This window comes from Nelumbo lutea, chromosome 1 (genome assembly GCF_056320005.1).
Source record: "Nelumbo lutea isolate HS-2025 chromosome 1, American lotus-T2T, whole genome shotgun sequence".
In the NCBI taxonomy this organism is placed as follows: Eukaryota; Viridiplantae; Streptophyta; class Magnoliopsida; order Proteales; family Nelumbonaceae; genus Nelumbo; species Nelumbo lutea.
Genome location: NC_142684.1, coordinates 103,379,803 through 103,501,698, shown reverse-complemented (window position 1 = coordinate 103,501,698; position 121,896 = coordinate 103,379,803). Strand labels below are relative to the sequence as shown.

Genomic DNA, 121,896 nt, shown 5'->3' with positions numbered 1-121,896 from the left:
CCCAAGAAAGAAAAGGGCACAAACCCAGATCTCAAGATACCTAAAATGACACGTGATGACACTATACTTGTGACCCCTTTATCTCAGATTTACATGTAATTAGAAAGTCTCCTTTCTAATTATATGTTTTCCTATTTTGTTGGGAAGTTTTCCTCTATATTATAATTTATAGGGTCAAAGCTCTCCACAGGTGTTCAATATGACCCTTGTGCGTAAGCTGCGCTGAACTATACCCTAAATCCTCTTTCAGCCTATATTAAAGCTTCCTGCAACCCCTTCCCTTCTTCTTCCTCTCAGGCCATCTACCGTCTTTCAGGTAAACCTACAATGTTGTCTTACCTCCCACTCACATAAGGAAAAACACATTCAAAAAGGTCTCTCAAAAGCACTTGAACTGAAAACATATTCAAAAAGCCCCCCCAGTGCCTAACCAAGATCCCCTTCCTTGAACAATGACGGCTAATGTTATATTGCCACGTGTTGGGAGCCATGAGCTGAAATTTGCCAATAGAGAAAGCACTTTCAACCCTTAATCTAGCAAATTCAAATCCGACCCTTTCTTTCATACCGTCCAATCCATATTGTTTTTCTAGCGTGTACATTGTTCTGACAATGTACCTTACATCTTGGGAGGCTGCAGTTTAGAAAACTGCATCTATATAAACCTTGATTTAGGAAAGCGAAGAAAATACGAGGCAGGCTTTTACATATTCCCAGGACATCAATGATTCGTAAGTCTTAAATGATGCCTGTGTAAAACAGACTTCTTTCTGCTGCTCGTGCAGAATATTTCATAGCGTAAGACATGGATTTTCTGCAATTCAATCATATAAAATCATAATTTGATTGGAGTTCTGAGATTGCTTCAATCTTTTTAAGTGCCCTAACCACCAGTAAGATATACTAAATAAAGTGCGAGTCTCATTTAAACAATTTCCCAAGAATGATATATAATTGGTACCACTGTCTAAGCCGGTGATTTGAGTACTTCTGAATTATTCTCATCTGCAGCTTCACTAGAAAGATCGGGTCCGGAAGGGATCTTTCCTGGATAATTTGTAGTTGGGGAATCTGATCCTATCATACTACAAATTGGAGAAAAGTTAGTACATTGAACCAGAAATCAATGCACAGGAATAACTCTTACAATATGCTCACCTTTTGTCAACAATCACCATTGAACGGAGTTCACAATTGGCAAAGCTGCAAGAGCAAAGGTTATTGATCATTTAATAATAACAAAATACAAAGCAAGCAGGCACATAATTTTGTGTACATCAATGTCAGTAAAGATAGTGCTAATTGCTTTGGTACATAGGTAAAATCTTGGGCTGACAAGCATGAGAACATGGGTTCAAGTCTGAGAACCGCCACTTCGTATAAGAGAGGAAAGAGAGACAAAGATTAGGTCCATATCTGGTTTACCCCAGAAAACCAGGATCATTAATGGTCATAGGCTCATAGCACCTTTAATGTGTCAATTATCATTCCAGTCCCATATTAGTTAAAAAGAATCAGAAGGTTTCATTAAACCTATCTTCTCACAAATTACATGATACACAGAAAGGAAAAGATCAAGTTATGAAAAATATCAGGAACAAAAGCATGACACTACACTCCAGTACACAAATATGCCACTTAATCATAATTGCTTGAGTAGGGGGTGCAAATTGGGTACCCTGCTTGAGAAATTTATACTGCATTGGGGCCAGGCCATTGTGTCACACCTCTTCAAAATATAGCACATAAAATGCTCAACTCAGGCTTATCCAAGTTGCAGCCCTAAGAGAGATTAATATTCCATCTTCATTGTAAATGCACCAGATCAACAGTCAAAACAGAGAGAGAGAGAGAGAGAGAGAGAGAGAGAGAGAGAGATAGGGAGAGGGGAAAGGGAATACTCAAGGAATATTTCTGCTCATTCTAGTATTTGTCTGAGTTGAGCATTTTATGTGCTATATTTTGAATTGCATACTCAAGGAATATTTCTGCTCATTCTAGTATTTGTCTGAGAAACCATTTTCAAACAACTAAAACAAACTGAAGACGTACAGTTTGGAGATCTCTTTCTTCACCAATGAATTGCAGTCATTTCCATGTCTACTTAGAGTATCATATAAGAACCCACTATGGGTAACAACTGCAATCTCTTTCTCTTCTCTTGTCCACAGCCTGGTAAAAGGAAAAAAAAACCACCAGGAAGGGTCACTGAAAATAATATACAGTTTTGTCTAAATAGTTCTCATAAACTATTGCCTCTTCTAATTCATGGCAGATACATATGAATTACATAACTGGGAAATTTATAACTAGATTCATAGCTTAAGCTTTAAGGGCCAAAAGCAACAAAAGGATAAAATAAAACTCAAGCTTCAAAGAAAAAGTAGGATTTGAGAAGTCATTGACTAATAATGGTGGCATATTATACAATTTGCACTTTTAGTTCCTAAAACAGAACATCTATATCAACAACACCATGCCTTCCCTCTGCCTGGCCAAGTTGAAGCCCAAGTTTGCATGGTGGTTGCGTTTGCAGTTTCAGAGAAGAATCTGAGTTCCAACTTAATTTTCCATTTATAGAGGGCTAAAACATTTATAGTTTCTACCCAAGAACTCGTATTTTAACTTGTATCTCTTACGATTCATATTATGGTGATGAAAACAGCACTTACCAGTTCATAAATTTCATTCCCCTAGCTGCAACATCTTCATTTGACTCTCTAGTGTCAGCCTCCCATAGAATGTCTTCATCACTTTCTATCTGAAAGGAAATTCAAACATAATCTATGTAACACTTTCATACAAACTTACCTAAAACCCAAGCAATCAATAACATGACAATAATATCCCTTTAATCACTATCAATTTGCGGGTTATATTCCAGGATATCAGATATACTTGCCTGTGAAAAATCAATTGCAGGAAAAAGTGGCCGATACTCACTAATTCTCCTCCTTTTATCACATGGGTGAATTCCCTGTTGTCAAAATAAACATATAAAAAAATGAGAAAGCGAAAGATAAAACAAGGGCCATTATCCAATGTTGGTCGTAGCTGTCTGGGATCTTGGGAGGAGTGGACTGGGTTTCCATCTAACCTTTGGCACTGTTTACACAAAGTAGCTGCTTTCAGACTCTAATAAACATTTTCATGTTTGTCACCTAAGGTTTTACCATTGCACCAAGAAATGATCCCTAGTAATCGTGAAAAAAATTGTTTAACCAGGAAAGCTTCCATATGCCACATTTTTTTCCTTGATTCCTTTAGTGATCAGAAATGCAGGTGACAAGTACTAAGATTTTTTACCTTAGTATCTCTCCTACCTATGTTTTCAAACCTGTGGTCCAGGTTCGTTAGCCCCCAAACCATTTACTTGCAAAAAAACTTGGCCAATGACCTAATTGACCCAGTCAGTGGGTCATGGATCAGAAGTCATATTAGTGGTAGCAGTCGTAGAAGTATTATTTAGTCTTGTAATAGAACCATGTGAAAACAACCTAACCCATAGTTGTCCCACCATAGGGGATCCCTGACAAAGGATGGACACCTTGTAATAGAAATGTAGAGAAGGAAAACAACCCATTGAAGAAGAAATCATATTTATCCAAATTTCTACATAGAGTGAATTTTGTAATTCGTGTATGACTCGAATTTTGGTCAATGTAAGTGCTTTAAAGTTTGTTGCTGTTGTAAGAATTGATTTTATTATTTTTAAGAGTCAAAATAGTTTAAATAGCTTTATGAAAAGGCTTTTGGAATTTTTAAAAGTTTGAAGTTAGATATTCATCATCTATAGGTTCACTATATGCCCAAAGTATGCCTCCTTTTTTAGAAAGACACCCAAGAAAAGTTCCTGCTGATCAGGGATTCCTAATTTATGATACCATAAAGGTACCATGTTGTGTTGGATGTTTCAATTTGTTGTGTAAATTCCATTTATGACAGTTCCCAGCCATGCCATAGGAAGGGTATGTGTATAGTGATGCTTTGGTGAGGCAGAGGGCACTTGTTGGGGGGCAGGGTGTTTGCAAAATTGAAAGAATAAACGAAGGACAGGGTGGGTAACTAGTTCTAGTGCAAAACTAGGGGCACTTTAGCATATAATGAAAATTTGATTGTTACTGATCAAAATAACTAAATAAATAAAGAGGGAGGGGGGTGTCTAGCTGTAGGGATGGGATCGTGAGAAGGATGTAGGATTTCTTTGAGGCTCCTACTCAATATGGAAAACAAGATTTCTTTTAACTTTTCTGTATCTACAGCCAATGAACTTAGTAGATCAGGGACCCTTCCCCTCAATGCCTCAAATGATAACTTGTTGTCAAAAGTTATCCTATTTCTTTCTTCCCACACTTCTACATCACTGCATGTATGATGGCTTTCAAATAAATTTTCCCCCATACTCCCAGCCTATGTCCTTTTTGAGTTTTATGGGGGCCTACCAATATCTCCTCCCTCAATCCATCTTTCAACCCCTGCAAAATCTGAAACTAATTCTCCTTTCTTATATTTCTGATCTAAATCCGTTCCTTCCTCACAATGTACAACAATTGTAGGACACCCTTTACCTACATCACCCCTTCTTGATTGGCTTCTGAGAGAATGTTCAATTAGTTTGACTTTTTGACAAAGGTTAATAGTACATGGGTCTATCTTTTTGTTCTCTATTTTCTTTATTTGCTTATCATCTTAACCAGTTTATAGGAACAGAATTGAAAAATTATTTGCTTTTCTAAAAATAGGACTGGTAGTCTTATTTACATTCATGTTTGAAAGTGAAAATATGACAATGTCAAATGTTGTATAATCCTCCCAACCCAAAATTTGCACAATAAGAGAACTTTATCCTCAAGTTTTCTGAAATTTACCTATTTTATATCCCTGGCAATCCTTATCTTTCAAACTCATAGACCTCAAATAACCTAAATCTCTACTTAAATATCTTTTCTTTTTGATGTTTTATTTGCATCAGAATTCATATTTATCTGAAAATTAAATTCATTCAGTGATTAAAATCAGGTTGTTGGTGAGATATCAAAGAAGAATCAACTGACACTCAAAAAAGACATAATCTCTACTTTAGCTAGTCTTCTTACTTGCACTTCTATGTTGCCTCCTACTGTAAAAGACATTGAACACTTATATCATGACATACAAAATGTTCTCGACAAAGCTCCACTGCTAAGAAAGGTGGGCAATTCAAGCTTGAAATAGCGGCACGGTCACTGTTTCCAGCATTTGCCACCATAAGTGGAGGAGCATCCACTCCATCGGTATAGCCATGACCACCAAATACTCCAACCGCCGTTTGCATTGTCCTGCAATTAAGAAACAATAGCATACATTAGTTAACAATGATAATGCAAAATAAAAATATATAATACAGCTTTAGTTGTGGGGGAGAAATGAAACAAAGAGACAATAGACGGAACACATGCATTCACTAAGTTCCAAATTTACAGATTTCAGCAGCAGACTTCACAAATTAAATTGGAAGCTATTATGACTTAGGCATCAATGTGGATAGTTAAAGACAACATTAACATAAAAATATAAGATGGATGGGAATGCAAATATTAAACCCAATATGGTGATCCTACAATTTTATTTCTTATTTTGTAGCAATATATCTTCTAGTATTCACAAGAATTCTTACTGCAAGATTATATTTTAATCACAAAACTAAAAAAAAGAAATTGCCATGGATAAATGAAATAATTGACACTTGATAGTACATCAATAAGAAATGAGAAAATTAGATCCAATCATGAAGAATCCAACATTAATACCAGAACACATCATGAGGATACAAATCCACCTATGCTAGACATGCTAAAGTACCCAGGTGTAATAGATTGCAACCAATTGGAAGTATTGAAGAATATTCTTCTTTCTCCTTTTTTTTTTGTGCTAGCATTTGTATTTGCTTAAATTATAGAACCAATAGTTACTTCTCCTTTTAAGTAAAATATTTCAATTCTTACAGCAAGGCCAAAAGAGAGATTCTCACTGTTTTCTCATACCAAATGATTACAAAGCTGAATTCCCTTACAGTAGAAAGCTTGCTGAGTTAAAAAATATGAAATAAAAGGAGTTTCTTGAAGAAAGAAGGAAGAGAGAAGAAGAAGAGAAGTTGAAAAGAAAGCTTGCTCAATTGACAAACCCATGAAACTATATTGTGATAACCAAGCTGCTGTTCACATCTCATCCAATCCTGTCTTCCATGAAAGAACTAAACATATTGAGGTGGATTGTCACTTTGTGAGAGAGAAAGTGATAAGTGGGGTAATAATTACATCTCATGTGAGCTCAGGAAATCAGTGGGCAGATATCTTCACAAAAGGATTGTCTCGGGGAAGAATAGATTACATTTGCAACAAGCTGGTACTATATGATATATACTCTCCAGCTTGAGGGGGAGTGTTAGAATGCTCGAGTCAGGGGTATTTTGGTCATTCTGGTGTATCTTATTGAAAGTGAAATGTCTATTGTATCTGAGTTTAAGTTATGTGTCCCATCTTCTATGAGGGACAAAATTGTCTTTCTTGTAACTCAAGTTTTTCATGAATAAAAGTTAAGTGGGTCGGCTAGGAGAGGTACTTTTGTACATCCTCTCTTCTAGTCTGGCCGAACACTCTTCTCTCCTTCTTCTTCTTTCTCTTTTCTTTCTTCTTTCTTCTTCTCTACTTTGACCTAGAAACAACTAGGTTTTATTCACAAAAACAATAGAGTAGTACAAAGACAACTATGCCCTTATAGGGTGGCAAGACATAAAACAACATATATAAGATGTTGAAAGTGTTAAAATAATTGATTTTATGTTTGTTAGGGTCTGTTTGGATGATTAAAGCCTTTTGTATTTTAATCTATTATTGTACTATCACTTAGTAAGGGCACAATGGTCATTTCCCTTCTTATTTTTTCGCCCTATATAATATAATGAATCTGGCGCCGCCAGAACTGTTCCATTGCCTCAACGTTTCTTCCTTCTTCTCTTCTCTTCTCTCCTCTTCTCTTCTCTTGCTGTAACCTTCAATCAGATTTAAGTGTCAAGATGGTATTAGAGTGTGGCCATTGAATCTGGGTGACCAAGTGTCTTCTCCAAGCTGCTGAATCTGGACGGAACAGGGGAGTACATCTGGGTTGTTTGAATCAGACCTGCAACTGGTACCACCCCATTTTTTTTTTCTTTTCTTTTCTTCTCTTCCCTTGGTTGTGTACCAAGAGGAAAATGAATGGACCTAAACCACTAAATGTTGGCACACCCTTGTGAGGTTTTTCCTCTGCTTGTTTTGGATCGTGTGATCCTGTACCTGTGAAAGGCTTCTGTAGGTCACGCATGACCTGTTTTCTCTACTTGTTGGCTTGATGCCTTGTGTGTAAGGATCTCCCCTTGTGATTATTGCTTGTAGACCTGCTGAGAAAACTAGTAGGCTGGGACTGCTACTCCGTACAGGTCTGAAAACTAGATCTGTCATCTTGTTTATTCTGGAAATTGGTGCCGGTCTTGTGCTCAAATTAAGTCCAAAAACTGCAATGTGGGTGGACTAATCACTTGTTGTGTGTGGAGTTTTTTGTTTTGATATAAGGAGGGATCCTAAGTTGAAGTTTTTCGATAAAAAAAATTCTGTGTTGACCATGTCTTCTGAGAATTCTGCTACTTCAGGGATTTCTGGAAATGAAAATGGGGTAAGTGGGGGGAATGGATATGAGTTTCCCCATGGCTGTCATTCCCTTTGATGGTTTGAATTACCTTGAATGGTCTAGGGGAATAAAACTCTACATCACTGGTAGGGGAAAAATGTTGGAAAGTTTTGTATGCCCTTTATGAGTTTATTGTAAATGAATAAAAGTGCATATTTGATTCATGTTCCCTTACTATGTTTCTGTGTAATACCCTTAAACTGAACACTTAATGAGACTCGTGCTAGTTTAGAATGTTCACAGCCAGTGGGTCGGTCTGGGGAGACCTATCCAGATAAGGCTGACACTGTTGTGCCACCAAGTCGGTTGGGGTGGCCTGTCTCAGCTGCCAGGTTGAGATCCTAGGCACATACAGTGTAGGATTAATTGAATCTTTGAACTGGACCAGATTTCCAGTATTGCCTTGGACCTTGGAGATTGATGGGCAAAACTAGAAAGTTACACCCGACCCCTAGACTCGATTATGATACTGCACTAGGTGTCGGATTGGGTTGTCTTTGATATACCAATCAGTGAGATCCTTAGCGGGGGTCAAAACCTGGGTATGTTGGGACAGTCTGAGAATTCATCTGAGTGGGTGATCATAGTGACAGGATCAGCCCCTTTGTCGGACAAAGGTAATGATCGGGGATGCACTCTCACTGATGGAAACCAAAACTGTCGGCAGCCGATTTCAATCGTTGAGATTTGTTTTGCAAAGTATGTTTTATATGAGATATAAAAGTATATATATATTATGGTTTCTAAAATGTTTGCAAAAGGTTTTAATTCCCGGGATCCATATAAGAGAGAGTGCAACACTGTTCCTTGCAGCCAAGGGAGAGGTCATCTCTTGTCGGGTAGTGTTTGATCATTATGGGCTGAGAGGTTAAGTGTCAGACCATTGAGGGTAATACCTGATGGGCTAATCTTGCATCTGCCCACAGTCCCTGCGTGTTACAAGGTGGCTTGGCCCAGGGACCACTTAGGGTAAGTGTTGGGCCCATAGAGCCCATTTGATGGGTTTCAGGGGGTGCACTGTCCATAGCAGTGTATTCGGCCAGGCCTTGTAACAAAGGCTCGGCCGAACCCATGTGGCTGATGTGTAGATCAGTGCTTGGGTTCCATGCCATACAAGGAAGCCCAATTGGGCAGTAGTTAGGAAGGATAAATGAGCACATAAGCTTAATGGGCCTAAAGCCCATTTCGAACTAGACTTATTTAATAAGTTAAATATGGGCGAATTCTGGGATGGATCAGCAGATAGGATAGGGCCTTAACCCTATCCACTCAGAGAGTCCAGATCTAAATGTGATTTGGATCTGGAAACCTCCTAATAAGATTAGGAGAAGCTTAATCCAATCTGCAGATAAGATAAGGGTTTATCCTTGTCACCTAAAGAGATGAGTTGAAAAACAGTCCTAGAAGTAGGGACTGTGTTTGAAACAAAGGAGACTAGCAAGAGATATTAGAGAAGAAGAGAGAGTTGCGGCAAGGAGAGTTAGAGGATGAGAGTTTCGAACATTACCTCCCTCTAACTCTCTAATACACTTTTATTAAGTTAATCTTTTAGTAATTACAAGAGAGGTCCTTAGTTGGATAAGAAATTACAAAAAGAGGAACATAAAAGAGTATGGGCCCAGAATATGGCCCATTACAGAGAAGAACATAGAGATAACATACAGTAACAGCCTATGGGCCATTCGGCCCATCTTCTCTACACTCCCCCTCAAGCTGAGCATAGATGTCAATAATGCCTAGCTTGCCAGTGTCATGATGAAGTCTTGCCTTGGAGATGCCTTTGGTGAGAAAGTCTGCCAATTGGCCTTCAGAGGTAACGAATGGAAGGCACACTTCTCCGGAGGAGACTCTTTCTCGAATAAAATGTTTATCAACTTCAATATATTTTGTTCGATCATGTTGTACCGGGTTGTGAGTAATGTTGATGGCAGCCTGATTATCACAATACAACATCATGGGTCTGTCATGATCAATCCCAAGTTCTTCCATTAAGGACCTTAGCCACAACAATTCCGAGACCCCATGTGCCATGGCCCTATACTCTGCTTCTGCAGAAGATCTGGCCACAACAGATTGTTTCTTACTCTTCCAAGAGACAACATTACCAGCCACCAGACTGCAATATCCTGAAGTAGATCTTCTGTCATCCATATTTCCAGCCCAATCAGCATCAGTATAGGCTTCAAGTTTCAAGTGGTCATGCTTGGTAAATAGGACTCCTTTCCTTGGAGAGCCTTTCAGATAGCACAAAATCCGTTCTGCTGCTGCCATATGAGTATCTCTAGAAGCATGCATGAATTGGCTAATGCAACTGACAGCATACGCAATGTCTGGTCTAGTCATACACAGGTACAAGAGATTCCCAAGAAGTCTCTGAAAAACCCCTTTGTCTTCCAACAGAGTTCCATCTGTAGCTAAAAGTTTGTGACTCATATCAATGGGAGTTGCAATTGGTCTTGCACCCAGTTTTCCAGTTTCAGGCAATAAATCAAGAACATATTTCCTTTGGGAAATAAGGATCCCATCCTTGGATCTGGCAACTTCTATGCCAAGGAATTATCTCAACTCCCCCAGATCCTTAATCTCAAATTCTGTACGGAGGAAAGACTTGAGAGCCAGAATGCCTGAGGCATCATCACCAGTAACTATAATGTCATCAACATACACAATGAGATACACTGCCAAGGATCTACTTCTCTTCACAAACAGAGTATGATCCGACTGTGTCTGAACATAGCCGAATTTAACAAGTGCAGCTCTAAATCTCTCAAACCAGGCTCTAGGAGATTGTTTGAGACCATAAAGTGATTTCTTCAATCTGCATACCTTTCCTTGCATATCTTTCCCATACATCCCTGGGAGAAGACACATGTAGACTTCCTCATGTAAGTCACCATTCAGGAATGCATTCTTTACATCCAACTGATAGAGAGGCCAATCAAAGTGAGCTGCCAGAGATAAAAGAACCCTCACAGACGTCATCTTGGCAACAGGGGCAAAAGTCTCTAGGTAGTCAATCCCATATGTTTGTGTATACCCTTTTGCAACAAGCCTAGCCTTGTACCTCTCAATAGTTCCATCAACCCTGTATTTAATGGTGAAAACCCACTTGCACCCAACCGGATCCTTCCCTTCAGGCAAATCCACCACCTCCCAAGTACCATTTGCATGTAAAGCATCCATTTCGGTTTCCATAGCATCTCTCCATTCTGGAATCCCAAGAGCTTCTGAGACAGACCTAGGAATGGGGTTAGAAGCAACAGAAGAGAGATAGGCAAAGTATGAAGGAGAAAGCAGGTCATAAGAAAGGTGTTTGGAAATGCAGTGTGCAGTACATTTCCGCTTCCCTTTCCTAACAGCAATGGGGACATCAAGGTCTGGAAAAGATGATTCTAAAGGAGTTGAAGCAGTACCTGTTATTTCATCTGTGATTGGGAATGTATGAGCTTCATCTGTTGTAAGGGAAACCACTTGCTCATTCCTGGATCTCTGCCTTTGATACACTTTGGGATTATGGATAGGGCGTGGGGGTAAAGAAATAGGGTCCCCTGGACAAGAGGTATGGAGTGATTGATCCTCCTTTGACTCATTTGGTGAGGATACAGGTTTGTCAAGAGACTCAACTGGGACAGGAAGAGGAAGAGCAAAAACTTGTGATAGACTCTCCCCCTGTGGACAAAGTCCATCCTGAGAGGAACTATAAAAAGGAGAAAGTTCATTAAAGGTAACATCCATAGAGACATGTAGGGTGCCAGTCTTTGGATCAAAACAACAATAACCCTTTTGTGTGGGGGAGTAACCAAGGAAGATACATTTGTGGGCTTTCGGTTCAAACTTGTGTCTTTGCACACTTGGAATGTGAACATAGCAGGTACAGCCAAACACACGAAGAGGAATTGGGAAGAGATCCTTGTCTGGATGAAGAAGACTGAAGGGGGATTTAAACCCTAGAACCCTGGAAGGCATTCGGTTTATGAGATAGGTAGCAGTAAGTACAGCATCACCCCAAAATCTTGTGAGAACATGTGAGGCAAACAAAAGGCTCCTTGCAACTTCAACAATATGTCTATTTTTCCTCTCAGCAACTCCATTTTGTTCAGGGGTTCTAACACAGGAGCTTTGATGAATACCCCCCATGTCCGAAAGATACAAGGATATACTCTTCTCAAAGTACTCTTTTGCATTGTCAGATCTGAAAACCTTAACTCTGGTACCAAATTGAGTTAGAACAAGCTCATGAAATTGCCTCACAAGTCTTGGGACTTCATCCCGGGATTTCATTAAGTATATCCAGGTGAATCTAGAGAAGTCATCAATGAACAAGATAAAATATCTGTAACCCCCCATAGAGGATAAATGGTATGGCCCCCACACATAAGAGTGCACAATATGAAGGAGAAAAGAGGATCTTTTATTGTTCACAAGGTAATTTTTTCTACAATGCTTTGACAACTGACAGGACTCACAATTGAGATTGGACACACTGACTTCCTTAAACAGTTTTGGAAACAAATGGCTTAAAGCAGAAAAAGGTAAATGACCCAACCGATAATGACTCAACATAATTTGACTAACAGACTCTGAAAAGGTAGAACCAAAAGCAACATTCTTGGGATGATCACAGCATTGGCCAGGGGTGTCGAGCAAGTATATTCCATTCGCTTCATGGCCACTCCCAATCACCTTCTGAGACTTCAGGTCTTGAAACACACAGTGAGAAGGGAAAAAGGTTACACAACAATTCAATGATTTGGTCAGGCTACTTACAGATAACAAATTGGTATTTAATTTAGGCACATGAAGAGTGGAAGGTAAGAGTAAGGAGTTTGTAGCCTTGACAGTTCCCTTGCCGAAAATAGGGGCAAGAGAACCATCAACTAAGGTGATTTTGTCACGGCCAGGAAGTAAGTCATACGAAACAAATAAAGTGGAAAGGTTGGTCATGTGATTAGAAGCACCTTAGTCTATGATCCAAGGGGTTTTGTGTTTACCTGAGGTGGATGCATGGTTAGCGGAAGCCCTTATACCTGAGTGAGAAAAGGCAATGGTGGCTGAACTTCCAGAAGGGATGGATGATGAAGATGCACCTTCAAGCTGACTGATCATCTTTCCAAACTTCTCATATTCAGCTTTCATGGCTGCCAACTGTGCACTGGTAGATTCAACCTCTGTATCTATGCCTGTGGCTGCATGTGCACTTCCTGTCTTTCTACTATCATTCTTCTTCTGGAATCTGATAGGTACAAGATTGGGATGCAACTTCCAACACTTGTCCTTTGAATGTTTCGGTTTCTTACAATATTCACACACCGCTTCTTTCCTTCCTGAGCCACTGTGAGCTTTTGTAACCCCTTTGGGTTTAATTCCCATATTTGCAAAATGATCATTAATACCAATTCCTTGAACCTGCACTTGCCTTCTACTTTCTTCACTGCTGACCAGAGTATATGCTTGTGACAATGAAACATCTTCCTTGGACAAGATGTTTTGCTTTGTAATATCATATTCAGAATTCAGCCCTGTCAAGAACTCAAACACCCTATTCCGTTCAACCAATTTCCTGTATGTTTCAGCATCCTTAGGGGTATCCCAAGTCACGGCCTCTATCAAATCAATCTCTTGCCATATAGATTTTAAGATTGAGAAGTATGCTGCAAGTGACTTCTCCCCCTGTCTTAGATTTTTCACATCACTTCTCAGTTTGTAAGCTCTAGCAACATTCAACTTCTGGGAATAAGTCTCTGCAACACTATCCCAAATCTCTTTAGCCGAATTCATCCACAGATAATGTTGACTGATCTGTGGCTGCATTGAGTTCACAAGCCACCCAATCACAGTGTAGTTTTCTTGTACCCATCTCTCATAAGATGGATCATCCTCTGGAGGAGCTTTCTTGCTCCCAGAAATAAAACCCCATTTTCCCTTGCTACAAATATGGATTTTCACTGATTGTGACCAAGCTAAGTAATTGGTCCCATCAAGCTTGACTGTAGTTATAGCTAGCATAGAATCGGTTGGGGTTCCCAACATCTGCCCATATTTAGCAGTATTCTTGTTTTCAAAGTTTGAGAAATCCATCATGCAAAGTTCGATGAAAATTCTTTTCTTTTCTGTTTCAGCCTCCAAAAGACACCCAACAACCTCCAAACACAAGATATTTCTGATTCTAACAGTCGATGTCCCAAGAGGAAGGCAAAAGAAATACAGTCCTTGAGAGACCTTCTGTCGAACACTCAGTGTGCAATACTTGACAGCCCACTGTTTACTGTTTCATCATTCAAAGTATAGGGTACTGTTTACTGTTTCAGCCTTCAAGAAGGGGCTGGAATGAAGATGAGACTAGTACCTCTTAGTTTTAACAGTCTCAGCAACTTCCCAACCCAATAATCAGCCGAATAGGACCTCCAAAAACAACCCAGAAATTTATGGGTAGGAGCAGTCCAGCAACAGTGGCCGAATGATGCAGTCTCAGTAACAGTGATTCCAGGGGTATTTTGGCTACTTGACAGTCCAGAAAAGAGATAAAAACAACCCAGAAATCTCTGGATTAAGTCAGACCAGAGGATAGCCGAATGGTAGCACTGTTTTCAAGGAAACTTCGGCCCTTTTAACAGTCCAGAACAGTGAAAAATTAACCCAGAAACAACTGAGCAAAGACTTACAGTAAGAGAGTCTCTGGTTTGTACAATAAACCAGGCCGAACACTTGTCCTCTAGGATGACTTCGAAAAACCCTTTTCTCTGATTTTAAATCAGGCAAAGCAACTTGTTCTCTGATTCTTCCTGGCCACCGAACCCTTCTCCAAGTGTGTAGAAGCTTGGGAACCCTCCAATGACCTCCAAGAATCAGGTGGATGACTATAAACTCTCAGCCCTAGAACCTCCTCATGTAGTTGGTTGGATTAGAACCACATGAGGGACACGCCAAGCAGTGGCCTGCTCTGATACCAAGTTGAAAAACAGTCCTAGAAGTAGGGATTGTGTTTGAAACAAAGGAGACTAGCAAGAGAGATTAGAGAAGAAGAGAGAGTTGCGGCAAGGAGAGTTAGAGGATGAGAGTTTCGAACATTACCTCCCTCTAACTCTCTAATACACTTTTATTAAGTTAATCTTTTAGTAATTACAAGAGAGGTCCTTAGTTGGACAAGAAATTACAAAAAGAGGAACATAAAAGAGTATGGGCCCAGAATAAGGCCCATTACAGAGAAGAACATAGAGATAACATACAGTAACAGCCTATGGGCCATTCGGCCCATCTTCTCTACAAGATGTTTTGATCCAAATAAGATTTGGATCAGCAACTCCTAATTAGATTAGGAGCTGATCCTTTGGGGTTAACAAAGAAGGAGGGGGCGACAGCCTTTAGAGAAGACATCACATAATCAGATCTTCTTCAGAGCTGAAATCACAGAAGAAAGATTTCTGCAATCCCTGCAAAGATCTTTCTTGCCGCCTCCTTCTTGCAGCCGCCAGGCATCCAGTTCGATCTCTAGTTGTGGGAAAGTCAAGATTCGATCTTGACATCAGTTCTTTGAGAAAGAATTGATAGGAAGCTGTGCTCATGTGTCATCCTGTTGTTTCTTGCGAAGGACAGAATTCTTGGAGAAGAATACTGCTAATTCTGCTCCATCTTCAGTGGGAGCAGTCTTTGGATCCTTCCTTGGACGTGAACACCTTTGTTGGGAGATATTATTTCTCCGTATCAGGTATAATCCTCTCCTACTTTTTTTGGTTCAGATCTGGTTCAGTTTATGGTTCAAGATTGATCCTTGAAAATATGATTTTCTAAATAGGGAATTGGATTCCCAGTTGAAGGGAGAGAAATTTTTTTTAAATTCGCCCCTTTATTCCGCAAGATTTGGGCGTCCATACGATGGATCTCTCATCCCTTCAAAAAATAGGATACATCAATGGGAAAGTGAAAGAACCGAAGTGCGGAAATGTTGAATATGATAGATGGAACCAAGAAAATAGTATGGTGATGTCTTGGCTCTTGGTTTCCATGCTGCCACAGGTGAGAAAAACTTTTATGTGGGATGAAACTGCTTGTGAAATATGGGAACAAGCAAAGTCCACCTATTCAGAGCAAAGACACTATGCCAAAATATACCAACTGCAAGCTGAACCGTCCACTTGTAAGCAGTGAGCAAGGAGTCTCTCGGTGTACTATTCGGATCTGACATCGATATGGAAAGAACTTGATCACTATCAAAATGTTAACTGGAAGTGTGATGAGGATGCAAAGGCATACAAATCACTTGTATCTCAGCAACAGGTATTTGCCTTCCTCTTGGGGCTGAATCCTTCATATGAGTCCATCAGGGTGCTGATCTTGGGAAGTAAAGACTTGCCATTAGTTCAGGAGGTTTATGCCTTGGTTCAGTCAGAAAAAAGTAGAAGAAATGTGATGAATTCTACAGAGGGGGAGCCAGTTGCTCTAGCTGTCTGGGGAAGTTCAGATACTAATGTTGGAGGTGGTTTTAAGAAGGGTGACTCTCAGAAGAGAACAAATGATAAGAGTAAGCTTTGATGCACTCACTGCCAGAAGGCAAGACACACCATAGATACCTGCTGGGGTCTTCATGGAAAACCTAAATGGGCACATGATTTGGGTAAGAAGTCAACAACTGATTAGGGCAAGAAACCAAGTCAGCAGAATCAGAAAAGGTAAAACTCATCTAATATGGCATCTCAAGAGACTAGTCCCATGGTAACTCAGGAAAGGCATCCCAGTTTTGACCCTAAGGAAGAGATCATCAACTCCTTCCGTGACCATCTAGAGTTATATGGTAGGACTCTTCGCCAGATGGATACTGGTCCTACTCCTACCTCTTTTGCATCTGCTTCAGGTAACACTGCCACTGCCTTCCATGTGTCATCTCGTACCTCTAATTCCCCTTGGGTAATTGACTCTGGAGCCTCAAACCACATGACCGGTAAGTCAATTTTATTTCAGGCATACAATCTTCTCTCTGGGAGAGATAAGGTGAGACTAGCTGATGGCTCTTTCTCCACCATAGCCGGCCAAGGAACCATATCTCTCCCACTCGGTCTTACCCTTTCTAACGTACTACATGTTCCTAAGCTACCTATAAATCTGCTTTCCATTAGTAGTATTACTCACTCCTTGAACTGTTCAGTTACTTTCTATCCGTCTTCATGTGTGTTTCAGGATTTGGCCTCGGGGAAGACGATTGGTAGAGGAAGCATGGTGGATGGCCTCTACGTGTTGGAGAATAAATCTGGTCTTGTGGCTACAGAGTCTTTGAGTTCGTCCAATGGAATAGTCGTCTTGGTCATCCTTCTTTTGAGTCGTTAAAAGTTATGTTTCCAAAGTTATTTGAGTCTTTGTTAGTGAGTCAGTTGCAGTGTCAGACATGTCAAATGAGTAAACATTGTAGAAGCTCTTTTCCTTTGAGAAATAAAAGATCTGAATTTCTGTTTCATATTGTTTATTCTGATGTTTAGGGCCCTGTTACTCTACCTACTGAGGCTGGATATAAGTACTTCATTACCTTGATCGATGATTACTCTAGATACACCTGGGTTTACCCTATGCGATCTAGAGAGGAAGTGCCTAAAATTACGAAAGACTTTCAACGCATGGTGTTCACTTAGCTCCAAACTGAAATCCATATTTTCCAATCAGACAATGCAAAGGAATACTTCCATAGTGATCTCACAGAATTCTTTGCTTCGAGTGGATCACTTCAACGAAGCTCTTGTGCTAGGACACCTCAACAAAATGGTGTTGCTGAAAGAAAAAACTGTCATCTTCTTGAAGTAGCTCGTGGCTTGTTAATCCATATGAATGTTCCAAAGTGCTTTTGGATGGATGATTTTCTATGTGCTACGTACATCATCAACCCTATGCCCTCTCGGTTACTAGAGTATAAGGCCCCACATCAGTTTTTGTTTACTAGAGTTCCGTTGTTCCCCATTCCAATGCAATGTTTTTGGGTGTCGTTGCTTTGTTCATAACTTGTCACCTACTCGGGGTAAACTTGATCCTCGTGCTATTCCTTGTGTCTTCTTTAGTTACCCTCTATCTCAAAAGGGGTACCGTTGCTATGATCCCGTCTCTCGTAAGTACTATGTCTCAGTAGATGTGTCCTTTGAAAATCAACCTTTCTTCTCGGTTTCTCCTTAGGGGGAGAGTAGGCTTGAGGAGAAACATGCTCAGACTCAACTACCTCCTCTACTTGACCCTCCTTTATCTCGTGTCTTTCTTCGCCGCTACAAAAGCCAGTAGAGTTCAAGAGCCGTGGAACCTAACACTATGCAACCAACATCATCGGCTTCACTGGAGGTTGATCCTTCCCATCAGCCAGGTACATTGCTTCTATTGATATGCCTGCTCCTCTCAATGTTGATTCCCCTGTCACTAATGATCTTGATGTTGCTCCTCTCAGTGTTGATTCCCCTATCATTAACGATCTTGATGTTCCTATTGCTAGGAGAAAGGGTGTTAGATCTTGTACCACTAACCATCCTATCTCTCACTTTGTGTCCTATGATCATATTTCATCTTCATATCATGCATTCCTCTCCTCTATTGACAGTATCGTCGTTCCTAAGAATGTGGTAGAAGCTTTATCCAAACCTGAATAGACAGATGCAATGAAGGAAGAGATTGATGTATTACACAAAAATGGCACTTGGGAGTTGGTGGATCTTCCTGAAGGGAAGAAACCAGTGGGGTGCAAGTGGGTGTTCACAGTGAAACACAAGGCTGATGGAACTGTTGAAAGGTACAAGGCCAGACTGGTGGCAAAAGGTTTTACACAAGTATATGGAGTGGACTATGTAGAGACTTTTGCCCTAGTAGCCAATATGAACTCTATCAGAATTCTCCTTTCACTGGCGGCAAATCTTGACTGGGAACTTCACCAATTGGACATCAAAAATGCTTTTTTGAATGGTGACTTAGAAGAGGAAGTGTACATAACCCAACCTCCAGGTTTTTGTGCTAAAGGTAGTGAACAAAAAGTGTGCAAGTGAAAAAAATCTTTATATGGGCTAAAACAATCTCCTCGGGCCTAGTTTAGTAAGTTCCACTCAGCAGTTCAGCAGATGGGGTTCAAACAATGCTAGTCAGATCACACACTATTTGTAAAGAAAGGTGAAGGGAAAATTGCAGCTCTAATTGTGTATGTGGATTACATAATGATCACAGGAGATTGGGAGGCTGAAATACAAAGACTAAAAAAGTTTTTAGCCACTCAATTTGAGGTGAAAGATCTAGGCCCCTTATGTTATTTCCTTGGAATTGAAGTTGCCCGCTCTCACAAGGGCATCTTTACTTCCCAACGGAAATATGTACTAGATCTACTAGAAGATATAGGAAAACTAGGGGTGAGACCAATTGACTCACCAATTGAACCTAACCATCATCTGGGAGACAGTTAGGGAGAATTCTTGAAAGATGTGAAGAAGTTTCAGAGACTTGTAGGGAGACTCTCTTGTATTTGTCTATGACCAGGCCAAATATTGCTTATACAGTGGGTGTCCTTAGTCAGTTCATGTACAATCCTAAGACAATTCACCTTGAAGCTGCAGAGAGGATCCTCAGATACCTCAAGAAGTTTCCTGGAGTTGGTTTGTTGTTTCAGAAACATGGACATTTAAAGGTGGAGGTATATATTGATGCTGATTGGGCAGGGGCAGTTGATCACCGAAAGTCTACCAGTGGATATTGTGCCTTTGTAGGGGAAGCCTAGTCACATGGAGAAGTAAGAAGCAAAGTGTGGTGGCTAGGTCTAGTGCTAAAGAAGAATACAGAGCTATGTCTCATGGAGTTGCTGAAATCATGTGGATAAGAAATCTGTTAGGAGAATTGGGTTTTACAATTAACAACCCTATGCCACTCTATTGCGACAATAAGGCTGCTATCAACATTGCAGCTAATCCAGTCCTCCATGATAGGACGAAACACATTGAAGTGGACAAGCATTTTATTAGAGAGAAACTTGTAAGTGGAGAAGTGTGCACCCCGTATGTCAGCTCAGAAGAACAACTTGCAGACATTTTCACCAAAGGCCTTCATCATGTGCGGCATAATGATTTGTGTGACAAGTTGGGCATGATTGACATCTATGCTCCAACTTGAGGGGGAGTGTTGAAAGTGTTAAAATAATTGATTTTATGTTTGTTAGGATATGTTTGGCTGATTAAAGCCTTTTTTATTTTAATCTAGTATTGTACTATCACTTAGTAGGGGCGCAAGAGTTATTTCCCTTCTTATTTTTTCGCCCTATATATTATAATGAAGCTGGCACCGCCAGAATTGTTCCATTGCCTCAACACTTCTTCTTCCTTCTTCTCTTCTCTTCGCTTCTCTTGTTGTAACCTTCAATCAGATTTACTGTCAAGATAAGACACAAAAACATAATAAAATTTGGACTCACATAACTACTGTGGTCCCCGCCTCCTATCTAACAACTAACATAAAACATCTACTTGTAAAACACATCATAAAATTGATTAATCTTCAACACTCCCCCTCAAGTTGGGAGTAAATGTCATGTTCAAGCTTGTTCTTTGCCACCCCTTTCGTGAGAACATCAGCCAGTTGTAACTCTGAAGAGACATAAGGCAAACAAACTTCTCCGGTTGTTACCCTTTCTCTTATAAAGTGTCTATCAACTTCAATGTGTTTTATCCTATCATGCTGAATTGGATTGTGGTTGATTGCAACCTAATTGTCATAGTATAACATTATAGGTTCCTCTGCTTTCACCCCAATCCCACTCAAAAGAGATCTAACCCAAAGAAGTTCTGAGACACCGTGAGCCATGGATCTATACTCAGCCTCTGCACTTGACCTTGCCACAACTGCTTGCTTCCTACTCTTCTAGGAGATCAAGTTTCCACCTACAAAGGTACACACTCCTGATGTAGACCTCCCATCATCTAAGCATCCTGCCTAGTTTGCATCTGTATAGGACTCTAGCTTAAGATTCTCATGATTTGAGCAAAGATTGCCTTTGCCAGGGTGCTTTTTCAGATATGCATGTTAGACAGTCTTGTATGCCCTTAGCTTCAATCGGATTTGATGTACTTTTGTTATTTAGTGGAAATAAATTAAAGTGCATGTTTGATTCATGTTGTTTGGTGTAATTCTGTGTAAGACCCTAAAACTGGACACTTATAGAAACTTATGTTAGTTTTAAATGTTCACAGCCATTGGATAAGTCTGGGGAGATTTATCCTGCCAAGGCTGACACTGATGTGTCACCAAGTGTTGGGATGGTTTGTTTCGGCCATCAGGGTAAGACCCAAGGCACATGCAGTATGGGATTGCTTGAACCCTTGAACTGGACCAGATTTCCAGTATTGCCCTAGACCTTGGAGACAGATGGGCAAAACTGGAAAGTTACACCTGACCCCTAGACTTGATTATGACACATCACTAGGTGTTGGATCGGGCTGTCTTTGATGTGTCAATCAGTGAGATCCTTAGTGGGGGTCGAAACCTGGACATGTTGGGGCAGTCTGAGAATTCATCTGAGTGAGTGGTCATAGTGACAGGATCAGCCCCTTTGTCGGACAATGGTAATGATCGGGAATGCACTCTCTCTGATGGAAACCAAACTGCCGGCAGTTGATTTCAATCGTTGGAATTTTGTTTTGCAAAAATAAGATATACATATATATATTATATAGATATATATATATGTATATATATATATATATATGTATATATATATATATATGTATATATATATATATATTGTTGGTTTCAAATGATTTGCAAAATGTTTTAATTCCCGGGATCCATGTGAGTAGAGAGTGCGGCACTGTTCCTTGCAGCCGAGGGAGAGGTCTTCTCTTGTCGGGAGTGCTTGATCATTAAGGGCTGAGAGGTTAAGTGTAAGACCATTTAGGAAAATACCTGATGGGCTAATCTTGCACCTGCCCACAGTCCCTGGGTTTTTATAAGATGGCTTGGCCCAGGGACCACTTAATATAAGTGTTGGGCCCATAGGGTCCATGTGATGGGCTCAAGGGGGTCACTGAGTCTTTCAGTGAATTCGGCTGGGCCTTGTAATAAAAGCTTGTGTGTATATCAATGCCTGGGTCCCACGCCATACAAAGAAGCCCAACTGGGCAGCAGGTTGGAAACTGGTTAAACACTGAACACTTAATGGGCCAAAAGCCCATTTCGAACTGGGCTGATATGATCACCAGTTCATGGGGCGAATCTGAGATTAGTGTTAGTAAAAGGATTGGGTCTTTGACCTTATCCACTCTAAGAGACCAAATTCAAATTAGATTTGAATCTGGTAACCTCCTGATAAGGTCAGGAGTTAACAAACTTAATCTGCAGATAGGATTAAGATTAACCTCTATCCAAATACTGATTTGGATTGGGATAACTCCCAAAATATTGGGAGGTTTCTTAATCAAGAAGAAAGAGGAGAAAACCCTAGTAGAAATATCAGATTTCGAACTAGGGGGTTTGAGGAAGCAAGAAACACATCCTGCAATCTGAGATTTGATCTCTCACAGACTGCAGAGAGAAGAGACAGTTCTGCCCTCTTCGTCCCTGGACTTCTCCTCCTTCAGCCGCCGCCACTACCTGTTGGAAGATTGGATCTTTGCAGCAACAGGAAGTCAAGAAAGCAGTTCTTGACAATAGTCTTGCAAGAAAGACACTAGGATTCGGTGTTCAAGGTTTCCAGAGGGTTCTTGTGAAGAATCCAGTGTGTAGGACGCACCCTACTGGTTCCGTTCCATCCACAGCTGTGTCATCTTCAGCAGGAGCGGATCTTGGTTACTTTTTTGGGCGTGAACACCAACTTTGGGAGATATTATTTCTCCGAATCAGGTATAATCCTTCCTGTTTCCTTTTGGTTCAGATCTGATTTGTTTATGGTTCAAGTAGGATCCTTGAATAATGTATTCTAAATTTAGGGAATATGATTCCCAGTTGGAAGAAGGTAGGAAATTTTTTTGAAATTCGCCCCCCATTCCGCACCCTTCTTGGCATCCATTAGATGGATCCTACCATTCTTTCAATGCAAGTATCCTCTCAATAGCTTCCCAGTGCTAAACCCGAGGTGCACGCATGTACCGACTCACAACACTGACAGCATAAGAAATATCTAGTCATGTTGTAGCTACAGCCATAGGATCTGTAGAGTTAATTTTCAGAGAAGGAATTATTGTACTTAAAGATTGTCTTTATGTACCTAATTTGAGAAGAAATCTGATTTCTGTTTCAAAACTGTGTGCAAACGGATATTTTGTTCTCTTTAGTAATATGATTAATATTAAAAGAAATAACAAATTCCTCGCATACGTAGAACTTGAGAATGCTCTCTATGTTCTCCATCATTCTCTGGAAACTAACATAACCGAAACTACGTCGGGTGACATCCCCAAGAAAAGAATCTATGATACAGTTAATCCCATGTGTTTATGGCATTACCGACTTGGCCATATCAACATAGATCGTATCACAAGGTTGGTAAAGGATGGTCCTTTGGATTTTCTAACTGTAGAAGATCTTCCAACCTGTGAACCTTGCCTTCAGGGTAAGATGACAAAACGGCCATTTAACGGTAAGCTTGAAAGATGTATAGGCACACTTGACCTTAGACATACTGATGTATGTGGTCCCATGAGTGTTAGGACACGTAACCAACATGTTTATTTTATAACATTCACCAATGATTACTCTCGGTATGGTTATGTGTACCTAATGAGACACAAGTCTGAATCATTTGAAAAGTTCAGAGAGTTTAGACAAGTGGTCGAGAAATAGTTAGGGAGAGAAATTAAGACTCTTCGATAGTATCACAGTTAGCTCCTCCTGCTACACCACAACTAAACGGTGCGTCAGAGAGGAGGAACCGGACTTTATTGGATATGATCCGATCACTTCTCGTACCCTCAGAGTTACCCACATCTTTTTTGGGGTTACGCATTGGAGATTACGATATATGTGCTTAACCGGGTTCCAACCAAATCAGTTCTAAAGACTCCCTATGAGCTTTGGACCGGTAAGAAACCAAGTGTGAGACACTTGAAGATTTGGGGTTGTCCGGTACATGTTAAAAGAACCAGTGCGGACAAATTGGAATCCAAGACCACTTGTTGCCTATTCGTAGGCTACCCCAAAAGCTCTGTGGGTTGCCTATTCTATGACCCAAGAGAACAAAAAGTGTTCTGTAGTTGAAATGCCCATTTCTTGGAAGATGATTACATCCTGAACAATCATCTCAAGAAGTTGTTCTTGATGAGGAGAGCTCAGGGGTAGTGGGAGATGTCCCACAAGCTCCAAGTAATGACCAACCTAGAAGATCTACCCGGATTTCCAGGCCTCCAGTTCGTTTCGGCTATGACCAGGATAGTTACTTGGTGAAAGCCACGACCAGTGTGGAGGATCCCGTGACTTATACGGAAGCTATGTTGGATATAGATTCCTTGAAGTGGGTACATTCCATGAGAGCTGAGATGGACTCAATGGATACCAATGGAGTCTGGACTCTGGTAGATCTACCCCCTAGGGTAAAAGCAATTGGTTGCAAATGGATCTATAAGAGGAAGAAGGGCTCCGATGTTAAGGTTGAGACCTACAAGGCTCGCCTTATGGCGAAAGGGTACACTCAGAAAGGAATCGATTATGAGGAAACCTTTTCGTCGGTGGCCATGCTTAAATCCATTAGGATCCTGCTAGCTGTAGCAGCGTACCATGATTACGAGATTTGGCAAATGGATGTCAAAACTGCATTCCTGAATGGAGATCTTAGTGAAGATATCTATATGCAACAACCGCAAGGTTTTATAGTTGCGGGTCAGGAACACATGGTATGTAAATTAAACCGATCCATATATGGACTTAAGCAAGTTTCTAGGAGTTGGAACATCCAGTTTGACTCCACCGTCAAAAGGTTTGACTTTGAGCAAAATCCGTATGAGCCCTATGTTTACAAGAAATCCAGTGGGGATAAGGTTACGTTCCTGGTTCTGTATGTAGATGACATTCTACTCGTTGGGGATGATGTAGGAATGTTGACTACGATGAAAGTATGGCTTTCATAGCAATTCTCCATGAAAGATCTTGGAGAAGCCTCCTATATATTGGGTCTTCGACTCTATAGAGATAGATCAAAGAGGATAATAGGATTATCCCAATCTGCTTGCATTGACAAGATAGTCAAGAGATACAACATGGAGAACTCTAAGAAAGGAAATGTTCCTTTCAGGCATGGAGTAAATCTCTCCAAGGGTATGTCTCCCAAGACTCCCGAGGAGATTAAGGGCATGAAGGACGTTCCCTATGACTCAGCCGTAGGGAGCATCATGTATGCCATGTTTTGCATTCGTCCTAACATCGCTCAGCAGATTCCAGTCAAACCCAGGGCAGGAGCATTGGACTGCTATGAAAAACATACTCAAGTACCTTCGAAGGACAAAAGAGTTTTGTCTGGTATTCGGTGGTAGTTCACTACAGATCCAGGGGTATACTGATGCCAACTTCCAGTCAGATCCAGATGATAGAAAGTCTACATCTGGATACGTTTTCACGATAGGATCGTGTGTTGTTTGTTGGAAAAGCAGAAAACAGGGGTCCACGGCGGATTCCACAACTGAAGCCGAATACATTGCCGTAAGTGAAGCTGCCAAAGAAGCCGTTTGGATGAAGAATTTCATTCACGAAATGGGAGTAGTTCCATGTAGTACATCACCCATTCCATTGTTGTGTGACAACACTAGAGCTATTGCTCAGGCAAAGGAGCCACGAGCCCACTCGAAATCGAAGCACATCGAGAAGAAGTACCACGTACTGCGGGAGATAGTTGGAAGAGAGGACGTCTTAATTCAGAAGGTAGCATCAACGGAAAATGTAGCAAACCCATTGACTAAGCTATTGACATTGACACAGAAAGTGTTTGAGAAACACGTGGAAAGCATGGGACTCCGGCTTATACCAGATTGGACCTAAGTACAAGTGGGAGCTGTTAGACAGTGTATGCCCTTAGCTCCAATCAGAATGATGTACCTTATGACATTTGATGTAAATAAATAAAGTACATATTTGATTCATGTTATTATGGTGTGTTTCTGTGTAATACCCTTAAACTGGACACATATGAGACTCGTGTTAGTTTAGAATCTTCATAACCGTTGGATAGATCTGGGGAGATTTATCCTGCCAAGGCTGACACTAATGTGCCGCCAAGTTGGTTGGGGTGGATTGTCTTAGCTACCAGGGTGAGACCTGAGGTACATATAGTGTGGGTTTTCTTGAAACCCTGAACCGGGCCAGAATTCTAGTGTTGCCCTGGACCTTGGAGATAGACGGGCAAAACTGGAATGTTACACTTAACCCCTAGACTCGATTATGATACTGCACTAGGTGTTGGATTGGGTTGTCTTTGATATGCCAATCAGTGAGATCCTTAGAGAGGGTCAAAACCAGGGTATGTTTGGACAGTCCGAGAATTCATCAGAGTGGATGATCATAGTGATAGGATTGGCCCCTTTGTCGAACAAAGTGAATGATCGGGGATGCACTCTCTTTGATGGAAACCAAAGCTACCGGCAACCGATTTCAAACGTTGAAATTTGTTTTGCAAAATATATTTATATAGAGATATACACATATATATTATGGTTTCAAAATGTTTGCAAAAGGTTTTAATTCCCAAGATCCATGTGAGTAGAGAGTGCAACACTGTACCTTGCAGCTGAGAGAGAGGTCCTCTCTTGTCGGGCAGTGTTTGATCATTATGGGCTGAGAGGTTAAGTGTAAGACCATTGAGGATAAAACCTGATGGGCTAATCTTGCATCTGCCCACAGTCCTTGGGTTTTTATAAGGTGGTTTGACCCAAGGACCATTTAGTGTAAATGTTGGGCCCATTAAGAACCCATGGTGATGGACTTAGGGGTTCGCTGTCACCTACAGTGAATTCGACCAGGCCTTGTAACAGAGGCTGGGCTGAACCCATGTGGCTGATGTGTAGATCAATGTTTGGGTCCCACGCCATACAAGGATATCCAACTGGGCAGCAGTTTGGAGGATAAGTGAGCACATGGACTTAATGGGCCTAAAGCCCAATTTGAACTAACTTAATTAGATTAATTAAAGAAGGACGGTTCTGGGATTTAGATCAACAGATAGGATAAGGGAGTGTCCCTATCCACTCAAAGAGTCCAGATCCAAATAAAGATTCGGATCAGGAAACTCCTAATTAGATTACAAGGGTTGATCTTTATCTGTAGATAAGATAAGGGATTATCCTTATCTCTTAAAGAGAGTCAGGATCCAAATACAAGATTTGGATTAGGAAACCCCTAAAGGGATTAGGAGATGTTCTCTTTAAGGCTATAAATAGAGGAGTAGGGCAAACCTCCAATTCATCCTTCAGTCTTACTGATTCAAGAGACAAGATTGTTAGACGGTTTTGTATGCCCTTAGCTTCAATTAGAATGATGTACTTTATGAGTTTATTGTAAATGAATATAAGTGCATATTTGATTCATGTTCCCTTGGTATGTTTCTGTGTAATACCCTTAAACTGGACACTTAATGAAACTCGTGTTAGTTTAGAATGTTCACAGCCAGTGGGTCGGTTTGGGGAGACCTATCCTGACAAGGATGACGCTGTTGTGCCACCAAGTCGGTTGGGGTGGCCTGCCTCAGCTGCCAGGGTGAGACCCTAGGCACATACAGAGTAGGATTAATTGAATCTTTGAACTGGACCAGATTTCCAATATTGCCCTGGACCTTGGAGATTGATGGGAAAAACTGGAAAGTTATACCCGACCCCTAGACTCGATTATGATACTGCACTAGGTGTCGGATTGGGCTGTCTTTGATATACCAATCAGTGAGATCCTTAGCGGGGGTCAAAACCTGGGTATGTTGGGACAGTCTGAGAATTCATCTGAGTGGGTGATCATAGGGACAGGATCAGCCCCTTTGTCGGACAAAGGTAATGATCGGGGATGCACTCTCATTGATGGAAACCAAGACTACCGGTAGCCGATTTCAATCGTTGAGATTTGTTTTGCAAAATATATTTTATATGAGATATAAAAGTATATATATATATTATAGTTACGAAATGATTTGCAAAATGTTTTAATTCCCGGGATCCATATAAGCAGAGAGTGCAACATTGTTCCTTGCAGCTGAGGGAGAGGTCCTCTCTTGTCGGGCAGTGTGTGATCATTATGGGCTGAGAGGTTAAGTGTAAGACCATTGAAGATGATACCTAATGGGCTAATCTTGCATCTACCCACAGTCCCTAGGTGTTACAAGGTGGCTTGGCCCAGGGACCACTTAGGGTAAGTGTTGGGCCCATAGAGCCCATAAGATGGGTTTCAGGGGGTGCACTGTCCATAACAGTGTATTCAGCCAGGCCTTGTAACAAAGGTTGGGCCGAACCCATGTGGCTGATGTGTATATCAATGTTTGGGTCCCACGCCATACAAGGAAGCCCAACTGGGCAGCAGTTTGGAAGGCTAAGTGAATACATAACCTTAAATGGGCCTTAAGCCCATTTCGAACTAGGCTGATTTTGATCGGTCAATTAAAAAGGGGTGAATTCTGAGATGGATCAGCTGATAGGATTGGGACTAGACCCTATCCACTTAGAGAGTCCAAGATCTAAATCTTATTTAGATCTGGAAGCCTCTTAATTAGATTAGGAGATGGCTGATCTTATTTGCAGATAAGATAAGGGTTATCCCTTATCGCTTACAGGGACTTCTAATCCAAATATGATTTGGATTAGCAACTCCTAATGGGATTAGGAGCTGATCCCTTTAAGATTATAAAAGGAGGAGGGGGCGGAAGCCTTTTGACATGCAACCAACACATTCTTGTCTTCAGAGCTGAAATCACAAGAAGAGAGAATTCTGCACCTTACGAATACTCTCTTGCCGCTTCCTTCCTGGAGCCGCCGCCTCCAGCAGTTCGATCTCCTACTCTCTACAGGAGTAATCAAGATTTGATCTTGATACCAATCTTTTGGAGAAAAGATTGATTGGAGCTGTATTCACAAGCCATCCTATTGATTCTTGCGAAGGGTCAAGTTCTTTTGAAAGAACACTGTTGATTCTGCTCCATCCTGCACTGCGCCATCTTCAGTGGGAGCAGATTTTGGATCCTTACTTGGGCGTGAACACCTCCATTGGAAGATACTGTTTCTCCGTATTAGGTATAATCCCTTCCTACTCCTTTTGGTTCAGATCTGGTTCAGTTTATGGTTCAAGAATGATCCTTGAAAATATGATTTTCTAAATAGGGAATGCGATTCCCAGTTGAAGGGAGAGAAAAATTTTTGAAATTCGCCCCCTTATTCCGCAATCTTTGGGCATCCATGTGATGGATATTCCATCCCTTCAAAGATAGCATATAGTTGGACTGACGCCATCTTCTGCTCTTGCCTTCTCCTGCTATTGCCACCATTACCAGTTCAATCTCCACCTGTAAAAGCGATCAAGAAGAGTTCTTGATATTATCTTTTGGGTGAAAAGATAATCAGAAGTCGTGCTCACTTGCCCTCCATTGAATTCTTGCTGAAGAATTCGGTTCTTGCTGAAGAACCATCCTGCTGATTCTGCTCCACCCTACGCTGTGTCATGTTCACTGGGAGCAGTCTTTGGTATTCTCCTTGGGCGTGAACACCTTCGTTGGGGGTTACTACTACTCTGTATTAGGTATATCCCTCTCCTACCTCTTGGTTTCAGATCTGGTTCGGTTTCGGTTCAAGATTGATCATTGAAAATGTAGTTCTCTAAAATAGGGAATGTGATTCCCACATAGGAAAGAGAGATTTTTGAAATTTTGCCTAACCACCTACAGGGTTCGGCCATCCATATGATGGATCTCTCATCCCTTCAATATCATCCACATACATAATCAGAATTGACACCAGAGCATCTCTCCTCTTCACAAAGAGAGTGTGATCAGACTGTGTCTGTGTATATCCAAAACGGATGAGTGCCCTCTGAACCTATCAAACCAAACCGTAGGTGACTGTTTCAGTTCATACAGAGATTTTCTGAGTCTGCACAACTTTCCCTTACCAACATTCTCATAAAAGTATGTTGGAATGTTGTTCATATATACCTCCTCCTGTAAATCACCATTGAGGAAGGCATTTTTTACATCAAGCTGGAACAAAGGCCATGAATAGGTGGTTGCTAGAGATAAAAGGATATGAATTGAACTCATTTTAGCTATTGGTGCAAAGGTTTCCAGATAATCAACATCATAGGTTTGAGTATACCCTTTTGCTACCAACCTTGCCTTGTACCTCTCTATCTTGCCATCAACTCTACACTTCATTATGAATACCCATCTACATCCGACTACCTCCTTGACTAGGAGGAGATAAACTATTTCCCAAGTTTGGTTTTTAACTAAAGCATCCATCTCATCTTGCATGGCTGTTTTCCACTCAGGTTTGGAGAGAGCCTCAATAACATTCCCGGGTATAGACATAGAATCCCGGGAAGAAAGAAAAGCACGGTATGAGGGTGATAAGGCACTATAAGAAAGATGGTGTGAAATGCAATGGGTTGTACACTTTCTCTTCCCCTTACGAAGTGTAATGGGAATATCAAGGTCAGTGGGATCAGCTGCAACAATGGTGTTAGGGACATGAACATTATCAGCACGAAACATAACAGGCTCAGGCTCAAGAGGAATACCTAGAATTATATCTGCCAAATCTAGAGTTTTAGAAGGACTGATAGAGAGTGGTGTGGGTTGAGGATGAGTGGAGTCAACCATCATCTGTCGGCGCTGATATTTCTGTGAGGCTGCCCGTAGTGGCTCAAGTATTGAAACTGGAGGTGCAGGTGCTGGCTGAATTAATGGAGGTGCTGGCTGAACTGATGAAGGCTCCAAAGAAACAGGAAGAGGAACAGATTGTGAGTTCTTCTCCCCAAAACTCTCCCCCTGAGGAGAACTACTTGAGAAGAAGGTGGATTCAAAGAAAGTAACATCCATTGTGACAAATCTTCTCCTTGACACTGGGTCATAATAGTTATACCCCTTTTGGTTCTGAGCATACCCAAGAAAAACACATTTCTTGGCCTTAGGATCCAATTTCTTGCGATATGATATGGCCCCCATACATCAATGTGAACAATATTAAAAGCAAAAGTAATTCTTTTATTACTTTGTTTAAAAGACTATCTACAATGCTTTCCTAATTGACAACTCTCACACTCCAAAGTAGATAACTGAAGAGACTCAAACAACTTTGGGAAAAGACATTTCAAAGAATTAAAAGAAAGGTGTCCCAAGCGATTGTGCCAGAGCATAATCTGGTTCACTGACTCAGACCCACTACTACTGCTGCTACTAACAAGATGGCCTTGATATCTTGGAATCTCATCCAGAAGGTAGACTCCATTCACCGCACGACCACTCCCAATCATGTTCTTTGACTCCAGATCCTGCAAAACACAATTATCAGGAAGAAAGGTCAAGAAACAATTCAAATTCTTTCAAAGAACTAACAGACAGTAGGTTGGTATGAAGTCTAGCGACATGTAAAACAGAAGACAGAGTTATATCATTGGTTACTTTAACTGTCCCTTTCCTAGCAATGGGAATATGTAAACCATCTGCCCAGAACACAACTTATAGGAACTAAAAAGGGTAGGGGCATTAATCATGTGCTCAGATGCTCCTGAGTCTATAATTTAGGGAGGTCCCTCCTTCCCTAAAGTGGATGCAAGATTTATAGTTGCATATGAACTACCTATATGTGCAAAGGAAGAGGTGTAGCTAGCTCCTGCATTTTGCTGTCCATCTGGAAGGCTAGTGCTAGTTGAATCTTTCTTACTCATAAGCTGTCCAAGCCTCTCCAATTCTATCCTCACTGTTGCTACTGTAATGGATTTCCAATCCGTTTGGGAAAGAGGGACCGAAGAGTCTCCTGTACTGCTACATTTGCATTTCCCTTCTTGTTCCTTATCCGAGCAGGTATAAGATTTGGATAAAGCTTCCAGCAAGTGCCCCTGGATGCTTAGGCTTCTTGCAATAATCACACCAAGTCCTTCTTATCTTCCCTTTTAGTCATACTACTCCCCCTGTCTTCATTCGGTTTAGGTTTTGTTGTACCAACCATAGCCAACTGGTGAATCCCAGGCTGTCTCAACATTACATTCCTCCCACTCTCCTCTCCAAAGACAAAGGCATAGGCTTAAGAGAGTGTCACACCCTCCCTAAAAAGAATATGCTGCCTAGCAATGTCGAATTCAGGGTTCAACCCTGCCAAGAACTCAAAAACCCTATTCCTCTCTACCAGTCTGTGATAGGTTGCTGCATCATTTACACTTTCTCATACCACAATTTCTAAGTGATCTATTTCCTGCCATAGGGTTTTCAGCATGGAGAAATACACAGCAAGAGGTTTTTCTCCCTGTTTCATACTTATCACCTGATTCCTTAACTGATAGGCTCTAATTTCATTTAGTCTTTGAGAGTAGGTTTCAATCACTCCATCCCAAATCTCCTTAGCAGTATTAGCCCATAGGAAATTTTTTGCAATATGTGGTAACATAGAATTACACAACCAGGACATTTTTGTGTAATTCTCTTGCACCCATAGGGAAGAGTGTATATCAGGTTTCTTTTCCTCCCCAGTGAGATACCCTAATTTTCCACGGGCACCAATAGCCATCTTAGCTGATTGTGCCCACTCCAAATAATTTGTACCATCAAGTTTTACTGTAGTAATGATCCCAAACCCAAAAATATCATTACTACCTCCAACACCTAGTCTCACAGTATCAGTCGATTTCATCTCGGTATTCCAACTCTCCATCTTACTTGAAACAGTTCAATAGTAAGAAAAAATGGATTGGAAACCTTCCAAAAACAATTTAATATCACACACACACAAAACAAACCCTTCCCGGAAGAAGAAAACCCTAGCTGGAGAGAAATTTCTCTCCTCCCCACGCCTCCCAATAGAGAGAAGAGTGAATCGATCACTCCAGGAGGCTTAGAAAAATCCAGAAACTAAACCACACTCTTTAGAAAATCAAAAGAAAGCTAACAATACCTGGCTGCCCAAGATCAGATAAAAAACAAAGAGTCCAACTTTTCTAGGACTCTTCCCCATACTCCAGTTCGTCCTGATTTTGATGTTGAATAGTAGATCACCTTCTTGATGACTAGATCCCACCAAAAAATCCAATAACTAGGCAATCTACAGCAGATCGATCAGCCCTTTATTACTTCATGCAATCGGCTGATCTAGGGCTGCATGAGAATGCTTCTAGAAACCCTAGCCCTTGCTGAATTAAAAAATATGAAATAAAAGGAGTTTCTTGAAGAAAGAAGGAAAAGAAAAGAAGAGAAGTTGAAAAGAAAGGAGAGCAATAATCTGGTCGCCCCCTTCACTTATTATTTATATTAAAAGTAATAGAGCAGTACAAAGATGATTATGCCCTTATAGGGCGGCAAGACATAAAACAGTATATATAAGACACAAAAACATAATAATATTTGGACTCACATAACTACTGTGGTCTCCACCTCCTATCTAACAACTAACATAAAACATCTACTCATAAAAAAACATCATAAAACTGATTAATCTTCAACACTTACTATCAATTTATGGTTTCAAGGTTATTTTTTCTTTAATAAATAAAACTAATAATACATGTATATACTAAACCTTCTATAGGTATTTGACACAAACAAAATTCCCTATCTCTATTACATGGTTGTACAATGTATGTTAAGAAAAAATGCTCAGAAACTAGTACAGGTAAAAGTAATGAAAGGAATCCCAATCTTTAGAAAGAAATCATAAAGGAGTAAAGCACAAAACTATAGTCTCAGGGATGCATTCTATCCATGCTAATTAAGAATAAACTTCTCTATTAAAAATAAGATTGCGTCAGAGTCAAATCAAGAAAGAGAGAACAACAGTTTGGTGAGTATGTCTAAGGCTCAATTTGAAAAGAGTACAAATACAAATATATACAATACAAGTACAAATAAAATACAAGGTTTTGCACTCCAAATATTTGTATTTGTACTCCTTTCAAACTGAGCCTAAGTGACTGTCAACACTCATTAAAAAGGTATTTATATTAAGAAGATAACAGGACAAATCTGCCCTTAATACACATGATAGTGTACAAAACAATCTACTGTACAAGAAAGATATGTCTACACTCCCCCTCGACTAACTCTCTTTATCTCTACACTCCCCCTCAGTGATGCCTAGGAATAAGCATCACTTTGTCCATGAGAAATATATGTCGTGCCCGAGTCACACCTTCGTCAATAAATCAACAAGCTGGAGGCCGAATACACATGTGGAAAAGAAATAATGCCATCAAGAAGGAGACGACGAATGAAGTGGCAATCCACTTTGTTATGATTTGTATGCTCACGGAATACAGGGTTGGATGCAATTTTGATTGCACTTGCATTGCTAGAAAAGAGAGGAACAAAGGGTGACAACTCATGTAGGATGTCATGTAGGAGAGTTAGGAGCCATATAATTTCACTACACACTGAGGACATGGCTCTATTTTCAACTTCAGTGGAAGATTTGGATACTACGGATTGTTTTTTGCACTTCCATGAAATGAGAGAGTTTCCCAAGAAAACACACACCAACCTGTAGTGGATCGTCGAGTGTTTGGGCAGCCAACCTAATCAGCATCCACATAGGCAACGAGGCTAATGGAGGATGAGGAGAAGAATATACTATAAGATAAAGTCCCCCTTACATATCTAATAGTCTGGTGGACTATAGACAAATGCAGTTCTCTTGAGGATGACACAAACTGGCTCACAAGTTGGACTGCATAAGATATATCGGACTGAGTCATGGTAAGATATTACCTACCAGCTAACAATAGAGAGTAGGATCTTTAAGAGGGGAACTATCATCCTTACTAAGTCTCAGATTAATTTCCAATGGAGTATCAATAGTCTTGGAATCACTAAGGTTAGCCATTCTAACAAGATCCACTGCAAATTTATGTTGGTTGACAAAGCAACCATTACGACTTACCTCGAGCCCCAAAAAATAAATCAAGGGACCTAAGTCCTTCATCTTGAAAGATTCGTTGAGGAGCCGCTTCAAATCAACAACTCCTGCATCATTCCCTATAATATCATCAACATAAAGAAGGAGAACGGTCATGCCCTGCTCCTGATGTAAGGTAAAAAGGGAATGGTCTAAGGATCCCTGGACAAGACCAGCATCAGTGATAACAGACAAGATGAGGATTTGTACAATATCCAAGAGAAGGCATTATGTACACTGTCTTCTTCAATTCCCCATGTAGGAATGCATACTTCACATTCATCTAATAAATTGTCCAATGTTTTGCTACAAATATAGCCAACATGAGTCATATTGTAGTCATTTTTGCTATGGTAGCAAAGGTCTACTCATAATCTATCTCGTACTCTTGTTTATAACCTTGAGCAACAAGCCTAGCCTTGTACCTATCTAGGCTTCGATTGGACTTTAACTTCACAGAGTAAATCTAGTGACTCCCAATTAGAGAGGCTTCAGGTGGAGTTTTAACCAAGTCCTAGGTGTCATTCTCAAGAAAGGTTTGAATCTCATAGTCCATGGCATCTTTTTAATGTGGAATTGCTACAGCCTATTAGTAAGATTTGGGAATGTCTGTGGTGGATAAAATAGCAAAAAAAGAGCTATGGTCTGGTGAGAAACCATAGCGGTTAGGTGGACAAGAAATTCTAGAACAATGGCACAAAGTGGGTGCAGTGGATTTAGGTGGAGGATCAAATGAACTTACAAGGATAGATGGAGTAACTGGATCAACAACTGGTGGTAGAGAGGAGAGAGGCATTGAGACTGATGTAGATCGTTGCCTCCTGAAGTAAGTCTGAAGATGTTGCAAGGGCGGTGTTAGTACACTTGGAGTATTTGTGGAGCAGGAAATTTAAGAACATGTTCAAAGGACACATTCTCAAGAAAGAGTACATTACGAGAAATCTGAATGTGGTGGGCTGCAAGATCATAGCAAAGAAATCCCCTGTGATCAGGATTGTATCCACCAAAGGCACACAAAGTTGCATGTACAGATCATAGCAAAGAAATCCCTTGTGATCATGACTGTATCCACCAAAGGCACACAAAGTTGCATGTACAGTTAGATTAGTGCATTCATGGAGCAAAAGGTGAACATAGCAAACGCAACAAAAAACTCTAAGCATAGATAGGTTTGGGGATTTGTGAAAAAAGGACTGAAAAGGAGAAGTATTGTTTAGGATAAATGATGGAAGAAGGTTTATGAGATACATAGAAGTGTTGGCCGCCTCCACCCAAAGCCAAGTGGGTACATGAGAATCTTGCAAGAGGGTTTTGACTACGCTCAAAATGTGTCTATTCTTTCTTTTTGCTACCCCTTTTTGTTGTGGAGTACCAGGACATGATTTTTGGGATTGGATTTCTTGTTATTTCAAGTAGGTTTGAAAATTCCCATCAAAGTACTCTCCCCCTAAATCAGACCGTAGAACATAAATCTTGCCTTCAAATTAGGTAGCAACATAAGCCTGAAATAGTTTGAATGTAAGGTAGACTTTGGATTTCTTGCAAAGAAAGTAAGTCCCAGTAAACCAAGTGCAATCTTCAATAAAAGTTACAAAATACTTGTATCTCAATCTAGAAATAACTAGAGATGACTATACATCACTATGTATTAAATAAAAAGGAACTATAGTATGTTCAGGATGAGAAAGAAATGGTAAAATATGGCTCTTGCACAAACTACAAGTAATGCATGCTTTATTACCAGAAGTAGTAGAAATTGGTAAATTACCAGAAACAAACAACTTATCATCAAGTTTCTTAGAAAAAGGGTGACCAAGGCATCTATGCTAGAAGTTCTAGCCATTATTACAATTAAATGATTCAAAACCAGAAGTAGTGGAAAGTAAACAAGAAATAGAAATAGAGTCGGCCTTCTTCTTCTCAAACTCCAATGCAAACAACTGACCCAGTCTAAGCCCTTTCACCTCCCCAATTTGTTAGCCTTGTATCAAACAACCATCAGAGGAAAACAAGACAGTGTTACCATCTTCTACAAGATGGCCAATAGAAATCAAGTTAGTGGTTAACTTGGGTACAAATAAGGTTTTGGGAAGGTGAAAAGAAAAGGACTTAGAGGTAGATAAGTGTAAATCATCACAACCAAGTATATCTAATTTTTTACCATTTGTAGTAACAATGTGTCTATTAGGAAGATGGGGTTTGGGATATTGATCAAAGGTGGCCCCCTGTCATGTGGTTAGAGGTGCCTGAGTCAATGATCCAAAGGTAATTTGATGAAGGACAGTGGGTAGGAGACTTACCAGACAGATTGATAGCAGAAAAAGGTGTAAGAGATGGCCGAGGACATGAACCGTTGAATCCTTTCTTCAGACTACCATTGGAAGTATCATTTTGTGAAGCCACTGAAACAATAAAGGAGGAGGCATCTAAACTCTCTATGGAAGTATGATAAGCTTTATAGGTTCCTTTCTTCTAATTTGACCCACCACTTTTCTAAGGTCAAGTGGGGCATTCTGTAATGATGTGTCTTGATTGCTTGCAATAAGTACATGTGTTCTTGTTCTTGTAGTGTGAGACAACATGCCCAAACTCCTTGCATTCATAGCATTGCACTCGGGAAAAATCCTTCTTCCCCTTAGGTTTTGTTGCAAGGAAGACAATATCTATGTTTAACTCTTTCCTTCCATTAAGAGCGGTCTATGTAACAAGCCTGGTTTTTGTTCTCAACATTTACCTAAGGATAGTATCCAGATTAGGAAGAGTCCCTCGACTAGGAATATTGGTTATGACAACTTCAAATTCAGGTCTGAGATGTATTAAGAAATGCATAATATTCCTTCTATGAAAATTCTCTTTCATATACTCACACAACAGTTTGAAGGATCCTTTCCCAAATGCACTAGCTCATACTCTACCCAGAGATTAATAAATCCTGCATAACATTCCTAAACTTTCCTCTCTTCTTGATGATATGAAAATATATCAACTTCTATTTGGTATTGTTTAGAAGTGTTTGATTGTTGATATACTTTCTCAAGGTATTGGTACATCTCACATGCAATCCAGTATCCCCTCATAGAAATTGTAATATCAGTTTCAACTGATCCGAGGATCCATGATGCAATTTTTGCATTATCAATCTTTCATTGATTAAGGGCCTTAATGTCTGAATCATCCGGTTTTGCTATAGACCCATTCAAGTATCCCCAAAGTCCCTTTACCTCAACATGAAATTGAAAATTAAACTTCCACAAAGCATAGTTTGTACCATTGAACTTGACAGGAAGAACAGCCATTCTTTTTGACACCATCAAAAAGGAGAATAGCAGTACAAGCTTCCAAAGAAGTAGATAGATTTCAAATCGAAGAGTAGAAAGAAATACCTTTCAGTCGATGTCCAAAAAAGGAAACTAATTCAGTTTGCCAAACCCAGAGATGGATCAAAACCCTTCTAGATCAAATCCGACCCAAAGCAGACAAAAGAGGATCAATAGTACTCTGGGTGACACCAGATCTTAAGTTTCAGGCCGATTTGATGTTCCTAAGAGGAGATCTGAGGAGAAAAGCAGTTCTAGTAGTGCAACAGTTCAGAAATCTGGTCTGTACAGATCTGATCGAAACAGCCCTAGAAAAGAGATTCAATGGAACTTAAAGATTTTCCAAATACTATTAGGGAGGCCCCAAAAGAACTGAGAAAACACAGGTACAAAAGGAGTTTTATGCAGATCAGATCGTGACCTGCTCTAATGCCATGTCAGAGTCAGATCAAGAAAGAGAAAACAGTTTGGTGGGTGTGTATTGTTGACACCCATGAAAAAGGTATTTATATTAAGAAGATAAAAGGACAAATCTTCCCTTAATATACATAGGATAATGTACAAAACAATCTACTGTACAAGAAAGAGTAAAAGTACAAAAATAGCCCTCAACTAACTCTCTTTATCTCTATAGACTGGTCAGTCATATTTGTCATTTTTCTAGATAGTTATATGAAATGGAAGAGATATCCTTTTAAAATGTAAAATTATAAGAAATATACTAGAAAGAATCTGAAACACTGGAAATAATACCTTAGCAGAGGAGATGTAATTACTAAATCAATCCTCTTGATAAGGCCCGATGCATGGACATGCTTATGCAAATTATCAACCTGTTATAGAGACACAAAATCTTCTTGAATCATTTTACTTTCAAAAGATTAGAAAAGAGTGATTTCAAACTACCAATGACAAAGCATAACCATCAAGCTGAAAAATGCAAGTGTTTTTTAAATGGGAAAGACTTTATGATAACATAGAATTAAGAACAAGTTATTAGAGGTGAATGGCTACTACCTGCTGCCAACCTAAAGAGGTAAGGTGGGCATCAAAAAGTTCTGGAGATAAGTATGCTTTGGAGTTCTTTGCTCCTTCTACATTGTGAATCCCTTGTGCATGTCGCACCTGGATGTATCATTTTATAAGAACCCAGTGTATTTGGAAGTAAAAGTTATGAAGAAAGAAGACAATCTGAATATCCTTCATATTAGATTCGACATATTCAAACCTGGAAAGAAACAAAAAAGAAAAGAAAGAAGTGGATACTAACCAGGTGCAGAACTTTACAGCGATACAGTGGATACAAGCTAGAACCTGCAGTGTTATCCATATCTGCGAAATAGACCAAGCAAAATTTACTAGGAAAACAAAGATAAAAATTTAGAAGGATTTAATATCGTTTTCAACAAAATAGTATATCACAATAAATACAATTGTGTTCAACTTTTCAGGAAAAAGAATTGAAAAACCAGGGTCAGCAACAGGGAACTGATAAGAAGATTCAACCATGATATAAGACTCAGTTGTACCTTATAATGGATGCTGCAGACATAAGCAATAGGCATATATTACTAAGCCATTACTTTTAAGAACAGTATTCTTTAAATTGATGTCAGAGCCGTCTCTGCGGTAGACCTAATTCAGTTCAAGAGATGGGGGCAAGAATCACCTAGATGAGTTGATCATATAAATGGGGAAAATTATTACTTTCGGGCTTTCAGCGGTTCCAGAGTTATTATTGTACTAAAATCTATTGACGCATGCAGTACCATCATCATGACCTAATCCCACCTAAATGAGATTACCAGTATTGAAATATGAATTCTTCCCCAACCCAATATCTTTTTGGCCTCTGCCTTGTCACTTTAGAGCCTTCAGATTTTATTAGATAATCATTCTCAATTATGCATTTAGGTTGGCTTGGCATCTCATTGCATGGAATGTTAGGGGATTGGGGTCGGGGAGAAGAAGGTTGGTTCTCTGTGATTCTCTGAAAACTTCAGGTTCAAAGGTGGTTCTGATTCAAGAATCTAAATTGGAAAGTGTGGAGGCAGCAGTGATTAGGAGTATCTGGGGGGAGGGGGAGGTTAGGTGGAAGTCAAAGTCAGCTGTTGGAAGTGCAGGGGGTTACTGAGCATGTGGGACCCGACAGTGTGTAATCCGGTTTCATCTCAGATTGGGAATTTTTCAATTTCCCTTGTTTTGAAGTTTGCTGATGATAATGTTTTTCAAATAACTAATGTGTATGGCCCTAATAATCAAAGTCGGAGGGAGGAGTTTTGGGAGGAACTGGCTGTGGCTAGGGGGAATCTTTCTTGCCCGTGGATTATTGGTGGGGATTTTAATGTCATATTGTCGGTGGATGAGAGAAGTTTGGGTGGGAGAAGATCAAGGGATATGGTGCAATTTGCTGAATTTATCAACGGATTTGAACTCCAAGACCTTCCTCTCCATGGCAACAGGTTTACTTGGACCAGCAATCAAGATTCTCCTACTCTTGTGAGGCTGGACAGGTTTCTGGTTACATCTAATTGGGAAGAGGTCTTTCCGGAGATTAAGCAGATTGTTCTTCCTAGGCCAGTGTTGGATCACAGTCCAATTCAGCTGGTTTGTGGTGCTAGAATGAGAGCCAAAGTTCCTTTTAAAATAGAGAATGCTTGGTTTGAGGATGCTAATCTTGTTCCTTTGTTGAAGTCAGTTTGGGAGGAGTTGCAAGTAGAGGGTACTAATTCTTTCATATTGGCAAAGAAACTGGGGGCCATCAAGGCAAGGTTAAAGATTTGGAAGTTGGAAAAGAATTTGAATTCAGATACAGAGAAGAAGGCTCTCCTGAGTCTCATAAAGGAGATAGATACAGCTGAAGAGCTTGGTCCCATTGTTGAGGAGCTCAGATTAAAAAAAGCAGGAGGCCAAGTTGATGTTTGATAAATTGGCAGTGGTGGAAGAAATTAAATGGAGGCAAAGAGCTAAAGTTGCTTGGCTGAAAGAGGGGGATAGGAGCACACATTTTTTTCACAAAATGGCAAATGCTAGAGCTAGAGCTAGAGCTTTTGTAATTACTAGACTAGAGGGGGAGGGCAGGGTAGGTATCACTGAGTCTGACGTGAAGGTTGTGGCATCAGATTTTTATAAGAAGCTGTATAAGGAGTATTGGCCTTTTAGACCTTTCCCTAGATCCCTTCCTTTTAACCAGTTGAGTGAGGAGCAATCTTCCCTTATTGAGGGTCCTTTCTCTAAGGAGGAAATCAAAGGAGCAATCAAGTTGTTGGCCGATGAGAAGTCTCCTGGCCCCGGTGGCCTTACTAATCTCTCTTACATTAAATGCTGGGATGTAGTGAGACAAGACATTATGAATGTTTTCCACGATTTTTTTGAGAGGGGTTCTTTGCAGAGAAGCCTGAACTCTACTTTCATTACCCTTATTCCAAAGATTGAAGGTGCAATCAATATAAGGGATTTCAGGCCAATTAGCCTTCTGCATAGTTTTTATAAAATCCTAGCTAAAGTGCTTGTTGAAAGATTACAAGGAGTACTTGGTAGCGTCATCTCAAACAACCAAGGTGCTTTCATTCCGGGCAAGCAGATGTTGGATTCGGTGCTTATTGCCAATGAGTTCATTCACTCAAGGAAGAAAGAAGGTTCCCCAGGTTTGATTTGTAAACTTGATATCGAGAAGGCCTATGACCATGTTAACTGGAGATGTGTGGACCTTGTGCTGCATCAGATGAATTTTGGGTAGAAATGGAGAAATTGGATTAAAGTTTGTATCACTTCTCCAAAGTTCTCAATCCTAGTAAACGGGCAAATTGCAGGTTTCTTTGATAGTTCCAAGGGCCTCAGGCAGGGAGACCCCTTGTCTCCTCTTCTTTTTATATGTGTAATGGAGATCTTGACTTTGTTATGCAAGAAGGTTGCAAGTTCGGGAGAGTGGGATGGTTTTGCTATTGTGTCGGGTGGAACTTGCAGATGATACTCTATGTTTTGTGGATGCCTCGCCCTCTCAAGTGGAACTTGTCCTTGGAATTCTATCTTGGTTTGAAGTGATTACAGGGCTAAAAGTAAATTGGAATAAGAGTCAAATCATCCCAGTTGGCCAAGTCTCTAATTTAGCTGAATGTTAAGATATTTTGGCTTGTCAGATTGGATCACTTCCAGTTAAATATCTGGGCCTCCCGTTAGGGGTGAATGGTGGTTCCTCTGTAATTTGGGAGCCAGTTATTAAGAGATTGGAAAGGAAGCTGGCTTCTTGGAAGGCAAAATATCTTTCTTTCGGGGGGAGGGTGACTCTGATTAAGAGTACTCTCTCCAATTTGCCTACCTACTTCTTGTCTCTGTTTTATATTCCTAAGAAGGTTGCAAATCAGATCGAAGAACTTCAAAGGGACTTCCTTTGGAGAGGCTGGGAGGAGAAGAAAATGCATTTGGTGAGTTGGGAGCAAGTTTGCCTCCCCAAGTCAGATGGGGGGCTAGGTATAAGGAAGCTGAAAAATTTTAACTCTACCCTGCTCGGTAAATGGATATGAGATTTGCTATAAAGCCTGATGCATGGTGGAGATCTCTCATTGCTAGTAAATATGGTGTGAGTTGGGGAAATTGGAGAACTAGGGATTTTCCTCCCAACTGGGGTAACTCCCTTTGGAAAGGGATTATGAAGACCTATTCAGATTTGGCTAGGGGAGTCTCAATGAGGGTGGGGAATGGTAATAGGACCAAATTCTGGAAAGACCCGTGGTGCTCTGATGTTCCTCTTGCTGAGTCCTTCCCGCTCTTATATCAATGTGCTTTAGATCAAGAGGCCTCAGTTGCTGAGTGTTATAGCATTTTGAGTGGTTCAGTTCTTTGGACTCCCTCTTTTCAAAGGAATCTTTTTGATTGGGAGGTGGAAGAGGCAGTGAATCTCTTGTCAAGTCTTCAAAATCAAGCTTTGGATTATAATTTGAAGGACAAGTGGTTTTGGAGGTGGAATTCAAATGGTATATTCTCTGTAAAAATCCCTAGCTGCTTTGATTGGAAGGAGGGGTGGGTCTGATTTCCCAGCTCGGCAAATATGGAATCCAAACAGCCCGACAAAAGCATGCTTCCTAGTATGGACCATGGCTCTAAATAAGTGCCTTTCTAAGGAAAATCTGGTGAGAAGAGGCATTCAGGTCCCGGACTTGTCTTGTAGCTTATGTGGTTGCAGTATTGAATCCACTGATCATTTGTGTATCCACTGCCCATTTTCTGCTCATTTATGGAATCATCTCTTCAACTTTGTGAAGGTTAACTGGGTGATGCCAAGGTCGGTTAAAGAGTTGTTAAACTGCTGGCAGATTAAGGGTTTGAGCAAAAAAAGGAAGGTTCTTTGGAAACTGATTCCATTTGTGGTAGTAGTCGATCAAGACTACAATCAGTCTTGAATCCGAAAGTAAAAGAAAAGATTTCAGAAGGAGAAAAGAAGAAGAAAAGAGGGAGAAAGCAGAAGCACACAAAGGGTTCTAGAAAAAGGAGAGAGAGGGTCAAATTATTCAAATCTGCCAATCCGCTCTTAATATTTATATGTTTACTAATTGTAAAAAGGCTGAATTGTCCTTATTGCTTGCATGGCAAATAAACTAATAATAAAGCTGAAATAACAAGTTGTAACAACAAAAACTGAAATAACTACCAACTAACACTAACATAACTAACAAAGAATACATGTTGTGTTGCGATACGAACATAGTGGGGACCATAGCCGTGGGGTCCACATCAATGTTCTCCACACTCCCCCTCAAGTTGGGAATAGATATTTATCATTTCCAACTTGCATAGGTTTGCCTCTAACTTCTTCCTTGGAATAGCCTTGGTGAGAAGATCTGCGAGCTGCATGCTGGAGGTGATATACGGGAGACACACTTCTTGAGATGAAACCCTTTCTCTGACAAAATGTCGATCAACTTTGATATGCTTAGTTCTGTCATGCTCTACCAGATTGTGAGCTATACTAATAGTAGTCTGATTATCACAATACAGCATTAAGGGCTTCTCATAATTAATACCCAACTCTTCAAGTAATGACTTCAGCCATAGGATTTCAGCCACACCATTAACCATTGATCTATATTCAGCTTCAGCACTAGAACGAGAAACAACACTTTGTTTCTTACTCCTCCAAGAGACAAGGTTATCTCCTACAAAGGCACAATATCCAGAGGTAGACCTCCTGTCATCAGTACTCCCAGGGCAATCAGCATTTGTATAGACCTCTATCTTCATGTGATCATTATTCTTGAATAATATACCTCTACCTGGACATCTCTTCAAGTATGCTAATATTCTCTCAACTGCAAGGAGGTGAGTAGTTCTAGGAGAATGCATGTATTAACTGACAATGTTGACTGCATAACTGATGTCTGGTCGTGTGAGACAAAGATAGAGGAGTTTTCCAACCAACCGTTGGAACATAGCTTTGTCTACAAGAGGCTCTCCACCCTTTGCACTAATCTTGTGATTTTGTTCACTGGGTGTATCTGCAGGCTTAACACCCAACTTTCCAGTTTCTGCTAATAGATCTAGAACATACTTCCTTTGAGAAATAAAGATCCCGTGTTTAGATCCAACAACCTCAATACCCAAGAAGTATCGTAGCTCACCCAGGTCTTTCACCTCAAACTCTTGATGAAGGAGTTGTTTAAGGGACTCAATCTCACTGTTATCATTCCCTGTCACCACAATATCATCCACATATACAACAAGCAAGGTCAAAGAAGAGTCCACTCTTTTAATGAACAATGTATGGTCTGACTAGGCATGTACATAGCCAAATTTTTCAAGGGCTTGTTTGAATCTATCAAACCAAGCTCTAGGGGACTGCTTTAGTCCATACAAGGCTTTATTCAGTCGACAAGCCTTCTTACTTGTTTCTGCATCATAAAATCTATGAGGTAATTGCATGTAGACTTCGTCCTGTAAGTCTCCATTTAGGAAGGCATTTTTAACATCTATCTGGAACAAGGGCCAAGAATAACTGGCTGCAAGGGCTAATAGAACTCGAATAGTGGTCATCTTTGCCACTGGAGAAAAAGTCTCCAAGTAGTCTATACCATAAGTCCTTTTGCAACTAACCGGCCTTTATACCCTTCAATGGAACCATCAGCATTATGTCTCACGGTAAATACCCATCTACATCCAATCGATTTCTTTCCTTTGGGCTGGTCAACTAACTCCCAAGTATTATTCCTCAAAAGGGCATCCATTTCAACCTTCATTGCATCTTCCAACTCAGGAACTGACAGGGCTTCCTGCACTGTTATGGGAATAGGAATATCAGCAATAGATGTGAGAAAGGACTTGTAAGAGGGAAACAGGTGATCATAGGACAAAAACTAGGAAATGCAGTGAGTTGTGGATGTGGTGCAACGCCGTTTCCCTTTATGGACTGCAATAGGGAGGTCAAGGTCATCCAAAGAAGGTGAAGTAGCAATAGTGGAATGTATCTCAGTGAGACCTGAATCTGATAAAGGGACTGTAGTTCCTGGATGTGGATCCGCAGAAGGAACTGGGGCTAGCCTGGATTGCTGATGACCAAAATCAACCTGCGTCCACCGCCTGTGATAGACTTTCAACTCTTGACACCTCTGACAACACTCCCCATTACATCCCTCATCACTCAATGGAATGGGTAAAGGAACTTCTGATGAGTTAACCCCACTCTCACAAACCCCATTCTCACTACTCTCCCCTGAGGAGAAACCCTAGGGTAATAGAGTACCTCCTCAAAGAAAGTAACATCCATCGAGACAAATCTCCTCCTGGAAATAGGTTCATAGCACCAATAACCCTTTTGAATTTGTGCATAACCGAGAAAAATGCATTTGGAGGCCTTAGGGTCAAATTTGAAACAATGAGGTCCAAGAATCTGAACAAAGCAAATGCAACCAAAGGTTTTAAGGGGAACAATAAATAATTCTTTATCGAGGTATAGAAGGGTAAACGGAGGCTTCAAGTCAAGAACTCGTGAAGGAACTCAATTAATGAGATACACTCCTGTAAGAATAGCATCGCCCCAGAAACGGATAGGCACATTGGAGGTAAACATAATGCTTCTAGCCACCTCCAATATGTGCCTATTCTTCCTCTCGACAACCCCATTCTGTTGTGGTGTATAAGGACAAGTACTCTGGTGAATAATCCCATGATCAAGTAGATAAGATGACAGTGGCTTGGTAAAGTATTCTTTCGCATTATCAGATCTGAAGATTTTGATTTTGACCCCAAACTGAGTTAAAATCATCTGATGAAAGGTCTAGGTCAGAACAAGAACCTCATCTCGAGAACGCATAAGGTAAACCCAAGAAAAACGGGTATAGTCATCAACAAACAACAAGAAATATCTATACCCCCCCCCATAGAAGGAATGTGATACGGGCCCCAAACATCGGTGTGCACAACATAAAAAAATTACTTCTCTTATTACTCAAGGAATAAGATGTTCTACAATGCTTTGCAAGCTCACAACTCTCACATATCAAATTTGACATCTGAACAGACTCAAACAAATTAGGAAACAAACTCTTCAAAGACCGAAAGGATAAATAACCTAATCGATTATGCCAAAGCATAATCGGACTAACAAATTGAGAAACAAAAGACTTCTTATCTTCATGATCTTTCCAATGAGAACTCTCTCCAAGCAGATAGATCCCATTCGTCTCACGGCCAGTCCCAATCACCTTCCTTGTCTCCAAGTCCTGAAAAACACATCGGCCAGCGAAGAAGGTTACTGAACAGTTATGATGTTTTGTAATACTACCGACTGAAAGCAAGTTAGTATCAAGCTTAGGAACATGCAAAACTGAGGATAAGGAAATTGTATTAGACAACTTGATGTCTCCCTTGCCAGAAATGGGAACAAGGGAACCATCAGCAATAGACACTTTATCTCTACCAGAAGATAAGTGATAGGTAGTGAACAGTGATGGCAAGCTAGTCATGTGATCAGATGCACTTGAGTCTATTACCCAACAATGTTCAATGTTACATGGAGCTGAAGCATGGTAAGCTGAGGCCTGAATACCTAAATGAGTAAAGGCTGATGTGGAAGGAGATGATGATGACTGAGATGATTGAGCTGAATTCCCAACTTCCTTTTCCAACTGTGTTAGGGCAGCCCGAACAGCAGCTAAGGTGTCTAGAGGCATGCCTTTTGTGCCCGATGAGGATGCAGAATCGGTATTAACAGCCATATGGGCATTACCCCTTTTGTTCCTCAGTTTTGCTGGGACTAGATGAGGGTGCAGCTTCCAACATGTGTCTTTAGTATGCTTAAGTTTCTTGCAATGTTCACACACAAGATCCCGCTTATCTTCCTTCTTTATATCCCTTTCTGTATCACCCCCAGACTTAGGTTTAACTGCTGCCAAGGCTGGTGGGAAGGGCTGATGCTGCATCATAACCTTTCTCCTAGTCTCTTCACTATGCACCAATGAGTAGGCTTGAGATAAGGTCACACTGCCCCTTGTTAGTATATGTTGTCTCACAATATCATAATCAGAATTCAAACTAGCTAGGAATTCAAAATTCCTATTAGTCTCCACTTGCTTTCTATGAGTCTGTGCATCCTTCTAACTTTCCCACTCAAGTGTTTCTAGATGGTCAATTTCATGCCACAAAGATTTCAAAGTAGAGAAGTAAATGGAGACTGGTTTCTCTCCTTGCTTGAGGTTATTAACCTCACACTTCAGTTCATAGGCCCTAGCAACATTAAGGGGTTGGGAGTAGGTCTCTTTCATGACATCCCAGATTTCCTTGGTTGTTTTTGCCCACAAATAGTTTTAGCTGATATGTGGCTGCATAGAGTTGCACAGCCGTGTCATAACCAAGTAGTTCTCCTGAACCCATTTGGTCCTCCTTAGATTGTTCTTTCACATCTCCCAATAGGCAGCTAAGTTTTCCTCTACCACCAATAGCCATCATGGCCGATTGGGCCCATTCTAAGTAGTTGGATCCATCAAACCTCACAGTTGTAATATAAAATGCATTCTCAAACATATTACCAGAATTGCTAGTCCTAGAAGCACCTTCCCCCTGATTCTTGAACTCCATTCTTGGTTAAGAATTAGCAATCAAAAAACTTTTGAAGCTACCATAATAGGAAACAACACCTAAGCAACTGATAACAGTCGGCCTAGGTCTTCCACAAACAAGGAGAAAACAGAATTCTGTATGAACCCAGTTCAGATTTGATCTGAAACCAATCGACAGTTCTGAATTTTTAGGGTGAACCCAGTTCAGATCTGATATGAAACCAATCGACAGTTCTAAATTTTAGGGTTTTCTCTCAAAACCCTAAAGAGAAAAAAGTTTCAGCCGCACCTCTCAGAATAGACCAAGATGGTTCTTTCAAGGTTGTTCTCAAGCAAAATCTTACTTTGTGAAAAAAGATCTCTGGCCGCCATCTTCTGTCTGATGTGAAACCCTAATCTTGGGGATCCAAAGCCTTTTCTAATTCTTCCTGACTACTAGAACTCTCACAGCCTTCTATAATCTTCTTAGTAGTAGCCGCACACTACCAGTAGCCTCCAAGAATCAGCTGATCCTCCTTAGTCTCCCGGCCCTAGGCAACTCTCATGTGGTTGGTTGGACCAGACTCACATAAGAAACCCTAATCCTTGCTCTGATACCAAGTAGTCGATCAAGACTACAATCATGTCTCGAATCCGAAAGTAAAAGAAAAGATTTCAGAAGGAGAAAAGAAGAAGAAAAGAGGGAGAAAGCAGAAGCACACAAAGGGTTCTAGAAAAATGAGAGAGGGTCGAATTGTTTAGATCTGCTGACCCACTCTTAATATTTATATGTTTACTAATTGTAAAAAGGCTGAATTGCCCTTATTGCTTACATGGCAAATAAACTAATAATAAAGCTTAAATAACAAGCTGTAACAACAAAAGCTGAAATAACTACCAACTAACACTGACATAACTAACAAAGAATACATGTTGTGCTGCCATACAAACACAGTGGGGACCACATCCGTGGGGTCCACATCAATGTTCTCTACAGTGGTTATCTAGTGCATCTGGTCTGAAAGGAGCAAAAGGTTTTTGATGACAAGTCTCTTAGTCCGGAGGATCTATCTTAGAAGTTGGTGGGCAAGCTGATTTCGTGGCTGTTTGCGACTGCTGAATTTAGAAATTGTAATGTTTGAGATGTTTTATTTTGTGTTTCTTGATGGATCATGCATTTGCTGCTTTAGATCAGTCAACCATTTCTGGGACTGATCTCAGCCTCCTGTGTGTATCTCTTTCTTAATAAATATTACTTTACCTTTTCCAAAAAAAAAATCACCAAGGTTCTCAAGGAGCTCAATTTAATGCCAAATCCAAAGAGGTGGCCATAAAAGTGAGATACTGGAAAAAAAAAATTTGGAAATATTTTTCTAGAAAAACAAAAATTCCTAGAACAGCTTAAGGAGGTCCAACAAAAGATTCTTACTGACCAAGACCAAAAGCAAACAAGACCCCTTTGTCAACTGGGTAAAATCCCTACAGAGAAGATTAAACAAAATTCTTGAAAAAGAAGAAGTGTATTGGGCCCAACATTCAAGGACAAAAGTACAAAATATTTTCATTCGGCCTTAACTATTATAAAATACAAAAATAAAATTTTTAAAATAAGAAATAATAACAATGAGTGGGTATTTGAACCCCATCAAATCAAAAAGGTGTTGTCAGAAGCCTTCAAGGAGAGACTAAATCAGGGACAAATTGAAGGTATAGATCAACTCAAGCTTTGCATGAGAATGGCACCTGGGACCTTGTCCCAGCTCCTTCCGATGGCTCTATTATTGGAAGCAAGTGGGTCTATTCCATCGAGTTGAAATCTGATGGCTCTCTAGACCAAATAAAATCCTAGCTTGTGGCTCAGGGCTATACACAAGAGATGGCATTGACTATGAGGAGACATTTGCTCCTGTGGCCAAGATCACTTCTTTTAGCCCTTTCTGCAACACACTCTTGGACTATCTATCAATTGGATGCAGAAAATGCTTTTCTACATAGGCATCTCAAAGAAACAATATATATAAACCCCCCTGGAGTACTATAGTGATCCTTCCCTCGTTTGTCAGTTGAAGAAATCTCTCTCTATGGGATGAAGCAAGCTCCTCGAGCATGGTTTGAAATATTTGGGATATTGTTGTGAAAGTTGGATGTAACCAGAGTGCCTCTGATTACTTTCTTTGTTTAGAAAAGATCCCAGGGTATTACGATTCTTCTCTTCTAAGTGGATGACATGTTGACGGGAGATGACATCAAGGGAATTTAAGAGCTCAAGCCTCTCTTTCGCAGTTCCTTTCACATGAAGAATTTGGGTCATCTTACCTATTTCTTAGGACTTGAAGTTCAAAAAAGTCACTAGGGATATTTCATTTGCCAACATAAGTATGCCTCTGATCTTATTAAGTTGGTCGGTCTTATTGATGACAAACAAGTTGATACTCCATTGGAGCTGAATGTTAAATCGTCTGGTCTCTTATCAATCTCACTATGACTTGTCCTAACATCTCACATGCGGTTCAAGTTGTAAATCAATTTATCTCTGCTCCTCATCAACCCCATTTGACTGTTGTACATTGGATTATTCACTATCTTCGAGGCGCTTTATCACTGAGCCTATTCTTTTCTTTGTCCTCCCCTATCCAATTGAGTTCCTATGTTGATGCAAATTGGGTAGGCTGCCCGACACACACTGTTCCATTACTGGGTGGTGTGTCTTCATGGGTGATTCTCTTATCTCATGGAAATGCAAGAAACAACAACCTGTCTTTCAAGTCATCCACAGAAGCAAAGTACAGGGCAATGTCATCAGCATGCAGTGAAATTGTTTGGTTTCAATCTTTATTTATGGAACTGGGTCACTCCTCTACTCCTATCCCTCTGTATGCAGATAACACTAGTGCTATAAAGATTGCTTCTAACCCTGTCTTTCATGAAAGGACGAAGCACATTGAGGTGGATTGCCACTTTATCCGAGACTTGTTTCTTGCTAGCTCTATCTCTCTTCCTCATGTTGCCTCCGATGTGCAATTTGTTGATATCTTCACAAAGGCAATGATGAGATTCAGGCATTTATTCCTTGTGAACAAACTGATGCTAATGCCTTTGCATCAGTTTGAGGGGGAGTGTGAAGAGCCCCTTTGATGTATCATTCTCTGTAGTTCATGTTGTATTATATTTTCCTTTTTGTTATTTTCTTATTTAGTCATATGAGGTCTTTTATGTAAATAGTTATTTTTCTCTTTAGTCCTTTAAGGACCTCTCTATAAATATCTAATAATATATATACCCCAGAATAGTCTTTTCTTCTCTTGCATGAACTAGTTGTATGACAGGATGCACTTCTCTAAAGTGAAGTGGGATAGGTTGTTAATTTTTCAAGGAAAAGATAAGCTACATCTTATGGTATCTATGGAAGGAAAGAAATGAAAAGATTTTCAATGATAAAAATAATGGGCACCTAGAGATAGGAAGTAAAGCTTTTCAAAATTATAGAGTTTATCAATGCCCAAAAAGCCTTGGGACTTACAAAGGTGAAGGAAAAGAGAATTACTTGATTAAGTGGACCCCCTGAGTGTGGATGAAAGTAAGATTAATTTTGATGCCTCTATGAAAATGAATAATAGATGTGCCATTGGTTGCATCGATAGAAACCACCTTAGAGAGACTCTCTTGATCAAGGCTGGTTCGATTGATAACTCTTCTATCACTATAGCATAAATGAGAGGAGCTCTTGAAGCACACAAGGTAATTGAGACACTAAAACCGGTGGAAGCCATCATTGAAGGTGTTAGCTTAGGGGAGTCCATGCCTTTATATGAGAATAGGAAACTGGTGCATGAGGTGTACAAGAGGAGAGGTACACACAACATTATAACACATTATAACAAGAATATAACATAAGGTCTAACCGAATTGTAACAACTTATAAGATTGCAATATAAATAAAAAGAACAAGCAAATAAGGAAGGAATTCATTATTTCATATCTATGTGTGTGTGTTTTACTCTGGATTCTGGAGGTTGGTTCCCTCAAAAGAACCCTAAGTTAGGCAGATTCCTAACAATTTGGTATCAGAGCTCGGATGCCAAATAAAGAATCTGTTATGGTTAATGTGCTGAAATGTTAAAATGATTTTTATGTTCTATTTTTTCTTCTTCTACAGCATGTAAAAAGTAACTTTAGTTGGGTCTTTTTCACTTTTTTTGTTAAACTGGACTAGTTGTAAGAAATGTATAGAAGAAGCTTCTATTTGGCTTGCTCAAGAAGTCATCTTCTTGTATTACTCTTCCCAAGAAATCAAAATATGTAAGAAAAAGATTTCAGCCCTTCTCTTGCTCTGTTTTGCTCTCTGCCTTACTTCAATCTATTGCATGTAAATCCTCTGTTCTAGAATATTTTCTCCATTTTGCATGCACCCACAGTTAGCTGAAACTATAGCCAACACCTAACAAGTGGTATCAGAGCTGCAAGTTTGTTCGAACAAGTTTGGGTGCAAGAAAAATTGAAAAAAAAAAAAATTGATTATGGAGAACAAATCATGGCCAACACTATTGTTGTTAATTTCAACACAGTCCAAGTTCCTATTTTTGATGGAAAAGACTATGATTTCTGGCATGTTAAAATGAAAACCTTGTTTTTGTCTTTGGATTTATAGGAGATTGTTGTTCTTGGATATGATGAACCAGAAAATGTAGCAAATCTTACAGCAGCTCAACAAAAAGAACTGAAGGACAAGAGAAGTAAGAATGCAGAAGCACTTTCAATGATTCAAAGAAGAGTTAGCAAATCTATTTTTCCAAGGATAATAGCACTGAAAAGGCAAAGGAAGTTTGGGATACACTTCAACAAGAGTTTCAAGGAGACAAAAAGGTAAGGGTAGTTAAACTCCAATCTCTTAGAAGAGATGTTGAAAATATGAAAGTGAAGGAAAATGAAAATTTAAATGATTATTTTAGTAGATTTATGGAGTTGATAATTCAGATGAAAGCACATGGTGAAAATTTTGATGATAGGAAGATTGTTGAGAAGATTTTAATTAGTTTGCCTAAGAAGTTTGATCCTATTGTGGCAATCAATGAAGAAACAAATGATTTTATTGAATTAAGTGTTCAAGAGTTGTTGGCATCACTACAATCACATGAGCAAAGATTGGCACATTACTCTGAAAAATCAATAGAGTGCACTCCAATCCAAGCTCAATGTTAGTTCCAAAAGTCATGATGGGACATCCTCAACTCATGAACATGGAAAAGGAAACTCTTATAGAGGAGGTAGATATGCAAGAGGAAGAGGAAGAGGAAGATGTAGAAACCCAAGAGAAGCAGCCATGTTGACAAACATTGTTGGTTTAAAGGAAAACCACAGTCATTATTGCAAAAAGTTTGGGCATCCACAAAAAATTGTAGATTGAAAAATAATAAACGAGCATTCTCAGAAGAAAAAGAAGATGAAGGATATTTATTTTACACATGTCAAAGTGCCACCGAGGAAAATAATGATGTGTGGTTCTTGGACAGCAAGTGTAGCAATCATATGACAAGGCGCCCAAATATTTTCTTGACATGGACACATCATTTAGCTCAAAGGTGAAGTTGGGAAATGGAGAAATTGTTAAAATAAAGGGAAAAGGCACAATTGGGGTTGAAACAAATAAAGGAAGAAGGCTTATACATGATGTGTAATTTGTACCTGAGTTGAATGAGAATCTTCTTAGTTGTACTATTTATGACCATGAGAAACATGTGGTGAAAATGGGAAAATGAAGACAAATAGAAACTTTCCTCTAATTTTTAATTATGCAAGAAAGGTTGCTATGAATGCCAAAGAGATTAATGAGTCATGGCTATGGCATAGAAGATTTGGCCACCTAAATTTCAAGGGGCTGAAGTTGCTATCACAAAAGGAGATGGTTCAAAGGCTCCCAAACATTGAAGAAAAGCATGAAGTCTGTGAAGGTTGTGCACTAGGAAAGCAGCACCAACAACCATTTCCAAAAGGAGTTGCATTGAGAGCAAACAAAGTGCTGAAATTAGTTTATACCAGTGGACCCATGAGCACTCCCTCTCACTCCCAAAACAGGTACTTCATTCTTTTTATTGATGATTGTACTCTCATGACTTGGGTTTATTTTATGAGGGAAAATCTGATGTGTTTACTATTTTCAAGAAATTTAAATGTCTTGTTGAGAAACAAAGTGATTGTTACATTAAAAAAATTGAGAAATGATCCGTGGCAAAGAGTACACTCCAAATGAATTTGACAAATTTTGTGAAGATGAAGGATTGGAAAGGCAACTTACAGTTCGTTATACTCCTCAACAAAGTGGAGTATTGGAGAGGAGGAATCAAGCTGTGATGGAGATGGCTAAATACATGCCAAATGAAAAGGAACTTCCTAAAAAATTTGTGGGCTGAAGCTGTTAACATAGTTGTGTATTTGATGAATCAACGCCCCACTTTTGCTATTAAAGGAATGACTTTATTGGAAGCTTGGAGTTAAAGAAAACCATTAGTTAGACATTTGAAAGTGCTTGGTAGTGTATGTTATGCCCAAATTCCAAAAGAGAATAGATTAATGCTTGATGAAACAACTGAGAAGTGTATTTTTGTTGGATATAACTCTATGTCAAAGGGTTATAGGCTGTATCGTTTGAAAATGAACAATATGATTATTAGTAGAAATGTATTGTATTGTTTGACGAGAAAGCTGTTTGGAATTGAAAGCAAGAATGAAGAAAAACATGTTACCATGTTTAGTTTGAGAGAGAATACAACTCAAAATGATGAAGGAACCTTTCAATCATCTCCAAGTTCAAGCTCATCTTCATCTAGCTCAACTCCAAGAAAAATGAGGAGATTGAGTGCTTATTTATGCAATATGCAATTTCTGCCTTATGGAACTAGAAAGCTTTGAAAAAGTTGTTAAGGAAGAAACTTGGAAAAAGGCAATGGATGAGGAAGTTACTATCATAGAAAAGAATAAAACTTGGGAATTGTTTGATAGACCAAACAACAAAGAAGTGATTGGTGTTAAATGGGTCTACAAAGGGAAATATAATTCTGACGGTTCTGTGCAAAGACACAAAGCAAGGTGGTTGCCAAGGGCTATGCACAACAGCCCAATGTTGATTACTTTGAAACTTTTGCTCCTGTAGCACGGTTGGATATTATTAGAGCTCTCAGTGCACTTATTGCTCACAAAGGTTGGTTGTTATGGCAACTTGATGCTAAGTCAACTTTCTTGAATGAGGAATTAAAAGAAGATGTGTATGTAAAACAACCACAAGGCTTTGTGATTCAAGGAAAAGAAGAAAAGGTGTATAAGTTGAATAAGGCCCTATATAAGTTAAAACAAGCACCAAGAGCGTGGTATAGCCAAATTGATGCCTACTTTGTTGAGAAAAGGTTCATGAAAAGCACGAAAGAGCCTACTTTGTATGTAAAGAAATAAGGCATGGATGATGTTCTCATTGTTGCTCTTTATGTTGATGATTGGTTTCTACTAGAAATAATATGAAAACGATTAGAGATTTCAAAAATGAAATGGTGAAAAATATGAAATGAGTGATATGGAACTGTTGCATCACTTTCTTGGTATTGAAATTTATCAAAGTGATGGTGGTGTATTCATTTGTCAAAGTAAATACATTGAAAAAGTTTTCAAAAAATTAAGAATGTTTGGATGCAAACCTGTAGCTACTCCACTAGTTGTCAGTGGAAAATTAATGAAAGAAGATGGTGGTAAGAAAGTGGATGAAACTTCGTATAGAAGTTTGGTTGGAAACTTGTTCTATATCATTACTACAAGGCCCGGCATTATGTTTGCTGCAAGTTTACTATCCAAATTTATGAACAATCCCAAACACATTCATTTTGGAGCTGCAAAAAGAATGCTAAGGTATGTGCAAGGCACCATGGATTATGGAATTAAATATGACAAAAGAAATGAAGTGAGATTGGTTGGTTTTTGTGGTAGTGATTGGGGAGGATGTGTTGATGATATGAAGAGCACCTCTAGTTATTGTTTTTCCTTTGGTGGTGGTATGTTTTCTTGGTGCTCAAAGAAGAAAAAATCAATGGCTCAATCTTCAGCAGAAGTAGAGTATGTTTCAGCCTCAATGGCAACATTTCAAACAATTTGGCTTAGAATAATTATGGAAGATATTAATGAGAAGCAAAAGAATGCAACGGTAATCCACTGCGACAATAAATCTGCCATTGTTATGTCAGAGAGCCCATGTTTTCATGGCAAAACAAAGCACATTGCTTTCAAACATTACTTCATTCGAGTTGCCACTGAAGATGGAGAAATTGAACTACTGTATTGCAGAACCTAAGAACAATTAGCTGATATTTTCACCAAGCCATTGGCAAGAGAAAAGTTTGAAGAATTAAGAGAAGCATTGGGAGTTCAACAGCAGTACATTAAAGGGGAGAATGTTACAGTTAATGTATTGAAATGTTAAAATGATTTTTATGTTCTATTTTGTCTTCTTCCACAGCATGTAAAAAGTAACTTTAGTTGGGTCTTTTTCACTTTTTTTTGTTAACTTGGGTTAGTTGTAAGGAATGTATAGAAGAAGCTTCTATTTGGCTTGCTCAAGAAGCCATCTTCTTGTATTACTCTTTGCAAGAAATCAGAATATGTAAGAAGAAGATTTTAGCCCTTTTCTTGCTCTATTTTTTTCTTTGCCTTACTTCAATCTGTTGCATGTAAATCCTTTGTTCTAGAATAATTTCTCCACTTTGCATGCACCCAAAGTTAGCTGAAACTATGGCCAACACCTAACAGAGTCGCATCCATGGAGGCAAGGGTCAATCAAGTGGAGGTTGAGCTACATTGTGTCTTCTGTGGTGTATGGGAAAACAAAGAAATAATGACAATTTTCCTACGTCATTTGGAACAAAGCATGCTGGAAGTGGGTAGGGACATCAAGCAAGGAGGTAGCAAAGGCAATAGTCGATGGGGAAGCTCAAGCAAAAACAAGAAAACCAAGCTGATCTTCCCAATCTTATTTGGGACCGATCTGATTTCTTGGATCTACAAGGTTGAAAGATTCTTTGAGTACAATGAAACACCAAGACACAATCAAGTAGCTCTTGCATCCCTTCACCTAGAAGGGGAAGCAGACCTTCTTGGATCTTCTTCATCAACACCCTCTATGTATATTTGAAGCTTTAGGCTATGAAGATTTTGATGAGAATCTTGTAAAACTAAGGCAGATTGGCGGCGTAAGGAGTACCAGATGGAGTTCGAAAGATTGGCAAGCAGGGTGCAAAGATGGCTGGAGAGAGCCTTGGTAGGGGCATTCATGGGATGCCTCAAGAAAGAATTGCGGCTAGAGGAGAAGGTGATGCAACCTGCATTTGTATTAGTTGTTGCAGCCCTTGTCGAATCCAAGAAGAAAAAACGATGAGGGCAAGGAGAATCCATCAGACATGGGCTCCAACAGTGAAACCACTAATACTCTCACGACCTGATGGGCCAGTAACAGGGCCCAATAAAGAAGGAAGCATATTGAGAAAACCCAACCTCAGGTCTTCCTCTCATGCCTTTCAAAAAACTATCATGGGCCGAGATGTAGGCACGCAAAGACAAAGGTCTCTTCTACAATTATGAAGAAAGGTTCGGACCTGGTCATTGATTTAAGACACAACAAGCATTTGTTCTCCAGATTGATGAGGAGTATGAAGGCAATGAGGGATTGATAGGAATGATGGAACAAGATAAGCAAGAGTGGACAGAAATCCAACCTACTGAACTAGAAATTTCACTCCAAGCAGTAGCTAGGCTTTCATCACTCCAAACCATGAGAGGCTTGGTGAAGAATCGTCAGGTAACAATCCTTAGTGATAATGAAAGCATCCTAAACTTCATGACAAGTGTCTTGGTTAAACAGTCGGGGTTGCTAATTCAGCCCATAGTAGCATTCAAGGTCCACGTAGCCAATGGAACCTCACTACACTGTGATGGTATTCGTACTAGTATTGATGTAGTATTTTGGTCCAAAAATTTACATTGGAGCTCTATCCATTGGAGCCGAGTGGGGCAAATATTGTATTAGGGATTCAATGGTTAAAACAGTTGAAAAATCTTTTCTCAATGGGGCAAACATCTTTCTCCCCCTTTCTCTCTTTGTTTTTCTCTGGAGACCGGTTCCCTTGAAAGAACCCTGAGTTAGGCAGATTCCTAATAGGAGGAGACTTAAATGTGATTATAGAAGCCCTTAAAGGATCAAGTGAGCCATCATGGAGATGGCAAGTGATGATAGAGGAATGCAAGAAGATAGCTACTCACTCAGGATGCTCCATTACGTATAACCATACCTACAGAGAAGGAAAGCAAAAAGCAGATTGGTTGGCCAATGAGGGGCACGCTCAATTTCTCATGGGTCTACATTGGATGTATGGGACTTTAATCTTCTTTTGTTAGTAGATGCTCTAAATTTCTCTTTTCTGTGTGTTGTTTGTTAATCTCCCCTTGTATATATATATATATAATAAAATAAAATAAAACCTGTAACTCTAAAAATGTTCCTTAATGCTTCTAGTCTTGCATCTCCTAGCAAAAGATTATGCCATCTGCAAACAACTTAAACTATTTGACCTCTTCTCATACATGCCTAATTAATAGTGACTAAATAAATTTTCCTGAATTAATAAAATAAAGAGGGTAATACTTTGAATTAGACATAATTTTATAGAAATTGTATGTAAATCTAGTGAGCTAATACAATGGAATATTTTCTACTTGTCCTTTGATTTTCAATGATGATATATTGATATTCATTGGGAATTTCTAAAATTATGATCATTATGCCACATGCTGAATTTGCAAATAGTTTGATAACAGAAAAGACAAGATTCTCTAACAGAATACATTTAAAGGTCAGCTACTTAAACGGTTTGTCCATCCAAACCACGCTCATATATGTGGTACACCACACCAATAAACTGATAAATAAAACAGGCAGTCGTAAGACTAATCTTCTGCCTAAGTTAGGTTCCTCGCAAATCCCTGATACTCTTACAAATAACCGAACCTAGACCCTACCGTATAATGTCCTCAACATATTCAGAACGGACTTTGGCAAAAGAAGCATAGATCATTTGAAAATGTGGAAACACACAATATTTTTTTCGATAATCTACAAGGAAATATAGAGCTTAAGTGGGGAAAACCAGATCAAATAATATCAAATCACAATCAGATAAGGCATTAACAATTAGAGAACCAAACTTGAAGCACAACTTGATGACATAAATCCCCGCATTGTCAAAACTAAAAAAAAAGATTGGACATTACTCGATAAAGGGAAACGATTAAAGGAGTTCAAGTGCCACTCATTCCTATATTATAAGCACGCAACCGAGGAAAAGAGAAATTGAAGCAAGAAAGAAACAATTTAGAGTGAAGGATGAAGAGATAACCTGTACAAGAAACGTCGTTGCAATCCACCATGAACGAAAACAAGCAAGTCTCTTCTTATTAATTGCCTATGAATTAAGAGAGAAGGGGTGAGGTGGAGGAACAGCAAAAAAGGAGAGAGAAGAGCTGACGATGGCTGAGCACGCGAAGGGAGTGAGTAGTGAAGCTCAGGCACGAAATAAATATGGAGATTGGAGGCCAATGGTGGGGAATCCAGTCATCCACGATGAGACTGTGAGAGCTGAAGTGGAAAAGCCGGTACCGTGAGGGGAAGGTGAGATAGTGACAGTGGGAAGAGGAAGAACTTTCTACAATCTACAATCTAGACTCTATAGTGCGTGTGGGTGTCATTTTCAAGTCTCAACTAATCCCAACATCACAACATATGACATCATGACATATCTTGCCTTCCATTTGGAGATGAAGTTGGAATGGTGGGCCCTCCAGAAAGCTTCCCCTTAGGCCCCACCTCACCACTGACAAAGTGACAATGAGTCTGTGCTGTTTAAATTGATTTCATGGTTTACAAGAATCTCACTCTATGCCACCAATTCTCTCTCTCTTGTTTTTTTTTTCTTTCAAATTACAATAATGTCACTCTCTCTCCTACTAATTTTCTCTCTCTTTTTCTTATAAATTACAAGAATGTCATTCCTCTCTCTTATGTCATCTCTCTCTCCTTATAAATTACAAGAATGTTACTCTCTCTCCAATTGAGGGAGATCTCAAATCGACATCTCAACTGCTAGGGGACCTACAATCAAAGGTAGTCGAGTTGAACTCGAATTTCTAAGCTCAAGCTCAAGTCTCTAATTCGAATCGAACTCAAGCTAAACGGCACCTCAACCATTGAGGGAGACCTCAGCTCGGCACCTTGGTCACTGAGGGAGATCTCGGCTCAACACCTCGACAACTGAGGGAGACCTCAACTTGACACCTTGTCAATTAAGTGAGACCTTAGCTCGACACCTCGCCTGCTAGAGAAACCTCAGCTCGACACTTCAACAACTGAGAGAGACCTCAGTTTGGAACCTCGGCAATTGAGGAAGACCTCGACTCGACACTTTGGCTGCTTGAGAGACTTACAATCAAAGGTAGCCGAGCTCGAGTCAAGTCTCTAATTCGAAGTGAGCTCGAGCCTGACAGTTTATGAGTGATATCAATATCAATATCTATATAAATATATTAAGCTCAAATGTGTACTTAAGAAGGCCTGAGGATGAGGGAAATGGAATCCAACATTATTTTTTGCCTTTTTGTCATAGAAATTATAAGAATGCCACTCTCTACCATTTCTCTTTTGCTTTTTTTCTTTCAAATTACAAGAATGCCACTCTCTCCTACTAACTCTCTTTCTCTTTTTCTTACAAATTACAAAAATGCCACCTCTCTCTCTCTCTCTCCTTATAAATTATAAGAATGTCACTCTCTCCGATTGAGGGAAACCTCAGCTCAGCATCTCTGTTGCTAGGGGACATGCAATCAAAGGTAGTTGAGTTCAAGCAGAGTCGAGCTCAAACTTCTGAGCTCAAGCGCAAGTCACTAATTCAAATTGAGCTCGAGCTAGACAATACATCGACTATTGAGGGAGACCTCAGCTCAACACCTCGATCATTGAGGGAGATCTCGGCTCAACACCTCGACAACTAAGGGAGATCTCAGTTCGACACTTTGTCAACTAAGGGAGACCTTAGCTCGACACCTCACTTGCTAGGGAAACCTTAGCTCGACACTTCAACAGCTGATGGAGACCTCGATTTAGCACCTTGGCAATTGAGGGAGACCTCGACTCGGCACCTCGATTTCTTGAGAGACCTACAACCAAAGGTAGTCGAGCTCGAGTCTAATAGTTTATGTACGAGCCCCTACAATGCAGGGTCCCCTCCACTAGTAAATACATTAAGTTGGAATGTGTATGAATGAAGGCTTGAGAAGGCAAGAAATGGAACCTAATAGTAAATTTGCTTATTTTCCTTTCAAATTACAAGAATACCACTCTCTACCAACTCTCTCTCTCTCTTGCTTTTTTTTTCTTTGAAATTGCAAGAATGCCACTCTCTCTTGCTTTTTTTCTTTCAAATTACAAGAATGACACTCTCTCTCTCCTTATAAATTACAAGAATGCCACTCCCTCTCCAACTGAGGGAGACCTTAGCTGCTAGGGAACCTGCAATCAAAGGCAGTCGAGCTTGAGCTAAGCCGAGCTCGAGCTCAAGCTAGACGACACCTCGACCACTAAGGGAGACCTCAGCTCAACACCTTGACAACTAAGGGAGACCTCAGTTCAGCACCTCATCAACTAAGGGAGACCTCAACTCGACACCTCACCTGATAGGGAAACCTCAACTCGACACTTCAGCAGTTGAGGGAGACCTCGGCTATTGAGGGAGACCTTGGCTTGGAACCTCAAATGTAGGCAGACCTGCAATCAAAGGTCTCACAAGCCTAATCGAGTTTGTACATAGGGTGTCACCTCAGCACCTTGGTCACTGAGGGAGATCTCGACTCAGCACCTCGACAATTGAGGGAGACCTCAGCTTGGCACCTTGTCAACTAAGGGAGACCTCAGCTCGACACCTCGCCTGCTAGCGAAACTCAACTCAACACTTAAGTAGCTGAGGAAGACCTTGGTTTGGCACCTCGACAATTGAGGGAGACCTCGGCTCGGAACCTCGGTTGCTAGGGAGACCTCGACTGCTAGAGAAACCCGTAATCAAAGGTAGCCAAGCTAGAATTTTTGAGCTTTTGACTTGAGCCAAGCTCGATCTCAAGTCTCTATTTCGAATCGAGCTCGAGCCTGATAACGAAACCTCAGCTCAACACTTAAGCAGTTGAGGAAGACCTTGGTTTGGCACCTCGACAATTGAGGGAGACCTCGGCTGCTAGAGAAACCAGTAATCAAAGGTAGCCAAGCTGGAATTTTTGAGCTTTTGACTCGAGCCGAGCTCAAGCTCAAGTCTCTATTTCGAATCGAGCTCGAGCCTGATAGTTTATGAGTGAGCCCCTGCAATGTAGGGCCCCCACCGCTAGTAAATATATTAAGCTAAAATGTGTATAAGGAAAGTCTGATGATTCAAGAAATGGAATCTAACAGTAATTTTTACCTTTTTTTCCTTGGAAATTATAAGAATACCACATAAAGATAAACCCCCTTATGTGGTTGACTTGTAATTGCCCCTATGTTATTCAAAAATTACATGACTACCACATATAAAACCTTCCAATTTGTAATTGTCTTTATGGTATTTGAAATTTACAGGATTATCACATATAAGTAGGGGTGGAAAATTTCCCCGTCCCCGATGGGTACCGGGCTCCCCAATTCGACGAGATCGGGTATGAGGAGTACTTTGGAGGGGTCGGGGTCGGGGATGGGGCTATCACAGAACCCCTGATCGGGTTCAAGGGCAGGGATGGGGAATGCAATCCCCACCCGTCATAGCCCCGATATATATATATATATATATATATATATATATATATATATATATATATATATATATATATATATATGATACTGCTCGATCCGAAGTAGTTCTTAAATCGGGGTCGCAGTCAGAAAATCCTATCAACTGGGTAGAGCCGAGGTGGAAGGATGAAGCCGCGCTCCAAGATTTGAAACCAAGAAGACAGTTAGAGGCCCGAGGAGTTATCCCTGAGTAGACACTCTGACGCTTAAGTTAGTCGAGAAAGGTGGGTGGTCGGGCCGAGTAGTTAGAGAATGGTGCTACTCCGAGTAGAGTAAGGGTCTGAAAAGAGTTGGATCCCTTACCTTGAACGGGAGGTACCTTTTTATAGCCAAGGATCTGTGTCTTGGTCGGATGAGGCTTCCAGGGTTATTGGGATGAGGTTGTCCGCCGAGGTCTTCGGGATAAGACCTAATGCCCAATGGAATTGTCCCCATTCATACGATGTTCTCCTATCTTGGTTGCGCTTATCCACATGACGTGGTGCCTACATGACCGAAAAGATAAGTTGGGTCGTGGAGATGATGTGGTGCTGACGTGGCCAAGGTGATATGGCAGCCACAGAGGTAATGCGGTGTTGATGTGGCTGAGGTGATAAGGCGGCCATGGAGGTGATACGTGGCACTCGGGGCTAGCTCAACCACAACCCAAACAATATATATATATATATATATATATATATTATATTATTCATTTATTTGATTAAATATAAATTATAAAAACTCAAAAAAGTAAGAATTAAAAAAGTAAAAGATTAAAAGACAAAAACTAAAATTCTAAAAAACTCTCAAGACTAGACTCTTGACTACCACTCAACAGAGGACAGGGAAAGAGTCTCAAAGAAGGAACTGAATAGACTACAGTCTATAGAACAGAGGTGGTGGCTGAAACTAAAACCCTAGTTCTTCCTTCGCCTATTGTCGTTGATGCCCGTTGGACACCGAACGTCTATCGTCGCCGACTACCACTCGACAAAGGATAGAGAAAGACTCAAAGAATAAAGAATTGAACAGACTACAAGATAGAGGTGGTGACTAAAACTAAAACCCTAATTCTTCCTTCGTTTATCACTGCTGACCACCGTCGTCATCGCCCGTCAGACATCTATCGTTGCTGACTGCTACTCTCAATGGTCCCCTCTCTCTCTCTCTCTCTGTCTCTCTCTTTCTCTCAGTCTTAGTCTCTCTTCCTAAACTCTTCGTGTAATCAGGGAGGTCTCCAACGGGGAATTCATCCCCGTTGGGGTTGGGGATGGAAGAGAATTCCTTTCCCCAATAGGTATCGGTGATAGGGGATGGGGGATAATTTAGGGGTTGGGGTTGGGGTTGGAGAGGGAGAATGTAATCCCCGCCCTGAACCTGCCCCGTTGCCATTCCTACATATAAAACCTTCCAATTTAATTGACTCTAAGGCATTCAAAAATTGTAGGAATGCCACATATAAGACAAATTTTCTCTCTTTACAACAATGCCTCTATGATATTCGAAAATTATAGTAATGCCATATATTATTTATGATTATGTCATCCTACAAAATAAAATGTTATCCCTATTCTATCTCGCTTAATTCTCTCTCTCCTCCTATTCTTTATATCAAATTTTATTTATTCATGTATTTATTTTTTATTATTATCTAAGCATTTATTTATTTAATAAAATTAAATAAATTATTTTAAATCAATAAAATAAAATAGATTTGACATTGAAATAAATATTTGAATAGACATTTATTTATTTAGTTTAATAAATTATTTATTTAATTTATTTATGTTATTATTATTATCTAAGCATTTATTTAGTTAATAAAAGTAAATAAATTATTTATAAATTATTAAAATAAAGGAGATTTGACATTGAGAGAAAGATTTTAATAGACATTTATTTATTTATTTTACTAAATTATTTATTTGCTATTATTATCTAAGCATTTATTTATTTAATAAAATTAAATAAGTTATTTTAAATCAATAAAATAAAAGAAATTTGACATTGAGAGAAAGATTTTAATAGATATTTATTTATTTATTTTAATAAATTATTTATTTAATTAATTAATTTATTATTATTATTATCTAAGCATTCATTTAGTTAATAAAAGTAAATAAACTATTTATAAATCAGAAAGTAAATAAAATTTGACATTGAGAGAAAGATTTTAATAGACATTTATTTATTTATTTTACTAAATAAATAATGGGTCTATTGGGTCAAACCCGATTGTCTCGAGAACTGATTGGTTCGATTATGGTCCAAAAATTACAAACCTTATTGGGTCTAGGTCCAAATCCTGGGACCTCAACATTTCATGTTGGGTCATTCCAATTCCAACCGGTTTTGACCCAGACACAACCTGTTGATAGTCCTATATTTAGATCTAACAATAGATAGGTTTGAGCCCAATATTTATGAGGGGGCCAAAATGTAAGTGGAATAGGGGGCCATGGCTTCCTTAGGTCCCCTTGGCTCCACCCCTGGGGTTGAGATTAAATCTATTCACAGGTCACATCTAGATTTGCCTTTATATCCATCAAACATATTGAAGTCCAAGTTTGAGCATGACTGGACCATCGAGCCTAGATCCTGAGCCCAAGCCCGACCCCCATATAAAGCTCGAAGCTCAACCAAGAAATTGAGAAAAAAAGATGTGTATTCTTTATTTGACAACAAAATTGATTTATTTATATTAAATTGACTTCAAAAGTAAAAATTTTAATTATTTATTATTATTTTATCTTATTAAATTAAATATACTATTATCCATAATTTTTATATATTTAATTCAACATTAACCCAATACTTAGGATTGTCAATGGGTCAGGTTTGGCTCTAGATAACTTGGACCAATCATGCCCAAATAATAAATGAAAAGTTACTTATTTATTTTATTACAATAAATAATTAATTTATTTATTTTACAAAATTATGTAAATTATTATCTAGAGATTTTTATTTATTTAGTTTACTAAATTATTCAATTAGTTAATAATTTATTTTACCAAAAAATTGTTTCTCTTTCTCCCCAAGCCTAATAATTTAGGGCTATCAGTAGGTTAGGTTTGTGTTGGGTAGGAGTGGAGCTAGAAACTTTTTATGAGGGGGGCTAAAATCTAAGTGGATTATGGGGGTAATTTAGGGCTATCAATAGGTTAGGTCTGGGTTGGGCAAGAGCAAAGGTAGGAATCTTTATGAGGGGTGCCAAAATCTAAGTGGATTGGGGGGTAGGGGGGATAAATATGGATGGTCATTGGGGTGGGGGGTGGGGGAGTGGGAAAATATACATGAAGAGTGGGGATTTGTTGGGCCATAGGAGGGTCATGGCTCCTTGTGGTCCCTCTGTCTTTGCCCCAGGGTTGGGATTAAACCTATTCATATGCCACACTAGGCAAAGCCTTTATATCAACATAACATATTTAGGCCCAAGCTTGAGCATGACCGGACCATTGGGCCTAAATCTTGAGCCCAAGCTCGACCCCCATATAAAGTCCAAAGCCCAGCCAGGAAATTGAGAAAAAAATATTTTTGTATTCTTTATTTAACAACAAAATTGATTTATTTATATTAAATTGACTTCAAAATTGAAAATTTTATTTATTATTTTATTATATTAAATTAAATATATTATTAAGTTTATACTTATTTTAAGAAAATCCTTTTTCCTAAAAACTATTAATTAAAAAATTTATTTTTTACAAATTCATTTTTTCTTATACAATAATTTATCTTTTGCAAGCCCTGCTAGTTTTGTATTATTTTATATAGATTTATACTGTACATATTTGTATTTGTAGTCATAACAAGAAAGGGAATTGTACAAGTTTTACATATGGGAAATGGGATGGAAGAATGAGGTGGGACCAGAGCCTTAGGTTCTACCTCGTCAAATCTTCAAAGCATTCATTCCCTCAATTCATTCAATTCCCAACACGTCACGGCCGGCTATCGATGCTTTCAAAAAAATATAATATTGAAAAAATTCATAACCAATCAACCGGTATCATAAAACTGGTAAGGAATTAGATGGTATTCATAAAAATTAATAAGAGTTTTTGATTTATCAAAGATTTTCCAGTTTCAATTTTTCCATCATCATATTTTTACTTGAGCAATAAACCATAATAGTTGAAATAATTAATTCAGGCAACCCCGACCCGACTTGCACCCCTTGACTTTGGCAATGGCGCTGCCAACTTGGTGTTGATTGCTAGAAAACATGTAATGTTGAACGAAGGCATATGGGGCATTTTCTAACTTTTTATTTGTTTTATGGGCGTTTATTGTGAATCCAAAGGATTGATTCTTTTTATGAAAAGAAATTGATCACTTGATTTTTTTTTTTGAAATAATCATGAAGTATAATAACATCCTTGTAGTATAGAGGTAAATATTCCTGCCTGTCGTGTGGGCAACCCGCGTTTAATCCCTGGCCATGGCATTTGCTCACCTCATTTTTCTTAGTTTTTGCTTCATCCAAAGTGTCATCACTCAACAGTAGTAATGATCTACCTCTAATTATTCTAACATCCTTATAGAAAGTCATTGTAGTATATTGTCAAATTAAGATTCAAGTGTCATCACTCAACACATATGAAAAATATGAAAATACTTGTATTCAAATTTCATAAATATATTATTAGTAATAAGGTTAATGTCAAAATAACTATAAATAATATATAAATATATACGAATTGTATATTTTAATGGTATATATGGAAAAATATATTACAATTAATATAACAGGATACATAAATATTACACAATTTTATTGATAATGTATCAATCAATAATCCAAGACACAAATTATATGGATTTTTACAAATTAATACATGTACAAAGCCATTATTATTTTATTTTCTATTAAAGTCTAAGACACAAAACATATGCAACTGTTACATTTGAATTATTATATCATCTTTTCTATTTCTATTTTTAATTTTTAACATTAAAAATCAACTAAAAAATTAATTCTCAAGAGTTTGTTAAATAATATTTTCACTTTTGTAAACAATAAATATGTTATTACCAAGCATTCTATTTGTTGAAATGCTTGGCGGCGATTAAGCAATCATTCTTAGGAATGGCAATTTTCCCCATCCCCGATGGGGACCCGACTTCCCCAACCCGATGGGGTTGGGGTCGGGGTCGGGGATGGGGATTGAGGTCTCTGCCCTGCCCGCCCCTGATTATGTATATATATATTATTTATATTATATATTAAGTATATTATTATATATATATATATATATATATATATCAAAACATATTTAAAAAAGTATTTATAGTTTAAAATTTTGATTTATTTTAAGTAAATTTATTTTTCAAATAAATACTGTTATCTAACAAAATTTTGGGGATTCGATCCCTACGGGGAACCCATCCCCGTTAGGGATGGAGGATGGAGGACAAATTTTATCCCCAGCGGGGATCAAGGATGGGAACGGGGATTAATTTCATAATCGGGATCAAAGACGAGGAATATGATCGCCACCCCGAATCCGTCCCATTGCCATTCCTAGTCATTCTCAAGCATTCTTTTATAAACAACATTTGGAGCTTTCTCCTTATGCTTGGGAACAATGTTATTGGTAGAGAACCCAGCAGTAGCAACCCTTAGTAGCTCCAAGTTGATCTCACTAAAACCAGGCAATGATTCACAATCATTTTTACCCCTACTCTCTGTAAACAATTACCTCGTGGAACAAAAAGAAAAAACCAAAGAAGTCGATGTCGTTAGCCACTGCAAATTCTCTTAGGCCCCTCGTTCGCTTTTTGGCAAGTTACTTACCCGGGTAAATTGGGTAAGTTTTTCCTGGGAAACACTTACACAGGTAAGTGCATTTACCCATGTTCTTTTATTTCCTAGATAAATAAGGTAATGGCCATTTTAGCCTTAAAAATCCATTATTAAAAGGGGCATTTTTGTCCCATTTCTCAAGTGTTAGCAACTTCCTCCCAAGTGGGAAAGTTATTTACCCACCTAGGATACATAGGAAAATAAACTTTCCCTGGTCCCCACATAAATCTGAAAAATGAACATAGGATTCTTGGTCAATGGGAATCAAAATCCCATTGACCAACTTTCTCCGTGTCAAAATCCGAAAAAAAAATGCCCCTCACTCTTATAGCTATTGCTCCACCTCGTATACCTAGATCCATGGAGGAGAAGGGCTCAGGGCTGGCTAGAAGCTTGGAACTATGCAATTATTATTAATTATTCCATTCTTTTGGGTCTGCAGTCATGGGGCATAATACGAGGATGAACCTAGAAGAAGATACCCATTCTAGCTTCGCTACCGCATGCGTCATCCAGCCTTAGGTCCCTCTATCAAGTGTGATTCCACTGAGCTCCTATTGTTGCTGAAGTGAGACTTTCTTCCACACTTTGACCACGTTGAGCACTTTGGGTGGAATTGATCTTTTAATTCTGCTAATATTCTCGCATATATTTTCAATGCCCCACCCCTCGAAAAAATCTTACTTATGTTTTTGAGGTTTGTTACTTACTTCATTTTGTTTCTACCTTATACTAGTCTCAACTCCTATATATAATTCTGCTGGATCTCGCTCCAATTTGGTTTTAACATTGTTGCTATTGTTTCCCCTCCCTAAGCTAAGATTTCCTTTTGGCAAGATGGCAAGGACAGGATACCAAAACCCAAAAGGAAAATGTTAAGTGATATAAAATTAGTTGAAGGAAGGGTTCAAGCTCCTATTACCAAAGATCTAATGGCACAGGAAAAGGAGATCAAAGATCAAACAGTCTATATTCCTCATAGACAACTGGGTTGGAGGGTTTTCATTTGAGAAGGATAGAAGGAACGTTTTCAGGAACCACAAAATAAAGGAGAAAAGGAATGACAGTGAAATTGTGTCTAATATTGAACAAAACATTTATAACCCTCATCCCAAAAAATGTAAATAATTATAGGCCCATAAGTTTATGCAATGTCATCTATGAAGATATTTAAAAAATCCTTGTTAACAGAATTAAGCCTTTTTTGGATAATATTATATCTCACTATTTAAGTGCCTTTGTGCCAAATAGGAAGATTAATGACTACATTATTATCGCTCATGAAATGTTGGATACAATGAAAAAAAAGGAAAGGAAAACTGGTATGTTTGTGTACAAAATTGACCTGGAAAAAGCATATGATAGACTAGAATGGGAATTCATTGAGAAAGTCTTGAGAAATTTTGGATTTCATGAGAAATGGATTAGCTGGGTTATGGAATGTATAAAGAATGTATCATATAAAATTTTAATAAATGGAACCCCTCTAAGGAATTTGCCCTTTCTAGAGGGATCATACAGGGAGATCCTCTTTCTCCCTATATTTTTGTTCTTTGCACTGAAGCGTTAGCAAAGAAGCTTGAAAAAAAAATCTCTAGGTAAGAAAATTTCAATTGGTTGTAAGGTTGCCAAAGGAAGTCCAAAAATACCAATTTTATAGTTTGTAGATGATTGCTGCTTGATATTCATTGAGATCTCAATTACAAGATGTTTGAAAATAAAAGAATTTCTCACTAAATTTCCTGCGACTTCTAGCCAGTGCCCAAACTTTTCAAAATCTACACTCCAATTTTCAAAAAATACACCAATTAGATTCCAAAAAATCTTAGGAAAAAATTTGAGGATCCCAATCCAAGCAAAGTTTGATATTTATTTGGGAGCCCCCATAAAAAATAGTAGAGTTTCAAAGAATACATTCTTGAATCTCAAGGAAAGGGTAAATAACAAACAGGCAAGTTGGAAAAAAATAACACTTTATCCTTGGCAGGTAGAATGACCCTTCTGAATGCTACAACGAATACAATGCCACAATTCCTCATGAGTTCTTTCAAGCTTCCCCAAAATATCATATATGAAAATTGATAAAAGCCAAAGGAACTTCTTATGGACAAATTCTAGTGAAAAATACCGATTCATTTGATTGGTTGGAACAAGATGTGTACCTCAAAATGTTAGGGTGGTTTGGGTTTAAAAAACCTTCAATGGGTTAATGAAGCTAAGTTAGCAAAGTTGGGTTGGAAAATATTATTAAACATTGATAACCTTTGGGTTAAAATTATTAAAGCAAATTATCTTCAGAAAGAGGATTTTTGGAATGCTAAGGAAAAGAAATGTATATCATGGGCTTGGAAAGGTATTATAAAGGGGAGAGATCTCCTTAAAAATGGGTTATGTTGGGAAATAAACAATGGCAAATCTATCAAATTTTGGAAAGATATATGGGTAGGCGATGCCTCATTGGACCAAATTATTCCACCCGATATGTTTGAAAATGATAATCTCCTCCTTAGTGAGGTTATTTATCAGAAAAAGGGGTGTGTGGATAGAAAATATAAAATAGAATTTGTAGTTTGGTTCCTTTGAATATTTAGGGGAAAATAAAATCAACCTTTATCCCCTAAAATCCAAAAGAAGATAAATTAGTTTGACAACTTAGTTGTAATGGGAAATTCTCAATTAAGTTTACATATAAATTAAAATGTAGCTTGTCTCTTCATGAAGATTTGAATTCAAAGTGGAACTCAACTGTTTGGAAGGTAAATTGTTCACCAAAATTGATAACTTTTCTCTATCTACTTTTTAATAAAAGATTCTCAACAAAAATGCTCATGCAAAATAGAGGTTTAAGTATGGATGAAAAATGTAATTTTTGTGCAAATAATGAGGATGTTGATCATTTTTTTAAGAATTGTATAGTTGCTAATCAAACATGGGATGCAATAAATCCCATTTTGGAGGGTCCTATAGGCTCTAACTTTTCCTTAGAGGAATGGTGGCTAAAAATTGGTAAGAAAAGTTCAAATGGAGGAAATAATGGAAGAGAAAAGTGTGCATTCTTATTATGGTATATTTGGAAGAATATAAATAAAAAATATTTTAATAATGTGTCAACCCCTATTCAAGTGGTGATTGAAAGAGCTTTATCGTCCTTTACGGAATATTATGAAACCAATATGAAGCCGAATGGAGCTGATGCCCATAAGTTGTGCAAGTATGTTATGTGGCAAACTCCAAAAATTGGTACTATCAAAACAAATTTTGATGCATCTCAACTAAACAATGGGATGTGCTTAGTTGCAGCCATAGCTAGGAATTTTTTGGGTGAGGTGGTAGATTACAAGGCTTATTACTTAGGTTCTTCGACTATCAACAGGGCAGAAGCTTGGGACGCGTGGGAGGCCCACAACTTGGCAGTGAATTTCCCAAACCATTTCATCATCATTGAAAGCGACTCTTTGATAGTGATTTTTTGTTTGAAGTGGCTTATTGACCCCGTGGAATCTACGAAACATCATTGAAGAGTTTCTAGATTTGAAGAATTGAGCAAACGAATATTTGGTCTACAATCACGTGTATCAGGAAGCTAATCAAGCGGCAGACTGGCTCACCAATCAAGCCTTTTCTGCCCAATAGGGTATAGTAAGTCTCAATCTTAGTGATCTTCCATGGAATTTAGCTAGTATTTGTAAGTCTGATTTTGTGGGGACGTGCTACCCCTCGTCTCATGTAGCTCCTCTCGGTTTCTATTAAAAAAAAAGAAGAAAAGGAATGACAATGAGAGAGGGTTTTGTATAGTCAAAGAAAGAGATAGAGAAAGTGGATTTGTAGATCCAAGTTCTCTCTCTCTCTCTCTCTCTCTCTCTCTCTCTCCAGGATTTGCAGTAGTTACCGGACAATCTCCTTTATCCCATGTCTTTTACTCTTAAACAGTGAAAGGTATTTATAAAAGTATTTCTATAAAAAGTGCTTTCGTAAAAGTAATTTTCTAAAAGTACTTTCGTAAAAGTACTTTTCTAAAAGTACTTTCGTAAAAGTTTTTTTTGTAAAAGTGATTTCGTAAAAGTGCTTTCGTGTAAAAGTACTTTTACAAAAGTGCTTCCATGTTTGTAAAAGTGCTTTTGTAAAAGTGTTTTTATAAAACTACTTGTATAAAAATGCTTTTATAAAAGTACTTTTGTAAAAGTGTTTTTATAAAAATACTTTTGTAAAAATACTTTTCATAAATTACTTTTATAAAAGTGCTTTTGTAAAAGTACTTTCATAGAAGTGATTTTATGCTAGCTTCAGTTTTGACTGATTTCAAATTAGACAAATGCTTGGCATCATGATCAGATTATTGGAAATTTGGTTTTGGTCCAATTCAAACCAATAAGAATATGGACCAATTTATTTTGGATTGACTCAATCCAATAATTATAATGGACTGCCCAAATCCAATTTGATAAGGTTTGGATTGGATTGGATCCAAACCAAAACCACAATTGACACCCCTACACATCGCACATCTCATACATGGCAGGTCTTAGTCTCATGGTGAGATGTGTGGTGTTAAATCAATTTGGTAAAGGGTTAAAAATATACCTGTTCATGGACTGGGCATCTTGGTCCGACTCAGGCCATTTCATTCAATATCCTTCAAACCTTCCAAATCACAGCCGGCACTAGCAGTAGTGAGCACCTGAGCAGTGTCATCTTTCATCTCCTTCCACAAACGGTGAAGTAGCAGGCGATATTATATCTCAATAGGCGGTGCCCAATTTCTCATTCTCTAATTTTTAAATATACATTAGCACATCTCAGATTAGAGGCAGTGTCCCCATTCCCTAACAACGGCCGATGGCATCTACAATAGAAGTCAGACAAAGCGACAACCGGTGACAGAAAACCCTATCAGGTCTCTCTCTATCTCCTCCACTCCTCCAATTTGTTGACCCTTCTGAAATCATTTTAGTTTAGGCATTAGCTCGGGCTTGGGCCTCAGGCTTTTATGAGGGCCGACTCAGGCTTAAAATGTAGGCCTGGGCCAAATTCCTATTCGGTTCTAATATTTTATGTTTATACCAGGTGAAAGCCCTGCCTTGCCCAAAATCTCGGAGAAAAAGAAAGAAAGAAAACTCGTTAATAATATCAAAAGAATATCCGAATTCAACAGAAAGAAAAATAGAAAGATATTATTCCCACACAAATGGAAGTGCGACAGTTGGGAAAGTGGCATGAGGCAGGGTGTATAAAAATGCTTTTATAAAAGTACTTTTGTAAAAGTGTTTTTATAAAAATACTTTCGTAAAAATACTTTTCATAAAATTATGTTTATAAAAATATTTTCGTAAAAGTACTTTAGTGATTTTATGCTAGCTTCAGTTTTGACTGATTTCAAATTGGACAAATGTTTGGCATCATGATCAGATTATTGGAAATTTGGTTTTGGATTGACTAAATCCAATAATTATAATGAACTGCCCAAATCCAATTTGATAAGGTTTGGATTAGATTGGATCCAAATCAAAACCACAATTGACACCCCTACTCATCGCACATCTCATACATTGCAGGCCCAATCTCATGGTGAGATGTGTGGTGTTAAATCAATTTGGTAGAGGGTTAAAAATAAATCTGTTCATGGACTGTGCATCTTGGCCCGACTCAGGCCATTTCATTCAATATCCTTCAAACCTTCCAAATCACAACCAGCACTAGCAGCAGTGTGCACCTGAGTGCTATCATCTTTCATCTCCTTCCACAAACGGTGAAGCAACAGGTGATATCATCTCTTGCAAGGCGGTGCCCAATTTCCCATTCTCTAATTTTTAAATATACATTAGCACATCTCAGATTAGAGGCGGTGTCCCCATTCCCTAACAACGGCCGGTGGCATCTACAACGGAAGTCGGACAAGCGACAATCGGTGACAGAAAACCCCATCAAGTCTCTCTCTCTCTATCTCCTGCACTCCTCCAGTTCGCCGACCCTTTTGAAATCATTTGAGTTTAGGCATTAGCTCGGTGAAGAAGTAGTGATCCCAGATGCCGAGTTGGTGGAAACTCCAGTCAGAAGAGTAAGGATAGAGAATTGGTTTCCGTCTTGTAACCATAATATGGTTATCAAAGAATGAAAGTGCTGATAAAGCTACAGATAAGATGGTTATCAAAGAATTAGTTGATAAGGGAGGTCACAGTTGGGAAAAGCTTGGGTTTATTCTTTTGAGGCAGTGAGGAATTTGCCAGGAGGGCCTTTGAAGAATTTGAAAGAAAAAAGGAGGAAGAGAAATTAAAGATCAAAGAGCATTAGAAAGGGAGCAAGGTCTGAGATTAGGAATTCACAGATTGTTTTCTTAGGCCTATTTTCTTTTCAGGAGTCTGTTTGGGTTTTATTTTGCTTGAGAGGTTAGTTTTCTTAGGCCTGTTTGGGTTTCCTGTGGTTGCTTCTTGCTATAGGTGATGTCTTATCACCTTCTGTAATCTTTTTTCTTTAATAAATTTTCTTTTAAAAAAGGAAAGCATTGTCGCACAGACATCACTTTTGTGTTTTCCAATGAATATATGGTTCTTACAACTCCAACTTCATTACCAGTTGGAGTGCCTGCTTTTCACTTGAGGTCGGCTTCATTACATCTTTCTCAATTCATTGAAACTAGCAGTACATATCAGAACACAAAGACCTTGCTGCATTTTTATGATCCTAAGGTGATTATTGCCCCCCTCTCCAAACAAGCCACCTCTGGATGGCATGGTTGGAGTTCCAGAGCTGGTGGATAGGTTTTATACATCAGTCAAGAAGGTGGTAATCTATTATTTTGGATTATGCAAATTTTTGTGTGCGCATAATGCATGGATTGCAGTGATTTTTTTTTTATAATTATGCATTCCAGTTAAATTACATGTTCTGTTTTCAACTGTGCAGGTTGTAATGTCTCATGGTTGCAAACCACTCACTATGGATATGACCATATTTTTGGTGCATGGAATTTTTCTTGATTAGTAGATGTTTGAATGACTGCTATTGTGATCATAATTGCCCAGGTATGTATTAGCATTAGGTATTAATCACCTTAGACAATGGAGAGTCCTCAACCAAGGGCCTTCCCATGATTTGATTTTACTACCAAAGACAAGGTCATACTTGTAGTGATTGTGGAATGGTGGGAGGATACAATGGATGTCTATCGAAGGAATGTCAAGAGTAGTTCTGTGTCATAGTACATCATTCCGACCTTTATTTATTAGATCTTGCATACTTACCATAACCCGGTGACATAATGTTTTGGCGGCTTTGTGGGATATAAAAAATCATAGGCATAAATTTATGGTGAGCAATCTTGGGCTCCCAAAGAATGGTTGGGATGATGGAGTTATGTGCATAGATACATTTATTTGGAGGGCAATTCATAGTAATCTTCCCCTATTTCCTTAACGCAATATGTATGGTTCCCTCGTATGGAAACAAGGTCAAATTCTTCGAAGATCTTTAGTTCGGGGAATCCTTGTTGAACGGTGTATTTTCTCGTTCTTACTCCATATCGAATCTTAGTTAGAAAACAATCTCTAAGTTTTTTCTAACTCTTCATCGCTTGGATTTGATTGAAAGTTGGATTTTAAAAGAAATCCAAGAGCGTTTGAATTTGTTCCCATTTAAGAGGATGTAGAGTAACGCCATCTAACACATGCTAATGGCTAGAAATAAGAGTAATTTCAGACTTAAAAAGTTTTTCTTCACTAGCCCAAAGTTCCATCTAAAGCCAAAGGACACAAGGTGATAAAATGCTCAGAAATAGTTTTATATTTAAGAGAAGAAACAATGAAGATAGGGTGGAAGTGATCTTTCAATGGAGAGTGCTCAACCAAGGTCCTTCCCGTGATTTGATTTTATTACAAAGACAAGGTCAAACTAGTAATGTATGAGGAATATTGGGAGGATACACTGAATGTCTATCGGAGGAAAGTCAAGAGTTGTTCTGTGTCGTAGACCATCATTCCAACCTTTATTTGTTAGCTAATGCATACTTACCACAACCCGATGGCATATGCTTTGGCGGCTTTGTGGGATATCAAAAATCATAGGCATAAATTTGTGGTGAGCACTCATTGGCTCCCAAAGAATGGTTGGGATACTGGAGTTATGTGCATAGATACATTAATTTCTCCTTGGAGGCTATTCATAGTACTCTTCCCCTATTTCCTTATCGCATCATGTACGGTCTCTCGTATGGAAACATGGTCTAATTCTTGGAAGATCTCTAGTTTGGGGAATCCTTGTCGAATGGTGTATTTCCTCGTCTTTACTCCATATTGAATCTTAATTAGAAAACAATCTCTAAGTTTGTTCTAACTCTTCATCCTTTGGATTTGATTGGAAGTTAGATTTTAGAACAAATCCGAGAGCGTTTAAATTTGTTCCCATTCATGAGGATCTAGAGTAACGCCATCTAACACTTGCAAAAGGCTAAAAACAAGAGCAATTTCAGAGTTTTATAGGTTTTTTTCACTAGCCCAATGTTCCATATAAAGCCAAAGGAGACTAGGGGATAAGAAGCTCAGAAATAGATTTATTTTTAAGAGAAGGAACGATGAAGATCGGGTGTTAGTGATCTTTCAATGGAGAGTCCTCAACCAAGGGCCTTCCCATGATTTGATTTTTTTACCAAAGGCAAGGTCCAACTTGTAGTGATAGAGGAATAGTGGGAGGATACACTGCATGTCTGTCAGAGGAAAGTCAAGAGTAGTTCTATGTCATAATCCATCATTCCAACCTGTATTTGTTAGCTCATGCAAACTTACCACAACACGGTGGCATAATGTTTTGGTGGCTTTGTGGGATTTTAAAAATCATAGGCATAAATTTGTGGTGAGCACTCATGGGCTCTCAGAGAATGATTGGGATGCTGGAGTTATGTGCATAGATACATTAACTTCTCCTTGGAGGGCTATTCATAGTACTCTTTCGCTATTTCCTTATCGCATCATGTATGGTCTCTCGTTTGGAAACAAGGATAAAATCTTGGATAATCTTTATTTTGGGGAATCCTTGTTGAAAGGTATATTTACTCGTCCTTACTACATATCGAATCATAATTAGAAAACAATCTCTAAGTTTGTTCTATCTCTTCGTCCCTTGGATTTGATGGAAGTTGGATTTTAGAAGTAATCGTAGAGCGTTTGACTTTGTTCCCATTTAGGAGGATCTAGAGTAACACCGTCTAACACATGCAAAAGGCTAGAAACAAGAGCAATTTCAAAGTTGAAAATGTTTTCTTCACTATCCCAAAGTTCCATTTAGGGCCAAAGGAGACTAGGGGATGAAAATCCCAAAAATAGTTTTATTGTTAAGAGATGGAACAATGAAGATAGGGTGGAAGGATACATTGGATTTTATAACCAAAAATAGTTTTCTTCACTCCTCAACCAACAGCCTTCCTAGATTTGATTTTATAACCAAAGACAAAGTTGCACTTGTAGTGATTGAGGAATAGTGGGAGGATACATTGGATGTCTATCGAAGGAAACTCAAGAATAGTTCTGTGTCATAGTACATCATTCTAACCTTTATTTGTTAGCTCATGCATACTTACCACGACCTTTATTTGTGGGATATCGAAAATCATATGCAAAAATTTCTGGTGAGCACTCGTGGGCTCTCAAAGAATGGTTGGGATGCTGGAGTTATGTGTATAGATACATTTACTTTTCCTTGGAGTCATTGTACTCTTCCCCTATATCCTTAACACAACATGTATGGTCCCTCGTAGGGAAACAAGGTCAAATTCTTGGAAGATCTCAATTTTGGGGAATCATTGTTGAACAGTTTATATCCTCGTCCTTACTCCATATCGGATCTTAGTGACTGAGGAATAGTGGGAGGATACACTAGATGTCTATCGAAGGAAAGTCAAGAGTAGTTCTGAGTCATAATATTTTGGCAGTTTTATGGGATATCGAAAATCATAGGCTTAAATTTGTGGCGAGCACTCATGGGCTTTTAGAGAATGGTTGGGATGCTGGAGTTATGTGCATAGATACATTAACATCTCCTTGGAGGGCTATTCATAGTACTCTTCCACTATTTCCTTATCGCATCTTGTATGGTCTCTCGTAAGAAAACAAGGTCAAATTCTTGGAAGATCTCTAGTTTGGGGAATCCTTGTTGAAAGGTGTATTTCCTCGTCTTTTCCCCATATCGAATCTTTACTAGAAAACAATCTCTAACATTGCTCTAACTCTTCATCCTTTAGATTTGATTGGAAGTTGGAATTTAGAACAAATCTGAGAGCATTTGAATTTGTTCCCATTCAAGAGGGTTTAGAGTAACGCCATCTAACACATGCAAAATGATAGAAACAAGAGCAATTTCAGAGTTGTAAAGGTTTTCCTTCACTAGCCCAAAGTTCCATATAAAGCCAAAGGAGACTAGGGGATAAAAAGCTCAGATATAGTTTTATTTTTAAGAGAATGAATAATGAAGATAGGTTGCAAGTGATCTTTTAATGGAGTGTCCTCAACCAAGGGCCTTCCCATGATTTGATTTTATTACCAAAGACAAGGTCATACTTGTAGTTATCGAGGAAGAGTGGGAGCATACAATGGATGTCTATCGAAGGAAAGTCAAGAGTAGTCTTGTGTCATAGTACATTATTCCAACCTTTTTTTGTTAGCTCATGCATACTTACCACAACCCGGTGGCATAATGTTTTGGCGGCTTTGTGGGATACTAAAAATCATAGGCATAAATTTGTGGTGAGCACTCATGGGCTCCCAGAGAATGGTTGGGATTCTGGAGTTATGTGCATAGATACATTTACTTGGAGGGAAATTGATAATACTCTTCCCCTATTTCCTTAACGCAATATGTATAATCCCACGTATGGAAACAAGGTCAAATGGCTATCCCAAAGTTCCATATAAAGTCAAAGGAGACAAGGTGATAAAATGTTCAGAAATAGTTGTATATTTAACAGAAGAAACAATGAAGATAGGGTGGAAGTGATCTTTCAATGGAGAGTCCTCAACCAAGGGCCTTCCCATGAGTTGATTTTATTACCAAAGACAAGGTCAAACTTGTAATGATTGAGGAATATTGGGAGGATACACTGGATGTCTATCAGAGGAAAGTCAAGATTTGTTCTGTGTCGTAGTCCATCATTCCAACCGTTTTTTGTTAGCTCATGTATATTTACCATAAACCGGTGGAATAATTTTTCGGCGGCTTTGAGGAATATTGAAATTTGTAGGCATAAATTTGTGGTGAGCACTCATTGACTCCCAAAGAATGGTTGGGATAATGGAGTTATGTGCTTAGATACATTAACTTCTCCTTGGAGGGCTATTAATAGTACTTTTCCCCTATTTCCTTATTGCATCATGTATGGTCTCTCGTATGGAAACAAGGTCAAAATCATGGAAGATCTCTAGTTTGGGGAATCCTTGTTGAAAGGTGTATTTCCTCGTCCTTGTTACATATCAAATCATAATTAGGAAACAATTTCTGTGTTTTTTCTAACTCTTCGTCCCTTGGATTTGATTGGAAGTTGGATTTTAGAAGTAATCCTAGATTGTTTAAATTTGTTCCCATTTTGGAGGATCTATAGTAACACCGTCTAACACATGCAAAAGGTTAGAAACAAGAGCAATTTCAGAGTTGAAAAGGTTTTCTTCGCTGGACAAAAATTCCATCTAGGACCAAAGGAGGCTAGGGGTTAAAAAGCTCAAAAGTAGTTTTGATTTTAAGAGATGGAACGATGAAGATAGGGTGGAAGTGATCTTTCAATGGAGAGTCCTCAACTAAGGGCCTTCCCATGATTTGATTTTATTACCAAAGACAAGGTCATACTTGTAGTTATTGAGGAATAGTGGAAGAACACATTGGGTGTCTATCGAAGGAATGTCAAGAGTAGTTCTGTGTCATAGTACATCATTCCAACCTTTATTTATTAGATCTTGCATACTTACCATAACCCGGTGACATAATGTTTTGGCGGCTTTGTGGGATATAAAAAATCATAGGCATAAATTTATGGTGAGCAATCTTGGGCTCCCAAAGAATGGTTGGGATGATGGAGTTATGTGCATAGATACATTTATTTGGAGGGCAATTCATAGTAATCTTCCCCTATTTCCTTAACGCAATATGTATGGTTCCCTCGTATGGAAACAAGGTCAAATTCTTGTAAGATCTTTAGTTCGGGGAATCCTTGTTGAACGGTGTATTTTCTCGTTCTTACTCCATATCGAATCTTAGTTAGAAAACAATCTCTAAGTTTTTTCTAACTCTTCATCGCTTGGATTTGATTGAAAGTTGGATTTTAAAAGAAATCCAAGAGCGTTTGAATTTGTTCCCATTTAAGAGGATGTAGAGTAACGCCATCTAACACATGCTAATGGCTAGAAATAAGAGTAATTTCAGACTTAAAAAGTTTTTCTTCACTAGCCCAAAGTTCCATCTAAAGCCAAAGGACACAAGGTGATAAAATGCTCAGAAATAGTTTTATATTTAAGAGAAGAAACAATGAAGATAGGGTGGAAGTGATCTTTCAATGGAGAGTCATCATCCAAGGGCCTTCCCATGATTTGATTTTATTACTTAAGACAAGGTCAAACTTGTTGTGATTGAGGAATAGTTGGATGATACACTGCATGTCTATCTAAGGAAAGTTAATAGTAGTTCTATGTCATAATCCATCATTCCAAGCTTATTTGTTAGCTCATGCATAATTACCACAACGCGGTGGCATAATATTTTGGCGTTTTTGTGGGATATCAAAAATCATAGGCTTAAATTTGTGGCGAGCACACATGGGCATTCAGAGAATGTTTGTGATGCTGGAGTTTTGTGCATAGATACATTAACTTCTCCTTGGAGAACTATTCATAGTATTCTTCCCCTATTGCCTTATCGCATCATGTATGGTCTCACGTAAGGAAACAAGGTCAAATTCTTGGAATATCTCTAGTTTGGTGAATCCTTATTGAAAAGTGTATTTTCTCATCTTTTCTCCATATCGAATCTTAACTAGAAAACAATCTTTAACATTGTTCTAACTCTTCATCCATTGGATTTGATTGGAAATTGGAATTTAGAACAAACCCAAGAGCGTTTGAATTTGTTCTCGTTCAAGAGGATATAGGGTAACGCCATCTAACACATTGAAAATGCTAGAAACAAGATGATCTCATAAATAGTTTAATTTTTATGAGAAGGAACGATGAAGATGGGATGGAAGTGATCTTTCAGTGGATAGTCCACAACCAAGGGCCTTCCCATGATTTGATTTTATTACCAAAGACAAGGTCATACTTGTAGTGATTGAGGAATAGTGGGATGATACAATGGATGTCTATTGAAGGAAAGTCAAGAGTATATTTGTGTCATAGTACATCATTCCTACCTTTATTTGTTAGATCATGCATACTTACCACAACCTGGTGGCATAATGTTTTGGCGGCTTTGTGGGATATCGAAAATCATAGGCATAAATTTGTGGTGAGCACTCATGGGCTCCCAGAGAATGGTTGGGATGCTTGAGTTTTGTGCAAAGATACATTTATTTGGAGGGCAATTCATAGTACTCTTCCCCTATTTCCTTAACGCAATATGTATGGTCCCTCGTATGGAAAGAAGGTCAAATTCTTGTAAGATCTCTTGTTTGGGGAATCCTTGTTGAATGGTGTATTTCCTCGTCCATACTCCATATCGAATCATAGTTAGAAAATAATCTCTAAGTTTCTTCTAACTCTTCATCGCTCAGATTTGATTGGAAGTTGGATTTTAAAAGAAATCCAAGAGTGTTTGAATTCGTTCCCATTTAAGAGGATGTAGAGTAATGCCATCTAACACATGCAAATGGCTAGAAACAAGAGTAATTTCAGAGTTGGAAAATTTTTCTTCACTAGCCCAAAGTTCCTAAAGCCAAATGAGACAAGGTGATAAAATGTTTAGAAATAGTTTTATATTTAAGAGAAGAAATGATGAAGATAGGGTGGAAGTGATCTTTCAATGGTAGATAGGGTGGAAGTGGTCTATCGGAGGAAAGTCAAGAGTTGTTCTGTGTCGTTGTCCATCATTCCAACCTTTATTTGTTAGCTCATGCGTACTTACCACAACCCGGTGGTAAGGGAGGTCACAGTTGGGAAAAGCTTGGGTTTATTTTTTTGGGGCAGTGAGGAATTTGCCAGGAGGGCCTTTGAAGAATTTGAAAGAAAAAAGAAGGAAGAGAAATTAAAGATCAAAGAGCATTAGAAAAGGAGCAAGGTCTGGGATGAGGAATTCACAGATTGTTTTCTTAGGCCTGTTTTCTTTTCAGGAGTCTGTTTGGGTTTTATTCTGCTTGAGAGGTTAGTTTTCTTAGGCCTGTTTGGGTTTCCTGTGGTTGCTTCTTGCTATAGGTGATGTCTTATCACCTTCTGTAATCTTTTTTCTTTAATAATTTTTCTTTTAAGAAAAGAAAGCATTGTCGCACAGACATCACTTTTGTGTTTTTCAATGATTATATGGTTGTTACAACACCAACTTCATTATAGGTTGGAGTGGCTGCTTTTCACTTGAGGTCAGATTCATTACATCTTTCTCAATTCATTGAAACTAGCAGTACATATCAGAACACAAAGACCTTGCTGCATTTTTATGATCCTAAGGTGATTATTGCCCCCCTCTCCAAACAAGCCACCTCTGGATGGCATGGTTGGAGTTCCAGAACTGGTGGATAGGTTTTATACATCAGTCAAGAAGGTGGTAATCTATTATTTTGGATTATGCAAATTTTTGTGTGTGCATAATGCATGAATTGCAGTGATTTTTTTTTTTATAATTATGCATTCCAGTTAAATTACATGTTCTGTTTTCAACTGTGCAGGTTGTAATGTCTCATGGTTGCAAACCACTCACTATGGATATGACCATATTTTCGATGCATGGCATTTTTCTTGATTAGTAGATGCTTGAATGAATGCTATTGTGATCATAATTGCCTAGGTATGTATCAGCATTAGGTATTAATTCAAATGTCCTACTTGCTTGGGCCCAACCTTTGGGTGCATGGCTGTAGAGTACATTCGACAATGTTTCTACCCTAAAAAGAATTGGGCTATGTTTTGTTCATTTTGAATATTAAAATAATGTTATGCTTTTTAAATACACCTGTTTACATAAGTTGTTATCAGTAGTACCATATTAGTACGAATTTTGTGAATTCCTGGCATTGCATAAGTAGCTCTGTAGGGATGTATGTAACGTAGATGATATCTGCTCAATGCTTTTACAGTTCTAATCTTCCTTTGTTGCTTAAAATTAAAAAAATATTATTATTTTTTTCTCTTTTGATCAGTAACAACTAACAAATACAAGCTTTTTTTCTCGATAAATAAACATAATTTATTAGTGAACTACTGAAACATGAGAAGAGGTTGTCATTACAGCTTAAAAGAAAATGAGAGTATGACACTGCTTTCTGTCCCCTATGCAAATTGCATTTGGCCTAAGGCCAAACTTTTATCAAACCCTTGTACCCATTGAACTACATGTCCTTTGAAAACCATTTAAAGGCTTAAAGTGTTTGATATCATTTCTATAACTCCACAAAGCTGCTTACTTCCTTTTGTTAACCATCCGATTGTATGTAACATGGGAGCCCCTTTAATAACCAATTATTCAACTCCCATCTCCTTTATGTTTCATACTCCGGTAACAACTTGAACTCCATCGATTGGACCTGAAAACATTCCATGAATGAGTCCATTCTCATATCTTACCACTCCCCCTACCGTAAAAATCTAGTTCCATCCATCCATCCCTTTGCCAGTGATTTCCACTCCCTCCTTGCATTTTGCCTTTTTTTTTTGTTGATGAGGCTGCAATTGCTGCCTAATTTCTAAGAATATCATTCATTATGAAATCCAAGAACAAATATATTGTTTTCAATCAATGTGTCTCCCTCACTATAATGTTCTCCATTAAATCCTCTTCATTTCTTTCTTTTTCCTTAAAAAATCATGCACTCCTTTATTCTCATATAGTCCAAATAATAGTAACCAGTGCAATTGTCCATGTTAATCTTCCTCCTTCTTTGACAACTTGATCATGGACCATCAAACAAATTGTCCAAACTAGTAGGGAGAGACCACTTGCATCTAAATAGAGCAAGGAAATATTCCAAAATACAATAAACAAATGGATAGGAGATTAGGAAGTGGTAAGCCGTCTCCCCATTCCTTTTTTTTTTTTGCACATTAGACATGAATCAAGAGATTAATACCAGTTGTGTCTCTTCTTTTGTATTAAATCACTAGTATTAATGCTCTGATGGAAGACTTCCCAGCAGAAGACACTAATTTTCAGGGGGATGCGAACACATGAAACTTCCTTTACAACAAAGGACATCTGGGAGGGACTAGGAGAAAAGCAACCTTCCAATCTTGGATCAAGAGAAACCCCATCCAACACATGCAAAATGATAAAAACAAGAGAAACTTCAAAGTTCCTATGATTTTCTTACTTGAATAAAAGAATCAGAAAAAGAATGTGTTTTCTGATGTAATTTAGAGAGAAGAGGAAAAGAAGTCAACCTAGGTTCGAAGAGAAGAGAGAAGAGAAGAAAGAAGAGAAAGGGTGTGGTTGGATTGTTCTGGCTGCCCCACTAATTCTTATTTATATCTGTGACTTTAAAGAAGTAGAGTTACTCTAATACCCCTACTTAAAACAAAAGAAAATAAAAAGGCCAAATCGGCCGAACTACCATAACTGTAACATAAAGAAATAAACCGTAAAATATAGTTTGGGGCTGGGACCACAGACACACTAATAGTCTATCAACAAACTCTACATTCTTCTTTGCCCAAAGGTTCAACTAAAACCCGAAGGAGGAGACAAGGGGATAGCAAGCTCAAAATTAGTTTTCCCTTTAAGAGAGGAACGATGAACATAGAGTGGAAACTACCTTTCAATGGAGACTCCTCAACCCTATGGTCTTCCCAAAATTTGATTGTATTACCAAAGACAAGGCCATACTTGTTGTAATTAAGGAAGAATGGGAGGATACCATGAATGTCTCAAAGTAGAGTCAACAGTAGTTCTATGTGATAGACCATCGTCCCAATTTTTATTTGTGAGCCTATGCATACTTACCACAACCCGATGGCATAGAGAATGGGCAGATTTGTGGGATAGCGGAAGTCTTTAACATAAAGTTGTGAGTATTCATGAGCTCTCAGAGTGGTTGGGATGCTGGAATTTTGTGTAGAGCTACACTTCTTCGTCGAAGGCAACTCATAGCACTCTTTCCCCATTTCTTAATCGCATCATTAATGATATCTTGCCTGGCAACAAGGTTAAATTCTTGGAAGATCGCTCGCTTGGAGAATCCTTGTTGAAATGTGTGTTTCCTTTTCTCTATGCCATCACTAATCTTAAAAAGAGATCAACTTTGGGTTGAAAGTTGGATTTTAGGAGAAATGCGAGAAAGCTTGAATTTATTCACACTTCTAGGTTTTTGAATTTATTGGATGGGGTGGTTCTTGATAGCTCAGTTGGGGATAAACGAATATGAGTTCCTAACTATAAAGATAGGTTTTCTTGTAGTTCCTCTTTTAATATGTTGGTTAGGGTCACTCCCCACACTGAGTCTATCCTTATGAGTTGTGACATATTGAGAGTTTTGGTGTCCACCTACTCCCCCACAAGTTAGTACTTTTTGTTGGGATGTTTTCAATGGAAGTATCAACACCCGTGACATTTTGCAACAAACAAAAGACCTAGTTGGCCCTTATACCACATTGTAGGACTGGTGTCCCACAAAAGACCATCCAATCAAAGAGGAACAAGAGTAACCCCATCTAACACATGCAAATGGCTAGAAACAAGAAAAATTTCATAGTTCATAAGGTTTTCTTCTTTAGCCCAATGTTTCAAGCTAAACCCAAAGGAGACAAGGGGATAACAAGCTCAGAAATAGATTTGCATCTAAGAGAAGAAACAACGAAGATGGAGTGGAAGTGATCTTTCAATGGGGACTCCTCAACCTAGGGCTTCCCAGGATTTGATTTTATTACCAAAGACAAGGTCATACTTGTAGTCATTGATAGATTTGTTGGGGATAAACAAATTTGGGTTCCTAACTCCTCAAGTAGGTTTTCTGGTGGTTTCTATTTTAAAATGTTTGTTAGGGTCATTCCCCTCCCCAGGTCCATTCTTGTGATATGTTGAGAGTTCTGGCCTGCACCGATCCCACAAATGTAGTGGCTTTTGTTGGGTAGTTTTAAATGGAAGTATCAACACTCGTGATATTTTGCAAAAAATAAAAACTAAAAAAAAAGAGACCTAGTGGCCCTTTATCTCCTCAAATAGGACTGGTGTCTCACAAATGACCATCAAATCTAAGAGGATCTAGAGTAACACCATCTAATAGATGCAAAAGGCAAGAAACAAGAGCAATTTCAAAGTTGAAAAGGTTTTCTTCACTAGTCCAAAGTTCAATCTAAAGCCAAAAGGAGACAAGGGGATAAAAAGTTCAGAAATAATTTTTTTTTTTAGAGAATGAACGATTAAGATAGGGTGGAAGTGATCTTTCAATGGAGAGTGGGAGGATACACTGGATGGCTATCGAAGGAAAGTCAAGAGTAGTTCTGTGTCATAATCCATCATTCCAACCATTATTTGTTAGCTCATGCATACTTACCACAACTCGGTGGCATAATGTTTTGTGGCGAGCACTCATGGGCTTTCAGAGAATGGTTGGGATGCTGGAGTTATGTGCATAGTTACATTAACTTCTCCTTGGAGGGCTATTCATAGTACTCTTCCCCTATTTCCTTTTCGCATCATGTATGGTCTCTCGTAAGGAAAAAATGTCAAATTCTTGGAAGATCTCTAGCTTGGGGAATCCTTGTTGAAAGGTGTATTTCCTTGTCTTTTCTTCATATCAAATCTTAACTAGAAAACATTCTCTAATATTGTCCTAACTCTATGGGAACCAGGAGAGGTGAAAAAGGATCACTTGATCAGATGGGAGATAGTTAACAAACCAAAGGTAGAATGGGGTTTAGGGATAGGGAACATAGTGCTGAAGAATGTAGCCCTTTTGGGAAGTGGCTATGGAGATGGCCCCGAGAGAGAGAGAGAGAGAGATTATGGCATGAGGTGGTGGCAAGCATTCATGGCTGTGCAAGAAATGGTTGGGATTCTGGGATATATCGCCGAGCTACCCTTACTACACCTTGGAAGGCTATATATGGTATTCTCCCTCGCTTCCTCAGATTCATCAGGTATGATGCTTGTTCTGGTAATGCTATTCTGTTCTGGGAGGATATTTGGGTGGGTACTCAACCCCTCAAAGATTGTTTTCCCCTCGCTCTATTCCATTTCCCTTCACAAATATGAGCCAATTGTAACTTTTCTCTCGAGCCCGTTAAACCCCTTATCTTTAAACTGGGATTTTGGATTTCGTAGAGGGTTAAGGGATGGTGAATCAAATTGTGTTATTGAGCTAATTCATATACTAGAATCTGTTTGCTTGGCCCCCATTTCTTTTGGTCAAAGGGTTTGGACTCCTCTTCCAAAAGGTACTTTTACTTGCTCTTTTTTTCTAAAATCCATTAGTTCTAACCCCTTTTCCCAAGGATTCCCTGTCAAAGAATTCTGGGCGTGACCTATTCCCCCAAAAATTGTTGTATTCTGCTAGGAAGTCTTGTATGGGAAGATCAATACTTTGGAAAACTTATAGAAAAAGAGACCCTCGCTTTGTCCTTCCCCAATTTGGTGTTCCTTGTGTAAGGTCGAGAATGAGGACTGTGTCCATTTGCTGATCTCCTGTTCCTTTGCTACAGCTATATGGAGGTGGAGCCTTTGTTTATTTGGAGGTAGGTGGTCTTTGCCTTCTAATTTAAGCTTGTTATTCAACCCATCTGTCTTTGCTTGGCATAGTAGAAGAGGTAAGGTCATGTGGAAATGTGTCAGGGCAGCCACTCTGTGGACTATTTGGGAGGAAAGGAATGCAAGAATTTTCATTGAGAAGGAAAGAGGGTTAGATGAAAAGAAGGATTGTATCCTAACAGAGCAATCCATTGGCTGAAAACTGTGGATATCTTTGATGACTTCTCCTTTGATGATTTGTGGAGAAATTGGCTAGTAATAGCGAACACTTCAACAAAGAAAGATAGAATTCTGTCGGAATGGATTCCACCTTTGGAAGGTGTCATCAAACTGAACTTTGATGGAAGTAGCCAAGGCAACCCCGGGTGTTCAGGTATAATAGGGGGTATCCTGAGAAATAAGGACAGCAAGGGCCTTCCCATGATTTGATTTTATTACCAAAGACAAGGTCATACTTGTAGTGATTGAAGAATAGTGGGAGGATACAATGGATGTCTATTGAAGGAAAGTCAAGAGTAGTTCTGTGACATAGTATATCATTCCAACCTTTATTTGTTAGCTCATGCATACTTACCACAACCTGGTGGCATACTGTTTTGGCGGCTTTGTGGGATATCAAAAATCATAGGCATAAATTTATGGTGAGCACTCATGGGCTCCCAGAGAATGGTCGGGATGCTGGAGTTATGTGCATAGATACATTTACATGGAGGGCAATTCATAGTACTCTTCACTAGCCCAAAGTTGCATATAAAGCCAAAGGAGATTAGGGGATAAAAAGCTCAGAAATAGTTTTATTTTTAAGAGAAGGAACGATGAAGATAGGGTAGAAGTGATCTTTCTATGGAGAGTCCTCAACCAAGGGCCTTCCCATGATTTGATTTTATTACCAAAGACAAGGTCCAACTTGAAGTGATTGAGGAATAGTGGGAGAATACACTGCATGTCTGTCGGAGGAAGGTCAAGAGTAGTTCTATGTCATAATCCATCATTCCAACCTGTATTTGTTAGCTCATGCATATTTACTACAATGCGGTGGCATAATGTTTTGGCGGCTTTGTCGGATATAAAAAATCATAGGCATAAATTTGTGGTGAGAACTCATGGGATCTCATAGAATGGTTGGGATGCTGGAGTTATGTGCATAGATACATTAACTTCTCTATGGAGCACTATTCATATTACTCTACCCTTATTTCCTTATCGCATCATGTATGATCTCTCGTATGGAAACAAGGTCAAATTCATGGAAGATCTCTAGTTTGGGGAATCCTTGTTGAAAGGTGTATTTCCTCGTCTTTACTACATATCGAACCATAATTAGAAAATAATATCTAAGTTTGTTCTAACTCTTCATCCCTTGGATTTGATTGGAATTTGGTTTTTAGAAGAAATCTGAGAGCGTTTGAATTTGTTCCCATTTAACATGATCTAGAATAATGCCATCTAACACATTCAAATGACTAGAAACAAGAGTAATTTCAGAGTTGAAAAGTTTTTCTTCACTAGCCCAAAGTTCCATCTAAAGTCAAAGGAGACAAGGTGATAAAATGTTTAGAAATAGTTTTATATTTAAGAGAAGAAACAATGAACATAGGGTGGAAGTGATCTTTCAATGGACAATCCTCAACCAATGGCCTTCCCATGATTTCATTTTATTACCAAAGACAAGGTCAAACTTGTAATGATTGATGAATATTGGGAGGATACACTTGATGCCTATCAGAGGAAAGTCAAGAGTTGTTTTGTGTCGTAGTCCATCATTCCAACCATTTTTTGCTAGCTCATGTATACTTACCACAAACCGGCGGCATAATTTTTTGGTGGATTTGTGGGATATCGAAATTCGTAGTTATAAATTTGTGGTGATCACTCATGGGCTCCAAGAGAATCGTTGGGATACTGGAGTTATGTGCATAGATACATTAACTTCTCCTTGGAGGGCTATTCATAGTACTTTTCCCCTATTTCCTTATCGCGTCATTTATGGTCTCTCGTATGGAAACAAGGTCAAACTTTTGGAAGATCTCTAGTTTGGGGAATCCTTGTTGAATGCATGTATAGTTACCACAAACCGGTGGCATAATGTTTTGACGGCTTTTTGGGATATTGAAATTCGTAGTTATAAATATGTGGTGGTCACTCATGGGCTCCCAGAGAATGGTTGGGATACTGGAGTTATGTGCATATATACATTAACTTCTCCTTGGAGGGCTATTCATAGTACTTTTACCCTATTTCCTTATCGCGTCATTTATGGTCTCTCGTATGGAAACAAGGTCAAATCTTGGAAGATCTCTAGTTTGGGGAATCCTTGTTGAATGCTGTATTTTCTCATCATTATTCCATATCGAATCTTAATTAGAAAACAATCTCTAAGTTTCTGCTATCTCTTTATCCTTTGGATTTGATGGAAGTTGGAATTTAGAACAAATCCGAGAGCGTTTGAATTTGTTCCCATTTAAGAGGATCTAGAGTAATGCCATCTAACACATGCAAATGGCTAGAAAAAAGAGAAATTTCAGAGTTTAAAAGTTTTTAATCTCTAGCCCAAAGTTCCATATAAAGCCAAAGGAGATTAGGGGATAAAAAGCACAGAAATAGTTTTATTTTTAAGAGAAGGAACAATGAAGATAGGGTGGAAGTGATCTTTCTATGGAGAGTCCTCAACCAAGGGCCTTCCCATGATTTGATTTTATTACCAAAGACAAGGTCCAACTTGTAGTGATTGAGGAATAGTGGGAGGATACACTGCATGTCTGTCGAAGGAAGGTCAAGAGGAGTTCTATGTCATAATCCATAATTCCAACCTATATTTGTTAGCTCATGCATATTTACCACAATGCGGTGGCATAATGTTTTGGCGGCTTTGTGGGATTTCAAAAATCATAGGCATAAATTTGTGGTTAACACTCATGGGCTCTCAGAGAATGGTTGGGATGCTGGAGTTATGTGCATAGATACATTAACTTCTCCTTGGAGGGCTATTCATTGTATTCTACCCCTATTTCCTTATTGCATCATGTATGGTCTCTCGTATTGAAATAAGGTCAAAATCTTGGAAGATCTCTTGTTTGGGGAATCCTTGTTGAATTGTGTATTTCCTCGTCCTTACTCCATATCGAATCTTAGTTAGAAAGCAATCTCTAAGTTTCTTCTAACTCTTAATCTTTTGGATTTGATTGAAAGTTGGATTTTAAAAGAAATCCAAGAGTGTTTGAATTTGTTCCCATTTAAGAGGATCTAGAGTAACACCATCTAACACATGCAAATGGTTAGAAACAAGAGTAATTTCAGAGTTGAAAAGTTTTTCTTCACTTGCCCAAAGTTCCATCTAAAGCCAAATTAGACAAGGTGGTAAAATGTTCCGAAATAGTTTTATATTTAAGAGAAGAAACGATGAAGATAGGGTGGAAGTGATCTTTCAATGGAGAGTGCTCAACCAAGGGCTTCACATAATTTGATTTTATTACCAAAGACAAGGTCAAACTTGTAATGATTAAGGATAATGGGGAGGATACACTTGATCTCTATCGGAGGAAAGTCAAGAGTTGTTCTGTGTCATAGTCCATCATTCCAACCTTTATTTTGTTAGCTCATGCATACTTACCACAACCCGGTTGTTTTGGCAGTTTTGTTGGATATCAAAAATCGTAGGCAAAAATTTGTGGTGAGCACTCATGGCCTCCCAGAGAATGGTTCGGATACTAGAGTTATGTGCTTCTCCTTGGAGGGCTATTCATAGTACTCTTCCCTTATATCCTCATCGCATCATGTATGGTCTCTCGTATAGAAACAAGGTCAAATTCTTGGAAGAAACCTTGTCGAATTGTGTATTTCCTTGTCCTTACTCCATATCGAATCTTAATTAGAAAACAATCTCTAAGTTTGTTCTAACTCTTCATCCTTTGGATTTGATTGGAAGTTAGATTTTGGAAGAAATCCGAGAGCATTTGAATTTGTTACCATTTAAGAGGATCTAGAGTAACGCCATTTAACACATGCAAAAGGCTAGATACAAGAGCAATTTCAGAGATGAAAAGGTGTCTTCACTAGCCCAAAGTTCCATTTAATGCCAAAGGAGACTAGGGGATAAAATGCTCAGAAATAGTTTTATTTTTAGGAGAAGGACCGATGAAGATAAGGTGGAAGTGATCTTTCAATGGTGAGTCCTCAACCAAGGGCCTTCCCATGATTTGATTTTATTACCAAAGACAATGTCCAACTTGTAGTGATTGAGGAATAGTGGGACATACACTGCATGTCTGTCGGAGGAAAGTCAAGAGTAGTTCTATGTCATAATACATCATTCCAACCTGTATTTGTTAGCTCATGCATACTTACCACAATGCGGTGGCATAATGTTTTGGCGGCTTTGTGGGATTTCAAAAATCATAGGCATAAATTTGAGGTGAGCACTCATGGAATCTCAGAGAATTGTTGGGATGCTGGAGTTATGTGTATAGATACATTAACTTCTGTATGGAGATATGAGCTTAGAATTGTTTTATTTTTAAGAGAAGGACCGATGAAGATAGGGTGGAAGAAATCTTTCAATTGAGAGTCCTCAACCAAGGACCTTCCCATGAGTTGATTTTATTACCAAGGACAAGGTCCAACTTGTAATGATTGAGGAATAGTGGGAGGATACACTCCATGTCTGTCGGAGGAAACTCAAGAGTAGTTCTATGTCATAATCCATCATTCCAACCTGTATTTGTTAGCTCATGCATTCTTACCACAACGCGATGGATAATGTTTTGGCGGCTTTGTGGGATTTCAAAAATCATAGGCATAAATTTGTGGTAAGCAATCTTGGGATCTCAGAGAATGTTTGGGATGCTGGAGTTATGTGCAAAGATACATTAACTTCTCTTTGGAGGGCTATTCATAGTACTCTACCCCTATTTCCTTATCGCATCTTCTATGGTCTCTCGTAAGGAAACAAGGTCAAATTCATGGAAGATCTCTAGTTTGGGGAATCATTGTTGAAAGGTGTATTTTCTCTTCTTTTGCCCATATCGAATCTTAACTAGAAAATAGTCTCTAGCATTGTTCTAACACTTCATCCTTTGGATTTGATTGGAAAGTTGGAATTTAGAACAAATCCGAGAGCATTTGAATGTGTTTCCATTTAAGAGGATCTAGAGTAACACCATCTAACACATGCAAATGGCTAGAAAAAAGAGTAATTTCAGAGGTGAAAAGGTTTTCTTCAGTATTCCAAAGTTCCATCTAATGGCAAAGGAGACTAGGGGATAAAAAGCTCAGAGATAGTTTTATTTTTAAGAGAAGGAACAATGAAGATGGGGTGGAAATGATCTTTCAATTAAGAGTCATCAACTGAGGGCCTTCCCTTGATTTGATTTTGTTACCTAAGACAAGGTCAAACTTGTAGTGATTGAGGAATAGTGGGATGATACACTGCATGTCTATCTAAGGAAAGTTAATAGTAGTTCTGTGTCATAATCCATCATTCCAATCTTATTTATTAGCTCATGCATATTTACCACAACGCGGTGGCATAATATTTTGGTGGTTTTGTGGGATATCAAAAATCATAGGCTTAAATTTGTGGCGAGCACTCATGGTCTTTCAGATAATGGTTGGGATGCTGGAGTTATGTGTATAGATACATTAACTTCCCCTTGGAGGGCTATTCATTGTACTCTTCCCCTATTTCCTTATCGCATCATGTATGGTCTCACCTAAGGAAACAAGGTCAAATTCTTGGAAGATCTCTAGTTTGGGGAATCCTTGTTGAAAAGTGTATTTCCTCGTCTTTTCTCCATATCGAATCTTAACTAGAAAACAATCTTTAACATTGTTCTAAATCTTCCTCGTTTGGATTTGTTTGGAAATTGGAATTTAGAACAAATCCGAGAGCGTTTGAATTTGTTCCCGTTCAAGAGGATCTAGAGTAAGCCACCTAACACATGCAAATGGCTAGAAACAAGAGGAATCTCCGAGTTGTAAAAGTTTCTTCACAAGCCGAAAGTTCCATATAAAGCCATAGGAGACTAGGGGATAAAAAGCTTAGAAATAGTTTTATTATTAAGAGAAGGAACGATGAAATTGGTTGGAAGTGATTTTTCAATGGAGAGTCCTCAACCAAGGGCCTTCCCATGATTTGATTTTATTACCAAAGACAAGGTCGTATTTGTAGTTATTGAGGAATAGTGGAAAGATACAATATATGTCTATTGAAGGAAAGTCAAGAGTTGTTTTATGTCATAGTCCATCATTCTAACCTTTATTTGTTAGCTATGCAAACTTACCACAATCCGGTGGCATTAAGTTTTGGCATATTTGTGGGATATCGAAAATCATAGGCATAAATTTGTGGTTAGAACTCATGGGCTCTCAAGGAATGGTTGCGATGCTGGAGTTATGTGCATATATACATTTACTTTTCCTTGGACGGCAATTCATAGTAGTCTTCCCCTATTTCCTTAACGCAACATGTATGGTCCCTCGTATGGAAACAAGGTCAAATTCTTGGAAGATCTCTTGGGGAATTCATGTTGAACGGTGTATTTTCTCGTCCTTACTCCATATCGAAGCTTAGTTAGAAAACAATCTCTAAGTTTCTTCTTACTCTTCATCGCTTGGATTTGATTGAAATTTCGATTTTAAAAGAAATCCAAGAGTGTTTGAATTTGTTCCCATTTAAGAGGATATAGAGTAACACCGTCTAACGCATGGAAATGGCTAGAAACAAGTGTAATTTCAGATTTGAAAAAGTTTTTCTTCACTAGCCCAAAGTTCCATCTAAAGCCAATGGAGACAAGGTGATAAAATGTTCAGAAATAGTTTTATATTTAAGAGAAGAAACGATGAAGATAGGGTGGAAGTGATCTTTAAATTGAGAGTCATCAACCAAGGACCTTCCCATGATTTGATTTTATTACCAAAGGCAAGGGCAAACTTGTAATAGTTGAGGAATATTGGGAGGATACATTGGATGTCTCTCGGAGGAAAGTCAAGAGTTGTTATGTGTCATAGTCCATCATTCCAACCTTTATTTGTTAGCTCATGTATATTTACCACAACCCGGTGGCATAATGTTTCGGCTGTTAGACAGTCTTGTATGCCCTTAGCTTCAATCGGATTTGATGTACTTTTGTTATTTAGTTGAAATAAATTAAAGTGCATGTTTGATTCATATTGTTTGGTATAATTCTGTGTAAGAACCTAAAACTGGACACTTATAGAAACTTGTGTTAGTTTTAAATGTTCATAGCCATTGGATAAGTCTGGGGAGATTTATCCTACCAAGGCTGATACTGATGTGCCACCAAGTGTTGGGATGGCTTGTTTCGGCCATCAGGATAAGACCCAAGGCACATGCAGTATGGGATTGTTTGAACCCTTGAACCAGACCAGATTTCCAGTATTGCCCTAGACCTTGGAGACAGATGGGCAAAACTGGAAAGTTACACCTGACCCCTAGACTCGATTATGACACATCACTAGGTGTCAGATCGGACTGTCTTTGATGTGTCAATCAATGAGATCCTTAGTGGGCGTCAAAACCTGGACATGTTGGGGCAGTTTGAGATATCATCTGAGTGAGTGGTCATAGTGACAGGATCAGCCCCTTTGTCGGACAATGGTAATGATCGGGAATGCATTCTCTTTGATGGAAACCAAACTGCCGGCAGTTGATTTCAATCGTTGGAATTTTGTTTTGCAAAATTTAGAAATATATATATATATATATATATATATGTATATGTACGGTTTCAAAAGATTTGCAAAAGGTTTTAATTCCTGGGATCCATGTGAGTAGAGAGTGCGACACTGTTCCTTGGAGCCAAGAGAGAGGTCTTCTCTTGTCGGGCAGTGCTTGATCATTAAGGGCTGAGAGGTTAAGTGTAAGACCATTTAGGATAATACCTGATGGGCTAATCTTATACCTGCCCACAGTGTCTGGGTTTTTATAAGATGGCTTGGCCCAGGGACCACTTAATGTAAGTGTTGGGCCCAAAGGGTCCATGTGATGGGCTCAAGGGGGTCACTGAGTCTTTCAGTGAATTCGGCTGGGCCTTGTAATAATGGCTGGGCCGAACCCATGTGGCTGGTGTGTAGATCAATGTTTGGGTCCCACGCCATACAAAGAAGCCCAACTGGGCAGCAGGTTGGAAACTGGTTAAACACTGAACACTTAATGGGCCAAAAGCCCATTTCGAACTGGACTGATATGATCACCAGTTCATGGGGAGAATCTGAGATTAGTGTTAGTAAAAGGATTGGGTCTTTGACCTTATCCACTCTAAGAGACCAAATTCATATTAGATTTGAATCTGATAACCTCCTGATAAGATCAGGAGTTAACTAACCTAATATATAGATAGGATTAAGATTAACATCCATCCAAATACTGATTTGGATTGGGATAACTCACAAAAATATTGGGAGGTTTCTTAATCAAGAAGAAAGAGGAGAAAACCCTTTCAGAAATATCAGATTTCGAACAAGGGGTTTTGAGTAAGCAAGAAATACATCCTACAATATGAGATTTGATCTCTCACAGACTCCAGAGAGAAGAGACAGTTCTGCCCTCTTCATCCCTGGACTTCTCCTCTTTCAGTCGCCACCACTACCTGTTGGAAGATTGGATCTTTGCAGCAACAGGAAGTCAAGAAAGCAGTTCTTGACAATAGTCTTGCAAGATAGACAAAAGGATTAGGTGTTAAAGGTTTCCAGAGGGTTCTTGTGAAGAATCCAGTGTGTAGGACGCACCCTGCTGGTTCCGTTCCATCCACAGCTATGTCATCTTCAGCAGGAGCGGATCTTGGTTACTTTTTTGGGTGTGAACACCAACTTTGGGAGATATTATTTCTCCGGATCAGGTATAATCCTTCCTGTTTCCTTTTGGTTCAGATCTGGTTTGTTTATGGTTCAAGTAGGATCTTTGAATAATGTATTCTAAATTTAGGGAATATGATTCCCAGTTGGAAGAAGGTAGGAAATTTTTTTTGAAATTCGCCCTCCGTTCCGCACCCTTCTTGGCATCCATTAGATGGATCCTACCATTCTTTCATCGGCGGCTTCGTGGGATATCGAAAATCATAGGCATAAATTGGTGATGAGCACTTGTGGGTTGTCTGGGAATGGTTGGGATGCTGGAGTTTTGTGCATAGATACATTTACTTTTCCTTGGAGGGCAATTCATTGTACTCTTCCCCTATTTCCTTAACGCAATATGTATGGTCCCTCGTATGGAAATAAGGTCAAATTCTTGGAAGATCTCTAGTTTGGGGAGTCCTTGTTGAACGGTGTATTTCCTCGTCCTTACACCGTATTGAATCTTAGTTAGAAAACAATCTCTAAGTTTCTTCTAATTCTTCATCTTTTGGATTTGATTGAAATTTGGATTTTAATAGAAATCCAATAGCGTTTGAATTTGTTCCCATTTAACAGGATCTAGAATAACGCCATCTAACACATGCAAATGGCTAGAAACAAGAGAAATTTCAGATTTGAAATGTTTTTCTTCACTTGGCCAAAGTTCCATTTAAAGTCAAAGGAGAAAAGGTGATAAAATGTTCAGAAATAGTTTTATATTTAAGAGAAGAAACGATGAAGATAGGGTGGAAGTGATCTTTCAATGGACAGTCCTCAACCAATGGCATTCCCATGATTTGATTTTATTACCAAAGACAAGGTCAAACTTGTAATGATTGAGGAATATTGGGAGGATACACTAGATGTATATCGGAGGAAAGTCAAGAGTTGTTCTGTCATAGGCCATCATTCCAACCGTTTTTTGTTAGCTCATGTATACTTACCACAAACCGATGGCATAATGTTTTGGTGGTTTTGTGGGATATCGAAATTCGTAGGCATAAATTTGTGGTGAACACTCATGGGCTCCTAGAGAATGGTTGGGATCGGAATTATGTGCATATATACATTAACTTCTCATTGGAGGGCTATTCATAGTACTTTTCCCCTATTTCTTTATCGCGTCATGTATGGTATCTCGTATGGAAACAAGGTCAAATTCTTGGAAGATCTCTAGTTTGGGGAATCCTTGTTGAATAGTGTTATTGCTCATCATTACTCCATATCGAATCTTAATTAGAAAACAATGTCTAAGTTTCTTCTATCTCTTCACCCTTTGGGTTTGATTAGAAGTTGAATTTTAGAAAAATCCAAGAGCGTTTGAATTTGTTCCCATTTAAGTGGATGTTGAGTAACGCCATCAAACACATCCAAAAGGCTAGATGCAAGGGCAATTTTAGAGATGAAAAGGTTTTCTTCACTAGCCCAATGTTCCATCTAATGCCAAAGGAGACTAGGGAATGAAAAGCTCAAAAGTAGTTTTATTTTTAAGAGAAGGAACGATGAAGATAGGGTGGAAGTGTTCTTTCAATGGAGAGTCCTCAACCAAGGGCCTTCCCATGATTTGATTTTATTACCAATGACAAGGTCAAACTTGTAGTGATTGCGGAATAGTGGGAGGATACACTGGATGTCTATCGGAGGAACGTCAAGAGTAGTTCTATGTCATAATCCATCATTTCGACCTGTATTTTGTTTGTTGAACTGAACCTGTTGAGAGAGCTGAGAAGAATATGAAGAGGAAGAAGAAGAGAGGAGAGTCTGATGTATTTGAATGGGCACTGTTAATCAGTCGGCCCTGTTCACTAATATAAGAGCAATACATAATTTACATGAAAGGACCAGGATGCCCCTAATTAGTGATGGGACACCCAGTCTAATAAAACACAAGATACAATTAGGCCCATTAACTAGAGACTCTAATACCCATCCCAGACAAGAAAATAACAACATATCAGCTGAACCAACACTCCCGCTCAAACTAAGCATGGATGTCAATCATGTTTAGCTTGCCCAGTAAGTCCAAAAATTTTATTGTGGTTAGCCCTTTAGTTAAAACATCTGCAATTTGCATCTCTGAGGGAGTGTAAGGAATGCAGAGATCTCCTGTGACTATTCTTTCTCTAACAAAATGGCAGTCTATTTCAATATGTTTTGTTCTATCATGTTGCACTAGGTTATTTGCAATGTCGATAGCAGCATTGTTGTCGTAGTACAACTTGAGAGGACACTCAGTCTTCACTCCCAATTCACCAAGAAGAATTTTAAGCCACAACAGTTCCGCAACACCATGAACCATAACTCAATATTCTGCCTCTACACTAGACTTTGCAACAACATTCTGTTTTTTACTTCTCCATGTAACTAGATTTCCCCCAACAAAAGTGCAGTAACCTGAAGTTGACTTTATGTCACCCACAGAACCAACCCAATCTGCATTAGTATATCCTTCAACTTCAATTCTATTGTTTTTTTAACAGAATCCCTTTACTAGGGCAAAACTTTAAATATCTGAGAATTCTTTCTATAGCCTTCATGTGAGGAATTTTGGGATTGTGCATAAACTGACTGACAACATGAACGGCATAAGCAATGTCGGGACGAGTGAGGGACAAGTAAATTAACTTCCCCACTAACTTCCGGTATCTCTCGTTATCAGGGTAGTCCTCTCCCACTGACTCCTGTAGACCATGATTCAGTTCTATTAGAGTATCTACTGGCTTGCACCCCAACATGCCTGTCTCTTGTAGAAGGTCAAGGATGTATTTCCGTTGACATATATAGATGCCCTCTTTGGATCTAGCAACTTCAATCCCTAGGAAGTACCTCAGCTGACCCAGGTCTTTGATTTCAAATTCAGTAGCTAGGACCTCCTTTAGTCTGTTGATCTCCTCTTTATCATCCCCAGTAATTACCATATCATCTACATAGACGATAAGAGCAGTAAGTTTCCCATTCCTCTTCTTTATAAATAGAGTATGATCTGCCCCGCTTTGAGTATAACCACCTTTCTTCATGGCTCCACATAGCTTCTCAAACCAGGCACGAGGGGACTGTTTAAGGCCATATAGTGCCTTTCTCAGTCTACACACTTTTTTGCCAAATTCATAACCTGGTGGAGGATCCATGAATACCTCCTCATGTAGATCACCATTTAAAAAAGCATTTTTCACATCCAACTGATGAAGCTCCTATGAGAAGTTTGCAGCTAATGAGAGTAGGACTCTGATAGTGTTGAGTTTTGCTACGGGAGCAAATGTTTCTTTGTAGTCAACTCCTTACTTTTGAGTAAACTCCTTTGCCACGAGTCTAGCCTTGTATCTTTCAATGGACCCATCCTCCCTATGCTTCACGGTGAACACCCCACTTGCATCCAATAATACCTTTCCCTTCTGGAAGATCTACTAGTTCCCAAGTCCCTGCTTTCATCAAGGCCTTCATTTCTTCATTCATAGCCTCTTTCCACCTTGGGTTAGACATAGCCTCATAGTACCTAGTAGGAACATGCATAGAAGAGAGAGCAGACACAAAAGAACAATAATTAGGGGACAAGTGTGAGTAAGACACAAAATCCACAATAGGGTATCTGATAGTACAAGAACGGGTAGATTTACAAAGTGCAATTGGAAGATCCAAGCCAAAGGAATTGATAGGATTACCTTGAGTTACTGAGATAGGTTGATACGAGTCCAATTAGTTGTTGTCATGAGTTGGAGGGCTGTTCTTCCTTCTATTGTAGGTAACTCTGATATCTTTTTGCTTCCTGTTGGACCCTTTAGTAATATTTTCCACATCACTAGTAGTAGTTGTGCCAATGGGAGACTCACTAGATTCACATGGGATACCACAACTAGGAGGATCAAGAGGAGAAGATGGAAGATCCGAGGCAGAGAGGGGCACAAAGAAATGGGGAATAGAAGAATCAACCGGAGGGTCCTCTTCCATCCTACTAGTCTCCTCCCGAAGAGGATTTGAGGAAGATTGAAAGTAGGATTGAGACTCAAAGAACACATCTTTTGTGACATATCTTTTCTTGGTGACTGGATCATAACACCTGTATCCCTTCTGAGTAGGAGAATAACCCAAGAAGATTCCCTTTGTAGCTCGAGGATCCAGTTTTGTCTTCTTTGGATCCTTGACATGTATGAAACATACACACCCAAAGACCCTCGGTGGAAGAGAAAAAATAGGGAGATGAGGGCAAAGAACTGAAAATGGAGTCTTCATTCCCAAAACCTTAGATGGCATTCATTTTATCAGATATGATGCAGTGAGGATTGCCTGAGACCAATAGCCTTTTGGAACCTTGTGCTGAAATAATAAAACTCGTGTAGTCTCCAATAAGTGTCTATTCTTGCGCTCAACAACCCCATTCTGTTGGGGGGTACTAGCACAAGATGACTGGTGAATCATTCCCGCATCCTCCATAAACAAGTTTAAGGATCTTTCAAAATATTCAACAACATTATCTAACCTGAATTGCTTGATTTTCTTGCCAAATTGTGTTTCAATCATTTCGCAAAATGCCATGGTTACCCGCGACACTTCATCTCGTGTCTTTAATAAGTAGATCCATGTGCATCGAGAATAGTGGTCAATAAAACTGATAAAGTATCTATAGCCATCCACTGAAACATTGAGAGAAGGACCCCAAACATCAAAATGCACTAAGTCAAAAGGTGCTTGAATTTCATTACTAGAAGTTGAGTACACAACTCTACACTATTTTGATAATTGACAAACTTCACAGACTAACTTTTGACTTGACACACCTTGAAACAATTCTGGAAACAACATTTCCAATGACGAGAACTATAAATGACCTAGTCTAGCATGCCACAGGTGCAGCTTAGATAATGACTCTACATTAGATTGACCACTAGTAGTGGATGTTTGAAGGGCTGAATTGATGTCTGCATCCAGGTAGTAGAGGCCTCCTCGCTCATGACCACTCCCAATCGTTCTCTTCGTCAAACTATCCCAAAAAACACAATGGGTAGGAAAAAAAGTTATGCTACAATTCAAGTTCTTGGTATGTTTTGAAACAGATAAAAGATTTGAAGAGAGATTGGGAACATGTAAGACAGATTTGAGGGAGATGTCCTTGCTTAGGTCAACCACTCCTTTCCCAGATATGGTAGAGAGGGAACCATCAGCAACCTTCATCTTGTCTTGACCAGACATTAAATGATAGGAAGATAATAAGGAAGACATGTGAGTCATGTGGTTAGTTGCACCAGAATCAATAATCCAGGAGGCTGGATCAATGGAACTAGTTGCACTTAAGGCTAAAACAATACTTGATCTGGCAAGGGAGGTGGACGCAAGAGAATTTGTCCTTAGGCGGGCCAGTGCCTGGCTAAGTACTTCTACCTCATCAGCTATGAAATCCATAGGCCCATGTCCTTGGGAATTGGTAGTCTATCCCGAAGAAGAGGAAGCAACTGTGGATGAGTGTTTGGAACCTCCATCACTATGACTTGCTGCTAGGTTCCCACTTGCCGAATGGCCCTTCTGGTGCTTCTTCTCTTTCTTCAATGCTGCTGGTTTCAAATGAGGGTAGAGAACCCAACAGTTCTCTTTCACATGTTTTTCTCCCCCACAGTGAGTACACCTCCAGTGTCTCTTGTCAGAGAACTTGTTCCCCCTTTGGCTTGTAGAAATGAGAGCTGAATGTTCTATAGGCTGCTCTACTGGTTTAGTCTGGGCATCAACTTGCATATCCTTTCTTCTCACCTCTTCATTTCTACCAAGATAGTAGACATGATGTAGATCAGGCATCTCATCTCTTCCCAGAATTTGAGACCTTATGTTCTCATATACGATCTAGGCTAGCCAAAAATTTGAATGCTCTATCCTCTTCAACTTGTTTGTCGTGTTTCTCCTAATCTCTGGCATTCTCCCAGTCTATGATGAGGTGATGATCCAGCTCTTCCCACAATCCTTCTAATGTAGCAAAGTATGTAGCAACACTCATGTCTCCCTGCTTCAGGGCAGCAATATCTTGATTCAGTCTATAGATTCAGGCATTATTCTTTTTCTGCCCATAGGTCTTAGACACCTTCTCCCATATCTTGGCAGATGTGGAGAAGTGTTGAACCGTCCTAGCTACCCTGGGAGTCATTGAAGCAAGCAGTCAGGACATGACTGTAGCATTCTCTCTTCTTCAAACAGCATATTCAACACTTGCTATTTCGGGTTCTTTCTTCTGCCCATCCAAATAGCCTATAAGATCCCAGGATGTGATAAAGAGCATGGCCGAAACAGACCATTCCCTAAATTTGTATTCATCAAGTAACACACTTGTTATCTGTAGGTTGTGCAAGTTAGGGTTCTCCAGATCAGGAGACCTCCCACTAGTCCTAATATCTCTAGAAGAAACTTCCCTAGATATGGAAGACATCTTCTCCGACTTGCAAGAGTACCAAAACTGTCACACAGGTTATGTGAAGCCTCTTCAGACTTCCGGACCTTGCAGCACTGTAATTTCAGACCTGAGGGTCTGTTTTAGGGCTGTAATACCCTTCCCACTCTGCTGTACTGCTCCACTCACTCACAAGCTGCCACTTACAGTTGAAGTGCCGAGCCAAAAAGAAAAACTCTATTGTGTTTGGCCACTGTTGCTGCAACCCTGACCTAGCTGTTGTGGCTTCTACCACACACCAATCACTGCTATCGCAGGTTAACCTTTCACCCACGAACTGCTCTAGGACTGCTGAAATCAGCCCTCTCTTCTAGATCTGTTTTACACAGATCTCACTTAGCCGAATGGCTACACCTTGCTCTATGTATCTCATAGGGCATCAGCTACTGGGACTAACTCCCCTTGGGCCCTACAACCAAGGGAAACCCTAGGTATAGGTTCTGTTGTGTTCTACGACCAGACCTAGGGTTTCTTCGCAGTACCAAGATAAAGAGAGAAGTGCGAGACAGCTGTTGTAACCAGGCGAGAGAGGTGTTCTACGACCAGACCTAGAGCTCTGATACCATGTTTTCCGAACTGAACCTGTTGAGAGAGCTGAGAAGAAGAAGAAGAGGAAGAAGAAGAGAGGAGAGTTTGATGTATTCGAATGGGCATTGTTCATAAGCCAGCCCTGTTCACTAATATAAGAGCAATACATAATTTACATGAAAGGACCAGGAAGCCCCGGATTAGTGATGGGACACCCAGTCTAATAAAACACAAGATACAATTAGGCCCATTTACTAAGGCCCATTAACTAGAGACTCTAATACCCAGCCCAGACAAGAGAATAACAACATATCAGCCAAACCAAGGTATTTGTTAGCTCATGCATACTTAGCACAATGCGGTGGCATAATGTTTTGGTGGCTTTGTGGGATTTCGAAAATCATAGGCATAAATTTTTGGTGAGCACTCATGGGCTCTCAGAGAATGGTTGGGATGCTGGAGTTATGTGCATAGATACATTAACTTCTCCTTGGAGGGCTATTCATAGTACTCTACCCCTATTTACTTATCGCATCATGTATGGTCACTCGTGTGGAAACAAGGTCAAAATCTTGGAAGATCTCTAGTTTGGGGAATCCTTGTTGAAAGGTGTATTTCCATATCCTTACTACATATCGAATCATAATTAGAAAATAATCTCTAAGTTTTTTCTAACTCTTCATCCCTTGGATTTGATTGGAAGTTGGATTTTAGAAGAAATACGAGAGCGTTTGAATTTGTTCCCATTTAAGAGGATCTACAATAACGCCATTTAACACATGCAAAAGGCTAAAAACAAGAGCAATTTCATAATTGAAGAGGTTTTCTTCAGTATCCCAAAGTTCCATCTAATGGCAAAGGAGACTAGGGGATAAAAAGCTTAGAAATAGTTTTATTTTTAAGAGAAGGAACGATGAAGATGGGGTGGAAATGATCTTTCAATGGAGAGTCATCAACCAAGGGCCTTCCCTTGATTTGATTTTATTACCTAAGACAAGGTCAAACTTGTAGTGATTGAGGAATAGTGGGATGATACACTGCATGTCTATCTAAGGAAAGTTAATAGTAGTTCTGTGTCATAATCCATCATTCCAAGCTTATTTGTTAGCTCATGCATACTTACCACAACGCGGTGGCATAATATTTTGGTGCTTTAGTGGGATATCAAAAATCATAGGTTTAAATTTGTGGCGAGCACTCATGGTCTTTCAGAGAATGGATGGGATGCTGGAGTTATGTGCATAGATAAATTAACTTCTCCTTGGAGGGCTATTCATAGTACTCTTCCCCTATTTTCTTATCGCATCATGTATGGTCTCACATAAGGAAACAAGGTCAAATTCTTGGAATATTTCTAGTTTGGGGAATCCTTGTTGAAAAGTGTATTTCATCGTCTTTTCTCCATATCGAATCTTAACTAGAAAACAAGCTTTAACAGTGTTCTAACTCTTCATCATTTGGATTTGATTGGAAATTGGAATTTAGAACAAATCCAAGAGCGTTTGAATTTGTTCCCGTTCAAGAGGACCTAGAATAACGCCATCTAATACATGCAAAAGGCTAGAAACAAGAGGAATCTCTGAGTTGTAAAATTTTCTTCACAAGCCCAAAGTTCCTTATAAAGCCATAGGAGACTAGGGGATAAAAAGCTCAGAAATAATTTTATTTTTAAGAGAAGGAACGATGAAGATTGGTTGGAAATGATCTTTTACTGGAAAGTCCTGAACTAAGGGCCTTCCCATGATTTGATTTTATTACCAAAGACAAGATCATACTTGTAGTTATTGAGGAATAGGGATACATTATATGTCTATCGAAGGAAAGTCGGGAGTTGTTCTGTGTCATAGTACATCATTCTAACCTTTATTTGTTAGCTATGCATACTTACCACAACCCGGTGGCATAAAGTTTTGGCAGAGTTGTGGGATATCGAAAATCATAGGCATAAATTTGTGGTGAGCACTCGTGGGCTCTCAGGAAATGGTTGCGATGCTGGAGTTATGTGAATAGATACATTTACTTTTCCTTGGACGGAAATTCATAGTAGTCTTCCCCTATTTCCTTAACGCAAGATATCTTGTGGAATCCATGTTGAATGGTGTATTTCCTCGTCCTTACTCCATATTGAATCTTAGTTAGAAAACAATCTCTAAGTTTCTTCTAACTCTTCATGGCTTGGATTTGATTGAAATTTTGATTTTAAAAGAAATCCAAGAGTGTTTGAATTTGTTCCATTTAAGAGGATCTAGAGTAACACCATCTAACACATGCAAATGGCTAGAAACAAGAGTAATTTCAGATTTGAAAAAGTTTTCCTCACTAGCCCAAAGTTCCATCTAAATCCCAAGGAGACAAGGTGATAAATTGTTCAGAAATAGTTTTATATTTAAGAGAAGAAACAATGAAGATAGGGTGGAAGTGATCTTTAAATTGAGAGTCCTCAACCAAGGGCCTTCCCATGATTTGATTTTATTACCAAAGACAAGGTCAAACTTGTAATGGTTGAGGAATATTGGGAGGATACACTAGATGTCTACTGGAGGAAAGTCAAGAGTTGTTATGTGTCGTAGTCCATCATTCCAACCTTTATTTGTCAACTCATGTATACTTACCACAACCTGGTGGCATAATGTTTTGGCGGCTTTGTGGGATATCGAAAATCATAGGCATAAATTTGTGGTGAGCACTCGTGGGCTGTCTGGGAATGGTTGGGATGCTGGAGTTATGTGCATAGATACATTTACTTTTCCTTGGAGGGCAATTCACAGTACTCTTCCCCTATTTTCTTAACGCAACATGTATGGTCCCTCGTATGGTAACAAGGTCAAATTCTTGGAAGATCTCTAGTTTGGGGAATCCTTGTTGAACAATGTATTTCCTTGTCCTTACACCATATCGAATCTTAGAAAACATTCTCTAAGTTTCTTCTAACTCTTTAATGCTTGGATTTGATTGAAAATTTGATTTTAAAAGAAATCCAAGAGCATTTGAATTTGTTCCCATTTAACAGGATCTAGAATAACGCCATCTAACACCTGCAAATGGCTAGAAACAAGAGTAATTTTAGAGTTGAAAAGTTTTTCTTCACTAGACCAAAGTTCCATCTAAATTCAAAGCACACAATGTGATAAAATGTTCAGAAATAGTTTTATATTTAAGAGAAAAACAATGAAGATAGGGTGGAAGTGATATTTCAATGGACAGTCCTCAACCAATAGCCTTCCCATGATTTGATTTCATTACCAAAGACAAGGTCAAACTTGTAATGATTGAGGAATAATGGAAGGATACACTGGATGTCTATCGGAGGAAAGTCAAGAGTTGTTCTGTGTCGTAGTCCATCATTCCAACCATTTTTTGTTAGCTCATGTATACTTACCACAAACCGGTGGCATATTGTTTTGGCGGCTTTGTGGGATATCGAAGTTTGTAGGCATAAATTTGTGGTGAACACTCATGGGCTCCCAGAGAATGGTTGGGATACTGGAGTTATGTGCATATATACATTATCTTCTCCTTGGAGGGCTATTCATAGTACTTTTCCCCTATTTCCTTATCGCGTGATGTATGGTCTCTCGTATGGAAACAAGGTCAAATTCATGGAAGATCTCTAGTTTGGGGAATCCTTGTTGAATGGTGTATTTTCTCGTCATTACTCCATATTGAATCTTAATTAGAAAACAATCTCTACGTTTATTCTATCTCTTCACCCTTTGGATTTGATTGGAAGTTGGATTTCAGAAGAAATCCGAGAGCGTTTGAATTTGTTCCCATTTAAGTGGATATTGAGTAATGCCATCTTACACATCCAAAAGGCTAGATGCAAGGGCAATTTTAGAGATGAAAAGGTTTTCTTCACTTGCCCAATGTTCCATCTAATGCCAAAGGAGACTAGGGGTTAAAAAGCTCAAAAGTAGTTTTATTTTTAAGAGAAGGAACGATGAAGATATGGCGGAAGTGGTCTTTCAATGGAGAGTCCTCAACCAAGGGCCCTCCCATGATTTGATTTTATTACCAATGACTAGGTCAAACTTGTAGTGATTGAGGAATTGTGGGAGGATACATTGGATGCCTATCGGAGGAAAGTCAAGAGTAGTTCTATGTCATAATCCATCATTCCAACCAGTATTTGTTAGCTCATGCATACTTACCACAATGCGATGGCATAAATTTGTGGTGAGCACTCATGAGCTCCCAGAGAATGGTTTGGATACTGGAGTTATGTGCATAGAAACATTAACTTCTCCTTGGAGGGATATTCATAGTATTTTTCCCCTATTTCCTTATCGCGTCATTTATGGTCTCTCGTATGGAAACAAGGTAAAATTCTTGGAAGATCTCTAGTTTGGGGAATCCTTGTTGAATGTTGTATTTTCTCGTCATTCCTCCATATCGAATCTTAATTAGAAAACAATCACTAAGGGCCTTCCAATGATTTGATTTTATTACCAAAGACAAGGTCATACTTGTAATGATTGAGGAATAGTGGGAGGATACAATGGATGTCTATTGAAGGAAAGTCAAGAGTAGCACCATCGCTTGGATTTGATTGAAAGTTGGATTTTAAAAGAAATCCAAGAGCATTTGAATTTGTTCCCATTTAAGAGGATATAGAGTAACACCATCTAACACATGCAAATGGCTAGAAATAAGAGTAATTTCAGAGTTGAAAATTTTTTCTTCACTGGCCCAAAGTTCCATCTAAAGCCAAATGAGACAAGGTGATAAAATGTTCAGAAATAGTTTTATATTTAAGAGAAGAAACGATGAAGATTGGGAGGAAGTGATCTTTCAATGGAGAGTGCTCACCCAAGGGCCTTCCCATGATTTGATTTTATTACCAAAGACAAAGGTCAAACTTGTAATGATTGAGGAATATTGGGAGGATACACTGGATATCCATCGGAGGAAAGTCAAGAGTTGTTCTGTGTCGTAGTCCATCATTCCAACCTTTATTTGTTAGCTCATGCATACTTGCCACAACCCGGTGGCATAATGTTTTGGCGGCTTTGTGGGATATCGAAAATCGTAGGCATAAATTTGTGGTGAGCACTCATGGGCTCCCAGAGAATGGTTAGGATACTGGAGTTTTGTGCATAGATACATTAATCTTCCTTTTTTTCTTTGACGTCTTGAGCTTGGAGCCATCAAACAACTTGTCCATTCTAGTAGGGAGAGACCACTTGCATCCATTTGTTTTGCATATTAGATGTGAACCAGGAGATTTACACTAGTTGAGTCTCTTCCTTTATATTGAATCACAAGTATTAATACCCCCATGGAAGGCTTCTAGCAGAAGAGAAGACACTAATTTTCGGAGGGATGGGAACACATCAAACATCCTTTACAAGATTGGACATCTTGGTGGGACTAGAGGAAATTTTTGATTTTCCAGGATGCGCAAGAAAAAAAAAACCATATGGAGGACTACTGGCCCACAAACAACCGTCCAATCTAATGGGATCTAGAGAAAGCCCATCCAACAAATGCAAAAGGCTAGAAACAAGAGGAATTTCAATGTTCCTAAGGTTTTTCTTTTTAGCCAAAAGTTTCATCCAATGCCCGAAGGAGACAAGGGGATAGCAGGCTTATAAATAGTTTTGCCTTTAAGTGAGGAAATGATGAAGATAGAGTTGTAAAGGTTTTCTTCACTAGTCCAAAGTTCCATATAAAGCCAAAGGAAACTAGGGGATAAAAAGCTCAGAAATAGTTTTATTTTTAAGAGAAGGAATGATGAAGATAGATTGGAAGTGATTTTTCAGCAGAGTCCTCAACCAAGGGCCTTCCCATGATTTGATTTTATTACCAAAGACAAGGTCATACTTGTAGTGATTGAGGAATAGTGAGAGGATACAATGGATGTCTATCGAAGGAAAGTCAAGAGTTGTTATGTGTCATAGTACATCAATCCTACCTTTATTTGTTAGCTCATGCATACTTACCACAACCTCGTGGCATAATGTTTGGGCGGATTTTTGGGATATCGAAAATCATAGGCATAAATTTGTGGTGAGCACTCATGGGCTCACAGAGAATGGTTGGGATGCTGGAATTTTGTGCATAGATACCTTTATTTGGAGGGCAATTCATAGTACTATTCCCCTATTTCCTTAACGCAATATGTATGGTCCCTCGTATGGAAACAAGGTCAAATTCTTGGAAGATCTATAGTTTGGGGAATCCTTGTTTAACAATGTATTTCCTCGTCCTTACTCCATATCGAATCTCTAAGTTTCTTCTAATTCTTCATCGCTTGGAATTGATTGAAATTTGGATTTTAAAAGAAATCCAAGAGCATTTGAATTTGTTCCCATTTCACAGGATGTAGAATAATGCCATCTAACACATGCAAATGGCTAGAAACAAGAGTAATTTCAGAGTTGAAAAGTTTTTCTTCATTAGGCCAAAGTTCCATCTAAAGTCAAAGGAGACAAGGTGATAAAATGTTCAGAAATAGTTTGTTTTTTAAGAGAAGAAACGATGAAGATAGGGTGGAAGTGATCTTTCAATGGAGAGTGCTCAACCAATGGCCTTCCCATGATTTGATTTTATTACCAAAGACAAGGTCAAACTTGTAATGATTGAGGAATATTGGAAGGATACACTGGATGTCTTTCGGAGGAAAGTCAAGAGTTGTTTTGTGTCGTAGTTCATCATTCCAACCAGTTTTTGTTAGCTCATGTATACTTACCACAAACCGGTGGCATAATGTTTTGGTGGCTTTGTGGGATATTGAAATTTGTAAGCATAAATTTGTGGTGAACACTCATGGGCTCCCAGAGAATGGTTGGGATACTGGAGTTATGTGCATATATACATTAACTACTCCTTGGAGGGCTATTCATAGTACTTTTCCCCTATTTCCTTATCGCTTCATGTATGGTCTCTCGTATGGAAACAAGGTCAAATTCTTGGAAGATCTCTAGTTTGGGGAATCCTTGTTGAATGGTGTATTTCCTCGTCATTACTCCATATCGAATCTTAATTAAAAAATAATTTCTAAGTTTCTTCTTTCTCTTCACCCTTGGGATTGGATTGGAAATTGGATTTCAGAAGAAATCCGAGAGCGTTTGAATTTGTTCCCATTTAAGATGATGTTGAGTAACGCCATCTAACACATCCAAAAGGCTAGATGCAAGGGCAATTTCAGAGATGAAAATATTTTTTTTTTCACTAGCCCAATGTTCCATCTAATGCAAAAGGAGACTAGGGGTTAAAAAGCTCAAAAGTAGTTTTACTTTTTAGAGAAATAACGATGAAGATAGGGTGGAAGTGATCTTTCAATGGAGAGTCCTCAACCAAGGGCCTTCCCATGATTTGATTTTATTACCAATGACAAGGTCAAACTTGTAGTGATTGAGGAATAGTGGGAGGATACATTGGATGTCTATCGGAGGAAAGTCAAGGGTAGTTTTATGTCATAATCCATCATTCCAACCTGTATTTGTTCATGCATACTTACCACAACGCGGTGGCATAATGTTTTGGCGGCTTTGTGGGATTTCAAAAATCATAGGCATATATTTTTTGTGAACACTCATGGGCTCTCAGAGAATGGTTGGGATACTAGAGTTATGTGCATAGATACATTAACTTCTCCTTGGAGGGCTATTCATAGTACTCTACCCCTATTTCCTTATCGCATCATGTATGGTGTCTCATATGGTAAGAAGGTCAAATTCTTGGATGATCTCTACTTTGGGGAGTCTTTGTTGAAAGGTGTATTTCCTCGTCCTTACTACATATCGGATCATATTTAGAAAACAATCTCTAAGTTTGTTCTAACTTTTCATCCCTTGGATTTGATTGGAAGTTGGATTTTATAAGTAATCATAGAGCATTTGAATTTGTTCCCATTTAGGAGGGTCTTGAGTAACACCGTCTAACACATGCAAAAGGCTAGAAGCAAGAGCAATTTCAGAGTTGGAAAGGTTTTCTTCACTAGCCCAAAGTTCCATCTAGGGCCAAAGGAGACTAGGGGATAAAAATCCCAGAAATAGTTTTATTATTAAGAGATCTAACAATGAAGATAGGGTGGAAGTGATCTTTCAATGGACACACCTCAACCAACGGCCTTGCCTTGATTTGATTTTATTACCAAAGAGAAGGTCACACTTGTAGTGATTGAGGAATAGTGGGAGGTTCCATTGGATGTCTATCGAAGGAAACTCAAGAATAGTTTTGTGTCATAGTACATCATTCCAACCTTTATTTGTTAGCTCATGCATACTTACCACAACCCAGTTGCATAATGTTTCAGCGGCTTTGTCGGATATTGAAAATCATAGGCAAAAATTTGTGGTGATCACTCATGGGCTCTCAGAGAATGGTTGGAATGCTGGAGTTATGTGCATAGATACATTTACTTTTCCTTGGAGTCATAGTACTCTTCCCGTATATCCTTAACGCAACATGTATGGTCCCTCGTAGGGAAACAAGGTCAAATTCTTGGAAGATCTCAATTTTGGGGAATCATTGTTGAACGGTGTATTTCCTCGTCCTTACTCTATATCGAATCTTAGTGATTGAGGAATAGTGGGAGGATACACTGGATGTCTATCAAAGGAAAGTCAAGAGTTGTTCTGTGTCATAATCCATCATTCCAACCATTATTTGTTAGCTCATGCATACTTACCACAACGCAGTGGCATAATGTTTTGGCGGTTTTGTGGGATATCGAAAATCATTGGCTTAAATTTTGTGGCGAACACTCATGGGCTTTTAGAGAATGGTTGGGATGCTGGAGTTATGTGCATAGATACATTAACTTCTCCTTGGAGGGCTATTCATAGTACTCTTCCCATATTTCCTTATCGCATCTTGTATGGTCTCTTGTAAGGAAACAAGGTCAAATTCTTAGAAGATCTCTAGTTTGGGGAATCCTTGTTGAAAGGAGTATTTCCTCGTCTTTTCCCCATATCGAATCTTAACTAGAAAATAGTCTCTAACATTGTTCTAACTCTTTATCCTTTGGATTTGATTGGAAGTTGGAATTTAGAACAAATCAGAGAGCGTTTGAATTTGTTTCCGTTCAAGAGGATCTTGAGTAACGCCATCTAACACATGCAAAATGCTAGAAACAAGAGCAATTTCAGAGTTGTAAAGGTTTTTTTCACTAGCCCAAAGTTCCATATAAAGCCAAAGGAGACTAGGGGATAAAAAAACTCAGAAATAGTTTTATTTTTAAGAGAAGGAACGCTGAAGATAGGTTGGAAGTGATCTTTCAATGGATTGTCCCCAACCAAGGTTCTTCCCATGATTTGATTTTATTACCAAAGACAAGGCCATACTTATTGTGATTGAGGAATATTGGGAGGATACAATGGATGTCTATCGAAGGAAAGTCAAGAGTATTTTTGTGTCATAGTACATCATTCCTACCTTTATTTGTTACCTCATGCATACTTACCACAATGTGGTGGCATAATGTTTTGGCGGCTTTTTCGGATATCGAAAATCATAGGCATAAATTTGTGGTGAGCACTCATGGGCTCCCAGAGAATGGTTGGGATGCTGGAGTTATGTGCATAGATACATTTATTTGGTGGGCAATTCATAGTACTCTTCTCCTATTTTCATAACGCAATATGTATGGTCCCTCGTATGGAAACAAGGTCAAATTCTTGGAAGGTCTCTAGTTTGGGGAATCCTTGTTGAACGATGTATTTTCTCATCCTTACTCCATATCGAATCTTAGTTAGAAAACAATATCTAAGTTTCTTCTAACTCTTCATCGCTTGGATTTGATTGAAAGTTGGATTTTAAAAGAAATCCAAGAGCGTTGGAATTTGTTCCCATTTAAGAGGATCTAGCGTAACGCCATCTAACACATACAAATGGTTAGAAACTAGAGTAATTTCAGAGTTGAAAAGTTTTTCTTCACTAGCCCAAAGTTCCATCTAAAGCCAAAATGAGACAATGTGATAAAATGTTCAGAAATAGTTTTGTATTTAAGAGAAGAAACGATGAAGATAGGGTGGAAGTGATCTTTCAATGGAGAGTGCTCAACCAAGGGCCTTCCCATGATTTGATTTTATTACCAAAGACAAGGTCAAATTTGTAATGATTGAGGAATATTGGGAGGATACACTGGATGTCTATCGGAGGAAAGTGAAGGGTTGTTTTGTGTCGTAGTCCATCATTCCAACCTTTATTTGTTAGCTCATGCATACTTACCACAACGCGGTGGCATAATGTTTTGGCGGTTTCGTGGGATATCGAAAATCGTAGGCATAAATTTGTGGTGAGCACTCATGGGCTCCCATAGAATGGTTGGGATACTGAAGTTATGTGCATAGATACATTAATCTTCCTTTTTTCTTTGACGACTTGAGCATGGAGCCATCAAACAACTTGTCCATACTAGTAGGGAGAGACCACTCGCATCCATTCGTTTTGCATATTAGATGTGAACCTGGAGATGTATACCAGTTGAGTTTCTTTCTTTGTTTTGAATCACAAGTATTATTACCCCCATGGAAGGCTTCTAGCAGAAGAGAAGACACTAATTTTTGGAGGGATGGGAACACATCAAGTTTCCTTTACAAGAATGGGCATCTGGGAGGGACTAGAGGAAATTAATGATTTTAAAGGAGGCGCAAAAAAAAAAAAAACCACCCGTAGGACTAGTGGCCCACAAACAACCATCCAATCTAATGGGATCTAGAGTAACCCCATCCAACAGTTGCAAAAGGTTAGAAACAAGAGGAATTTCAGTGTTCCTAAGGTTTTTCATTTTAGCCCAAAGTTTCAGCCAATGCTAGAAGGAGACAAGGGGATAGCAGGCTTAGAAATAGTTTTTCCTTTAAGAGAGGAAACGATGAAGATAGATTGGAAGATATCTTTCAAAGAAGACTTATCAACCCAAAGGTCTTCCCAATACATAGGTGGAAGATATCTTTCATGTATCTCTAGTTGTCAAGCTATAAAAATTTTATCAAATCATTTTAGTTATATTTATATAAGTTCACATTTTATAGATAATGTGGGCGCATGGCCTAGCATTTGAAAACATTGGTTGTGACGCTTGAGCTATCTTCTAAAGGCCATGGCTTTCTCTTGTAGCACTGTCAGCATGCACACATGTATGTGCCTGCATTTTAGAGTGGTTTATCATTCATTCTTTTATGACATGGAACATTTGTTTTAACAATACCAATAAAAAGAAAAATTTTGTAATGATGCTTGAACTACATTAATATCTGCATAAGACCCATATAATGTGGCTGTTATAAGGAATTTCCTATCCAGGACTAGACTACTCCAAGCCCAACCCTCTTCATCCTTTAAAAGACATCAAGACTATCAATCCTCTTCAGCCCAATCCTCTTCCTATCCATAGGAGGAACAAGAGTTTTTAGGTTAACTACTTTTTCTATCAGTAGGTTAACTACATTTTCTTGTACTATGGTTGTATTATTGTTTATGTCAATTGGATTCTTGTTCAGTAAAACTACTCTCTGCGTTTTCAAATTAAAGCCAAACTGTATAAGATTCAAAGTTGGAAAATTATAATTTTAATTATCGGAAGACCAAGAATGCTCAATATGTCAAAGGTGATGAGCAAATGATGTTCGTAACAGATGACTAGGTGCAAGATAGAATTATTGTTAAAATTTATTAAATGAAAATCTAGTTCCTAGGACTAGACTAGAATCTTTGGGTACTTGTACAACCAGGGTGTTTGGAGTCAAACAAGCTGAAGCAAAGATGAACACAAGAAAGCTTTGGAACCAGGATAATGCCTTGAAATAGGTTAAGGAATTATCTATTGTAGTCGAGTTCACCTCTGTTCTTACGACAGTGGTTAGAGATTATAATATACATGATGGAGTAACATGACTAGATCTCTTTAATTGGGTTTAGACTGAGCTTTCAGGGAATTGGTTCGTACTACCTTAGAATGGAACTTAGCGGACTAGTTTTGTTTAGGACTGATCAGGTGGTTCTTTTTGTCGCAATTCCTATTTTTCATAAAATCTTATTGGAAAATAAATATAATTAACTATTTGAATTTCTCATTGAAGTTTCTGTACAAATTCCTTCACATTTTCTCATAAAATACATGTATATTTGTTTTCATCAAATGTTTTCTGAAGATATAACATGAAACAACATGACTCCACAAATAGAACTCTGCTATAATAATACTTTAAGTTGCTTACACTATAAAGAAACTGGTAAGCAGAATTTCTTGAAAATAGTGCATAGATAGTGTTATAGAGAAAAAAGTTTTTAAGTGGCTGTATTCTGGAAGCTGCATATTTCTAATATTTATAGAGGTGATGAACTGGTCCATGATGCCATTCAAGATAGGGTCTTCTGTGACTACTGTTTCAAGGCTAACAAAATTTTCAATGTAGCCTATGGTGTTGATAATGTTAGAAGGAGACAGGTGCTGATATCAAGCATTATCCTTCTTAAGACTGCTTTGGAGCTTCTCCGAAACATTTCCAAGCCCATCTGTGAAAATGAAAAATATGCTTCTATATTGAAAAGGTTAAGTTACACTTGCTTTTGCTTACATTATTATATGTGTTTATATGCTATTATGTGTTTTTTTTAGCAAATAAAAACTCATTAAATAAGTGTTGTGATAATAATGTATTTGTGCCATGCTGATATCCATGTTCTTTTATTTCATTCTTATTTACTAGCGGTGACTCATGTGATGCATTGGATGCTTTCTAAAAATGTATTTTTAGGGGAAAAAATGAAGTTACGGTGATTCACCGAAGGTTTTATATATTTCTGGTTCTTTACATATAAAATAGGAGGAAAAACAATTTTTTCCTTTTAAGTTATTGAGCTTCTACCTTATTCCTATATATATTTATACTTTATACCATCTATAGATTGTTGTTGGACTATCAGGTTCCATACCCAGGTATCCTGTTTTCTTTCCAAAAGATACTTAAATTATTAGATGAGGTTTGCTAAGACCATTACAGTCATATACCAAGCAAGTTCCTTGCATTTTTAGCACAAGATGACTGTTGAGAATCTCTTAGCAAATAACAGAGATTAAAGAATTGATTTGACTTAGAATTAACTAATCCTTATTATAATCTCAGATAGGGGGTAGGGTGACCTTGATTTTGCCAACCTTCTAACCTACTACCTATCAGTGTTCAGGATTCCCCCAAGGGAGGCTAAGAAACTGGAGAAGGCAATGAGGGACTTTCTGTGGGAACCAGGGGAGGTGAAAAAGGATCATCTGGTTAGATGGGAGATAGTTAATAAACCTAAGGAAGAAGGGGGTCTAGGGATAGGGAATATAGTGCTGAACAATGTAGCCCTCCTAGGAAAGTGGTTGTGGAGATGGCCCCGAGAGAGAGAGAGAGAGTATGGCATGAGGTGGTGTTTAGCATTCATGGCTGCCCAGGAAATGGTTGGGATGCTGGGATATCTCGTCGAGCTACCCTTACAACACCTTGGAAAGCTATACATGGTATTCTCCCTCGCTTCCTCAGTTTTATCAGGTATGATGCCTGTTCCGGTGATGTTATCAGGTTCTAGGAGGATGTTTGGGTGGGTACTCAACCCCTCAAAGATCGATTCCCCTCGCTTTATTCCCTATCCCTTCACAAAAATGAGCTGATTGCAAATTTTCTTCCGAACCCGTTAAGCTCCTCGTCTTTAAACTGGGATTTCGGTTTTTGTAGGGGATTAGGGATGGTGAGTCGATTTGTCTCACTGAGCTTCCTCATTTACTAGTCTGTTTGTTTTGACCCCACTTTGTCTAATAAAAGAGTTTGGACTCCTCTTCCTAAAGGTACTTTCACTTGCTCTTCTTTCAAAAATCCCTCAGTTCCAACCCCAATTCCCAAGGGTTCCCTTTCAAAGAAGTTTGGGCCTGACCTATCCCTCCAAAAATTGTTGTATTCTGTTGGAAAGTCTACTATGGGAAAATCAATACCTTGGAAAATTTGCAGAAAAAGAGACCCTCTCTTTGTTTCTCCCCGAATTGGTGTTTCTTGTGCGAGGCCCAGAATGATGACCGCTTCCATTTGCTGATTTCCTGCTCTTTTGCTACAAACTTATGGAGTTGGAGTTAGTTTATTTGGAGGTAGGTGGTCTCCATCAACTGATTTGAGTATGTTATTTAACCCATCTTTTTTTGTTTGGCACACTAGAAGAGGCAAGTTCATGTGGAAATGCGTCAGGGCAGCAACCTTATGGACCCTATGGGAGGAAAGGGATGCAAGAGTTTTCTTAGAGAAGGAAAGAAGATTAGATGAAGTGAAGGACTGCATCCTAAGAAGAGCAATACATTGGCTGAAAACCGTGGAGATATTTGATGATTTTTCTTTTGATGACTTGTGGAGGAATTGGTTAGTAATGTTTTGGGCTAAGTTGTAATTTTTTGTCTCTACCTATTCTTTTGTTTTCTTGATTGTACTTAGAAGATAAGTGTGTTTGTCTTCCTTATGTAACCTCTTTGGTGAATTAATGAAAATGTTATTGATAAAGAAAAAGGAATTGGTTAGTAATAGCTAATACTTCTACAAAGAAGAATAAATGCATATCAGAATGGGATCCACTGTCAGGTGTCATCAAGTTAAATTTTGATGGAAGCAGCCAAGGTATTCCTGGGCCGTCAGGTATAGGGGGTGTCTTGAGGAATAAGGACAGCAACATCATCTCCTTATTCTCAGGACCGGTGGGAGTGGGGGACTCTACGAGGGCAGAAATACTAGCTGCAGTACAAGGAATTCAGATCGCTAACCAGCTTGGGGTGGAGCATCTCCTAGTTAAAGGGGATTCTCAGGTAGTAACAAGGTGGCTTCTAAACCCGGATGCTACCATTTGGGGCTACAAAGACCTTATCAAAAAAGTAAAGTGGTTAACTAGGAATATGAGATTTGAGGTAAAATGGGTAAGTAGGTCAGCTAATACTATGGCTGATTCTCTGGCTAAATAGGGGGTATCTAGGGAGATACTTTTTTGTGCTACTTTGTAAGTTGTTATAATATTTTGGAAGCTGTACTTAACTAACCTGGAGAAGTTGCATCTCGTGCCTCTCCTTGGGACATTGTACCCTTCTCCTCTGCTTATTAATAAACTTCATTCATTTATCAAAAAAAATCTCTGATAGCTGCCACCATGCTTCATACATAGATATATTTTAAGGATTTTCACATGTTCCAGTCTCTACCTTTTTTTTTCCTTTTTTTCACATTATTGAAAATTAGGATCTACTAATAGAATTATATAAAATTATTATAAGCTCTTTAATGAAAAGTAAAGGTTTCTTGATATAGGAGTTCAAACATGTCATTGCTGTAGTTTTAATTGAAATTTTTGGGGTTTAATTACAGCTTACCCACCAAAAGAAGAAGGGTTGTTTAGTATACAAATATAAAATGTAGTTACATGAGTAATAATTTAAATACCATGCAATGTTTCCTTAAAAAATAAATATTATTAGAAGCTGGACCAGACCTAGAGACTCCTAGGATCTGAGCTAGAACATGATTGGGTCAAGTAGGTTGCTGGGTCAACCTAGATTTTAGGTAGATGCCATGAGCCCACAACAGGATGTTGGTAGTCCTTTTCGTTCTACTTTCTTCTCCCTTCACAAGGAAAGAGATGATTGGGAGGCTTGGATGATGATGATGATGCTTAATTGCTTATAGAAACATGACAGTTTTGAAATAGATAATTGGTTGATTCCAGAAAACCTAGATATATTTTTTTTTAATTCCAGAAATGTAGAGCTTAGCAGACCATCGTTCTTAATGATTCCTAACACCAGCTCTTTCCTGTTCTTGTAATCTTTTTAAACCTTTTGTTTACTCCCATCCTTTATCCTAATTCTTTCCTGTTTCTCTTCCCCAACCCACTCACCCTCTTAATTTCTCTTGTCATCATTGTTTGCAATTTTAATATACAGAAATACAAAACATTCGGGAATATTCTACTAATTTTACTGGGATGTTTGGAAATGCCAGATTTACAGAGCCAGTTATGCATTGAAAATATGAAGAAATACATCTGGTGGGAAATGGGGACTGATGAACATATTGGTGGGAAATCGACTGAAACTGAGCAGCCATATGTAAGATGTTCTTCAATATATGCTGAATAGCCCATGAGCATGATACAGATCTTCTTCTCAAACCAATAAAACCTGATATCAATGTGAACATAAATGGTTTGTTCCTTTTTTTTTTTTTTAATTAACAAATGCAATCCCAACAAAAAAACATTCCAATGTGTTTCCAGCATGATCTGTGTCCACACATTTCAGATTTATAAGTCCCACTCTTATGGTTAGATGTGCAGATACAGATGATATTTACAATGGTTTAACATGTCAGTCTCAATAATGTATCATGCAGATGAACTCCCAAACTGTCGAAGCAGTTTTTCCCCCTAAATGGTCCAACAACAATCAAACAAGTAAACATGCATGTTATTCAATAAATCAAACAGTGAAAATTAGAATGGATTGGATTTCTACATTTCTCTTTTTCAAACATACACTTGCCTCGTGATAGTGCACCCCTTTCATAAAAAAATGGGATGTGCCAAAACATTCCCCTTAGAACCAAGGACCGATCATGGCTGCTACAAAAGGATGGTCTGAGAATAGAGTTCAGAGTGATTGTCAAACTATAATCTCATAAAGGAAGGTTGGTGCTGAATGGGTCCAAGGTTGCAGCTGCATTCAGAAAAACTAGGTGCTGTTAGGAAAAGGATGGAATGAGGTGAACCCAGGCCAGGATTTATTTTGTAATCTAAGTGTTACAGTTCCGAGCCAAATGGGCTTGTACTTCATTGGCCTGCTACACTTTTTGAGTAGTAACTATGGAGACTGTTCAATGAAACTCTCATGGCTATTTATGCATAAAAGGAAAACATTTGACCATCTTCTAGTTGCATTGCTTTAAATAGCTGGTGTGATGTTAGACTTCCTGCATGCATTCCTTAGGATGTTGGGGACTAAGCATCCCAAACTTGAACTTTTAGCCTGTATGCATAGGGGGTTGGTTTTGTAACTGTGGTCACAATTTATTCCATTTAAGTGTTAAGGATCAAAGATCACTTGTATTCTTGTTGCTTCTTAAAGTGGAAATACTCTATCTAGATTCATATCCACAATAACTAGGGTCTCAGTATTCAAAAAGTTTTTGTTTTCTATTTCTTTTAAAGGATGATAGACCACTGCTAGTGCACAACCACCAATGAAAGAAAAGTGCTGGTGCTGCTATCAATGGATCGGATAAACCCGGTAGAACTGAACCAAACCAACTCAATTGTAATTTATAATCAAGTCCGCTCCAGAGAAAGTGCTGGGGGCAGGGAAGAAACAATTGGATGGAGAAGCCATGTTCAGAACCTTTAACTTGTTCCTAGAAAAAGGAAGGGATTAAAAAAGTAAAAAGAACAATCCTTTGCGTTTCCCCAAACACAGTTCTGGTTCTGAACTGTAACTGAAACCCAGCAAGCATGAAGCTTTACCATCAAGCCAGCTGCCATTTC

At 38.8% G+C, this 121,896-nt stretch overlaps 1 protein-coding gene across 1 annotated transcript; it reads right to left on the bottom strand.

The window, feature by feature from the left end:
- Positions 1-810: 810 nt before the first annotated feature.
- LOC148876510 (phosphoglycerate mutase-like protein 1) lies at positions 811-60,027 on the bottom strand. Its single transcript, XM_088967038.1, has 10 exons — positions 59,505-60,027; positions 39,327-39,388; positions 39,074-39,181; positions 38,810-38,889; positions 5,156-5,318; positions 2,903-2,977; positions 2,673-2,761; positions 2,053-2,172; positions 1,159-1,203; positions 811-1,085 (listed from the first exon to the last, which is right to left on the bottom strand). Exons 1-10 carry the CDS (start codon positions 59,533-59,535, stop codon positions 968-970), a joined length of 891 nt encoding a protein of 296 aa, XP_088823164.1. The 5' UTR covers positions 59,536-60,027; the 3' UTR covers positions 811-967.
- Between the last annotated feature and the right edge of the window lie 61,869 nt (positions 60,028-121,896).

What these genes read in the sequence shown, in the direction of transcription:
- LOC148876510 (XM_088967038.1), bottom strand. Translation starts at nt 59,535, where the DNA reads ATGGTGGATTGCAACGACGTTTCTTGTACAG. An exon ending in CCTCTTTAGGTTGGCAGCAG is followed by an intron (nt 38,890 to 39,073) that starts GTAGTAGCCATT and finishes TCTCTATAACAG; the next exon opens with GTTGATAATTTGCATAAGCA. An exon ending in AGCTTTGTCGAGAACATTTT is followed by an intron (nt 2,978 to 5,155) that starts GTATGTCATGAT and finishes TTTTGACAACAG; the next exon opens with GGAATTCACCCATGTGATAA.